Source organism: Lynx canadensis, chromosome D3 (genome assembly GCF_007474595.2).
Source record: "Lynx canadensis isolate LIC74 chromosome D3, mLynCan4.pri.v2, whole genome shotgun sequence".
Taxonomy (NCBI): Eukaryota; Metazoa; Chordata; class Mammalia; order Carnivora; family Felidae; genus Lynx; species Lynx canadensis.
In genome coordinates this window covers 40,868,143-41,012,321 of record NC_044314.2, presented here as the reverse complement: position 1 = coordinate 41,012,321, position 144,179 = coordinate 40,868,143, and the positions used below count along the sequence as shown (strand labels likewise).

The 144,179-nt window shown below is 37.3% G+C and overlaps 1 protein-coding gene across 1 annotated transcript; it reads right to left on the bottom strand.

Annotated features, from left to right (window-relative positions):
• Nucleotides 1–46,715: 46,715 nt before the first annotated feature.
• TRAPPC8 (trafficking protein particle complex 8) lies at nucleotides 46,716–129,120 on the bottom strand. The gene is given in 33 exon segments (XM_030336538.1): nucleotides 46,716–47,758; nucleotides 48,698–48,787; nucleotides 54,319–54,464; nucleotides 58,747–58,848; nucleotides 61,672–61,845; nucleotides 64,143–64,223; nucleotides 64,290–64,357; nucleotides 65,631–65,671; nucleotides 65,673–65,717; nucleotides 67,045–67,200; nucleotides 70,945–71,387; nucleotides 76,398–76,552; nucleotides 76,972–77,098; nucleotides 77,620–77,694; nucleotides 80,052–80,182; nucleotides 80,601–80,795; nucleotides 82,843–82,951; nucleotides 83,763–83,987; nucleotides 87,883–88,014; nucleotides 95,700–95,805; nucleotides 101,642–101,742; nucleotides 106,464–106,614; nucleotides 107,304–107,419; nucleotides 107,772–108,044; nucleotides 109,333–109,385; nucleotides 109,388–109,424; nucleotides 111,915–111,970; nucleotides 111,973–112,067; nucleotides 114,553–114,608; nucleotides 114,610–114,728; nucleotides 116,242–116,331; nucleotides 120,315–120,509; nucleotides 128,632–129,120. Coding segments are annotated over 33 exon segments (4,335 nt in total). The 5' UTR covers nucleotides 128,789–129,120; the 3' UTR covers nucleotides 46,716–47,523.
• Between the last annotated feature and the right edge of the window lie 15,059 nt (nucleotides 129,121–144,179).

The window sequence follows — 144,179 nt, the reverse complement described above, 5'->3', positions numbered from 1 at the left end:
ACACCTTTAAAACTAGGAACTGAAAATCCAGTCCCATGTTTGCTTGTCAAATGTGGCATTGGCCCTCAAATTCAAACTGCTATCATATACTCAAGTTGCTTCATCCGGCTAATTTTAGGAGGGGAATAATGACCAAAAAGAGGTCTCCTTATAAAGTGGCGTCTGTTAAAAGAGCTCTGGGACCCAAATGGGGTTTCCCGGGTACCTGAAACAGGGTAACCTAATAATTCTGCCTCTTAGTCACAAGCCTTTTGAATCCCAGAGTTTTTCAAATTCATTTACCTAGGAAACTAGATCATTCGTTACAATTAATTTGGCAAACGAAGACAGCCAGCTGCTCGAGTGAGATCCCAAATTTTGTAACAAATTGAATAAACACTCATTTGTTTGTTGATATGATTATAGAATTAGCAAAATGTTCTGTTCCTCAGCATAAAAAAATTAAGATCCAAATTATTTCATTATGGCTTATCTCTCTTACCAATTAAGTCAAACGGAGTATCTACTGATCATAAAGTCAAATAATCATCATTAAAAATAAAGACCAGTGGAAGTTCGAAACTTCTAACTGCAGGTTGTGACCTCCACGCAGCCCTCACTCTTTCTCTGTAATAGGGAACCCACATCCCACTTGACATGGTGCTGATCCCTCCTGGACTTTTATTCTCAAATTGCCTTCTCCACCATTATAGGAATCTTAAATTTAATAAAATACATTCTCATTAAGGCCTCATATTGTATACTTTCTATACTCATTTCTACTATTTGCAGCAGCTTTTTGAGAGTCCAGGAAAGCACAAAAAGAGTTTGAGTTTATTTATTTTTTTTCATCATTTAAATTTAAAGGAGATTAATTTGCAGAAATGACGCTTTTTGCTCGGAAATATATCAAAATGCAGTTGGGGGAAAGGAAATGTGTTTTCATGCTGCTCTCATTTCCTTAAAGAGGAAAGAAAGGTACTGAAGATTTCCAGCCTCTGCTCCTGCCTCTAACTCCCTGCTTGCCTTAAAACAAGGAGGGACTTACCTGTTTGGAATTGGTGGGGGCAAAGAATGGGATCATGTGTGGTTCTTTCTCAGTCTTCCTGAAGGTTCTCCATTTCTCCTTCAGTTCACTGGTGAGCCACGAACAGTCAGCCATGACTGTATCAGGGAGAGGCCTGAGCCCGCTGTGGAGGCAGGCCTACAGGCCAAAAAGCTCTGGTCTGCCGTGCCTGGCCTATGAGGCAGGCTGGGATGCTGTCCTTTTGCAGAGATGAGTGCTTACACCTCCCATCAGGGCAGAAGGTGAGAAAGCTCTAGATTTAGCATCAGACAGGAATATAGGAAGACCCACTCCAACTCAGCACACCAGATAATTATTTGGGGATTATTTGTTGATGTCGTTCTGTAAGTCTCAGTTAACTATTTCTGTTTCTGTTTTGGTTTTTGGTTTTGTTTTTCAAATTTACTAGAAGAATTAATTGTGTTTCTTGAGTCGGCACACCCCCTCTCACCAACCCCCTGCCTCCCCTTCCCAATCACCAAATCATCTACTTTATAGCCCTGAAGACTCTGGATTAAAAGACCACTGGAAATTATTTCTTTGTACTTTACCTTAAATAATATTAGCCAAGGTGGGGAGGGGAGATAATTGAAATTCTGAGTAAGCATTTAAATCCAACACTAGATGTCACAACCCTGATATTTTTTTTTTTTAATCTTTTAAATTTTTTTTTCAACGTTTATTTATTTTCGGGACAGAGAGAGACAGAGCATGAACAGGGGAGGGGCAGAGAGAGAGGGAGACACAGAATCCGAAGCAGGGTCCAGACTCTGAGCCATCAGCCCAGAGCCCGACGCGGGGCTCGAACTCACGGAGCGCGAGATCGTGACCTGGCTGAAGTCGGACGCTTAACCGACTGCGCCACCCAGGCGCCCCTCAACCCTGATATTTTGAATTAGGTATTCAGCCACTTTTTTTTCTCCAATCTGCTTCATGTTCTTCCCAAAAATAATAGTAATAAATGCCAGATATTTTACTCTAGATTATCATTAGCCAGATGACTGTTTTGGAGGATGCTTCTCCTTCCTTCTTGCCTAGGCTCTGAGAGCATCAAGTCTGAAATAGAACAACCATAGTAAGGTCTAGAGCAATTGTTCTCAATCTTGCTTACATATGAAAATTGCCTGGGAGATTTTCTTAAATACCCATGCCTGAGCCTCTCCCGCAAGTTCTGACTTAACTGTTATAAGGTGGAGTTTGGACAGCCGCGTTCATCTTAAGTTCATCTGGTGATTTTAACATGAAGCTAGGGTGTAGACCTCTGAGCTGCTGGTAAATGGCTTCTAAACTTGAGTATCCATCAGGACCACCAGCAAGGCTCTTCCAAGGCATCTGAATCAGAATTTCTGTATTGTTAAATGATCCAACTGAGCCCTGGACCCACACTGGGAGTCATCAGATTTGGTTTCCATGTCTCTTATATATATAATATATATGTATATATATATTATACATATAAATGTTTATTTATTTTGAGAAACAGAGCAAATGTGCAAGTGGGGGAGGGGCAGAGAGAGAGGGAGAGAATCCCAAGTAACTCCATGCTCTCAGTGCAGAGCTCCATGCAGGGCTTAAGCCCATGAACCGAGAGATCATGACCTGAGCCAAAGTTGGACACTTCGCTGGACACTTTGTCCAACACTCAGTTGGACACCAACTGAACCACCCAGGCACCCCCACATCTAGATATTTCTAGTGAGTCTGCCTTTTCCCTCTTTCAATTCTTCTTGAAATCACCACATGGTTTGCTCCCAAAATGTGACTTTGCTGCAGATATTTTGACAAAGGATACATTTTGCCATTTTGCCAAATCAAGGGTCATAAAACATAAAATCACTTTAAAAACATTGCTCTGTGCTAAGTACAGAACTTTACCAAGCATTCCCGGCCCCAGTCCATACCTAATCTTCAACAAATTAGGATCAGTCCTATCCCAGCTGTGGCCCCTATTCCCTTTTCTGACCCATTAGTATCTGTAGCTCCTTCCCTAATTCCATCAGGAGGCACCTCATTCCTCACTTCATCACTGATCCCCCCCAGCCCGCCCCAGAGATACAAATCAGCACTGGTTTGGGGCTCGGGGCTAGAGTGAGGACTGATAGTCTGCAGATTACCTGGTGACCTAAAATCTTGGGATTTTACTGATTTTTTCTTCCCTGGATCACACTAAAATCTCTCCACCCACAGTGGAGTTTGGACTCCACTGCTCTATCAAAACCATCTGTAGCTCAAGGAATAATTCCAGATGCCATTTCTGCCACTCTTTGGGGCACAAATTGAGCCATGGGATTGGGTATATCTGGTTGCAGGAGTGGAAAAGGACATTTTCAAGGGAGAAAAGGCTGGTGGAGCATGGGAATTCAAGCTGGCCCTTGCTACAGAAGGCTGTGTCACTGATAGCTCATTGCAAAGGACTTGCTTGGGCGTTGTCACCGTGGGGAGCCCTGTGCTCTTGTGGGCCTCCCACTCTGGTCCAGCAGCTTCCAGGTGCTGATCCAATGTCTCCATCACCCTGGCTGCCCCTTTACTTTCAGACCTGCACCCCCATTCCATGCAAACTCCCTGTAGGACATGATGTCTTATTTCCCTTGAGTAGTGAGTGGCCTTCTCTGCTTCTTCTCCGCTTATTTCTTTTAGCACACAGAAATTGCCCAGTTTGCAAGATTGCTATATTTTCTGCCCTCGTGTGCACCTATCCCCCCATCATTTCCTTCTGCAAAAGCCTTCCCACTATGTCCTTGAATTAATATTTTCTGATCTGCATTCTCCCCCAAATTTCTTCACTGCTTTGCTTAGTCTTGGCAGAGTTATCTGTATAATAAGACGGATGGAACCTAGTAGTCTCTCCTACACTGATTTGGATTGTATGATTGAAGCACATTTTATCAATTTCACTTCATCTGCTGACAAGATACAAATTCTGTCAGTAAGTGACTGAGAAGAGCAAACAGTCTGTTCTCTTATAATAAAAACATATTATACAGCATTTCATACCATAGTTCAATTTTGCAAATATAGCATATATTCTGTATGCACAGGCAGGAAGAGAAGTATATTTTTATCTAAAGTAAGTCGATACTATTTCCAAAGTACTTTTCACGGCTTATAAACCTCCAAAATCATCATCAAGATGGACCGCAACATATCTGTCATTGAGAAATTTCTCCATTACAAATGAAGTTCATTATTAGATCCCACAATAATTGCCCTCTGGCATTTTATCATTCAGGGGCACAGAAGAGGAGAATATGGAACCAGAGTGTTAGATGTTAATTCTTTCTTGGGTACACTGCTGTAATTTCGGACCCTAACAACTTAAATTGACATGCAGTTGAAATGACACTGCAGGTTTCTTGAAAAATATAATGATCCCTAAAAATGTTCATCTCTTAATGAACTTAGAGAAAAAAGAATGAACCATCTTCCATTGTTGGTGCCCAGTACACTTAATAATTATTTATCACACAATGTGTTGAAGCTTGATGCTTGCCTTAGGGTCATGCCGTTGTCCCTAGAATAGTCACATGAGCCTCACCTCTTTCTGGGACTAAAACCTAACTCTTCAAGGACAGAGAAATACAGGCAATGGGAAATCATAGAAAAAGAGAGTAAGACAGTGGTTGCCAGGGGCTAGGGGCAGGGGGGAAGGATAGGTAGAGGTTCATAAAAGAGCACAAGCTTTCAGTTATAAGATGGATTAAGTCTGAGGATCTAATGTATAAATAACATTGTATTGCTTAATTGAAATGTGATGACAGTAGAACTTAAATGTACTCACCAAAAGATAAATATGTGAGGTGAAGGATGTGTTCATTAATTCCATGGGAGAAATCTTCTCACAGCATATCTGTGTATCAAAACACCACATTGTATGCTTTAAATATCTGACAGTTTTACTTGTCATTTATACCTCAATAAACCTGGGGGGAAATGTAACACATGAGAAAAACCATCATATTGAATATGAGGGACAAAAAAAAAAACTTAAATAAAGCATTTAGAGAAAAATATTTTATTTTTTTTATTTTTTATTTTTTTTTAATTTTTCTTTTTTTTTTTTTTTTTCAACGTTTATTTATTTTTGGGACAGAGAGAGACAGAGCATGAACGGGCGAGGGGCAGAGAGAGAGGGAGACACAGAATCAGAAACAGGCTCCAGGCTCCGAGCCATCAGCCCAGAGCCCGACGCGGGGCTCGAACCCACAGACCGCGAGATCGTGACCTGGCTGAAGTCGGACGCTTAACCGACTGCGCCACCCAGGCGCCCCAGAGAAAAATATTTTAAAATTAAAAATAAAAGCAATAAAGCTTGCAAGTCACCCTAAGTCATCCTTCAATAAAAGTATGTGATTTTTGTAGCATTGACTTTCATTAGAAATTAAATTTCTGTGTACAAATAGTAGCACTGTTTGGGCTAGAAGAATATATTTTGTTTTCTTTTGTTTTGCTTTGATTGTTCCCTAATGTTAATAGGGATTTCTCGCTTTTACTGTAACCCTTTTTTTTTTTAAATGTTTTTATTTATTTTCGAGACAGAGCGTGAGCAGGGAAGGGAGAGAGAGAGGGAGACACAGAATCCGAAGCAGGCTCCAGGCTCTGAGCTGTCAGCACAGAGCCTGACACGGGGCTTGAACTCACAGACTGTGAGATCAAGATCTGAGCTGAAGTCAGACGCTTAACAGACTGAGCCACCCAGGCGCCCCTTACCATAACACTCTGTTGAAGTATTTGGCAATTGGAATGTTGTGAAAAACAAAATGACTTTTCTAGCATTTATTTTCTTTAAAATTTTTTTTTAATGTTTATTTTTTTGAGAGAGACAGAGGGACAGGCACGAGCAGAGGGACAAAGGCAGAGGGAGACACAGAATCTGAAGCAGGCTCCAGGCTCTGAGCTGTCAGCACAGAGCTGTCTGCGGGGCTCAAACTCACAAGCTGTGAGATCATGACCTGAGCGGAAGTCAGATGTTTACATGACTGAGCCACCAGCTGCCCCTCTAGCATTTATTAAAGAGAAATTCTCACAGCCCCATGAGTGTGATAACATTGCCCCTTCTCAATCTATCCTCCTCACTGGAGCCAAAGCAATCATCTTATTAAGGAATCTGACCACATTTTCTCCCTATTTAAAATTTTAAATTTTTTTTTGCATTTATTTATTTTTGAGAAACAGAGTGAGACAAAGAGTGAGCGGGGGAGGGGCAGAGAGAGAAGGAGACACAGAATCCGAAGCAGGCTCCAGGCTCTGAGCAAGCAGTCAGCACAGAGCCTGATGCAGGGCTCAAACCCACGAACTGTGAAATCATGACCTGAGCCGAAGTTGGACGCTCAACTGACTGAGCCATCCAGGCGCCTCACCCCTATTTAAATGTTTAAATGATTTTCCACCTGAAGGATAAAGATCCCTCATGATCTGACATCTTATTACCCTTGGGCCTACCTGCCAACTCTTCTCCAAAGGCACTCCCTGCCCCAGCCACATGAAACTACCTGTGGTCTGCACAATTAAGGATACGTCCAGGTCAAAAATATTAGACTTTGATTTGGGGAAGTTTGTCAAAAATATCAACAAGGTTTTAAACCATTTGATTCGATAGGATCATAGGTCACTGTGAAACAATACTTAGTTATCCATTTAACCGAAGTGACAAAGACTTCCAGGAAAATACAGAAAGTTACATAGTTGGGAGGGGGGGCCCAAAACACCTTAGCTCTTTTAATAGAGAAGACTCGGTCTTCCTAAGTAATCAAAGACCTAATAAAGAGCAAGCACAGAAAATTATTTTGATGAAACACAGAATCTTCATTTTCTAGGCAGATTACATAAAAGGCAAAGAAAAACCTTTCATAATCTCTTATCAGGAGCACATGAATAGTCCAAGAAAACTTTGTCCTTTCAACAAATGAAAGGGAATTAAGTTCTGGTTTTACACAAGTACCGCTACTGATCTTAAAGCTTATTTCTAAAACCTTGATGGTAACCAGTCAACTCTAGCCAGCTCAATTATACAAGGTGAAATTTTCTCCCTGTGTCTCTTCTCCCAACTTTCTATTTCCATAATTTGTCCTTTATTTTCATCCTTCCCGTCCTGAAGGATGGGACAAAATTACTTTCTTTTCCCTTAACAAAAATGCATTTCCATACCTCAGGCCTTTTATTAGTGAAAAATACCTTTTATTTCTTTGCATACAGAGTTGTTTCCCTTATTATTCCTAGTAGCTTTAATTACATATATTAATTAAAATTCTTAAACCTTAGAAATCTTACTTTCTAGTGAAAACTGATAATGGACCATAAGGCAAGCTGAGGGCCAAGCACAAGCTAGCACAACCATCCCCCTCTAAGTGGGGGGGGGTGGTGGTGGTGGTGGTGGTGGTGGTGATATTTCTCAGGCATTCCTGGCTGCCCAAGGACAAAGGAAAGGACAGGAAACAAATGGTTAAACTGATAGTCACCACCAGTTTACAAATATCTCAACAGTCTAATCAGGAACTCCCTAGTATCTTCATGATAATGCTTCGCTAGAGGGAAAAACCACATTAGCTTGACAATAGCTAGGCCTCCAGTAACCTATAAATCCTCCTTAGCATATGGAAATCCCTTTAAGAAACTTCCTCTTGACTTTACCTCCCCAAACTCCACAGTATGTAAGCAGTCACTCTGCACAACCCCAGTGAAGCTCTTCGGGCCCACGGGTCCTGTCCCTGTGCCTTAATAAAATCACCTTTATTAATTATTATACTAGCATTCTTTTTTTTTCTAATAAACTTTCTGTATTTTAATTTTGAGAGAGAGAATGAGAACACGTGAAGGGGAAGAGCAGAGAGAGAGAGAGAGAGAGAGAATCCCAAGCAGACTTCATGCTGTTGGCACAGAGCCTGACATAGGGCTCAAACCCATGAACCATGAGATCATGATTTGAGCCAAAACCGAGAGTCAGACGCTCAACCGACTAACCCACTCAGATGCCCCGTTCTACTAGCATTCTTTACATTGACAAACTGATGAATACACTTCATGACTTCTAGAAGCATTATGCTTTCTCATTGTACTATCTTTTTTAATGTGACACAAGACAGCAGCTTTACACCTTTTGGACAAAGAAACAATACATTTATGAAGAACTGACAAGACAAAGAAGTTTGGACTTGTGGTAGCAAATTAATGAGGAAGTAACAAGGTTTGTTTATACAGCCTTCTCAGCCTTGAAGTCCCTATCGCTGGTGATAAGGATGCCTTTACCTTCTTGGTACAGGGAGAATGCCTTCACATGGGAGATTTATTTCCTGCTTTCAGGGGGACAGAGGAGAGTCAGACTGTCCTTCTTACATAAGTTGTTTCTCAGGGAACTTTAAATTAAAATAATTAATATGCCAAAGTGGCAAATTTTGGGGTGGCATTTTCTACTCCCCTTCATCAGCATAGCTTCAGCTTGGCATTTATTTAATTAAAACCATGTTTTTTGGGGGTTCCTGGGTGGCTCAGTCAGTTAAGCATCCAACTCTTGGTTTCAGCTCAGGTAATGATTTCATAGTACATGAGTTTGAGCCCCACATCAGGCTCAGTGCTGCTGGTGCAGAGCCTGCTTGGGATTCTCTCTCTCCCGCGCTCTCTGCCCCTCCCCTGCTCTCTCTCTCTCAAAATAAATAAACTTTTAGAAAACATGTTTTTAATTAATTTCAAAGCTAAACAAAGTCACCAATGGTGTAATATTTTATTTGAAGCACTAATAATCTCTCTCAAACTGGATTTCCTGGTCATCCATCCTTAGGATTGTCAATATTTAAATTTTTTGAATTTTAAATTTCAGTATAATTCCACACATCACCCAGTGCTCATCACAACAAGTGCACTCCTTAATCCCCATCACCTATTTCACCCATCCTCCCACCTACCTCCCCTCTGGTAACCAGTTTGTTCTCTACAACTGGGAGCCTGTTTCTTGATTTCTCTCTCTCTCTTTTTTCCTCCTTTGACATTTGTTTGGTTCTTTCTTTCTTAAATTCTACGTGAGTGAAATCACCTGGTGTTTGTCTTTCCAACTGACTTGTTTTGATTAGCATTATACTTCTAGCTCCATTCACGTTGCTGCAAATGGCAAAATTTCATTCTTTTTATGGCTGAATAATATTCCATTGTGTATATATACCACATCTTCTTTAGCCATTCATCAGCCAATGGACACTTGAAAATATTTACATTTTTAAAAAAAATGTTTATTTATTTATTTTGAGAGAAAGAGAGAGAGAGAGCACATGAGCAGGGTTGGGGCACGGAGGGGGAGAGAGAGAGAATCCCAAGCAGACTCTGCACTGTTAGCACGGAGCCTGATGCAGGGCTCAATCTCATGAACAGTGAGATCATGACCTGAGCCAAAATTAAGAGTCAGTGCTCACTCAACCAAATGGGCCACGCAGCTGCTCCAGAAATATTTGCATTTTTAATAGAACCCCAATTTGGGAAAATGACATCTCTGTGAATGTGAAAGGGTGAACCTCTCAGCCCCTCCTCTAGGAGAATGGGTTGACGGTGTTACAGGGACACATTTAGATCTGTAGAATGGGAAACCCTGTTCACACTTCAGATCCTGATGAAAGTTATTCTTTCCCACAAAGACATAATGAGACTTAGAAGAAAAAGCACAGACACAAGAAGACCGCGACCTTAAGCCTCCTTGAGTAGTTAAGAAAGCGGATAACTAGAATTTTGGAAAGCGTATTGGAAAGAAGCAAAGACTTCTAGGTAAAAATAAGATAAAGATTCAACTCCTAAAGTAAATATTAGTGTTTGCAGATGTCAAGGTTAAGAACTGACTGCAAATACAAATCCATTATCTTATTTGAAACCCTGGGGGTAGGTGAGTTTCAGGATTCAGAATTTTTCAGATTTTACAAAGGAATACAGTGAAAACCCAACTAATATAGAACATTCCTAGCAGGATCCATAGCAATGTCTCATATTAAAACACATTAAAACTTGCACCGTGAATTATTATTGCTCTTTGCACTAACTGGTAAGGCATGTACAGACCCTCCCCTGTGCTCAAGCATGGTTGTGCAGTCACGTTAGGTCAGGATAGGGCAGTTTTGTTGCCAGATGGGTTTTGTTTTAAGAGTGTTTTGGACTTTGGACTTACTGATAGTGGACTGTTTACCTCTGTCATGGAGAGACCTAATACAGGAAAGTGATAAATTAGTGTAGCTGAGAGTAGGGAAGGATGATGTGAGAAACAGGAAAATATTAGTAGAGTCAAAAAGAGGAATGCAGACCAGAATGAAAACCTGACCATTTTCTTAGCCACAGTGGCTGAGTTTTCATGATGTGGAACTGAAAGTTGGTTTCAGGGGTGCCTGGGTGGCTCAGTGGTTTAAGCATCTGACTCTTGATTATGACTCAGGTCATGATTTCACGGCTGGTGAGTTTGAGCCCCGAGCTGGGCTGTGCACTGACGGTGTGGAGCCTGCTTAGGATTTTCTCTCTCCCTCTGTCTCTCTACCCCCCCCCCCCACTCTCTCTCTCTCTAAAAACAAACTAAAAAAGAAAAGAAAAGAAAATTGGTTTCAGAAACAACTGCATTTCCTTAAAATTACTTTGCAACACGAAGATGAAAATCAAGCCCTCTCTCACACATGTGGGGGCCTGACGTTAATAGACGTCCACCCCAGCTTTCTTGCTTTTACAGAGCTTACCCTAAAAATTGCATGAACATTTGACAAAACCCCCCCAAAATAGAAAAACAAAAACATCCTTTCATTTTAGAACATCTCCTGGGCGTTTGATGAGCTTACGAGTGAGCATAACTAGGTGCTTTGCTCTTGAATATAGTCCAAGGCAGAGTCTGAAAATAGCAAGTAGAACAAAGGGACATAACCTCCATTGCTTACTCTTTCATGACTCTATTGTGGGCTGGAGCCAACATGCTGGGTATTTTGCATATAGGAGAAGGTGTATGGATTCATACTGGCATATCTGTGAGAATCTGTTTGTCCTTGGGAGCATGGTGTGTGCGTGAAAGAAATATATTTCCTAGTTACCCATTGGAAGGTCTGGAAGGATGAGAGCTATATCAGTGTCTACCTAGCATAGAGACCACAGAGGGGACCTGATCTGAGGTGACAAAACCCACAACTGACAGTTCTGCGGGGCTGAGGGTTGCAGAGTATGCCTCGGCTTGTGTTGCTCAAATTCCGATTCCTCCACTCCATCCCATCACCGGTGCCCCTGAAGAGTGAATAGGTTGACTTGAGGAATCTGCTGATAATCAGGATTATCACATCCCGCAGTGTGCTCTGGAGGGCAAGGTGAGGGTCGATTAGGGTGCCTGGCTGGCCCAGTCAGTAGAGCATGCAATTCTTGATCTCAGGATCATGAGTTCAAGCCCCGCATTGGATTAGAGTTTACATTTAAAAAAATATTTCTAAGACACCTTGGTGGCTCAGTTGATTAAGTGTCCAGCTTCAGCTCATGATCTCATGGTTCGTGAGTTCAAGCTCTGCATCGGGCTCTGTGCTGACAGCTGCTTCAGATCCTCTGTCCCCCTCTCTCTCTGCCCTCTCCCTGCTCTCTCATGTACAAATGCACAGGCGCAATCTCTCTCTCTCAAAAAAAAATATATTAAAAAATTCTTATTACACTAAGAATTGACACTAATATAAAACTATCATAGCACAACAATCATAAAATCCAAATATCACTCTACTTTCAAAGATTTAGACAAAATTAGCTGAAATCTACTTTCCCACAATTGTGAGAGGTCTAATGGTCTCCATGTGTTCCTGCAAATTCTCCAGGACATATATTCTCATGGGCAATTCTGGCTCATGGTTCCTGTTCTTTCAGGACTTGTGAATCTCAAAGATATCTCCTGTGTGCTGGTCTACATGTCAAATTCAGCTTCTTGCCCCTGGTTTAGACACACACACACACACACACACACACACACACTCAAACAGGGCATTCGTGTGTCTAAGAGTTTACTGACATTTGGAGTCGACAGAGGTATTGACAAGACAGCAATTCCAAAACCTAACAATTAAACAAAACGTGTTCTTAAAATTCCTCTCACTACCCAGGCACCCGGGTGGCTCAGTCGGTTAAGTGTCCGACTTCGGCTCAGGTCATGATCTCGCAGTTCATGAATTCGAGCCCCACGTCAGGCTCTGTGCTGACAGCTCAGAGTCTGGAGCCTGCTACAGATTCTCTCTCTCTCTCTCTCTCTCTCTCTCTCTCTCTCTCTCTCTTTCCACCCCTCTCCCACTTGTGCTCTCTCTCTCTGTCTCTCAAAAGTAAATAAACATTAAAAAAAATTTTTTTAAATCCTTTTGCTACCTTGACCTGTTGTTCACCTGCCTCATTCTTCTGCCATTCTCTCTTCAGAGGAGGCATCCTTCCTCAGATAATCCACACTTTATTTAAAACAAGTAAACTCTCCCATGCTCTTTGATGGCATCAAAGGGAAGAAAATAGTCCCCAAACCAGGAAATGGAAGAACTGTGTATTCTGCAGCTTTGTTTGGCTCCTGGATGAAGAAAATCATTACAGGCAATAGTTTGTTTAACATTCAACTGCATTCCTTAGTGCCCCACATCCGTCCGCTCTCTGGCTGACCCCAGTTCACCTTTTCAGGTGGATTGGACTAACCAGCACCTCCGGTGGGGGTGACATTTTGTTATTCCAGGGATTAGCAGCACGGATGTATCTTCCTCGTTTGCTTGGAGATGGCTTTTCTTTCTTGTCTGGCAGGCAGCATATCTGGCATCTGGAAACACATTGTCACAGACATTTTGGGGAACGACTGACAGGGTCATGATGTGAAATAAAACTGCAAACTATTTTTCACTTGAAAAAACATTAGCTCCTTATGTATTCATTCTCTTTCCCATCTATTTAATACCTCTATTTCCATTTTCTCTCTCTCTCTCTCTCTCTCTCTTTTGAACTTTACTGGCTCCTTTGCCCCTAGCAAGTTTATGAATTTTGACATAAACTCAGGATTAGATTTGTCTAGGAAATTTTGTTTCATCACCAGTTTTTTCTAAATGAATGACCAAAAGGCACCAGAAAAGATGCTGGATGTCATTATTTATGAAGGAGATACAACTGAAATCCATGATGAGTCACTACACCACACCAATCAGAATGGCTAAATTTAAAAAACTGACCATACTAAGTGTTGGTGAGGATGTGGAGAAACTGGACCTCTCATCCACTGCTGGTGGCAATATAAAATGGTGCAGATACTTTAGAAAACCCTTTGGTAGTTTCTTAAGTGGTTAAACTTATACTATTATGTGATCTAGCCACTCTCCTCCTAGGCATTTTACCGAAAGAAATGAAAACATATGCCCATAGAAAGACTTATACACAAAAGTCCATAGCTAATTAGATATGTGCATTATAATAGCCAAAATCTGGAAAGGACTTAAATGTCCATCTACAGGTAAATGGGTAAACTATAGTGTATCCAAAAATCAGAATACTATTCAGCAATAAGAAGAAATGAACTATTGATACAGACGACAACATGGATGAATCTCAATATAATTCTGTTGCGTGAAAGAAGCCGGACAAAAAAGAACACATACTTATGATTCCATGTGTATAAAATTATAAGAAATGCAGGGGTGCCCGAGTGACTCAGTCAGTTCAGGTCATAATCTCAGGGGCCCGTGAGTTCAAACCCTGTGTCAGGCTCTGTCCTGCCGGCTCAGAGCCTGGAACCTGCTTCGGATTCTGTGTCTCCCTCTCTCTCGGCCCCTTCCCTGCTCATGCTCTGTCTCTCTTTCAAAAATAAATAAACGTTTAAAAAAATAATAAAGTTTTAAAAAATTATAGGAAATGCAAACTAGTTATGATGACAGAAAGCAGATCAGTGGTTGTCTTGGAGATGGATGGGTTGAGGAGGAACAGAAAGGAGAATTGACAAAGGGGCCTGGGGAAATCTTGGTGGAAGGGGGAAAAGATATGTTCATTATCTTGATTCTGGTGATAGTTTCATGACTTCTGTAGACATATGTCAGAGTCAAAAATTTATCAATTGTACACTTTAAACATAAACTTCTTTTTAAGTTTATTTATTTATTTTGAGAAAGAAAGAGAGCAGGGAAGGAGCAGGGAGAGAGAGAATCCCAATCAGACTCTGTGCTGTCAGCACAGAGCCCAACAGAGGGGCTCACTCTCACAAACTGTGGGATCATGACCTGAGCTGAAATCGAGAGTCCGAAGCTCAACTGAGCCACCCAGGTGCCCCTAAACATAAACTTTTCAGGTATGAACAGGTGTTGGGCTCTGTAAGAGTTCTCAGGAAGTTTAGAAACTAACACTTGTTATCAGTTGAATTGTGTCTGCTCCATTCATATGTTGAAATCTTAACCCCAGTAACTCAGAAAGTCAGCTTTGTAGATAGGGTCTTTACAGAGGTAATCAAGTTAAAATGATGTCATTAGGTTGGCCTCTAATTCAGTACGACCAGTGTCTTTATAAAAAGGAGAACTTTGAAGTCAGCTAGATACACACACACACACACACACACACACACACACACGGAGAGGCCATGTGACATGAAGACAGCCATCTTCAAACCAAGGAGGAAAGCCAACAACAGATTCTTCTCTCACAGCCCTCAGAAAGAACTAACCTTGGGGCGCCTGGGTGGCGCAGTCGGTTAAGCGTCCGACTTCAGCCAGGCCACGATCTCGCGGTCCGTGAGTTCGAGCCCCACGTCGGGCTCTGTGCTGACTGCTCAGAGCCTGGAGCCTGTTTCCGATTCTGTGTCTCCCTCTCTCTCTGCCCCTCCCCCGTTCATGCTCTGTCTCTCTCTGTCCCAAAAATAAATAGACGTTGAAAAAAAAAAAAAAAAAAAAAAAGAACTAACCTTGCCAACGCCTCGATTTCAGATTACTAGCCTCCAGAATTGTGAGACAACAGATTTTAGTTTTTGAGCCACATTGTTCGTGATCCTTTATTCCAGCAGCCCTAGCATACAAGTACAACACTATTGTGTGATAGAGAGACAACATTCTCACCTGGAACTTATGACCAGTAACGGCGTTTTTTAAAGAAACTGTGAGGAAAATATCACTTGGACCAACTAATTGTAACAAAAAAGAATATATTTGGCCTACGGAGATTAACAGCACCTCAATTAAGTCATAAGGCAAAGGTCAGCGAAGAGTAGCTGATCCTCTGGGTCTTGGTGGTTTCTCAAGACGCTACCAGGGAAAGAGGCACTGGAAAAGAGAGAAGGAAGAGCACCAGTGGACAGAACTTTGACTTATAAAGAAACGTTTTTTAAAAAGTTATTTTTTAACAATGTGAGTGCGTTAGATAGATAATGCTAGTGAAGCTTTTTTCAGGGGGTTATTTTTTTTTAAGTCTATTTATTTTAGTAATCTCCACACCCAGTGTGGGGCTCAAACTCAAGATCCTGAGAGCAAGAATCGTATGTTCTTTCAAATGAGCCAGCCAGGATCCCCAGTATTAGCTAAGTATTTTTTTTTTTTAACGTTTATTTATTTTTGAGACAGAGAGAGACAGAGCATGAGCAGGGGAGGGTCAGAGAGAGAGGGAGACACAGAATCTGAAACAGGCTCCAGGCTCTGAGCTGTCAGCACAGAGCCCGACGCGGGGCTTGAACTCACGGACCGCGAGATCATGACCTGAGCCGAAGTGGGACGCTTAACCGACTGAGCCACCCATGTGCCCCTAGCTAAGTATTTTTTTAATGTTTATTTAGTTTTGAGAGAGAGAGAGAGAGAGACATAGAGTGTGAGTGGGGGAGGCGCAGAGAGAGAGGGAGACAGGGGATCTGAAGCTGGCTCTATACTGTCAGCACAGAGCCCAACGCGGCCCACGCGGGGCTCAAACTCACAAACTGTGAGATCATGATCTGAGCCGAAGTTGGACACTTAACTGACTGAGCCACCCAGGCACCCCTGATAGCTAAGTTTTAATTTGATTTGTTCTCTGTATTTCATATAACATTATATTACTTGTTTATAAATACTGTAATGTATATTAATGTAAAAAAGTGTAATTTAAAGTAAATTAAAATTAAAATTACAACTAATTAAAAGTTACTGATTATCAAAGGCCAAATTGCATTGTATTTCTAACACAAGAACAGTCAAAGAAATAAAAACAAAAATTTTAACTTACAAAAAAGGCTTTTCTATCCATTAGTATTACTCTTTAATATTTAAAATAATTAGCCCAAATAGATAAAATTATTAAAATAAAAAAACTCAACACAGATGACAATAGTAAATCACAAATGGAGAGCTTCATGACAGCTGGCTTTTTTTTTAAGTTTATTTTATTTATTTTGAGAGGAGGGGAGGGGCAGAGAGAGAGAGGGAGTGAGAGAAGCCCAAGCAGGCTCCGTACTCTCAGCACAGGGCTCCATCCTACAACCCTGGGATCATGACCTGAGCTGAAATCAAGAGCTGGAACCTTAACCGCATGAGCCACCCAGGTGCCCCTGGCAGCTGGCTTTTGAGACAAATGTTCTTCTCTGCGTGTTTATTCCACTTTCAGTGGTACCAGGGAGCTATCTGAATGCTAAGCACGGCTCTCTTTGACACGAGAAATTCAGCCTCATGGCAGTTTCAACACCAGAAAATCTATCAGGTAGTTCAAAACAATAGCCATTAAATTTATGAGACACTTAATGTAACGTCTTTACAATACACTTCTGTGAATCTCATCTTCTTTGTTTCAGTCAATGACTTTTGTTTGGAAAATAAAACAGAATATTTCAAAGTACCTGCCACTTCCTCGCACCCCCGGCTTATCTCTGTTCTTGAATTACGGCTCTGAAAGGGAACAAATAAAACCCAGAAACATCCAAACCCTTCTCTAATCAGGTGGCCACTTAGTCACTCCCCACACTCATAAGGATATTCAAAAATAAAAGAAAGTGAAATTTTCTAATCTTGCGTTTTCTCTGGTCATTCCCAGAAGCTAGTGTGGTTTGGACACAGACTAGGTTTTTCAAGAAGTCTGAATGCATTAAGATTTGATGAATCCCAGGAAAGAGTCACACCCAAATTTTCTCCTACATGGGTCTGCTATTGATGAATTAATTTTCCACTACGAAAGAAAAACTATTTTGGCTAAAACAATGCCCTTTTGGGGGCGCCTGGGTGGCTCAGTCGGTTGGGTGTCCGACTTCAGCTCAGGTCATGATCTCACAGTCCGTGAGTTCGAGCCCCGTGTCAGGCTCTGTGCTGCCAGCTCAGAGCCTGGAGGCTGCTTCAGATTCTGTGTCTCCCTCTCTCTCTGCCCCTCCCCTGCTCATGCTCTGTCTCTCACTGTCTCAAAAATAAATAAAAACATTTAAAAAAATTTAAAAAAAAATAATGCCCTTTTTAAAATGTAAAACAAAACAAAACACCCAAGAAGACTAACTAAACAAAGATCTGTATTTAATGCCTTAGTTGATCATTGATGGCTGACAGAAGACATTGATTGGATGGAAGGACAAATGACATTTTATATCTGGCCAAAGCAGGGTTTCTCAACCTCGCAACTATTGACATTGGAGTTGGATGATTCTTTGTAGTAAGGAGTGGGGAGCGAGCTGTCCTCTGCATGATAAAATGTTTAAAAGCATACCTGGCCTCTAACCACTAAATGCCTGCAGCAATCCCACCCCCCCCCCCCCCCGCCAAAACCAGCTGTGACAACTAGAAATGTCTCCAGACATTGTTAAATGTCTCCTGAGGCCCACTGGACTACAGTTTCATTTATAGTAAAGCCACTAATACGTGCAAAAACATGGACATATCTCAAAAACATTATGACAAAAGCCTTGCATGAAAGAGCACATACTGTGTGATTCCATTTATATGACATTCTAGAACAGGCCGAAGTAGTCTATTTTGGGGGGAGGGGCGCAACAGTGGTCGCCTAGGGACGGGGTACAGGGGTTGATGGGATGCCACATGGGGTGGTGGTAATATTCTATATCTTGATCAAAATTTGGGTTCTGTGAATATATGCATTTGTCAAAAATCAGCAAATGTACACATAACATTTGTGCATTTCATTTTACTTACAGGAAAAATAAACTAAAACAAAATTGAACTTATTTATACGGAAGTATTTAGGGCAAAGTATTCTAATGTCTTCAATGTACTCTGAAATGCTCAAAAATAAATAAATAAATAAAATAACTTGATGGACGAATAGAGGATGCGTAGAGAGATGCGCAGTAAGGTAAAATGCTTATGGTAGAGTGTAGGTGGTGGTATTTGGTGCTCATTGTAAAATTCTTTCAGCTTTTCCAAATGTTTATTTTTTTTTTGTAGTAAGATATTAGGGAAAAAATTACGTGGCTGGTTAGTGGTGTCATATCCAGAGCCAACAGCTTCATAAACATTCGTGCTGATAAAAGTCAGGCCTCTGTTCCCTCACCTCACCTGGGTCTCCATCAAATATCACCTTATCAGAGCTGTCTCTGACCCCTTCCTGTAAAATAATGCACCCCCTCTCAAGTCCCTAACACTGTCTTCTGCATTATTTTTCTTTATAGTTCATATTATAACCTGACATACGTTTCCTAATTGTTCATCTCCTTCCACTAGAACGTAGGCTCTATTTGATCGGATTCATTGTTTTATACACTACTCACTCCCAGAACAATGTCTGGCACATAGTAGCAGCTAATAAATTTGTGTTGGATGAAAAAAGTGCCTCAAGAATCAAGTGAATTCCTTATGTGCAAAGTGCTAGGCCAGGCAAATAAAGTAAGATGGGATATAATCTGTTCTCAAGGGACCTTGCGTCTACTTTAGTTGTCACAGGACAGTAATACATAAGACAATAACAATGCATAGTAGCATATGGTAAGTGCCAAGGAGAGCTAAACAACAAAGCAGAAAAGGCCTCATGGAAGAGATGAGATTTGAGCTTTGTCTCAAAGGAACAGTAATGACTACTTGGCTCCCTTGGAAGTGGTGCTTGTCACTGTATATGGATACATTGGGATGCCACTTTTCAGGGCTGGGTGATACATCAGCTATCATGAGCTCACTCAACTGGATGGGTGCTGACACAATTGGGCTCTGGGGACTTCCAAAGCTGGAAAGAGCCAATGAGAGGAAGAATTTGAAGATAGGGAATAACTGAGAGAGGCAGGTCTCAGAGGAAGGAATATGACTTACAGCTCAGGTGGAAGAATTTACCTGGGACAAGAGAAAAAGCATCTCTCAGGGCACCTGGGTGGCTCAGTTGGTTAAGTGTCCGACTTTGGCTCAGGTCATGATCTTGCACTTGGTGAGTTCGAACCCCAAGAGAGAGATTCTCTCTCTCTCTCTCTCTCTCTCTCTCTCTGTCTGTGTGTGTCCCTCCCCTACTCATGCTCTGTCACTCTCTGTCTCTCAAAAATAAATAAACTTGAAAAAAAAGAAAAGAAAAAAGCATTTCTCTCTCTGAGCCTAGAGAGAAAGAAACTGATTATCAGCATAGGATTAAGTATGTGGAAGACAAGAACACAATGCCATTTATGCCTTCACTTTCTCTCTGAAAGGGTAAGGACCTTGGTGAAAGCCTAAGCATCCTGGAAGCAATATCACAGAGTGGCTCAGAGGTTCTGCAGACAGGATGCTTGCCTTCTGTCTAGTATCTAGGTCTAGTACTTAGTAGTTGTGGAAACCATAAGCAGGTTCTATAACTTCTCTGTGCCTTAATCTCCATCTATTCAATGGAGGGCAGAGATGAATAATAGTATCTACCTCACAGGGGTGTTAGGAGAATTAGATTTAAGTGAACTAATACATGAGATGTGTGGGGAATGGGGAATGTGCATTCATATTTGGAGGCCTAAGAAGAACAAGGTAGTTTGTCAGAGCTGCTGCAAGAAACCAGAGAGGAAGGTCAGATAGATTTCCACTGATGCCCAAATGAGCTGGCCGACTAAGGATTGATTGTTGTACTAAAGACTTTTAAATTGTTTCCTAGAAGCCTCCTGGTGTTGGAGAAGAAAACTGGACTTTAGAACATTTTTAAGGTTGAGGGCCTACAAAGTGAGTCGGTGGAACCACAGTGTAGGTCTACAAGCTGAGAATTCTGGGAAGAGAATAGTTCAGTGGGTTGGCGTGAGCACACATGTCGAATGGGGGAGCTTGTAAAGATGTGAGTTCAGGGTGCTGAGCCCCACACCCACTGAAGTCACCCAGGGTGACAGCAGGAAGAAGAGGGAGAGGAATCCAGGGGTGAGAGTCAACCTGTGGAGGGCCATTCATGATAGTCAATAGCAACAATAAGGAAAGTATGGGGAGGTGATGAGGTTGGTGGAGAGGGGTCAATAGAAAAGTCACCTGGGGAGAGCAGTTGGATCTTTGGGCCTCACAGAGCGGTACTGTTGGGGTCAGGGGAGAAAGGAGGCAGGATATTGTGGACTGAACTGTGTCCCCCCAAATTTGCATTGAAGCCCTAACACCCAAGGTGACCTCTGGAGATAGGGCTTTTAAAAAGGTAATTAAGGTTAAATGAGGTTATACGGATGGGGCCCTAACCCAAAATGACTTGCATCCTTACGAGAAGAGGAAGAGATGCCAGGGATGGGTGGACACAGAAAAGTCCACATGAGGACACAGCAAGAAGAGCGCCCTCTGCAAGCCAAGGAACGCAGCCTCAAGAAAAACCAAACTTGATAAAACCTTGACCTTAGACTCCCCTTTAGAAGATAAATTTCTGGGGGCACCAGAATTAAGCGTCTGACTCTTGATTTCGGCTCAGGTCATGAGTTTGAGTCCCACGTCGGGCTCTGTGCTAAGAGCATGGAGCCTGCTTGAGATTCCTTCTCTCCTGCTCTTCCCGTCCCCTCTCCCACTCTCTCTCTCTCGAAAATAAATAAACTTAAAATTTTTCTTTTAGAATATAAATTTGTTTATTGTGAGAAAACGCATTCCTATCATTGACTCCACCCCGTCTGTGGGACTCTACCGCGGCTCTAGCAAACTACTGCAGAGACTGTAGCCCAAGACCTCACCCTCAGCTCTGCAGGCCCCCGAATCTGATGTTGTTCTTGGGAGCACTAGGTAATCATTTAAGGACTAACGGACATGTGCCAAACTCCCAGAAGGTTGCTTTGTGGACAGGAAGAGTCATACTGATTAATGAAGCAAAACAAAGCTTGCTGAACCACTGAACGACTGGCCGCTGCCAGTATATTCTCTCCTGCTGGCAACTGTTTGGGTAGCTGAATCCTTATTTGAAGGCCACTTGGCGAGCATAGTTTTAGAAGAAAGGGAAGTGGGGAATGTTGAAAGAATTGCTGTAATTCACGTTGCCAGTGGCACACGCCCCACGGCGAGCTTACGTCCCCTTTGTCCATTGACTTACTGGGACGCTATCACCCACGGGCCTATTTCCTTCCAAGGGCCTTCCGCCTCTTTCCAGCCTTTCCGAGGACCTGCCTCAGGAGAAGTGTAGCACAGGTCCCTGTTTCTTCCAGTGAGCCTTGCAACCTAGCCCCCTGTTGGGGTCAGCTGTCCCCATGATGACCACTCTGATGCTCCTGCCTTGTCCTCACCTGGGGTGTGCTGAGGCCACTAATTGCCCAGAGGACAGCTGAGACCAGACAGTGGCTTTTATTCCTTTTTAGTAAGGTAGGAGTCAGAAAATGGGACAACTACTGTGCAACTGCTATTAACCTACCCCGAGAAGTCCTGAGCAGACTGCAACACACTGCCATGCAGAGGGACGCGCTCCACCCCCCGGTGGGGACCCCGGGGCATCCCTAGGCACCTCACGAGTCCAGACCCAACCGCCCCAGAGGATGTCCCCGAACCCATCCCGTCCTACCTCAGGATGACTGACAGAAGAAACATGTACTGTCTTTGTGGGGAAAGCCCCGCGCACTACAGTGTGGTGTGGGCTCCATGACTCAGAACAGCAATCAGACAAGTTTGACGAAGTCCAAAACCCACCTTTCTTCCCGAAGTCCCGCCTCTGACAATGCCATATATATGGCCATGACTGTGAAACAGCCCCCAATGCATTTTAAGGAGATACATATTGCCCTCTGAGTGTTAAACCAGTAAACCACAACATAGCAGACGTGATTCATTCAAGAGTTCCGTTAGAGGTTGTGCTTCCTCCCAGGCTGGAAGACAAGCAGGAGGCAACTGACGATTGGCTGGAAGCAAAAGGAAACCAACGCTCTCACTGCCATGGATGTACAGAAGGCAGAACAGGTGAGCAGACGATGCTGTCTGCGTGGAAAGGAAGAAATGGGGATCGGTGATGAGAAGGGTTGCTTCAGGGCTCAGGCGGGAAGAAGAAACATTGGCTCTGAGGGACTCAGTCATCAGAAAGTACTTTTCTGGAAGCCACGGCTTACAGAATATCCGGGATGCAGGCTGGAAAAAACAAGAAGGGATTGCAGAGGAAAGCAGTCTCCCCAGTTCTAGGTGGGACGCCCTCTTCCGCCTGTGACTCCTGTTAAGTTAGACAAGGAGGCCCCTGGACTGAGGTGGCTCTGATGGCCGACCGCCTGTGAGCAAACCAAAATGGAACCCTGTGAATGCCTCAGAGTTACAAAATCAGATCACTAGGGACAGCCAATCCCAATGTGAGCTCTGAGCAGTAGCATTCAAATAATTCCCTCCCTTTGCTTCCTTTCCCTTGGCTCCTGTCAGTGGACCGCTCCTACCACTCCCAGTGCAGCACTACCTGATTCCAATCAATTTTGCTCAAATTTAAGTTCTTAAAATGTTTAATGTGCCTCAATTTATCTGTAACGTTCTTGAGACCTCATACTTATTTGCCTTCTGCTTTACAGCTCACAGAGGATTTCATTTGCGGCTTCTCTGTTGTCATTCCCCGTGAGGGCGGCAGAGATGGCCCTGGACCCTTCTTGGGGCCCCTAGTGCCAGAACTGATGGGAAAACCCATCTTCAGATTCCAAGTCACAGAAACTTCCCTTCTAGGACCTTTGGTCCAAAATCGATGCTTGTCTCACCAGATCTGCCCTTTCTTCTCAAGCTTCAGCTTGTCGTCTCTCTTTCCTGCTTGCTTCCGGATCCTTCCCCTTGCATTCCTTCCAGTTGGGCTCAGTTCTTCCTGGTGCTGTGCCTGGATCATTGTGGGGAATACACAGCAACCTCACAATGTTGTTCTCTCCCTTCACCCTTTGTGATACAAGCACTCTTGGTCTTGGGGCTTTTTCATTTTAGGCAATAACTGAACTACAGAATTACAGCACCTGTTTCTTGCCTCTTTGGTGGTTGTTGTTATAAACGATTGTATAAAATAGTTTAGGTAACAATATAACATTGCAAAATAATATGAAGTACATGATTGTCCCTGTTTCCACTTTATTTTATTAATTGAAGTGTAGTTGACGCACAGTGTCATGTTAGTTTCAGGTGTACAACATGTTTCTTTCCTCTTTTAGCCAAAGAGTCTTCAGGCGAGGTAACACTGTAAGCTGGGGTGCAGGAGTGCCTGAGCCCCTGACCCCGGGGGTCCCAAACAGACCAGATTCGGCCACTCACCTCTGACAAAAGCCAAAAGCAGAGAAAGGAATTTTGGAAAATAAGAAAGGAACTCATTTCAGTGAGGCCAATACCAGGAAGACAGCAGACTAGCACCTCAAAGACTCACTCCAAAGTGCCAAAAATACTTCCAGGGTTCTATAAGGAAAATGTGGGGCAAAGGTAGGTGGGTACGTGCAGGTGGGCAGTGAAGGTCAAATCGATCCTGGCCTTGGATTCAATCATGGCAGGGTCCTGGGCTCCCGGCAGTCCTGACTGCTGCGGGGGCCGTTTCAGTTCCCACCAGGGGAGGCTTTCCCCTCAGCGTCTTTCACCTGAGCCAAGAGACAAGCTGGAAAGAAGAACCCCACTGGAAAGCTTGAGGTCAAAATGGAGGCAACCAAAGTTCTCTTTCAACACTAAACCAGTCCAGGTCTTAGGGAGAGAAGAGGGAGAAAGAGGAATCACAGCCATCGGTCATGATCCGTTGAGCAATGACGAGACAATGGATCCACTTTCTCGGCAAACACGCATTGTAGTTCATATGATGTAAAATAGGTAGGAAATGGACTACGCTTTTCAAAGATGATTTTCCTTGCTTTTTTCTTGAGTCTCCTTGACCATGTAACTTAAGGGGGAAAAAACCTTCAAAGTTGAGAAGAAAGATACTGGATCCTGAGAAACTTAACAGAAGATCATGGGGGAAGGGAAGGAAAAAGAAAAAGTTAGAGAGGGAGGTAGCCAAAGCATAAGAGACTCTTAAAAACTGAGAATAAACTGAGGGTTGATGGGAGGTGGGAGGGAGGGGTGGGTGGGTGATGGGTACTGAGGTGGGCACCTGTTGGGATGAGCACTGGGTGTTGTATGGAAACCAATTTGACAATAAATTTCATAAAAAGAAGAAGAAGAAGAAGAAGAAGAAGAAGAAGAAGAAGAAGAAGAAGAAGAAGAAAGATACTGAGAGAAGAACAAACCAGCATGTGAAATGGACATCATTTCCATCAGAAATCAGCTGCTGGTCTTTGCTGTTCAGCAAAATTTGTCAGCCTGGTGGAACAAGGACAGCCTGGGTCTGAATCTGGTGAATTGTGCTGAAAGAAACCATGACGCATTCATCTTCCCTTCTTTTGGGTCTGAAACAGGTTTTGACATTATTTATGCGAGGAAGACCGGCATTTGATGGCCCTGTATTTGCATAATGACTACCCTTTTGTAGCTTCTGCTGTCCCAGCTAATTGCTTTAGAATATTTCTGCTACATCTGTTGGGTCTTACCGCTTCCTAATAGGATCAAAATCCTCAATCTCAGCCAAATCCACATGACTTAAATAAATTTTGAAACATGGGGTTTTAGGAAACATCCAGAATTCCCATGATTTGCCCGGGGACATATGTGATGTTCTACCAGAAAGAAGGGAACAATCCAGAAAAGACACATAGTCATAAAAAACATTCTGAGTTTCTATGCCCTCTGTGCATCTCTGGGATGAGCTTTCGAACATAGTTTTGTTCCCTGGTGCTAGAAGCATCTTTCTATGGATAGAAGCTAAAAATCTGCATGCCACAATGGTCTCAAACATGTCCAGGTAACCCTGACAGCTGTCCCAGACTACTGGGAGGAAGGGTTTTGATAACTACAAGCAAGAAAATTCAAATTCTGGACTAATCATGGTCTTTTCCATTTGCCATTTTGCTCTGTCCCTGGAGCAGTGTGTGCACAGAGCCCTAAGCCCCACATAGACTGGGTTGGTGCTATTCCATGACCGGTCAATTTCCCCATTAGGTGGAACTGGGGCTTGTCTCAGGAACTGACAGGAAAAAAACTGTATCTTCCCTATCATATTATTCCATTCCAGAAAAAAATGAAAGAACTAAAAATACTATAAAATACGAGAGTTGTGATATTTCCATTATAAATAAGGGACTAAAGGTAAAGCTACTTTAGCTGCAAGAATTTAAATTCTCTATAATATCACACCATCTCACATGGGGGAAGAGTCACACTAAATATAGAACATTTTGAATGCATACAAAGCCAAAATAGGAAATAAGAAAAAGGAAATAGTAAGCTGTGGACCAGGAGTCAACGTACCCAAATGGAAAAGTTTGTGTGAGCATTGGGAACCCCGGAATTGCATTATCTGTCATTAGAGAACACACAGTCTACAGAACAATGGCCTTCATCTGCAAAGGATTTCTGATTATCATCAATCGAGCTGTGATACCAAGAAATAAACGGCTAACACAGATTTTATGATGTAATGCGAGAGGCTACAAATATCGTTTCCAAGGCTATCCATATTCCTAGTATCTTGGCTAGCAATCCTAATAATTCCTTGATATAACACTTCCTTTTTTCTTTAAGATTATATGCTATGGATTATTTTCCAGGTGGAGTACATTTTAAAAGTGTTTTATTACTCTTAACGTTACTTAAGAAAGCTTCTTAAATGTTCAGTGGTATCCCCAAGGGACATAATGGCCTTCTGTTGGGAGACAGTTTTCCATGGGTCTCGTATTTCTGCAGGTCTTATGAGCATTAGGGGCCTTTTGTTTCAGACCATCTTCTCCAGAATAGCTGTATAGTGAACAGCCTTTGAAGCCTGCATTCAGGATGACAAAGCTAATGTCCCTGTCTGCAGTGAAGGTTAAGTGGGTTTGCTTAAAGCCCGTTACAAAAGTTATAAATATTTTATGAACAGAAGTTTGAATCTAAGTTGCCCCACAGTCAGTAAAAAGCCCACTGAGACAAATCCATTGGTAAAGGCTGGACTTTGTTCGGCATCTGGGCAATTTTACTCTGTTTAGAAAACAGATTCTAGTTGGTGGTCTTGTTTTAATTTTTTTTAATGTTTATTTATTTTTGAGAAAGAGATAGAGGACAAGCAGAGGAGGTGCAGAGAGAGAGGGAGACACAGAATCTGCATCAGGCTCCTGGCTCTGAGCTGTCAGCACAGAGCCTGATGCCAGGCTCGAACCCACAAACTGTGATCATGACCTGAGCTGAAGTCGGATGCTTAACTGACTGAGCCACCCAGATGCCCCTAACTGGTGTTCTTGCTACCAGCAAACCTTCAGTTAATTCTTGTTCCAATGCTATAGCTTAGTATAGCTAAGGGCCAAGTAGCATGGAAGAAGCTGCAGCCAGAGAAGTGTGTTACTTGCCCAATGGCCAGAGGTGTCCCTAGAAGTGAGAGCAGCAGCTATCCAGACAAGCAAAGCCAGGATGGACTCAATAGTGGAATGAACCTGCTCAAAGACTAGACTTTAAAAAACTGAATATGGGGATGGTGCCTGGGTGGCTCAGTCGGTTAAGTGTCCAACTGTTGATGTTGGCTCAGGTAATGATCTTGCAGTTTGTGAGATTGACCCCCAAGTCAGGATCTGTGCTGTTAATGAGGAGCCTGCTTGGGATTCTCTCTCTGTTTCTCTCTCTCTCTCTCTTTCTCTGCCCCTCCCTCTCTCTCTCTCTCTCTCTCTCAAAATAAATAAAACACATTTAGGGGCGCCTGGGTGGCTCACTCAGTTGAGCATCCAACATGATCTCACTCATGGGTTCCAGCCCCACGTCGGGCTCTGTGGTGACAGCTCAGAGCCTGGAGCCTGCTCTGGATTCTGTGTCTCCCTCTCTGCCCCTCCCCTGCTCACTCTCTGTCTCTCTCTCTCAAAATAAATATTTAGAAAATCTTTTAAAAAATACTTCATTAAATAAATAAAAAGTATGGGAGATGGAGAATTTGGAGGAATAATTGGTCAATAAGAACAATGCTAACCCCAACCAAATTAACTGCTGTATTAGAAATTGGGCATAAGCAATAAAATATGGCATGCCAAACCAGCCTGACTGGCAATGGCTATACAGTTTTATTAGGGTTATGTTCAGTAAAAATACGGATGGCATAAATAAAAATAAAATGTATTTCTTTTTCACAAAACTCTTTTGTAGACTACTATGTAGATGCTGCAGTCATTAGAACTATGGACTTCTCTAACTTGTTGATCCATTCTCAATATGTGGCTTCTACCTCGTGGCTGAAGACGGCTGCTCCGGCCCCAGCCATCCAGTCATACATCCTGGCCTTCCACAAGAATAATGAGAGAAGGAAGGCATATCCCCTCCCTTTAAGGACACTTCTCAGACATCATACATAACACTTCCAATAACTTGATCAGATTTGCACTTTAACTCTGGATGTAATTTGGAAACTAGATTGCATGTAGGATAACATGAGGATTAAACCCATTAGGTAACTCTTGTAGTAAACCAGACTAGTCTCACAGAAGCCCAGAGTCTGGAAGTAGCAATAGAAAAGGAGAAAAGTAGGGGCGCCTGGGTGGCGCAGTCGGTTAAGCGTCCGACTTCAGCCAGGTCACTATCTCGCGGTCCGTGAGTTCGAGCCCCGTGTCGGGCTCTGGGCTGATGGCTCGGAGCCTGGAGCCTGTTTCCGATTCTGTGTCTCCCTCTCTCTCTGCCCCTCCCCCATTCATGCTCTGTCTCTCTCTGTCCCAAAAATAAATAAACGTTGAAAAAAAAAAATTAAAAAAAAAAAAAGAAAAGGAGAAAAGTAGACGAATTCATGTGATTGGTGATAGTATTAACAAGAGATGACAATTTATTGGCTGTGGAGGATGAGGGAGAGGAAGAAGTTAGGGACAAGTCTCTGTGTCTTGGCTTTGGTGTGTGGCTGAACTTCAGTCAACTGACATAAGGAAGTTGGTAGCAGCATCAAGGCAGGGGAAGGTGGGATAGCTTAGAACATGCGGAGTTTAAATGTCCAGGGCTAAAGTTCAGAGAGAAATTTTGGTTGGAGATATAAATTTGTAATTGATCAATCATCATATTCAAATGGTGTATCTAAGCTTACATGTAAAAATAATTATAACTGGGGCCCCTGGGTGGCTCAGTCGGTTGAGCCTCTGACTTCGACTCAGGTCATGATCTCGCAGTTCATGAGTTTGAACCCCACATCGGGCTCTGTGCTGACAGCTCAGAGCCTGGACCCTGCTTCGGATTCTGTGTCTCCCTCTCTCTGCCCCTTCCCTGCTCGTGCCCTGTCTCTCTGTCTCTCAAAAATGAATAAATGTTAAAAAAATTTTTTTAATATAAATAAAAATAAAAATAATTATAACTGACAAATGTGTTTGTGAAAAGTATCCAATTCCAAATTCCTATATGGTAGACCTAAATTTACATTTTAAAATAACTATAATAGGCACTTGAGTGTTTGTATAAAATAGCCACTCCCAAGTTCCTATATATAAGAACATAAGAATTATTACATTAGTTATATTACATTATTACATCAGCAGTAATCATTTATTTTACGTATAATAAGTGACTTGCAATTATCCAATTTTCTGACTGATTCAATACATTAATGTGAAATATGAAGTGTAAAAAATTTACTAGAAAGACAGTCCCAATTTTTAAAATATTAAACTTATCAAGGAGTTTTGCACCTCCCCAAACTACAATTCATTTTAGGCTAACAGACAGTTCCAGATTTTAATTACTTTTCCTTGAGTTGACAATTCTATTTTTTATAACAGAGGAATAGCTTTCTAAAGAATGGCATCAGGCTTACCTTTCATTTATTATGTAAGAATATTTTAAAAATTTATTTCACCTTGTTACTCTGGAATTTTTTTATCATAAAGCCATTTCTGTGTTGTCCTCTTTATTAATTCATCTAGTCCTGAGCACTGTTAATTTTTAAATGCTTAATTATGCATCCTAAAAATTCAGGAGAAAAGTCACTTTCCCTATAATTGTCTATGATTACTAACCCAAGATTCCATGGAAGTGCAGAAAATAAAAATAGGAGTAGAATCAAGCCTCTCTCTTTTTTTTTTTTTTGTTAATTTTTTAATATTTATTTACTTATTTTGAGAGAGAGAGAGACAGAGGATCCAAAGCAGGCTCCCGGCTCTGAGCTGTCAGCACAGAGCCTGACATGGGGCTCGAACCCACAAACCGTGAGATCATGACCTGAGCCAAAGTCGATGCTTAACCAACTGAGCCACCAGGAGCCCCAAGTCTCTCCTTTTAGTTGAAACCTCATGCTTTGCCAAAACTAGTCCACCCTTCAACAAACAATTAGACCCAACTGTTGATGGCTGAATAAAGACAAAGGAGCTTAAAAAGGAGTATCAAAGGGAGCATGGAAGGTATTGGAGAACAACCAGAAGTGTACTCTGCTGTGAAAGTCAAATGAGAGTCTCTCTAGTTTGAGTTTGAATATGAGAAAAACAGAGAAGGCAGGGTGGGACTAGAAATACACGGATAAGCCTTTTTTGTAACAAAAAAATCTTTCAGTGAGGCAGAGTGAAGCAAATATTCACAAGGAACTTCTACAGCTATTCATCGTGGTTGGCAAAAAACTAGCAAAGGCTAAAATTACTCATATATATAACCCTCAATTATAAGGAAAATCATTGGAACACACACACCAAATTATTGCAAGCCAGCATTATCAAACAAACACGAACCTCTTGCAACCTGGCTGGTCAAGGAACTCATTTCTTTTGAGGATGACTTTAGAAACCAGACCAGAATATATATAAAAAATACTATATGGAAAAAGGAAGAACAATAAAAAGTATTGAATAAGGTTGCCATAGAGAAGACAGAAAAGGTGACCAGAGATCTGCTCATCAAATTAGAAAAGAAACACTTAATGAAGCAATCCCCTCGAGGATTGACATGAGCACAAGGCCAAAAGCTATAAGATCACAAGAACAAGATGAGAATGACATGAAAGAAGAAAAATATATATATTTTTACATATATAAAAATATATAAGTGAAGTCTATTTTGGAAGCAGCACAAAAATGAGACACTGCTGAAAATACAAGGTTATTGAGAACAAAATTGAAAAAAGTCAAGAGAAATGAAATAGAAATGAATAGAGCCAAACTCTTTACGAACAACAACGTCAAAAACTTTGCCAGGTCATTTTGGTTGTATCACCTTTTGGAAATGGCCAATATACAAGAATAATGACACACAGAAACCTAAATTGTCCCATACAATGAATGAAATGGGTTTTTATTTTATTTTATTTTTTTTTTATTTTTTTAAATTTTTTTTTAACGTTTTATTTATTTTTGAGACAGAGAGAGAGACAGAGCATGAACGGGGGAGGGGCAGAGAGAGGGGGAGACACAGAATGGAAGCAGGCTCCAGGCTCTGAGCCATCAGCCCAGAGCCTGACGCGGGGCTCGAACTCACGGACCGCGAGATCGTGACCTGGCTGAAGTCGTACGCTTAACCGACTGCGCCACCCAGGCGCCCCTGAAATGGGTTTTTAAATGGGACTCCTTCTGTTTTCGTTTTCCCTGGTATCCCAAATTCTGAGAATAGCACAAAAGGTTTAAAGTACTCCCATATTCCTAAGTAAGGCACCAAAACAGCCTGTGCAGGGTTCACAGTCCAATTGACTCAACATCCACCTCAAAAGTGTAAAAGGAGGTAAGTCTAGAGGGCCTGGGTGGAACTTCTCAGACAGTTTGACCTGGGTCTCATGGAGACGGTGGGGATGAGAAGTGAGTGTCAGGCCCATGAACGGAAAAGCCTAAATGCAAGAAACTGTGGCTTGTTCCTCCGGTAGATGAGCCAAGAGAGGTGGCTGCATTGGGAACAGTCCGTCTTTGCAGTTTGTTGGCATGAAGTACCAGATGTGGGCCATGGTCAAGAGAGAGACCACCTGCAGCTGTAATTAAAGGGGTTCATGAGAGGGAAGTGGGAGCCCAAGGGAGGAAGCAAGCCATAAACAACCACCCATGGAGGTATGCCCACATTCAAGGAACTTTAGATGAGAGATCTCCAGCAATGGCAGTTCTCCCAAAAACACAAACATTCCCTGATAGGGTCTGTGTTAAACAGCTACCGAGAGCAGAGAGCCCGGAGGACATCAATGCCAAATGACCACAGTACCAGTGAGGGGAGACCTTCCTTAACCCTTGTGTCTCCTACCTCTCACCAAATCCTGGAAGACTCGGAGGCAGCCAGGTATACCAAGACAGAAGGGAAGACTCAATAGAAAACAGGGCAAGTTGGCCATGTTCCTCCCCCTTTTAAGGCTTCTTAGTAGAGAAACAAAGGTTTAACTCTGTGAAATTCAGCCTGCTAGTTATCAAAGTGCTTGGAATAGCATTGTTGATTCAGTATATTGTACACCTGGAACTAATATAACATTGAATGTTAACTGTACTTGAATTAAAATAAAAAATTTAACTTAAATAAATAAGGTTCTTGGAAATTTTAATTATTTTTTTTTAAGGCCATGTTCACCAAGACAGTTTTTGTTTTGTTTTAATTTTAAGTAAGCTCTGCATCCAAAGTGGGGCTTGAACTCCCAACCCAGAGATCAAGAGCCACATTCTCTACTGACTGAGGCAGCCAGGCACCCTGGAAATTTTAATTATTGGAATTAAATCTGTTCTTGAGATTTAAGGTGAATGGCAGGCATTGACTGAAAGCAGTATGGTGCCCGAATTTCATTCCATTCTCCGGTTTTGGTGCATGTATTGGGGAAGGGAAGGAAAAGAAGAATTGTTTTCTGCTGCATCCTACGGAGTACATAAGTACATAAGACATGAATACTGCATTCCAGGAGGCAGATAGGAAAAGGGAGAGAGCGAGGTTTGGTGGCCAGATGATGGGAAACTGGGAAAGCAGGTCAGCAGAAAATGATGCCTGGGGTAAAGGTCATCAAAGGACTGCTGCCTGGATGTCTGGTGTTGAGTTTCCAGTTTCTGTTGTGTTGGGGTGTGCTACAATGTAACAACGCTCCATTGCCACAAACCTTTGAGCTTCCGTGAAACATAAGAGTTTGGGTCACTGGCACTTCAGAAAGTGAAACGATTGGTGGAATTTAAAAGATAAGAATCCCTTTCCGCAGAGATAAAAGAAGTAAAAAATAGCCAGAATGAAATTAAAAATGCTATAACTGAGCTGCAATCATGGATGGATGCAGCGGCGGCAAGGATGGACGAGGCAAAACAGAGAATCAGCGATATAGGGGACAAATGTACAGAGAATAACGAAGCAGAAAAAAAGAGGGAGATTAAGGCAAAAGGGCACGATTTAAGCATTAGAGAAATCAGTGACTCATTAAAAAGAAACAACATCAGAATCATAGGAGTCCCAGAAGAGGAAGAGAGAGAAATAGGGATAGAAGGGTTATGTGAGCAAATCATAGCGGAAAACTTTCCTAACCTGGGGAAAGATACAGACATCAAAATCCAGGAAGCAGAGAAGACCCCATTAGATTAAAAAAAAACCCAACCATCAACAAGGCACATCACAGTCAAATGCACAAAATACTCAGGCAAGGAGAGAATCATGAAAGCAGCAAGGGAAAAAAGTCCTTACCCTACAAGGGAAGACAGATCAGGTTTGCAGCAGACCTATCCACAGAAACGCGGCAGGCCAGAAAGGAGTGGTGGGACATATTCAGTGTGCTGAATCAGAAAAATATGCAGCCAAGAATTTTTGTCCAGCAAGGCTGTCATTCAAAATAGAAGGAGAGATAAAAAGTTTCCCAGACCAACAAAAATTAAAGGAGTTTGGGACTCCTGGGTGGTGCAGTCGGTTAAGCGTCCGACTTCAGCCAGGTCACGATCTCGCGGTCCGTGAGTTCGAGCCCCACGTCAGGCTCTGGGCTAATGGCTCAGAGCCTGGAGCCTGTTTCCGATTCTGTGTCTCCCTCTCTCTCTGCCCCTCCCCCGTTCATGCTCTGTCTCTCTCTGTCCCAAAAATAAATAAACGTTGAAAAAAAAATTAAAAAAAAAAAATTAAAGTAGTTTGTGACCACTAAACCAGCCCTGTAAGAAATTTTAAGGGGGACTTTCTGAGGGTAGAAAAGATGAAAAAAATATATATATATTTATATATATAAATAAATAAATACCAAAAGCAACAAAGATTAGAAAGGACCAGAGAACACCACCAGAAACTCCAACTCTACAAGCATCATAATGGCAATCAATTCTTATCTTTCAGTAATCACTCTAAGCGTCAATGGACTCAATGCTCCAATCAAAAGACATAGGGTAACAGAGGGATAAGAAAACAAGACCCATCTATATGTTGTTTACAAGAGACACCTTCATATTTAAAATAAGGGGATGGAGAACCATCTATCATGCTAATGGTCAACAAAAGAAAGCCGGAGTAGCCATACTCATATCAGACAATCTAGATTTTAAAATAAAGACTGTATCAAGAGATGCAGAAGGGCATTATATCATAATCAAGGGGTCTATCCACCAAGAAGACCTAATTGTAAACATTTATGTGCCAAAGGTGGGAGCACCCAAATATATCAATCGTTTAATCACAAACATAAAGAAACTCATAGATAGTAATACCATAATAGTAGGAGACTTCAACGCCCCACTCACAACAATGGACAGATCTAATCAAAAAATCAACAAGGAAACAATGGCTTTGAATGACACACTGGACCAGGTGGACTTAACAGATATATCAGAACATTTAATACTAAAGCAGCAGAATATACATTCTTCTCCAGTGCACATGGAATGTTCTCCAGAATAGACCACATACTGGGACACAAATCAGCCCTAAGTAAATACAAAAAGATTGAGATCATACCGTGCATATTTTCAGACGATAAAGCTATGAAACTCGAAATCAACCACAAGAAAAAATTTGGAAAGGTAACAAATACTTGGAGACTGAAGAACATCCTATAAAGAATGAATAGGCTAACCAAGAAGTTAAAGAGGAAATTAAAAAGTATATGGGAGTCAATGAAAATAACACCACAACCCAAAACCTCTGGGACACAGCAAAGGCAGTCATAAGAGGAAATTATATAGCAATCCAGGCCTTCCTAAAGAAGGAAGAAAAATCTCAGATACACATCCTAACCTTACGCCTTAAGGAGCTGGAAAAAGAACAGCAAATAAAACCCCAAACCAGCAGAAGACAGGAAATAATAAAGATTAGAGCAGAAATTAATGCTATTGAAACCAACAAAACAGAACAAACCAATGAAACCAGAAGCTGGTTCATTGAAAGAATTAACAAAATTGATAAACCACTAGCCAGTTTGATCAAAAAGAAAAAGGAAAGGACCCAAAGAAATAAAATCAAGAATGACAGAGGAGAGATCACAACCAACACAGCAGAAATAAAAACAATAATAAGAGAATATTATGGGCAATTATGCCAATAAATTGGGCAATCTGGAAGAAATGGACAAATTCCTAGAAACATATACACTACCAAAACTGAAACAGGAAGAAATAGAAAATTTGAACAGACCCATACCCAGTAAGGAAATTGAATTAGTAATCAAAAATCTGCCAAAACACAAGAGTCCAGGGCCAGATGGCTTTCCAGGGGAATTCTACCAAACATTTAAGGAAGAGTTAACACCTATTCTCTTGAAACTGTTCCAAAAAATAGAAATGGAAGGAAAACTTCCAAACTCTTTCTATGAAGCCAGCATTACCTTGATTCCAAAACCAGACAGAGACCCCACTAAAAAGGAGAACTACAGACCAATTTCCCTGATGAACATGGATGCAAAAATCTTCAACAAGATATTAGCCAACCGGATCCAACAATACATTAAAAAAATTATTCACCACGACCAAGCGGGATTTATACCTGGGATGCAGGGCTGGTTCAATATCCGCAAAACAATTAACATGATTCATTACATCAATAAAAGGACAAGAACCATATGATCCTCTCAATAGATGCAGAGAAAGCATTTGACAAAATACAGCATCCTTTCTTGATAAACATCCTCAAGAAAGTAGGGATAGAAGGAGCATACCTCGAGATCATAAAAGCCATATATGAACGACCCAATGCTAAGATCATCCTCAATGGGGAAAAACTGAGAGCTTTCCCCCTAAGGTCAGGAACAAGACAGGGATGTCCACTCTCACCACTGTTATTCAACATAGTATTGGAAGTCTTAGCCTCTGCAATCAGACAACACAAAGAAATAAAAGGCATCCAAATCGGCCAGGAGGAGGTCAAACTTTCACTCTTTGCAAATGACATGATACTGTATATGGAAAACCCAAAAGAGCCCACCAAAAAACTGCTAGAATTGACTCATGAATTCAGCAAAGTTGTAGGATATAAAATCAATGCACAGAAATCGGTTGCATTCCTATACACCAACAATGAAGCGACAGAAAGAGAAATCAAGGAATCGATCCCCTTTACAGTTGCACAAAAAACCATAAAATACCTAGGAATAAATCTAACCAAAGGGTGAAAAATCTATACACTGAAAACTATAGAAAGCTTATGAGAGAAATTGAAGAAGACACAAAGAAATGGAAAAAGATTCCATGCTCCTGGATAGTAAGAACAAATATTGTTAAAATGTCGATACTACCTGAAGCAATCTACATATTCAATACAATCCCTATCAAAATAACACCAAGCATTCTTCACAGAGCTAGAACAAATAATCCTAAAATTTGTATGGAACCAGAAAAGACCCCGAATAGCCAAAGCGATCTTGAAAACCAAAGAAAACCAAAGCAGGAGGCATCACAATCCCAGACTACAAACTGTATTACAAAGGTGTAATCATCAAGACAGTATGGTACTGGCACAAGAACAGACACTCAGATCAATGGAACAGAATAGAAAACCCAGAAATGGCCCCACAAACATATGGCCAACTAATCTTTGACAAAGCAGGAAAGAATATCCAATGGAATAAATACAGTCTCTTCAGCAAGTGGTACTGGGAAAACTGGACAGCGACATGCAGAAAACTGATGCTGGACCACTTTCTTACACCATACACAAAAATAAACTCAAAATGGATGAAAGACCTAAATGTAAGACAGGAAGCCATCAAAATCCTCGAGGAGAGAGCAGGCAAAACCTCTTTGATCTTGGCTGCAGCAACTTCTCACTCAACACGTCTCTGGAGGCAAGGGAAACAAAAGCAAAAAATAACTATTGGGACCTCATCAAAATAAAAAGCTTCTGCACAGCGAAGGAAACAATCAGAAAAACTAAAAGGCAACCAACAGAATGGGAGAAGATATTTGTCAACGACATATCAGATAAAGGGTTAGGATCCAAAATCTATAAAGAACTTCTCAAACTCAACACCCAAAAAAACAAATAGTCCAGTGAAGAAATGGGCAAAAGACATGAATAGACACTTCTCCAAGACATCCAGGTGGCCAACCGACACATGAAAAAATGCTCAACATTACTCATCATCAGGGAAATACAAATCAAAACCACAATGAGATACCACCTCACACCAGTCGGAATGGCCAACATTAACAACTCAGGCAACAACAGATGTTGGTGAGGATGCAGAGAGAACAAGGATCTCTTTTGCATTGTTGGTGGCAATGCAAGCTGGTGCTGCCACTCTGGAAAACAGTACGGAGGTTCCTCAGAAAACTAAAAATAGAACTACCCTATGACCCAGCAGTTGCATTACTGGGCATTTATCCATGGGATATGGGTGTGCTGTTTCGAAGGGACACGTGCACCCCCATGTTTATGGCAGCACTATCAACAATAGCCAAAGTATGGAAAGAGCCCAAATGTCCATCGATGGATGAATGGATAAAGAAGATGTGGTATATATATATACAATGGAGTATTACTCAGCAATCAAAAAGAATGAAATCTTGCCATTTGCAACTACGTGGATGGAACTGGAAGGTATTATGCTAAGTGAAATTAGTCAGTTAGAGAAAGAAGAAAATCATATGACTTCACTCATATGAGAACTTTAAGAGACAGAACAGATGACATAAGGGAAGGGAAACAAAAATAATATAAAAGCAGGGAGGGGGACAAAACAGAAGAGACTCATAAATATGGAGAACAAACTGAGGGTTATGGTAGGGGTTGTGGGAGGGGGGATGGGCTAAATGGGTAACAGGCACTAAGGAATCTACTCATGAAATCATTGTTTCACTATATGCTAATTTGGATGTAAATTTTAAAAAAGAAAAAAGAAAATTAAAAAAGAAAAGAAAGTGAAACGATTGGCATTGCATGAGCAAATGGCACATGTTTTGTCCGTAAGTCATATATGAGTGATGTAAAATAATTCCTGAAAAACAAAACAAAACAAAACTCACATAGATACAGAGAACAGCTTGGTGGTTGCCAGAAAGGAGGGGGTTGGGGTGGGTGAAATGAGTGAAGGGGATCAGGAGGTACAAAGTTTCAGTTGCTGAATAAATAAGTCATGGGAATGTAATATACATCATGGTGAGTAGTCAGTAATATCGTATTGCATATTTGAAAGTTGCTAAAAGAATACACTGCAAAAGTTCTCATCACAAGAAAAACATTTGTATAATTTTGTATGGTGACAGATAGTAACTAGACTTACTGTGATCATTTTGCAATGTATACAGATTTTTTTATTGAAGTATAGTTGGCACATGATGTTACGATGTTACATTAATCTCACATGTACAACATAATGATTTGACAGACAAGTTTATACATTGACCTGTGCTCACCACAAGTGTAGCTACCATCTATCACCATATAACACTATCTCGATAACCACTGACTATATTCCTTTTGTTGTACCTTTTATCCCTGTGACTTATTCATTTCTTAACTGGAAGCCTGTAGGTCCCACTCCCACACGTATACAAATATTGAATCAGTATGTTGTATACCTGAAACATAATGTTACATGTTAATTATACCTCAATAAATAATTCCTGAGAATCTCTGTGAGAATACTCTAGTTCCTTGTTATCAAGGGGAATGGATCCAAAATGTCACTTATAATGTGAACACTATGGTACTTACCAGCAATAAATGGTAAATACTGATACTATACATTCATTCAGGAGATAATTCTAAATTCTATCATTATACTCATAAAAATGTCACATCCCCGAGGAAACCTAAGACATGAACATTTTTGCTGTTAAATATGTACATTCATCGTTCCTATTCAGATCTGTCTAGGCATAGGGGTTGGAAATTAGTTTTTAAAGTTATTTGTTTTGGGGTGCCTTGGTGAGTCGGTCGGTTAAGTCTCTAGGTTTGGCTCGGGTTGTGATCTCATGGTCCGTGGATTTGAGCCCTGCATCGGGCTGGGCTCCCTGGTGTCAGCACAGAGCCCACTTCAGATCCTTTCTCTCTCTCTCTCTCTCTCTCTCTCTCTCTCTCTCTCTCTGCTACTCTCCCACTTGCACATGCTCTCTCAAAAATAAACATTAAAAAATAATTTTGTTTTTAACTATTGTAATTTTTAAGTAAAGGTATTTCCATGGTTAGATGTATAAATGGTAACAAAGAATATCAAGTAAAAGGAAGCCTGCCCCCTGCTCCTGTCCCACAAGCATCCACTTTCCAGTCCAGAGACAACCATCATTATTACCAGGTTCTCCTGTTACCTTCCAGAAATACAACCCCAATAAGCAAACATTTTCCCAAATATGTACTTTTGGGCAACCGTGAGATAATTCAGAAAGCTGCCCCAATGACTGAATCCAGCTTGTAAGTTTTCCTGTTCTCCCCAGCAGCCTGGGGGGACTTCCAGTTTCAGTCATCTCACCCTATGGTATCATATCCCACTGGGAGGACTTCTACAGGTACATTGAAACTCCAACACATAGCCTCCCCAAATATGACTTAGCAAATTATGTATTGGACACCAACCATGTTTCAAACACTTTATTTTTTTTTTGTTTATTTATTAATTTTTTTTTTTAATTTTTTTTTCAACGTTTATTTATTTTTGGGACAGAGAGAGACAGAGCATGAACGGGGGAGGGGCAGAGAGAGAGGGAGACACAGAATCAGAAACAGGCTCCAGGCTCTGAGCCATCAGCCCAGAGCCTGATGCGGGGCTCGAACTCACGGACCGCGAGATCGTGACCTGGCTGAAGTCGGACGCTTAACCGACTGCGCCACCCAGGCGCCCCGTGTTTATTTATTAATTTTGAGAGACAGAGAGAGCAATTGGGGGAGGGGGCATAGAGAGAGGGAGAGAGAGAATCTGAAGCAGGCTTCCCACTGTCAGCAAGGAGTCCAATGTAGGGCTCGAACTCACATCCATGAGATCACAACCTGAGCAGAAACCAGAAGTTGGATGCTTAACTGACTGAGCCACTCAGGTGCCCCATTTCAAATGCTTTAAAACCCATTATCTCACTTAAATACACCATAAAAGAATACCACGTTATAAGGAAATAAAGAGGTTAAGAGATTTGTCCATGACCAACAAGTGGGGGTGGAGGAATTTTTTTTCTAAAATTTTATTTTTTAAGTAATCTCTACACCCAACATGGGGCTTGAACTCACAACTTCGAGATCAAGAATCACACGCTCTGTGACTGAGCCAGCCAGGTGCCCCAAGATGGAGGAATTCTTACCGTCATCTTTTATCAGAGGTTTTGTTGATTTAACAATTTCCCAATGTAGCCTCCATTTTAGATTGCACTATGACAAATTAAAATGACTTTCTGCTCAGTAAAACTTTAGTTTTACTTTCAGTGCCTTAAGGCAACTTTCAGTACCTTAAGTTATTAAAAGTTTCAAGAAAATCCATCCATCTTGATTCTCTGGATGAGGTAAAGGCTACTAGAAAGTCAATTAAGTTTTAATTATGAAGCATATCCTGGCTTAATATCGTTAGTTATGTTGGTAAATTATTAATTTGCCTGATTCTAATTCTCTGTAGCAGAAGGAAGAAGGAAAATGCTAACCTAAACTCCACTAAGTGCTACCTCATAAAATGATAAATTTCAACATTGTAAAAGCAAATGGGAAGGATGGCACTTATGTAAAATTGCAGTCCTGGTGCCCTCTAGTGGACATGGTTGGTTTCAGGAATCACTTGCTAAATTCTAGCGAAACCTGCCAAAGAGGAATGAGGCATTTCTTCTCACTACGCTTTGTCCTTTCCCCTTTCTCCTCCTTTATTCTCTGGTCTTGTCCAGGTTCCCAAAATATACTGATGATATCACTCAGTGTCAAAACTAATAAAACTTTACTTACAGAAACAGGTGTTTGTTTACAAAAATAGCCACACCTTTTCATTTACATCCCATGTTTGACAGCCAGAGACTGTATGATCCCGAACACACGAAAGGCTTACTGTCTGCTACTGGACAAAAAAAGTTTGCTGATCTCTGGTCTGTAAGCGTTATCACTAGCTCTGAAAAACGCTTGGCGAGGAAGGGCTGGTCCCTGGTCGAAAATGTCTGGGAAACCCCCATGAATGCACATGAGCAGTAAAGAAACCTCTAATTTTAATTCCCTCATTCCCTAATTTGTTCAGTCAGGGAACTCTTTTTTCATCTAATACCTATTAACATCCTATTCAGTGAAAAACATCTTGGGAAATACTATTTTATAATATTGTGCTTAAAGCATTAAGTCTTATTACAGTTCTTATCAGTCTAAGAGGAAATATTCCATCTTGGTGCATCTGTACTCATTTCTTAAGTTATAATTAAATGTTATATTGAGTGTAATTTACTTTAAAATAGTTCACCAACGGGGCGCCTGGGTGGCTCAGTCGGTTAAGCGAACGACTTCGGCTCAGGTCATATCTCCCGGTCCGTGGGTTCAAGCCCCGCCTCGGGCTCTGTGCTGACAGCTCAGAACCTGGAGCCTGCTTCAGATTCTGTGTCTCCCTCTCTCTCTGCCCCTCCCCTGCTCATGCTCTGTCTCTCTCTGTCTCAAAAATAAATAAAAACATTTAAAAAATTAAAAAAAAATAAAATAGTTCACCAACACAGGGGGATATATAAATTAAGTTCGTTTTAACCACCTAGGAGTAGTTAAAAACACTTGAAGTACCTAACCCAGGAATGGTTATTTAGCCATTGATATTGAAAATATCTCCTCAGTCCGTAATCCAAAAATGTCTACCAAAACCTTTCAAATATCAGTTATCTCACTTAGTACTAGTTGAGTTTAATCAACGTAAGGTGATTGATATAAGTGGTGTTCAAGATATGCATATTGGCCAGAGATATTCTACAAGGTCCTCCATGCTTACATGAAGACGGTTTAAGGAACTAGATAGGCCAGTAGCCTATACCCCTTGGAGGGCTAAAATTCAGTCCTGGTTCTGGCCACTAAGTATCAAGAAATTCTGTCACTTGATTCCAATCTGAAGATTAGCTGAATCTTTGCCACTCACCATCACATCTGAATTGAGTAAACATTTTAATTTTTTTTTTTTAACATTTATTAACTTTTGAGAGACTAGGCGTGAGTGGGGGAGGGGCAGAGGGCCAGGGAGACACAGAATCTGCAGGCTCCAGGCTCTGAGCTGTCAGCACAGAGCCCAACGTGGGGCTCGAACTTACTGACCAAAGAGATCATGACCTGAGCTGAAGTCAGAGGCCCAACCGACTGAGCCACCCAGGTACCCCAAGAATTGAGTAAACATTGCTGCCAAAATGCAGGGAGCTAGAACTTCTCCAGCATCTAGGAAGGAGTCTTTATGGCTGCTTTGTGAATTGCAGTACTTATGTGTAGCAGAATTCACTGTAACATGTCAACCAGCAAATAACCTGAGAGGAAGGAAAGCTGAGGCTGATATGAACACACATCCCAGTGAGCCTGCAACAGACCCAGTTTATGCCTGTTTGTCCCACTGAAATTAACAGCGCCCCCTTTCACTCTCAAAATACCTCATTTGCAGTGAAAACCCATGTGGCCATCTTATTTATAGCTCTCATCTAATCTATGCCTAGTATTTGTGAATGGCAAAACTGACAACATCAAAAGCTACTAAGAGTTAATAGTTATGGATGATCAATGGCCAAGAAATAGTAAAGTTGACAGGCAAGCTGGGATTGAACATCAACCACAGCCTAATTGTTTAATTGAGCATAAGAGCTATTGTAAACTGAATTTTTATTTCAATATCCTTAAGTAGAAAACTAATCTTTGAACAATTTGCCATATTTTAGGGGCTTATGGTTAAGACAACTGGCCTAGCCACCTAGAACTTTTAAAGAATAATATTTCTATGATGTGACTAAAAATTAGATAGAAACAAACTTGATAAAAAAACAGTGCTTTGCAGGCTCCCTAAGGCAATGTTTCCTAAAGTGTGGTGGACAGGCCCCCTCATTAGCTTCAGGACTTGTTAAACACCACAAGATTAAAAAAAATTTTTTTAATGTTTATTTTTGAGAGAGACAGAGAGAGAGAACAGGGGAGGGGCAGAGAGAGAGGGAGACACAGAATCTGAAGCAGGCTCCAGGCTCTGAGCTGTCAGCCAGAGCCCAATGTGGGGTTCAAACTCATAAACTGTTGAGATCATGACCTGCGCAGATGCTTAACTGACTGAGCCACCCACGTGCCCAAAACCACAAGATTTAAAAACAATAAACAAACCTCAACAACAAAAACAAGATTCCACACTCAAACCAAACCAACAAAATTGGTCTAGGCAGGTAGACCATCGATTTCTAGGGAAGTAGTGTATGGAATTCCACTTTTAGTAGTGACCAATGATTATGCCCATACACTTTGAGAACTGTTGCCCTATTGAGTCCTAAAGTCTGGAATATTCCATAAGACACCTTAGCTCTTGGCTAACTACAATATAGAACTTTTTTATGTCTATGCCCATACCCAGAGGTCTGCTGGTAAATGTTTATCAACTTACAGGAAAAAAGTTTCTAAGCAGATATCAAGTCTTTGCAGCACAATTTACAAATAATAAAATATGTAATATTCTGTATTATAAATTCTATATAGCTCACTGATCCTCACAGAAGGCTTTTGTTGAGTTTTGCCAAACTCTTACACAACCAACTTATGTTGCAATCAACAAATAATTCCAATATGAGTGTTGATGGATATTTTTGTTTACGTTGAGGAAGAGGAAAGTGAAAAGACATGCCATGCCGGGTCCTCACCTGATGCTGTTCATCAATGACATGAGCAACTTCTTTGCTGATCTGGAGGGATTTTCAGATTCTGGAGGGATATTTCCTCAAATATTTGTGCTATTCATAATGTAACAGCTACCTGAAAGCAACACTTTTAACCTACATTATTATATTCCCCATTGTTCTCTGAGAACTAAACAGCAAACATCAATACATCAAGTACTAATGTGTAGCATCTGATGCCCCTGGGGTAAATATTCCCACTATGGATAATTTCAAACTTCACCAGAGCAAGACGACATTGAATGCAGTCAGGAACAGATGAGCAGTAGCCTAAGACCCAGAAGTGCTTTGTTTTGTTTTGAGAGGGAGCATGTGCTCGACTGGAGAGGGGCAGGAGAGAGAGAATCTCAAGCAGGCTTCACATTCCGCACGGAACCCAACATGTGGCTTGATCCTACAACCCTGGGATCTTGACCTGAGCCTAAATGAAGAGCCAGGTGCTCGACTGACTAAGCCACCCAGGCGCCCCCCTGCAACCCTAACAGAAATTGCTCTGTGGCCAGGTTTTGAATCTTCAAAGTTCTTGAATCTGGAAAATGAGGTATTTTGATCTCTCCTCACTTTTGTGCAGTTCCCCCTAGAAGGTTGCTGGGATACATACTAGAATAAACTGTGGCAACCGCCGAAAGCACAGGGGCTGAGGTTCCACCTGCTTCAGACTTGGCCGAGCCTGGCTCCCTCTGGCCCACACCACAGCCCGTCCTCCTTCAATTACAGAGGCCAGCCTTGGAAAGAGCTCCTCCTCTTCCTTTACTGAGTGTATCAGGGTTTTGTGGTAAAATTCTGGGAGTTGCCGGTCCCAGTCAAATGAGCCTCTCCTCTGGTTAGTAAGTTATTTTGAAACCAGACTTTCTAATCAACAGATAATAGCCTTGAAATAATCCTCCTGAAATGTTTGCTGAACTAACACATACCATTCAAATGCAAAAAACGAACTGGGGAGGGGGGTGCCTTTCACAAAAGCATCTAATTCTCAGATGTGTCCCTTCCTCCCACCAAGTAGAGCATAATTCAACAGCTAAGGAAGTGCAAACTGTTGGTTAGTAAAGCTGACTTCTATCACAGCTTAAAGATCAAAACAGAAACCTGGGGAGGAGGGGGGAAACACAGGACATGCAAACTCTTCTGAGGCCCAAAACTACAGCCCAATAACCCTGGAAACAAGCAATGGGATATTATCAAACAGCGCTGGCCCTAGCAAAAGCATGAGATGGATCAAGTTTCTCTTTGGCTCCTCCAATCCCCGCCCCCACCCCTGCACCTCCCACGAGCACTCCTCACCTTCCTTCTAGGCACTGTTCCTGTGTCCCATGCCACCAGGAGCCGAGACCTGCTCTTATAAGCAGCCTGACGAATCTTACCGATTTGGTTATTACGGCACTCACAGGTTATTTGCATTTTAATGGAGTCTTCTGGAAATCAGGCCTAAGGGCGTGAAACTTATGAAAAAATTTCTGTTGAGATTGTAAGTTCTTTGAGCTGCACAAGCCTCATAATACTCAATACTCTAAGTAGCCAACTGATAAGGTTATTCCCGTTTCCTTAGCTGCCTGATGAATGGACCCTGTTTCTTGCTGCTCCTAAGAGGCCCCACTGCAAAGCCTGTCATCAGAGCTCCATCTGCCAGATCAACTGTTGAGTACTTAAAAAAAATTTTTTTAACGTTTATTTTTGAGAGAGACAGTGCGTGAGCAGGGGAGGGGCAGAGAAAGAGGGAGATACAGAACCTCAAGCAGGCTCCAGGCTGTCTGCACAGAGCCTGACGCGTGGCTCAAACGCAAGAACTGTGAGATCACGACCTGAGCCGAAGTCGGACACTTAACCGCCTGAGCCACCCAGGTGCCCCTCTTGCTGAGTACTTTTGCAGTGAGGGTAGACGTTGTTTGAGAGTGACTTCAGCTGGCCCTTAACCCCTGTGTTCTCTTGGCTCCTTTCCACAGTTCCTTCTGGATTCCTGTCTTCCCCACCTCCACTCTCTACAAAGGCTTGTAGTAGATGCTTGAGACAGTTTGCTGCAATTCAGTGCTAGATTCTCCATGTACAGATAATTTCAAATTAGCAGTATTCTCTGTCTAGTTATGCTAAAGGTAGGAGTTGGGTGCGGCTTCACTTGCTCTTCTTGATTTGTATACTTAATTGCAGAATGAAGGGAAAGGTGAAGATTTAGGTAGACATCATTATCCTAGGGCCACCTGGAAATAAACTCTCTGGTTTTGTCTTAAAATATGTTTCATTTCCATTCTTGAAAGTATTCTTGCTGAGTTTAAATTCTGGCTTAGCAGTTAGTTTCTTTCAGCCCTTTGAAGATACCCCCCCCCTTTTTCTGATTTCCATTATTTTTATTCCGAGGTATGCTATCAGTTATGCTACCAATTGTCTTCTGTATTCAAGATTGTATTCCCCTTTTCTTTAATTCCCAGCATTTTCACTACGTGGCATCCAGATATAGGCTTCTTTATATTTCTGTTGTTTGGGATTTACTAAACCACTTGAATCTGTAATTTGGTGTTCATCTTGGAAAATTCTCAGAGATTCTCTTCAAATACCACTTCTGCCCTACCCTCTCTCTCCTCCTTCTGGGACTCCAGATAAACATAAAATTTTCTCACTGAACCCAGTAGGTCCCTTAGTTTCTTGTGCCTATTTTCCAAATACTGTCTCCTTGCTTCAGAAGTTCCGATGATTTCTCCTGACCTGTATTTGTTTCTAAATATGTCAAACATAAGGCTCTGTGCATCGGCTGCTTCTTCCTAAGTAGATAAACACTCCCAAGGCAAAGTAGCCTCAAATGTTGGTCTCTCCCCTCTAGACTTTCTTCTAGATTTTGGTCCACTAATAACTGACTATACTGTTAACACTTTGTTTTTTGTAAGAGGTTTTCTTCTCTTTTGTCTAGAGTCTACTTTTCTTCAGCAGGAAGGCTAATCACCTCGTCTACCATACCCAGCATCAGAGTCTGCAATGTGGTTATTTTCAATAGTTCAGTAGGCATGATCTTCCTTTCTCCCAGGATATTAAAGAATTCTCCAAATTTGTAACTGGGTGTCAGACATGACATATTTACAGACAAAATTTGTTTGCTCATGTAAACATGGCCACCAAGGACTACTGGAACAAAGCCTTGTACTTCATGTTTGGAAACAAGGCTTTCTCAGGAAACTAGTTTGTCCTGCTATAATTAATATGGTTAGCATTCATTTTAAATAAAGACTATATTATGTCCTCAGAATTAAAAAAAGGCATCTAATAAATCTATACAGTGAATAGCATGTCTTTATTCTATTTACATTTGTTATAAATATAATACATTTTTGAAAAGCTTATTTTTAATTAACTTGAGATTCATATTTTAAACAGATCAACTCAAATGTTAAAGTTACATAATAAAGAATATGATAATTTAAATGACAAAAAATCTCATATTGTGAAATAGTGCACCCTATACTGAGATGAATGAGGAAAAAAAAGTCAAACTCCCTTCAAAACTATATTCAAAGCATCAGAAAAAATTTTTTTCTTTTTACAAAGTTATGTATAAGCCATAGGAACCACCAGATACTGAAGTATGAAGACTCTATAACCAAAGTTCAAAATGTATTTTAGAGAATTGTGTGAAGCAAGACAGGAAACTCCGTATTTAACACTCTATAGAACTTCACAGTAAAGCTGGAATTTATAGACTAATGGCTTAACAGGAGTATCACCAACAAGGCCTTTCCTTCCTCAAAATCATCTGGTAATATTCATATACCATCAATATGTTGTAACAGCAGACTTAGACACTGGATTTTAAGACAGGGCTTAATAAGGTGCGTGGCTATGTTGAAATTCCGTATTATGAGCATGTAAATTATTACCAGGGTTTAAAGAAATACAAAAAAAGAATATGAGTATTCTCAGTCCAACGTGCTTTGCATCATCAACAGATTGACAAGTCAAAAGTATTTTGCAGTGACCCGACACCAACCTCCATAACAAGTTAGGTATAACAAATACTGCTGTTAAAACCCATTCAGTAAAATAAAACTGATTCTTGTGGATTTCAGTACAAATTTGCAAGTCATCACACATTATTGATGATGATCAGGGCAGGCATGGAGTTCTGCTGACTCGTTTCAAACACTGTAACTTGGTCCGATAACTTGGCAAATACCCTAGGTGTTCCAAGGTTATAAACACCTGTATGGACAAAGCATGCCTTCAGCTGCAAACTGTGAATCTCCTGGCTTTTAAGCTGAAGTTTATATTGTGTTTGTCCAAGCCATGTAAATGATCCATGGATTTCCAATGCTTCTGGACTATGTGGGAGAAGGAAAATGGTAAGTTGAAGGGTTTTATAAAAATTTTCCCCAAGTCTCAGTAACACATCACTTTCATCTAGCAATTCTATCTACTTCTAGAAACTTTTTCATGAAGCCAACTGTTTCTTAATAACAACAATGACAACAGCTAGTATTACTATTGCTCTAATAGTCAACATTTATTAATAGTTACTATGTTGTAGGCACAAGCATTATTGCATTTAATGCTCACAACAGCAGGTGGGAAATAATGGAACCTGATTTCAAACCTCAGCTTTTAACCAATTGGTTATCTGTACCTAAAAAAAAAATCATATACAGGAATGCTTATAATACTGAAACCATTTATAATGCTGAAAAATGGAACCCAGTATCTACCAATAAGGCATTAATTTATGACACACATAATCGTACATAGGACATGTCTGGATTCCATACAGCTGCCCCAGATCCTATTTGGAGTGTTTATACAGTAGTAATCCATTCACATTTCATATTACTTTTCCAAAAATCCAAAAATTTCTGAATTCCAAAAAGCACCTAGCCTTGAGGTATCAGATATGGAAGTATGTACCTGTATTTTTGGGGTATTATTTTACAATCATACACGCACAAAAAAAAAAACCTTAAAAACACTTCTATCACAAACTTGCTGATATTCAATTTTAGAGTTTTTTATCACCAACAAACTTTTCTGAAAAATTCTGTCTCCAATCAAAACAATTCGTTGCTTTTGGAAACTGCTTGTTATTTTATCACTATTGTAATGCTGAGACAACCCTCTGTAAGTCTTCTGTAACATTTCTGTAAAACCAAACACCCAGGGCACGCCTGAATAAACTTTCTCTATCCACATTAGGTAATTATATCCATAATTAAATTGTTCTCAAATCAATCTTAAGCCACAAAACAATCTTGCACTAAATACATCTTTACCTTGTTGTTTTATGCCGAAGATCAACTATTACATCAACATCAGCCTTAGAACAATTGGAAAGTAAAAGGGTGACTGGTACTAAACAAAGGCTGTGGAAGAAAAATGAAAAAGGTTAAGCTGTGTATTTTCTTTTTTAAATCAGCTATCTTGAAAATAACACTTAAGAATACCTAACAATCTCCTTAAAACTAATTAGATTCAAGTAGGGAAAAAAACTGAGTTCCAAAATCACTCCAGACAAATTATTTGTGTATATAAGAAAAACCTGTTACTACAATACTTGCATACTAAATCCCAGAATATATACATCCACAAAACCATCTTATTTCCATTTACTATAGCTACTACTAAAAAAACAAAAAAACAAAAAAACAAAAAAAAACAAAAAAACAAAAAAAAACACCCAAGTGTTTCTAAGTGGTTATTTCTCAAAATGAAAAACAAAGTAAAACTCAGATCAATGAAGAAAAAAATAAATCATGAAAATCCCAACAACTAATCCTGTTCTTTTTATGTTTCTTGAAATTTACTTTATTTTGGGAACTTGGACTAGATTGACATTTGCTTTTCTACCAAATTTGCATAAAAGCCATTGTGTTACAGAGAATATGAAAGTTCTTTCTATAGAACAAATTATGAGGAAAGCCTTTTTAAGTGGACACATTTTCTCAGGTAACCCAGTTTCTCCTATCACTTTAGAATTAATAAATTACTAAAGCATTACTAAGCACAGAAAGGACAGGCAGTGACAGAAGAGGATATATGAATAGACTGGTGTATGTTCAAATCAAGAATATAATAAATGGACATAACCTGGGCACAAATGAAGCCTGCTTACATACTAGTATTAATATTTTATTCTATGAACACAAAGAATAAAGAGATAGTAAAAACTAGGTGTGCCTGGGTGGCTCAGTTGGTTAAGTGTCCAAATCTTTTCTTTTTTTTTAATGTTTATTTATTTTTTAGAGAGACAAATGCAGAATGCAAGTGGGCTGGGGTTGGGCAGAGAGAGAGGGAGGCACAGAATCCGAAGCAGGCTCCAGGCTCTGAGCTGTCAGCACAGAACCTGATGCGGGGCTCGAACTCATGAGCTGTGAGATCATGACCTGAGTTGAAGTCGGACGCTCAACCGACTGAGCCACCCAGGCGCCCCAAGTGTCCAACTCTTGAGTTCAGCTCAGGTCAGATCTCATGGTCTCTCTCATGCAGAGCCTGCTTCGAATTCTCTCTCTCCTCTCTCTGCCCCTCTCCCTGCTCCCTTTCTCTCAAAATTAATTAAAAAAAAAAAAAAAACACTTTATACTAATAGTCTTTGAAAAATGCTAATCTGATGAGGCACAAACAGTCCCTAGAGACCAAACTGCTGACAACTATCCCCCCACCACCAAATTTAGCATTAATAAAAGCATACTACAGTTTGACTAAGGTTCAAATATCTACTCAATAACTCTGTACCTCAGTTTTCTCAACTGCAAACTAGGAACAATAATTGTACCTACCTCTTGGGTTTGTTATGATGATTAGGTGAGATCAAATATGCTAAGTGCTGAAAATAATGCTCAAAAGCTCCATAAACAATGTCTAATGTGACTTCTTATTTTGAAAACTATGGCAGCTAAACCCAGTGTTTCACCTCTGTTATCTCTGGTCAAATATTCTTCCTCATATTCTTGTTCCTGTATGATCCGTGTGCTACTGCCATAACCAAACCTCCTGCTGTCGCATTCCCTCCCACATTTCTATGTTACATTAAGAACACTCCCCTAGACCCTTAATCTCTATGTTTCTATATCTTGCTTTAACTGAAATTTGGCTGAATACACGGCTTCCTCTACAGTCCTCTCAACATTAGATGCTGTGTTTCTTCCAACAGCTTCCATATCTCGGGTCAGAATGTATCATTAATGTAGTTCTCAATGCCACTTCTTGATGATTTCTTCCTCCTACCCCTTCTGTCAAAACATCCATTTTTTGGTCATATTACTCCATGGTTTTTCATCTTTTTTTATGTCCTCATACTAAAATACTAAAACCAAAAATAGTAACTCAGTACAGCAGATTCTTTGGGGGAGGGAGAAAGGATGAGTATTTTGAAATATCTGAGGTAAAGATGAGGGAACCATCTGCTTGACCTCCCACCTCCCATTCATCTTACACATCTGGGAAGCAGAGGCATACCACCTACGTGAGAGACACTGCTCGAAGGCTTCTCTTCCAGATCATCTATTGGCTTCTGTTAAAAGCTTCAGCAGGAATTTGCTTTCTTCTTTTCAATCCTGACAACTTTACTAAGTAGATAACTCATTCAACACCTTCCCAAATTCATACCACCTCCATAACCATCAGTACTATTCAAAACTCATCCATCTACCTTCCTTAACCATATTGTAATTTTTTTTTAGTCACCTAAAATAGCTACCTCTGAAATAATACTGTCACTCCACTCTCTGACAACCATCTCCCATTTCTCCAGCTCTCTCACTCAAGTACACTTCTATTCTTAGTTTTGTAAGGATGACCAACCACTCTGGCCCTCTACATCAGTGCTTCTCCAGTGCTTCTCCATCTTGGTGGCTGTGGTGTAACCATAATTACTGTTTAGCCATTATTTACTCCCCTCACTTCATTATTTACTCCCCTAGCCATTATTTACTTCCCACTGTGGGACTAGGAGTCATTCTTGTTGATGTGAAGGTGAGGCTAATTGGCCAATGGAATATTAATGTCTTTGACGCAAACAAAAGCCTTAAATGTGCTATCTCAGTATAACTCACCTTTGTACTCCAGAGATATGCCATAAGAAGAACATATCCAAGTAGCTGCTGCCCATTGCACTGAGCCCAAAATATATGTGGTGCAGACATGAACCCAACCAACCACAGCTTGAAGGTGAGCTGCAGCCAAACGGTAAGCTGATCTGCGGATCCATGAGTATAAGAATGCCTTATAAGCAACTAAATTCTGGAGTGGTTTGTTGTGAAACATTTCTGTGGCAACAGTGATGGATACAGGTACATGCTGGTATCATCTGAGGACATTTAAATTATACAGATGCCTGGGTCCTACTCCCAGAGATTCTGATTTAACTGGCACTGGAATCTTTAAAAATTCCCCAGGTAATTCTAATGGGCAGCAAGGGCTGGAAAAAACTGCCACATTTCATCCTTATCTAGCCTGCCTTGTTTTCACATACTTGTGTACAGTTTTAATTCTGTGATGTTTTATTTTTAACCCACCACTCTACTCTAGTTTGATCAAACCTGCCCTGCTTCACATAATTCCATGCTAGATTCCCAGATTCTATGATGCTTTTTAACTCCAATTGAATCATGTGGACAATTCCTAAATATCCTTACCTCCAAAGCACAGCCAAGGTTTTAACTGCTACGGTTAAAAAGAAACACCATGGAATCTAAGATATGAAGCAGGATAGGTCTGATAAAGTAGAACAATGGGTTACAATGAAACATCGGGGCGGGGTGGGGGGGGGGTGGGCCCTGGGTGGCTCAGTCATTAAGTGTCTGACTCTTGGTTTTGACTCAGGTCATGATCTCACAGTTCACGAGTTCAGGCCCTGCATCAGGCTTTGCACTGACAGCGTGGAGCCTGCTTGGGATTCTCTCCCTCTCTCCCTCTCCCTTTTTGTCCCTCCTCCTCTCTCTCAAAAATAAGTAAATAAACATTAAAAAAAAAGAAAGAAACATCAGGGAATCCAAATTTCCCATGAAAGTACATGAAGTCATGACAGACTTGATAGGGATAAAACATACCATCTTCCCCCTCAACTACAGCTGCATATTAGAGCAACATTAAGACCTGGACAAAAAGAATTTTATCAATAATTTAAATGGTTAAAATTTTTAAAAATCTGACAACAGTGGTGGTAAAGATATGAAGCAAAGGGAACTGCTGGTGAGTTGTACAAGATGGTCAAACTATTTGGAAAAATTCCTAGATAAGTATGCAAAAATAAGGGGGGCTGGGCAAGTTCACATAAACCGAGAGATTATACACAAGATTATTCACAGCAGAATTCAAAATAGCTCAAATATGAAAATAATCCCAAAGTCCATCAAGAGAGTAAATTATTCCAGTGCATTCAAACATATTCATATGGCAATGAAAATGCTATAGCTTCATGCAGTGGCTGACAATTACTAACATAATATTAAATGAAAGCAGCTGGACATAAAAAGAAGATACTCTGTATAATTCCACTTATATAATAAAGTTAAAAAAATGCCCCATGAAAATCAAAATTAGAGATGCATATAAACTTAGTTGGGAAAATTATAAAAAGAAGCAAAGAAACGACTACCAATATGGGGGGGGGGTAGGGTAGTGACTGTGAGGGAGTACCAGCGGGCTTCTGTGATGCTAGCAATATTTTATTTCCTGAATACAGGTAGTTTGGTTATTTGGGTGTTAATTTTGGGGGGGGCGGGGAGGAAATGACTGTAGTCACTCATTGTCAGATCCAATAAGTAACCTTTTCATCCTTTTACTATTTGACATTTTTGCAGCATTTTAAACAGTTAACCCATTTCTCTCTCACTGAACTTTTGAGATATCACTTTCTCATTGATCTTTTCTTCCTAATTACTTCTCAACCAGTCTTTTTCACAGATTTCTTTTTCCTTAGCTTTTCTCTCAGATGTCATTGTTCTGCAGGTCACTGTTCTTTTTGTTCTATCCCACCTCATCCCCACCCCTACCCAGGGTGACTTCACCAAAATTCATACCTTCAATTTTCACTTATAGACTGATTCTAATAGACTTCTCTCCATGTTTTTATACCTGCAAACCAGCAACTTTTTGAAGTGTCATCTGATTTAGGACTTTTTATTTACAGAACCTTAAGTTTATATAATCAACCTACTTACCAAAATTGCAAATACAGATGCCCCTTGAACAATACAGGGGTTAGGGGTACCAACCCCCACACGATCGGAAATCATATACACCTTCTGACTACCTTAACACTTAACTACTAATAGCCTACTGCTGACCCAAAGCCTTACCAATAACATAAACTGTCGATTAATGCATATTTTGTATGGTATATGAATTATATACTATATTCTTATAATAAAAGAAGCTGAAGAAAAGAAAATATTAAGAAAACCCTTAAGAGAAAACACATTTACAATAAAAAAGATCATGTATAAGTAGACCCACACAGTTTGAACTTCATTGTTCAACTGAACTGAACATCATTCCCCAAGAAGTTTGGGACTTAGTAAATCTTAAGTAAATGATGCTATTAAAACTTGAACTGTTTGATGAGTCTATATACTATAGTCATTTCTTACAATTAATTTGTGTCCAACACAAAAACAAATAACATATTTTTTCCTTGTTTTTGACTTAGTGATAAACTTGCCCACCAGAAACTTTTGGCAATTGAGGTGTCTAAGGCAAATAGCCATCTCTAACCACAGGTGCAACATACAGTAATCAGAGTAAAGGGTAAAATATTTAAGAGCACTTTACAGATACTCAATATTATTCTAAATTTCTTCATCAATATTTGGGTTAATGCTATCATTTAAATAAATAAGAGTCTCTGCGTGGGTGTGCACACGTAGAAAAATTTTAACAAAAATAAGCCTCAGACCTTTTTTGATGAAATGGATGATTAAATGATTCTGGATAGTGAAGACTCGTTTTAATGAGATTAGAAAGCTGCTCTACTGACGGTCTTAAAGGAACTGTAGTGTTTTCTGGCCTGAAAAATTTTAATAGTTCCATTTCTGGTGGTTCCTGAGAAAAGAAAAAAATATACATATGACAATAAAAACACTGTCTTGTTAAAATATAGCATAAACAAAAGTAGTTAAAACCAGCTGAGATAAGGGAAAGCATGAACAATACTTTCTGCTGTTATTTAAACCAACAGAATCATCTGCGATATAATCTAGGATAAAGAATTTAGACTCAGGGGCACCTGGGTGGCTCAGTCGGTTAAGCGTGTGATTCTTGATCTCAGCTCAGGTCATGCATGATCTCGCAGTTTGTGAGTTGGAGCCCCATGTCAGGCTCTGCACGGACAGTGTGTAGCCTGCCTGGGATTCTGTCTCTCCCTCTCTCTGTCCCTCTCCTGCTCATGCTCTCTCCCTTTCTCTCTCAAAATAAATAAATAAACTTAAAAAAAAAAAAAAGAATCTAGGATCAGAATCATTTATTCATTCCTTATTTATTATGTGCTGGAGTTAGACTTGAATTCCAACAACTTCACATATTAGCTCTGTGATCTTGGATAAGGCATTTAATATCTTAAGACTTAATTTCCTCATTTATAAAAAAGTCTCATAATAATTTCAAAATCTGTTGTGGGTCTCATCTAGTAAAATTCCTTATTACTTAGTACTTAAGCTACAGACATTCAATTGTATAGCATCTGTTTTAATAAAGAACTAAAGTTGCCTTAAAATTTCATTTTGAAAATAGACTGCTGTGTTTTATAGATTGTAATCCTTCATCTGTATTAACTGAAGGTTAACACACATGTAAAAGTCTCAATATAGCCAATGTCAGGCATACTGTAAACATTTCAATACCATTATCATCTAAATGAAAACAGAGAGTATTGTTCCCTTTCTAGTGGTATTTTTTTCTTAACCATTTTTTCTCCATTTCCCTTTACCATCCAGGAAAATTTTGATTTTTAATTTCTTGCTAGCCTAGCTGGACATTGATCTACACCAGGGATGGGCAAACTACAGCCCATGGACCAAATTCAGCCTGCCTCCTGGGTTTTTTTTGTTTGTTTGTTTTTTGGAAAGAAAGTTTTATTGACCCATAGCCATATCCATTTGTTTACATACTGTCATATGGTTGCTTCTGGACTTCATCAACAGAGATGAGTAATTAAGACAAAGACCTTCTGGCCAGTAAAGCCTAAAATATTACCTACCATCTGCTTATTCTTGGAAAAAGTTTGCTGATCCCTGATCTATATAGCTGTAAAAGCAAGACCTAAATTTGCTTTTGATTTATAAGTCAGAGAAAAGTGACTAGAGGTTTACTCTGGAAGAAAGAAGAGAACGGAAGCAGAATTTCTGGGGTGCTGGTTATGTTCTATTTCTTTATCTGGGTCCTGGTTATACTGGAGTATTCTTCAATTTGTGAAATTCAATGAGCTATTCAACTGTTCTGTATTTATCTTACACTTCAATTGAAAGTTAAAAAAAATGTATTTTTTAATATATTCCAATCATCAAAAAATAAGCTATTATTTGAGACTTCTAAGTTATACTAAATAAATTTCTATATGTCACTTATTAGGAGGAAAATACATGAACAACAGCCATGAAAAGGATACCAAAGGCCCAAGCTAATTTACTAAGAGAATATTTAAAAGAGTTTTCCCTTCTCCCAGCTTTAGAGTAGCAAAAAGTATTTTCACAATCAGCACTAAATATTTGTGCAGCAGTTTGATAATAAGGATCTGATTCTACCTGATGACATTTCTACCACAAGACAGACAAGGTGTAAAGAATTATTATCCTGGTTTTACAAGTGAGTAGTAAGCTAAAGTTCATTAAGTTATGCAAGTAATTTATACTAGATCATCAATCTGAAAGTTTTTGGGCTCCAAATCTATTATTCACAGTATGATGAAACCGCTTTATGTCCCAAGCTCAGTTAACCATATAAAGAGAATATAAAATATTTCAAAAGTGAAATACAGAGAAATAAAAAGGATATGCTATTCATGGTACATAAAATGAAAATATCACTTTTTTTGTAAATGTTTGTTTATTTTTGAGAGAGAGAGAGAGAGAGCAGGGGAGGGGCAGAAAGAGAGGGGGACAGAGGATCTGAAATGGGCTCTGCATTAACAGCACAGAGTCTGATGTGGGGCTCAAACTCAGGAACTGAGAGATCATGACCTGAGACAAAGTCTGATGTTTAACTGACTGAACCACCCAGGGGCCCCAAGAATACAAACATATTTTATATAAATCACTTCTGGGGTACCTGGGTAGCTCAGTCAGTTGAGCATCTGACTTCAGCTCAGGTCATGATCTCACGGTCTGTGAGTTCAAGCCCCGCATCGGGCTCTGTGCTGACAGCTCAGAGCCTGGAGCCTGCTTTAGATTTGTGTCTCCCTCTCTCTCTGCCCCTCCCCCACTCATGCTCTGTCTCTCTCTCTCTCTCTCTCTCTGTCAAAAATAACCAAACATTAAAAAAAATTTTTTTTAAATCACTTCTTCCTTTTCTAAATACTTATTCTGCCTATGTTTGAGATATTCTAGATTATCAAAAGTTTGTAACATAGACAACCAAAACTTGGGACTTCAAAGGGGAAAAAACAATTTTCTTATATTAAGAAATAGATCCAGGGTTAAATTTGATATCTTCATTAAACCTAATGGAATATTACCATTAGTAATCATCAAAGTAAAAACTGATTCAAGTTGTAGAACAACCAGTGGATGCTAAAACTAGTGGAACTAGGTTTAACAAGAAATCAGACATTTACATAGGCCCAAATTATTTCTCCACAAATTACTTATTAGAAACAACAGTAACTTTACTGTAGAGAAATAAGGTGGACCTTATCAGTGTGACCCATCACTGATAATGAAACAAATTAATATCAAGAGCTTTCTGATGTAATTCACTGGCAGGGACATAACATCACTTCTGTAGTATCCCTGCCAAAAATGTATAACCTTAATCTAGTCCTGAGGAAACAAGAAAAAACCAAAGAGGTATTATTTTACATTAAAATAACTTGCCCATGCTCTTCAAAGATATCATATGATACAGGACAAATGAAGGCTCAGAAACTGTCCCAAATTAAAGGAGACTAGAGAAACAGGACAAGTAAATGCAATGTATGATCTTGGACTGGATCCTGGTAAGAAAACACAAACTGTTACAAGGATAAAATGGAGAACTCTGATGGCATTTGAATATGGACTATACAGGAGTACTGCATCAATGTTAAACTTCATGAATTTAATAATGGTTTTTGTGATTATTTGAGAGATTATTCTTTTTTTTTTTTATGATTTGGGAGAGGATTTTTTTTTTTTTTTAAATGTTTGTTTATTTTTGAGAGACAGAGTGCAAGCAGGGGAGGGCAGAGAGAGAAGGAGACACAGAATCCGAAGCAGGCTCCAGGCTCTGAGCTGTCGGCACAGAGCCTGATGCGGGGCTCAAACCCACCATCCAATCCGTGAGATCATGACCTGAGCTGAAGTTGGACACTTAACTGACTGAATCACCCAGGCACCCCTATTTAAGAGATTATTCTTATTCATTGCAATACTCAATGAAGTAAATAGGGGCAGAGGAGAAGGATGTCTGCAAATTTACTTGAGAGTAATTACTTAAGAATAATTAAGAAAAAAATCAATGTGTACATAAACAGAGGAAGAATGATAAAGCAAAGAAGGTGAAATGCTAACCACTGGTGAACCTTGGTAAAAGGTGTAAGAGAGTCACTCTTTACACAATTCTTGCAGCTTTTCTGCAAGTTTGAAAATTATTTCAAAATAAGTTTGCAAAAATAATGTAAGAAAGCTTGAAATTAAGATTCATTATTTAGAAATGCAATACAAGGTCATGGTTCAAATTACTGGAAATTTTGTTCATATATACAAGAACTTTTTGGTAAGATGAAATAGTATTTTATGAGAAATGAGAAAACATATTAAATACTATTCCCAGCTGCTGCACAACTCCAGGGGCCTTTACATTTCACGATATGCCTCCTCTGGAGTTCTGCAGTGGCAAGGGCATGTTTCCCTTCCTCTCAAGCAAATCAATTCTTTTTGTAACTATGAATTCTAGATTCAATACAGAATATTAGGAAACCTCAAGATCACAAGTGTATCTAATACTCTTACAAGATGCTAATGATTTTATTTATGTTCATTTCTCATTCTAATTAGTCGTCTGCCACCAACCCCTCACTCAAATCTTAATATAAAAGCCTGCATATACCAGCAGATCCCTTTAAAAACCCAAAAACCAACCAAACAAAAAACCCCAAGTTCACAAGAAGACCCAAAGCAAACATTACTATTACCTGTTTCTGAGGACATGAAAAGGCTTCTTTTCCTATAGTGCGAAGAATAACATGATGCTGACCTTCCAAAATTAGCTGCTTACTATCTTCCACTACATAAGCCTAAGACATACAAAGCACAAAAATGTTACCTTGCTTGGCAATACCTCAAAAGTAATGAATGCAATTATTTGATGGAAGGTAGAAATATCATGGCTGTTTATCAATTATCAACACGATGGCTGTGTCAGCATTTCTACTTTTATTTACTCATTCAATAAATAAAGAAATCTGTCAAAATCTGTTTGCCTCAGTATAATACAGTTGGGCCTGGATATTTGAAGGATACATCTTAAAATCTTTTTTTCAGTTTTCTCTAGAGCTCTTAAGAAACTAGTGCTATAACACAAGTCTTTTTGTGATTGAACTACCAAAATACAGGCAAAACGTACATGCTTCTGAAATGCCACAGGGTTTATCACCTAGAAGAACATAATCGTGAAAACAGTCATAAATCTTATAAGTGGAAATGTCACACCCTTGGAGATATCTTAAACATAAGTACATATACTTAAAAAAAAAAAAAGGCCATTTCATCTATATCAAAACACTGGTTCCAGCATATAACTCATCTCCCTCTTGAACCGCTTCTGTCCCAGAGAAAATATAATACGTAAATGGCTCTGATACGCTGTTACTGCCACATTATGCAAATACAAAGGTTTAAAAATTTTTTAACAAGCCCAATTTTTTTACTATTAGATTCAACAGACACAAAATTTCTCAGCCAAAATGCTATAGAAGTTTCTAAATGTTTATGTTCAATTTTGTACTCATTTTACCATGACCAGTGACAGCATGTCATCTGCAGACCAACTTGGGAGTAGTGCACTAAGGCATTGGACAGCCCAGGACCTGCTCGTTGTGAACCATACATAACCCAAAATGCTGGACTTAAACACCTGACGGGGTGGACCTTTGAGAGGTTGAATACAAGGTTCTAAGACATGTCACGTTTTTTTCCAATGGTCTCATGGGATCGAACAAAAATCACCCCTAGCCATGTCTAATTCTATAAATACATTCTCCTTTCTGCACAAGGCTTCACTTTTTTAAACAACATTTATGCTTAGTTAAACTGCTGAGTTTTTCTGTGCCTCTTTTCCAATTATTTTCACAAAGATGTTGTCTGAGCTCCGGTTTTTCTCCTGAATTATATTTTATTAAAAGAGTCCTAGGCATCCTGTGTTTCCTCCTCCACAGCTTAAATGACTTTTCAAATTTCATTTCATTCAGTGTGTCATTTCTGCATTATCTAGAGACCTCACTAAAGGAACTCTACCACTTTCTCAAATGAGTATGTGATAAACACAAATACGAGCCACTACCAACTTCATATCCCATTCCTTCATTCTATTCCAATTCCATTTTCTAGCCAAGGAGCATCACAACCTTAGTTTTCTTCTTCATGTGATCAGAAGTCTACTAGTAGTGGATTTTATTCCGGGCTGTTTTTTAAAAGGTAACACTTTCACCCCCAGCCAAAAAGTTACTGTGGACTTAACAATGAATACAGAGTACAGATTAACTCAAATCTTGTCTCAGTAATATTACCAAACTGTTACACGGCAGGAATCTGTGGAGTGACAGCCACATACGCCACGGTTATAGTATATATTTAATGACTGGTTGGTTTACATTAAGAGGAAATACTGCTAAGCCTGAAAATAGAATCCTCTTGATTCTAAGCCCCAAGAACATCTAGTTCAGCTAAAATGTGTAACTGACCTTTTAATATTAAACATCTCTAGTCAACAAAAGTACCAATTTGTTTAAGCAGTTTTATTAAAACTCATGCAAAAAAATAAAAAATAAAAAACTTACGCCAGCTTAGTTTCAAGAAAGTTTATTTAAAAATGTGTGATTTAGTAAAATAATAGTCTAGAATATCTGAACCAATTTAAAAATACATATATTGATCATCTACTATGAAAATACCTCTATGTGAGAGAGCTCTTGTATCAGACACACAAAATTAAACCTTTCCACACAGTTCAGGTGAATATCCTTAGGCAAGATCCTTAATTTCACTGTAGAATTGTTTTTTTAAAAAGTAATATATAATTTATTATATATTCTGTGTAATGTATACAATTTATATACAATTATAAATTTCTAAGATACAGAGGGTACACTGTGCGAAACAAGCCTGCTCTGTATAACAGGTAAACTCTAAGGAAGACTAATGCCTAAGCAATCTCATTTTGCTCTGTCATGTGTGGATCTTATTTGGATATGATTTTTTAAAAATTAAATATTTTAAAATAATCTGGAAAAAACAAAAACAGACCAACAAATAGATTCATAATTAAGAATTACTGTTAATTTGGTTGGATGAGATAACAATATTTTTGGAGATGTTAAAGAAAGTCTTCATCTGCTAGAATACAGAGCATTTACACGTAAAATATTATGTCACTAAAAAAAAAAAAAATACTATAGCAAATATAAAGGAAAGTAAAAATAAAACAAAGGAGAGGGGCTAATGGAATAGATGAAAGATGAATAGCAACAAATTAGTGACTATGGAGTCTGAGTAATGGGTACCTGAAGGTTCACAGTGCTATTTTTTCCATTTTCAGTTTCTGAAAATGCCAATAATAAAGAATTTAATAATAACAGTTGTTTTCAATGGAGGTTAACAAATCTATAATATTCTCAGTACCACTTAGACAGTAAACAATAACAAAGAAGAAAGCTATCTATTTGAATTCTTTAAGTAAAAAAGTCATTATAGAACTACTAAATAAAATTATAAAACAACTTTAATATTGAAACTAAAAATTTAAGCAGAAAAAATGCAAATACCAGCTTACATTTGGTTCTTTAGCTTAAGGCTCAAGTATCCGTAAGCCAGGCTTGCTGAAATAATTTAGTAACACATACCTTCCATAATACGACAATATTCAAATCCACCTCACTGCACTTCTGAATCAATCTCACAGCATCCTCTAATGACTGTTTTTCAGTATGCACGGACGGCTGGGCTTGTGGTTTCTTTAATTCAGAAGATAAGCTTCGATAAAAGAAGTCTGCACATGGACTTGCTGAACTTATTATCTGTCAAAAGAAAATCACTTATCTACATAAATGTTTTCAATTTAAATACACCCTACCAAAATTTATATTTCTCTATATATTTTCTGTATACCAAATGCTTATTAAAAAATTTCTTGTCAATCTGTCAATAGAGGGAGGCTGTAAAACACACTAAAACATTTAAACACCTAAAATATTTGGTATAAATTACCCTGAATCTTAAAGCTGTTACCTCAAAATAATTAATCTACACTGCCATGACATTAGGTTTGACCTTCCAAGTATCCAGGGAAGATGATGGGTAGCTCTAAGAAAATGAATAAAAAATAAATTATTGAAAAGTAATATTTTTGTGCTATTAAAATAACAGAAATCGTTCTCATTCGAATACTTAGAATACTAGACAACATCTAGTGAAACAGAAGCAAACTGAGTACTTGGTCTTAATGTGGCTCTTCTACTTGAAGAAGAGAACATGAGAAAAGAATTTTTTAAAAACTTCTTAATGGAATCAGAAGTACAGGATTTCCTTTAATGGGATATTAGTTTCACAGTAAACTGTCTACACTTAGGATTCCCTCATTATAGGCTATCTTATATAGATGCTAAGTTCAAGTTAATTATTAAATATTAATAAATATACACATTTTCCCTTTAAGAATAAACTATTTTCTGGTAAGCAATTGTCCCATAGTCTTCTCATTAATCTGTAGTGCTTGGGGAGTTCTATTTACTCAACCAGATTCATCAAAAGGGAAAATGTCCTTTTTTGTTTTTACTTTCTTCAGTACTCCTATACAAAATTATTTGCTAATATATACAATAAAATTATACACTTAGTATGATTTAAGGGTCTTGATTATGTCTCTAGGGATTTTAAATTTAAAAAAGAAGTGAAAAGGACAAACAACTGAAATCATGAAAACCTAAATTCAGTCATTCAGGAGGCATGGCATTGCTAAAAGTATACTTGTTTGGAATTACTGGGCTTTTGGTACTCTGAGATATTTTTTAACTGCTTTCTTCAAATAGTCAAAAGATAGCCACAAAGAGTGAGGTCAGATTGAAGGCCAATGATAAGAGAAATACAAAAGCATAAGAATGTCTGGAATTATCAAATCAAAAAACACAAAGAAGAAACAATAACACAAACAGTAACGTTGGTAACAGTACCAGGGCATGCCGACGTGGAAGTTTTACACCCTTGGTCCAGCATTTCTCAAAGCAAATCACCACATCACCTCGTCAGATTATATGCAGAGCTGGTTGAAAATGCATATTCCTGGGGTTAAGCTTCCAACTCTCTGATTTCAGCTTGGGTCATGATCTCACAGTTTGTGAGTTCTAGCCCCACATCGGACTCTGTGTCTGACAGTGTGGAACCTGCTTAGGATTCTCTCTCTCTCCCTCTCTGCCCCTCCCTGACTCACATTGTCCCTGTCTCTGTGCCTCTCTCAAAATACATAAATAGGAAGGGAGGGAGGGAAGGAAAAAATGCATATTCCCAAACTCCCCCCCAAGACATAACGAATCAAAGTTTTGAGGCAGGGAAAAGCAAAATTGTCATTTTTACAAATTCTCAGATCAAAAATAGGGTCTGAAAAAAAAAAAAAAGAGACTAATAACCTTAACATCATCTAGGAGCTTACAGTAATTTAGTATACATATTTTTATTAAGTAAACTATGCCCCATGCAGGGCACGAACTCACAACCCCCAAATCAAGAGTCACATGTTCTACCAAATGTGCCAACCAGATGCTCCAGCTTATAGCAATTTAGAATCTCAGGTCCCACCCTAGTCCCACTGAAATAGAATTTGCATTTAACAAGAGCCCCACATGTTGTGAAAGTTTGAAAACCTACTCTAAGTGATTCTTACAAATAATTAACTTGAAATACTACTGTTTTGGAAAATACATTTAAAACTACAAAGAGCTTATTATTTTGGTCTCAGAACCATATGATACACCAAAATCCAGAGAATTATCATCTTTATGTTCCACTGTAACCACTTTCCCTAATAAATTGGTTCCCTTGTATAATCTGGTTTCTTTCTTTAATACCAAGGTTTATACTTTTTTCCTGTGATACCCTCAAAAGAAATTTAGTTTTGAATAACTAACTAAAATGGCATAATCCACATAGTATTTCTGGTCTGTTTTAGAGCATGAAGGGAAGCTGCAAAACCCAACAATGTTGACATATTCACCCACTAAAGATTTTGAGGATTACTAAAGCAATAGTTTTGCCAAAATAGATATTCCAGAACTGTGACTTTGATCCAGAAGATCAAATGCTATTGTGCTTATTTTCATACCTGTTCATTTCCAAAGATGATATCTGCAAAGGTGTATTTTTCTGAGGACTGTGTGGCAACTAAAAAACAGGGGAAAACAAGCTAATCATATCGTTGGCATGAAATATAAAATACCATTAAGAAAGTCTGAAAATAAAATGAATTTACCTTCTTTTCCTTACATCGTATTGCCTTGAAGCAAAATTTTCCCTTCTCCCTGCTGGCAAGTTTGGCATCTAGAAAGAAAAGAAAGAAAAAATTTCAAAGATCCTTCTCAGCTTCTGACATGGTAAAACCTAATTTATTATTCAGACTTCCTTAACAATACTGGAAAATAATTCATAATTATAAATAATGTTTAATGAAAAACATCTTTGTTTTCATGTCAATAAAGCAAATTTCACTCAGCCCATAAAAGGATGAAATTCAACTTTCTTGAATACATGGTCACACATGTGCTTTTGTGGTGTGTGTGTGTGTGTGTGTGTGTGAATAAATAATACTCATTTTATATTTGTGTGTGTGGTGTGTGTGTGTGTGGTGTGTGTGTGTGAAATTACAGATAAAAGTTTAAAAGATCCGAACCTGGGAACCAGGGAGCCCACAAACTACCATTCTATCATTTCTTCATTTCCTTTCAGTATTTTTTCATATGTATGACTTACATCAATATTGCTATATGCACATACTGTGCTATGTTGCATTTCCCTGCTATTACAGACACTTTTAAATGTTAATAAATTTTAGTGACTAAAAAATAGTCCTGAGTTATAATTTACATTAGAGCCACACTGAATTTCTCCCTATTAAACACAACTTTGTAATTAACTGCCCTGCTCTCAGTATACAGATTTTCCTATGCTTTGAATTAATTCCTTTGTACAAATTCCAAAATAAGGATTACTGAAAGGCTAAGTATGAGTTTAAATATTTTATAGCTTCTGAAATAATACTGTACAATTTTTCTCCAGAAAGAGCAAATATTTTGTCAGCTTCCCTCCACTCTTAAAAGCACTGGCATTCTCATATTACTACCAGGATAACTGACAGAAATATCCTGGAAAACAATCTGTCAATATATACCACAAGTATGTATATTCTTTTAAGTGTTATATGGGTATAAAGTCAGTCACTACAGAGGTATGGTTTACACAGAAAAAACAGCCTACCAATGGCAAAGGACACAAAAAGAACCTTCCACATTCTAGTCTATAGTTTCTGTACTGTTTGAAATTTTGAAAGTGATCATCTACACAGGCACTGATTTTCCAATTGAATAAAGAAAATGCAAATAGAAATATGTGGAAGGGAATAAAAAGATGGGAAAGAACAGATTAAGATAGGTAATTTGGATTCACAGTCACTTGAACTAATGAAAACACAACTTAATGCTTAAAAAAGTTAATATAAAAAAGGTACCAACAATCTTCTGTATTATAGTACTATTCTGAAAAAATCAAGCAATGAAGATTTGAAAATTTACTATGAAAAGGAAAATAAAGCACAAACCTTTGTTTTCAGAGAGATTTACAGATTTCGGAATTTCCAGTGTTGCTACTACTCGATACTTGTACTATATGGAATTCCTTAACACTGCTTCACTCTATCAAAAAGAAATAAGAGTCATTTAAGATTTAGGGGCATGAACTTAGAATATTCTAATGTAAATAATATTCTGACTCTGCTACCAAAGTAAGTATTAATAACATAAGATTAAATTTTTATTTTAAAATAAATAATATACATTTCGGAATGCTTACGTTATTTAAATCCCTCCTTAAACTTACTTAAAGAAGTCAACCTTTTAGATGAGAACTGTATTTAACTATGTGTACTCCCACTGGAGTATTCAGTCATTAGAACCTATCATAATGAGTTACTGATAGTATTAATCAAACAGTATTTGTTGTCAATTTTTAATCAAAACTGTAGTTTTTTTTATTCCTTCTCATCTTTCTGAAATATCTCATTGTCATTAAGGCAAAATAAACAAAAATTGAACAAATCAGAATCTCCATACACAGCCAATGCACATGAAGTTAATCTGTATACAATTTTTCATTTACCTGGAAAAGAGCTAATTTGAAATTATTACAATTTTCTTACTTTTACAAATGTTATTTTCTTTAAAGATCACCAAAGTATTAAGCACATAAATCGTAAATATCCTAAAAAGCAACCTTACAAATTTATGAAGCTAAAACAAAGGACATTACAGAATTCATTACAGAATAAGCAACACCATGTAAGTATCTGAACTGAATCAATTTGATGCTAAGATGCTATCTTATTATTATTAAGTAGGCTTCATGCCCAGAGTGGAGTGCAATGCAGGGCTCGAACTCACAACCCTGAGACCAAGACCTGAGCTGAGATCAATGGCCTTACCAACTGAGCCACCCAGGTGCCCCACTAACATGTTATTTTAATAATGAGATCACATTTCCTTCTTTAATACTCATTTTTATATTTAGAGTATATAAATAAACAGGAATGATAAAATGTTTGAAATGCTTTATATAAGGAAAATGGTACCCTCAGAAATATGTAAGTGACGATTATCAAGTTAATAATACTGAATGTTAAATCCTAATACAGAACTTTGTAAATTTAATTACATCAACAGATTCTGAATGGTGAGACTAGAAAGCACTCTATCAGATCTCTTTTGGGTTTAATTACTCACGTATAGGGCTACCTTTCATATGATATGATATATTAATATGGTATCATATTAATGCCACCAGGTCATTTTATTTGAAGAGACTTAAAATCACAAAGCTAATAGAAAATTAAGACGTTTTCACAGTTGTATATGATATTCCTAAATTCCTAGCTTATGCTATCTTGTGAAAAAAGAATCCTTTACTAAAAATAAAGGAAACACTTCCACTATAATTAAAAATAAAATTTAGTTTTAAACCAACTTACAGTATTGGTATTTTCCACATCCACAAAGACTAACATATTGCCCCCTCTGCCCTCCTCATCTTCAAGAGAATTACTTCTGCAGACAGTGGCCCGTACATTCAAAGATCGGCTGGTACAAATGACTGCAGTGTGTCTTAATATTCTGTGACTGAAGAAATAAAAAATAGCAAGTTTAATGTAAGAACCTCTCCATGTGTTATGATTCTCTAATTCCAAATAAAGCTTTTAAAACCTAATTGCTCTCAGGACCACTTATACTCAGAAAACAAAACAAAAACAGAATAATAAAGTAAAATTATGTAGTGTAACTTCCGTTCAATTCTTCTCAGTTCAGAAGGAAACTAACAGTCACCTTGACTCTAGGCATGTCTGCTTACCAAACTCATCAGTCTAGCACAGGAAAATAATTTTCATGCAGCAATGTCCTCATTATGCTTCTTCTCTGACAGTGGTTCCAAAGTAACTGATCCCCTATCAAGTAAACTTCAAACTTTATCTTGGCATTCAAAGCCCTCCACAATACAGCTATTTACATTTCCATGTTAATTCCCCGTTACTTTTGTTTTTAATGTTACCTCCTAATTTTTTTTTTTTAAATGTTTCACATTTACTTATTTTTGAGACAGAGAGAGACAGAGTGTGAGTGGGGGAGGGGCAGAGAGAGAGGGAGACACAGAATCCAAAGCAGGATCCAGGTTCTGAGCTGTTAGCACATAGCCCAACGCGGGGCTAGAACTCACGAACTGTGAGATCATGGCCTGAGCCAAAGTCAGACGCTTAACTGACTGAGCCACCCAGGCGCCCCATAATTTTTTTTTTAAAGTACAATTGAAATATAATATCCTATTAGTTTCAGGGATGAATCATAGTGATTCAGTATTTTTATATATTATGAGATGATCCCTTTGATAAATCTAGTGACCACCTATCATACAAAGCTATTGCAGTATTACTGACTATATTCCCTACACTGTACATTGCATCCTCATGACTTCTTTTATAATTGAAAATTTGTACCTCTTAATCCCCTTCACCTATTTCGCCTACCACCAACTCCTCCCTACTCTGGTAACCAACAGCTTCTTTCTTCTATGAGTCTGTTTCTGTTTTTTTTGGATTCCACATACAGGTGAAATGTGGTCTGTCTTATTTTACATAGCATAATACCCGTCCAGGTCTCCACCCATGTAATCACAAATGACAAGATTTCATTCCTCTTTATGGCTGAGTAACGTTCCTCTGAGTGTGTTTGTGTACACATGCCCATTGCACATCTTTATCCTTATCAACAGGACACCTAGGTTGCCTCCACAACTTGGCTAATATTATAAATATAATACAGCAGTGAACAAAGGAATGTATCTCTTTGGATTGGTGATTTTGTTTTCTCCAGATAAATACCAGAATTGAAATTGCTTTATATGGTAGTTCCATTTTAATTTTTTGAGAAACTTCCATATTGCTTTTCTAAGTGGCTGTACCAATTCACATATCCACTAACAGTGTATATGTGGGTTCCTTTTTCTCCACATCCTCACCAATATATATTTTGTGTCTTTGATAACAGCCAATCTGACAAGTGTGAAGTAATAGCTCATTGTGGTTTTGATGTGCATTTCCTTGATTAGTGATGCTGAGCATCTTCTCTTGTGCCTGTTGGCCATCGGTAGGTCTTCGGAAAAATGTCTACTTAGATCCCTGCCCATTTTTAAATTGGGATTTTTTTTTCTTTTTTAAATTTTTTTTAAAGTTTATTTATTTTGAGTAAGTGGGGGAGGGGCAGAGAGAAAGGGAGAGAGAATCCCAAGCAGGCTCTGTACCATCAGTGAGGAGCCCAACGTGGGGCTCGAACTCACAAACTGCAAATTCATGACCTGAGCCAAAACCAAGAGTTGACACTTAACCGACTGAGCCAACCAGGCGCCCCTAAATTGGGGTGTTCTTAATATTAATTGTGTAAGTTATTTATATTTTTGGATATTAACCCCTTGTTGGATATATGATCTACAAATACTCTGTCCCATTCAGTAGGATGCCTTTTTGTTTTGCTGATGGTTTCTTTGTGCAAAAGCTTTCTAGTTTGATGTGATCCCATTTGTTTTCGCTTTTGCTGCCCTTGCCTGAAAACACTGGTCCAAAAGAATATTGCTAAGATCAGTATCAAAGAGCTCACTGCCTATGTTTTCTTCTAGGAGTTTTATGGTTTAAAATCTTGCATTCAAGTCTTTACTCCATTGTGAATTATCTTTGTTTATGATGTAAGGTAATGGTCCAGGTTCATTCTTTTATATGCAGTTGTCCCATTTTTCCAACGTCATTTATCGAAGAAACTACTTCTCCATTGTATTCTTGCCTCCCTGGTCAAGATTAATTGACCACATATGCATGTATTTATTTCTGGGTTTTCTATCGTGTTCCACTGATGTGTGTCTATTTTCATCCCAGTATCATACTGTATTGATTACTATAGCTTTGTAGTATAGTTTGAAATCAGGTAGCATGACAGTTCCAGCTTTATTCTTCTTTCTCCAGAATGCTTTGGCTATTTGGGGTCTTTTGTGGTTCAACACAAATTTTAGGATTCTTTGTTCTCATTCTGTAAAAAATGCCAATCGTATTCTGATGGGGTTTGAACTGAATCTGTCGATTGCTTTGGGAAGTATGAACATATTAACAATATTAATTCTTCCAATCCATGAACACAGTGTATCTTTCCATTTATTTATGTCATCTTCAATTTCTTTCATCAATGTCTTACAGTTTTCACAGTACAGGTCTTTTATCTCCTTGGTTAAATTTATTCCTAGGTATTTTATTCTTTTTTACGCAATTGTAAATAGGACTGGTTTCTTAACTTCTTTTTCTGATAGTTCATTATTAGCATCTAGAAATGCAATCAATCTCTGTATGCTAATTTTGGATCCTACGACTTTACTGAATTCATTACTTCTAACAATTTTCCCTTCTTTTACATATTTTACACTGTGACCAAACTAACTATATTCAGTTTATATTTCCTAATTTGCAAATCTTCATTCATATATACAGCCACTCCCTGGAACACCCACTACTCTCTTGCCTATCCCCCTTGATACCCAAATTTTGAAATCTTTACTTTCCTTGGAAGGTCATTTCACCACTACTATATTCTACAAAGCCTTCTCTGACTGCCTTGGCCAGAGTATGCTCTATTGTACTCTGAAGGAGATATTATTGAGTATCTAATATGTCCCCATTATAAATACTGTATCATTTTGTCCTCAGAAGTCTTAGATATTTTAGATATTCCATTAATAAATGGAGTAATACAATTATTCCTAGTTAATTTTATAAAAATGACAGCAGCATTATCACAAATAAAATAACCTGTTGTTTAATGATTTATAGGCCACAGACCCTTGTGAGTGCCAAGGTAAATTTCTTCAGTGACCCTTATTATAACACCACTCTAATCACCTGTTCTGCAAATATATATTTTCCCCCCATACATTCCCAGGAGTCAGAAGAGGGCACAGGGAAAAGGAAAGGTAAAACAAAGTAATTTTCTTGAAACAGGATGACTATCGACAGGTTGTTTTCACATACAAATGGTACCTGTGAACTTCATTATTATGTGGTAACTTTGGCCCTGGTACTTGGTCGAATCAGAGAATCATGAAGTTAACAGACAGAAGCCACTAAGAAGATTATAGTAGCCTAATTTTTTTTCACTTTTGGCTACTTAGAACTTAGATTAGGGACAAACTCAATTATAGACATCATGCATAATACAGAAGGGGGTAATTTTTTAAATAAACAATGACAGATGTTAACAAATATCAAAATGTTTATTTGAATTTGTGCACATACATTAAACACAGAGCTTAAATCAAGAAAGTTTTTTAATACTCACCGGATCTTAGGCTGCTTTTTAACACTTTCATAGTAAAACAAAAAGTTAATTTCATGGACACCTTCTTCATCTGGCCCACGTAACCACATTGGTAGCTGGACTGAAGCTCCAGGTAGAAGAACAGTGTCAGGAAGGGGAACAGGAATCACCTCTGGCTGACTCCCTATGCCAATGCCAAAGTCTACAGAGGAAGCCGATGATATGAGTGCCGTACACACAGCGGTAGAGTCTGTCGCAACAGTCTTGTAAGCACTACAGTTCTCAGAAGCTGAAGGACTCAGTGGTGTTAGAACAGCTGTGTTACCACCAAAAGTAAAGAACTCTGGACGTTTAGAAACAACCTTCAATCCAGTAAGAGGACTTTTGCTGACATTGACAAACTCTACATATGCTTTTCGGATTTCTCCACAAAGGAGCCCTGTAGGGAAATGTATAAAGAATACCTGCATTGGAGGGAAAAAATATTATTATATTGTCTGTTAAAAATTCCGAACCTCTAATGAATAATAAGTTGTTATATTTCTTTATAAAGAGAATTTCATTAATTCTCTTTGATATCTCCCTGAATATGTGGCAATTAACAATACCATTTTAGAAAATGTTATTCAACAGCAGATGTCAGAGGTATGAATTAAAGACAAAACATCAGTGACAAGTGAGTATCAGCAAAACTCTGACGACTGTGTAGACTATGGGTAAGAGAAGTTATAAGAAATTTAACATAGCTATGTGAATTAAATAATTGTCAGTTGAAAAGCCCTTATCAATGTCAACTTGAAAAGTAGCTCCACTATTTATTTACACAAGATGAAAAGATACCCCATAAGTCTTAAATGGGAGAAATGTACAGATCCATGATTCCATATCCATAATTTTAAAACCAAAAAGCTCCAAATGACCTCAAACGTTTAGTAACTCACATGGGAACAAAACCCGATCTAACAGAGGCTTTTTATACCCTTTCCCATTTAGTGTGATAGTCCTATGGTTCAGTCACACAATATTAATTTGCTTGATTTCCAGATGCTACCACAAACCCAACAGGGGTTACAAAACACTTTATATAAAAAACCACACACACACACACACACACACACACACACACACGCAATTTCTAAAAATTAAAGGAGAAAAAAATTTCCAACACACATCCGGCCTCAGGATTTCAGATAAGGGAATGTGAACCTGTATTACAGAGGTAGAAATATGGGCTACCAACCATCTAGTAAGTTATCTGCATTTCCCCTTAAGTCAGGAGCCTGGGTGGCTGGGCATTTGACTCTTGCTTTCTCCTCAGGTCATGGTATCATGGTTTGTTAGTTTGAGCCCCATATAGGCTCTGTACTGGCAGTGCAGAGCCTGCTTGGGATTCTCTCTCCCCCTCTCTCTGCCCGTCCTCCGTGCATATGCACACTCTCTCTCAAAATAGATAAAATAAAATTTAAAAAATAAATAAAAGATCCTTAAGTGTAAATATCAGAGGTACACTGAAAGTATCCAAGAAAAGAGGAACACAAAGGTAAAAGTGTAAGAAAAAATGTTCTAATGAAGTTATGACTAGTAGTCCCAGAGGAGTTATAAAATCCAGTGGAAAAACCTGTTTCTTAATCTAAGTTTGAAAGGAATTTCACTATGGCCATAGTCTTAAGGAAAGCAGATAAATTCTGTGGATGTCAGAAGCTTTAAAAGTGGGTATGAAAATGGGGTGCGTGGATGGTTCAGTTGGCTAATTAAGTGTTCAACTTCAGCTCAGGTCATGATCTCACAGTTCACGAGTTTGAGCCCCACAGTGGGCTCTGTGCTGACAGCTTGAGCCTGGAGCCTGCTCCAGATTCTATGTCTCCCTTTCTCTCTGCCCCTCCCCTGCTCATGAATGTTCTCTCTCTTTCTCTCTCTCAAAATAAACAAACATTAAAAAAAATTTAAAGAAAAGGCCTCTGACCTAAATCCCCCCCCCCCAAGGTAAGAGGATGGCAAGACAGTGAATAAATGTACATTTGTGTATTTTCTTAAGGCAAAATATTTATGGTATGGATTTATTGTGGGGTTTTTTTGTTATTCACTACAAGCTTTTTTGTTTAATCAACCAAACACCCGTTGTTACTATGTAGAATAAGAGGTCCTCTACATATTCTACCTTCTGCAAGGAAAATTACATCTATAACAATAAAGTTTTTTTTTTAAACCACTATGGTATGCAAGAAGAAAACTTAAATACAGAATGAGCAATATCAAAAACAAAATAATTTTAAAGACTACTCAGTTAAACATTTAAAATTAAACATCATCTGGTTCAATTTTCCTCATTTCGTAAGAGAAGAAACTTTCCAAGGTCAGATAATTAGAGATGGAGCTTAGAAAAAAGTCTAAAAGAAAGGCTCTATACGTAATAATCTATCATCTGAGAAGTACCACACTTAAAAACCATGTGTACTTTTACCAATCTTAGTAACAAAGAACATCTTAATCATCAGATACAATGAAAAGTATAAGCTGGGTGGCTCAGTCAGTTAAGCATCCAACTCTTGATCTTGGTTAGGGTCGTGATCTCACAGTTCAGTTCCTGAGATCAAGCCCTGAGTCAGGCTCTGCACTAACAATGCAGGGCCTGCTTGGGATTCATTCTCTCTCCCTCTCTCTCTCTCTCTTATTCTCTCTGCCCCTCTCCTACTCATGCTCTCTCACACTCTCAAAATAAATAAATAAGCTTAAAAAAAAAAAAGGGTAAGCTATAAAAACTGAGTATTCTGGTGTCCTCAATGGACTGATTTCAATTAACCAGAGGGGTCAGAATCTTCCCTTTCAAAAGTAAGCTCTAGGAAATTCTTATGTATAGAATTCCAAGCAAACTGTATAAATTAGTGACTTCTAAACTATAATGATGGGGGGCGCCTGGATGGCTTAGTCGATTATGCATCCAACTCCTGATTTCAGCTCAGGTCATGATCTCACACTTGTGAGATTGAGTCCTGTGTGCCTCTGTGTGGACAGTGCACAGCCTGCTTGGGATTCTCTCCCTCCCTCTCTCTCTCTGACCTTTCTTTCCCTGCTCACACATGCACTCTCTCTCTCAATACATATAAACTGAAAAACAATAAATAAATAAATAAACAAACAAACAAACAAACAAACAAACAGCTAGCTAGCTATAATGATGAATAGCCCTAAAATAAAATTTGGATCCCAACTCATTTCAATCCATCTTCAGCCTTAGAACTCCTAGGTGTAGCAATGCAAATCCTAATAAAAATCCAATGCATTACTACGGGAACTTGACAGGCTTATACAAAAATGGCACAAGTATAAGAAAAAAGAAAAAAATTAAAGATTAATTTTTAATCTGGTTTGTCAGATTCAAAAAATTATAAAGCAAGATTATAGTATTGACAAAGAAAGATGAGGAATTATTATCGGCAAGAATAGGTATACACACTTTAAGGATATTAGTATATTAGAAAGATGGTATAATGAGTTGCCAATATTCAATTAACGGTAAAAATAAAGTTTGACTCGCTACTCCTTGACATTCGGAAGAGTATTATTCCCTTGGATTTAAAACAGAACACAGACATTAAAAAATAAAACGGTACAAGTTTTGACTATAGAAGTTTCTTAAAAGTGTTTGTAAAACTCAGAAGCAACAAAGGACAATCAGATAGGCCTTCATATATGTTAAAAGCCTTAACATGGTGAAAGACACCAAATCAAAGTTAAAATATATAAAATATTTATCAAGCAGAAGCTAGCACTGAAGTCAGTCCATGAGTTTTTTTTTTTTTTTTTTTTTTTTGCCCTACATAACTCTTTAAGTGAACCATAATTAACCAAGTGTAAATCTTGGGCAGAATACATGTGGCTCAGCAATACCCTCCCTCAAACACAACCCTCCCCTTTACTTTTTTAATGAGTATACCTCCCCCTCCCCATACAGGCATAGGATTAGTGCCCATAAAAACCATCCAATGAGAAAAGGGAAATGGTACCCAATTCAAAGGGTATCAACAGGTAATCATATAAACATATAGAAGAAAAAAAATCATATGAACAAAAAACGTATGAAGATTGATCAATCTTATCAGACATCAGAGAAATGTAAATAAAAAGAATGTCTTTTTTCACCAATCTGATTTGCAAAAGTAAAAAAAAAAAAAAAAAAAAAAAGTGATAATACCCAGTATGTCATAAATGTGAGACAACAGATATTCTCATGCTCAAGGTAAGTGCAAATTGCTATAGCCTTGCCGAAGGTAATTCTGTAGTATGTTACAAAACATTTTATTTATATACCTTTGACCGAGCAATTCCACTTTAGTCTAAACTAGAACACAAAGTATATACATAATGTGATTTACTGCAGAACTATCAGTAATGATGAAAAACCAGAACCACACTCAACAACAGACAAATGGTTAAAATACATTATGGTATCTAAATAAAGGAATACCATATATAGCTGTAAAATAAGGAATTTTTACTGAATGAAAACAAAGACCAAGTTATGTTTTTAAAGACAAAAAGTGAGTAAGGATAAAATGTGCAGTATGATTCCATTTATAATTACTAAAACTATACATAAGTGTTCAGTGAAAGGTCTGAAAGGAGAAAACGCCAATTTAATATCACGAGCACTTGTAAAAGGTAAGTGGCTAAGCTTCTAACTCCCCTACAAAGAAAACTTGAGGATGCAGGAGGAAAGACCTTCTGCCAGTGTCTGTAATACTATACAACCCTGCCACTGGTCTGCCTCTCAGGTAGACAACTGATCCAAGGTAGGCCAGATTTCTCTCCTAGAAACTTGAAACTAGTAATAAAGTGGCACAAAGACTGGAAAAGCTGTTAAACTAAGGTCATATCAAAAGCAATGCTTTCTAAAGGCTCACAAACATTTGCTGCTAAATTTCCTGGAGGTGCCAAGTCCTTATTTTTCTGAGACTTACTGTTCTAGAATACTTCAGTTTCCAAGAGATGTTCCAATATCCTTTAACTAAATAATACATTTTCTCTTTTTTGGCTTATGCTCCCTAGCATCAGTTTCTATCTTCTGCAACTAAAAAAGCTGGAACTTATATGGCATAAAAGTAGGGTGGGGTAGGAAAACAGAGAGAATAAAGGGAATATTGTTTCTTACGAATATATTTATCTATTTTGTGTAAACTTTTTACAAGCATTAATTCCTATATTATTTGTGTACCTTATCAAAAAAGAGCCACTGATTTTAATGAAGTGTTCTTTAAATGCATTTTCTCAATTTCCATCAATATTTTGAGGTTTATATTTATAACCTGGCTGTGACTTATCTTTGTAAATTAGACCTATTTAACCCTAGCTTAGCAATAATTAAAAAGTATGGTTCAATGTAACATCAGTACCTTCAAAGTCTACAATTAATTTACTGAAAATATTATCTGACCTTATAATTTATTAAGTCCATGAAATTTTAAAAAGTGAAATACCTCCAACAGTGGCATTTCCTCCGTGATAATGGGATCTAAACGTCGATCAGGACCATATTTGATAGATGTTTTCTCTTCTTTTGTATTGTTAAGTCGAGGACCTTGAATTTCTAAATCCTGTCTCCCTCTGACTGACATACTCAAGGAATGTTTTCCTGAAACAAAAAAATCAATGCCCTAAAATAATTTGATATGTTAAGTGACATAAATTTAGCTTGAATACTGTAACTTTCATATTATTTCTAGAAAAATTCTAGACAATTACTGAGTAGCATCAATCATCAAAGAATTAGTCATATTTTACTTTTATGTTTAACCATACCTACTGTATGCTGCTCAATTTTTTATTTAGGAGAAATGAGACTTACTTACTTTGCAAATACAAAATACATTAGAAAGGAATACAGTTGTTTATTTTTGAAGCAATGGCAGAGTTTAAAATAATCCAAATAATCTAACTGCCTTGGTTAAAGGTACATTAGACCCATTTTTAAAACATGCTATTTTCATTCATTTTATTTTATGAAGATTTAATTACTAGTTTTGTATCTGTTTAGCAATGCTATGGTTTTACCTGTGTGACATCCAGGAAGAGAACCAATGCCATCTACTGTCATGCAGCCCTGAATAGTGCCAAGATTATAAACAACTCCGAGAATATGCAGCTCCCCTATGTGATGGGGAAAGAGCTTTAGTCTTGCCTGTGGAGATATTTAAGTCACTTATTATCTGTTTTCATAATATCTTAAATAGTGCAATACCTAAATTCTGTAATATTGCAGAAATTGGAAGTCATGACCTAAGCTTTTGAATAATGAATTAATTTATTATACTGGAAAGCATTTGCTTCAAAAGAAAAATCTGTAAATTCTGTAAATTCTACAATTACAGGCACAGATCTTAACTAATACTTCAAAGTCAACAAAACCAAAATATTCTGGCCAACCAAATGTCATATGAAATTACCATACTGACCACCCCACAAAAAAAACAAAACAAAACAAAAAACATTGCACCAGGCTTCTTTGAAAATTAACAAGCCAAATTAACAAACCAGACTACTCTTCTCCCACCAATTTCCTCTTGTGCAATTCCTGTTTCCGAATCTTCCAAATTTTAGCTTTTAAGACAATAAGAATATAAAATAAACCTAATAAATTGGTTTTTTAAATTTGTTTCCAACTTACTTTTTCTTAAGACATAAAAATAAGAAAATAATTACCACTTTAGATTCTTCACTGTTAATTAAAAATTCTGAAATAACTTCAGTTCCAATCATTTTAGGTTCACCTGTTACCTGAAAAATATTTTGTAAAATACATATTCTAATGAAAAGTATCAGAAGAATATTAACATTCCTATACGTCAACATTTAAGAACAATAACAATAATTACAGTTAGCATTTACCAGGTTCTACTATGTGCTAATCAATATACAAAGTTGTTTTTTTTTTTTACTTTCACACCTGGAGTGATCTAACATGTGATATATTTTTCTATTTCATTCAGTCCAATTCAAGTGAGGAGGATAAGTGATCTACTCAAAGCTGCAGCCACCAAGAGGATAAAACTTCAAGACATAAAGTTCAGCTACTAATTGTCAACAATGGCCAAAATGGCCGCTTAGTTTAATTCTGCAGTAAGAGCAAATTTCTCCATCTTTACTCTGACTGGCCTCTTTTTCCACATTGTCCAATTGTATCGAGTAATGGCAGCCTAAGCAACATGCATAAAAGACTGGTGGACAATAAGGGCAGTAGGAGAGAACAAAAAAAAAGGCCTCCTCCAAATCAATGACTTCTGTAAGAGACTATAATCTTTGGTCATGTAACAAAGCACAGTTAACTGGCTCACACTTGGGGTAAAGCTGGTCCTCATAAACACTGTTTTACTTTTACCATGAAGTTAGTTATTTCACAAAAATTAAAATTACATTTCCCTAAATTTCAGTTCAGTATCTTAGTCCACCAGCAGCAGAAAGTTATGAAGAAATCCAAAGAGTTTGAAATTTACAGGATAAAGTATAACTTAATTATACACAATGAAAAATCTCACTTTAATAAACCTCCTTTAAAATTTAATATATTAAACAGACTAATATACTAAAAAGCTAATGGATCTTTTAAAAAACTGTACCAAGAGTGAACCATTCATAAGCTTATTTGTATTCCAGGCATCAGAAAAAAAAATTAGAAAAATTCATGGAGTTGCTAAAATTCAAGTCAGAATAGAGCCTACAAAATCTCAATCTTTGGAACTATCCACAATGAGTGTAATCACAAAACGTCTTCAATGAATTTAACCAACAAGACTTTACAGAAGGAAATCTTTAAAAATCAAAATACTCCAAGAGAAATAATTTAATAGTAAAGTTTAGTACGACATACATCTCTTTCCAGTTCTCCCTTCATAAATCAATGCCAAAATGTTGGGATATTTCCCAGTTCCAAAATAATGATTAAAGCATATATCAAGGTAGTACAAAGAAGTAAAAGTTATATAGAGATAGTGGTGAATAGCCCAGTAAGTGGAAAAAAAAATTATTTTTCCCAGTTATTTCTGTTACAATCAGCTTGGTAATAAAGATTATTTGTCCAAGTCATTCCTACTTCAATAATAACTATCTTAGGGGTGGGTGCCTGGGTGGCTCAGTCAGTTAAGTGTTCAACTCTTGATTTTAGCTCAGGTCATGATCTCATGGTTCGTGAGCACAGAGCCTGCTTGGGATTCTATCTCCGCTCGTCCTTGACAAGTGTGTGTGTGTGCTCTCTCAAAATAAACTTAAAAAAAAAAAAAAAAAAACCATCATAGATAAAGAGCTTATTACAGACACGAATAAGAAAAAGATAAAACACATACAAAGATAATCCAAAAAAAGGAAATCCAAGATCTTCAACTTCACCAGAAATTAATGAATGAGATGGAAAATAATAAAGTAAAACAGCATTTTTCATACCTAGTAAATCAATTAAGATGCTTTTTTATAAATAAGAATGCTTAATGTTGCAAAGATGAGATATCCAATCCCATGTGTTGCTGGTAAAAAGCTTTGGTATGACCTCTTGGGAAACCAAAAGAGCACTAACATACTTATTCCCTAAAATTTTTTAACTTCATGCCTAGGAATCATTACTACAGAAATTATCAGGATGAAAAAAGTATACACCCAAATTTTTACCATTGAATTATGAGGATAGTAAACAAATGGAAACTTCTAAAACAACTATCAATGGAGACACAGTAGAAGAGCTTATAGATCATCCATGATGGAATATTACACAGAAATGAAATATTAAGACATGTTAATATCAAGATACACATACAAATCAACAGAATAAAAAAAAACAACATACACAATATTTTTAAAATCCCATATATGAGAGAAAACATACAAATAGAAATTACTGGAAAGATATATAGAAAAGCGTTAAAGTGGTTATTTCTAAATACTGAGAAGACAGATTTATCTTTATTCTGTATGTTCTTTGTATTCTCTATTTTCAACAATATGCATATATCATACTTTTTATAGCTAGGGAAAACAGGCATAAAAAAGAATAAGTGTAGTTCACTGAACAGAAAATATTGAAATGTTATGCATCTGTTAGGCTATTACTGAAACATGCTTATTACAAATACCTTTTAATAACTTACTAGTTCTTTAACTTCTTCATTATCCTTTCCACTAATATCTTTAGGTTGAAACTTCCATAGCAATGACAAATCAGTCAACAAAAGTGGAACCTTCAAAGGATTTCTAAAAGCCACTTCCACTGTTATTGGTTCTACAAAAAGAAAGGCCTAAATTAGTAACTTCAATAAACCCCCCCTACCATCCTATGCTTCAATTCTCTGAACACACCTTACTTTCACAGCTCTGCATTTCTGCCTAGACTGTCCTTTACCAGCTTATAAATGTCCATTTATTCAGGATTCAGTTTTAAAACTACTTCCTCTAGAAGATTTCCCCAATTCCTATGTGCTAACGAATGTCACTCTCTCTTCTATATTCCAATAGCACACTTATATACTAGTATTACATCTCATACATAGTGCCTGGTTTTATACATACAGCTCACTAAGTTATGATTCCTAATTTATTTTTTGCATGCCTGGCTTCCAGTAATTTTTGGCACATAGAAAATTATCTTGCATCTGCTGTAAGTAAACAAAAAACCATGAATAAAAATTCAAGTATATCACCTTCTACAACTGCCAGTGGAAATCTTGAGTTATCTGAATAACTATTCAAACAATATTGTGTGGGGTAGAAATTGGTTGGAACTACTCCTCTGTTAACCACAGCTACAACTTGTTCCTCAAGTTCTCGCCACTGCTGAGAGGATTCAGAGTCATATTCCTGATCGAGACTTACATGAGTAGCTGCTTGCTTTTCACCTAAAAAAAAAAGTGTCACAATTAAACATGTTTATTAACACCTGCCTTCAATGAAACATATTATTATATTATTATTATTATATTATTATTATTATTATTATTATTGTATTTGAGAGAGAAACAGAATGTGCACGCAAGCAGGGGACAAGGGCAGAGGGAGAAGAGGTGGGGGTGTGGGGCGAAAGAGAAAGAGAGTGAGAGTGAGAGTGAGAGTGAGAGTGAGGAGAGAGAGAGAGAGAGACAGAGACACAGAGAGAGAGTCAGTCTTAAGCAGGCTCCACGTTCAGCACAGAGCCCGACACCGAGCTCAATCCCACAACCCCGGGATCATGACCTGAGCCAAAATTGAGTCGGACACTCAATCGACTGAACCACCCAGGCGCCCCTGAAACTTATTTTAAATAAAAATATGAGGTATCCGAATAAATACATATACATATACACTCTTGCCTATAATTACCTGAGAGAAAAATATCCTCTTATTAACCCTAGTCTAACTGGAACTTGGCTTATAACATTGATGTTCTTTTCCTCTTGACTCTGAAAGAATATATTTTTCCTAATATTCCAAATAATTTTATATGAAATACTTCAAACATACAGAAACACATGGGGAATAACAAATATTTATATATTAAAATTTAACAAATGCCAATGTTTGTTATAAGATCCCAAATACTCTTCATAAAATAAATGTTACAGATAGAATTATTGCCCTCTGTGTAACCCTCCCAAATCCTACTGCTCTCCTTCATGTCCACTAGCCCTTCTTCCCAGGGCTATTCCAAAGCTGAAATATAATGTTTCATCCATATTTGTTTTTTACTTGATCACATGAATATATACATAAACAATGCATAGAATTGGTTTATATGTTTGAAATTTATAGAAATGGAATTACATTTGACTGACTGTTCTGTAACTGTTTTCACTCAACATTATGGTGTATTATCCATGTAGAAACATACAGAAATATTTCTACAGCATGAATCCATTGCATAAATATGCCAAAATTTATCAATTCATTTCCTGCTATTTCACTTTTTTGTTGTTGTTGTTGTTAACACTAATGTTGCCATAAACATCTTATTTTTAAATAAACATTTTATTTTAAATAAATACTAAATTAAATCTCAAGGAGAAATATAGTAAGCTTAAATATAACAATACACAGAATCACAAAGTTTACTCTAACATACATCAATATATTATATTCTTGGCCCAGTATACCATTCTAAGGTTCAATCCTAAGAAAATAAACCTATATTTTAAAAAGTCTTACAACAAGGACAGCAGAATATTGGCAATTGTTCTCTGCTTCTGTGTACATTTGAAATTTCCATAATAAATTTAGTAAATTTATTAATAAATTATAAATTAATAAATAAATTTCCATAATAAAAGTTAACAAGTTTTATCCCAAGAACATCCATCACAATGTTTATATAAGGAAAAGAAGAAAATAGTCCAATATAAGACGCGAACATTACAGTACTTTATAAGTAGTGAATAAAGTATCTTACAGCCATTAACATTGTTCATTAAGATTATATAATAACATGGGAGTGCCTGGGTGGCTCAGTTGGTTAAATATCTGATTTTGGCTCAGGTCACGATCTCATGATCTCATGGTTTGTGGATTCGAGACCCACGTCAGGCTCTGTACTCAGAGCTCTGAGCCTGGAGCCTCCTTCGGATTCTGTGTCTTTCTCTTTCTGCCCCTCTACTGCTTGTGCTCCCTTGCTCTCTCGAAAATAAATAAACATTAAAAAAAAATTTTTTTTAAGAGGTATGTAATAACATGGGCATTTTTCCTATTATGTGAGAAAACCCATTATAATTATAGCTATTTTGTTATTTTTAGCTTTTAGAGCCGGAAGAAAAACCACTGAAGTAGTGGTTATCTTCAAGGTGGCAGGATGGTGACATGGTAGAGTTACTTATCTTCAAACATTCTTTAACAATTACAACATCATTTCTTAAATAAAGAAAAAAGCACTTAAAAAAATAGTCACTAGGTAAAAAGGCAAAATAAAATTTTACAAACCATCTGCTGGTCGTCTGTCATGGCCAAAGAAAACCCGTGTGGCTGAACTGTTAATATACGGTAAAGGTAGCTGCGGTAAAGGGCCATCTGGTGACAGCTGACTTACGTTCTAGGAGAAATACAAAAGAAAAAAGTTTTTTTGAGAAAATTCCATTTCCTTCATATTTGCCTCCTCATTTTTTAATATGCAAGGTATTAAAAACATGTTAAGCAAGAATATTAAGATAAACAATTAATAGTTTTACTGATACATCAGTCATAAAATTTTAGGTCTCATTTATTCTGGCCCAAGAGAATCTTCCTAAAGTTACTCAGCTAGCTATTAGCTCTCTTTGCAAGTTAAAACTTCCAAATTTTGGTGCGCTTTACTTCCTGTGACTCATTACAGCATCCTATCTGCCAAAATTCTAACCCATATGATCGATCTCAAATTAATAAAGTTTCTTAGAAAGAGGTATTTTTCTGCAGGACAGATAAAATATTCATTATCCATAGGTCTTCAGAAAAAAATTCACAACTTTCCACTTTTTCCGTAAAACAATGTTTTGTATTTTCTACCCTCTTGTCTCAGTGAAGTATTTTCTCACCAAGGGATGGTATGAGGACCCAATATAAAAAAATTTGTATGATTCAAAAAAAAGAAATAATGAAGAAATAGTCCAGAATGTTTTTAATTCCAATATAAATCAAATGCTTAATGAAATATTAAAATCCTCTTGTAAAGAACTGTAGAAGAGCAATGCAACTCAGATCTATGACTCAAGAGCATAGCCTGCCACACTTTATTATGGCAGATAAGTACATAAATTCTAAGAAAGCCATTTTATTAAACTCCTACTAGACACCACTGAATATGCTTTTGGCTGAAAGTAATAACTTAAATATAATTTTAATATCTAGTCCTGAAAATAAGTATTCACCTTGTAAACATAAAGATACTCTCTGAGGAAGGCCCCTTGTTGAGCAGCAGATTGTTTACTTTCATTGATTAAAATATGCCTGAAAGCAGACACAGCATTGTCCAGTTGCCTAAGGGTATAGGACTGGCGCCCAATAGTGAAGTTAATGTGATCCTCTGCCAGAGACCAGCCTTTTCCTTTGTAGACCTGCATGGCTTGACAATAACAGCGTAAAGCATGCTTTTTCTGTAAAAAAATAAACAAAGTATTACAATCTGAATTTCTCTTGGACTAGAAAAAACAAATACACACACACAATCACGTAACTGTTAATTGGTACTTCCTCTAACAGAGACTGGGATGATGAGCAAAATGAAACTAACATTTATGAAAACCCCATTGCAATTATTACTAAAAACCAAGAGATCCTGAAGCAGGCAAGTTAATTGCTTTGTCCAAGGGCAGGAAGTCTAAGAAGTCAGAAATAATAATGACTTTATAAAAAACCATCTGGGAGTTCTCAGAACGGCAGTATATGGAGTCATGAATCAGAGGCTTGGTTGTTATTTTAATGTTTTTTTTTAATGTTTATTTATTTTTGAGAGAGACAGAGACAGAATGAGAGTGGGTTAGGGGCAGAGAGAGAGGGAGACACAGAATCCAAAGCAGGCTCCAGCTGTCAGCACACAGCCCGAAGCGGGGCTTGAACTCACAAGCTGTGAAATCATCACCTGAGCTGAAGTCGGCCACTCAACTGACTGAGCCACCCAGGCGCCCCGGTTGTTATTTTATAACTAAGAACTATCTTACTAATTTTGTTATGATCATCTCTATACCACTGCATTGGGCTGAATGAATACCCCATATGTGTGTATGTATGTATTTATATGTGTATACACATTTTTTAACTACTGTTTCACTTGGGAGTAAGAGTATGATATATTCTTTTTTTTTTGCCCACTGCTGCATCCTGCCACACCCGTGAGCAATTATTTGGCATTAATTACCTATCACTGTCACACTCTGAACTCAGACAACCTTTAGCTTAAAACCTGGATTTGGTACCAAGGAAGAGGCTTCTCCCCACTCAACCTTCTGCTTCAGAGTATACTCTTATACCTCCTCTCCTCTACAGGGTGGATTACAAACTTTTAGTATGTATATCCAAGACTGCTCGTTTTTTAAAAGAAATGTTTCCTTGTAAATAAATAATTAAAACAAATCAAAATCATCTGCCACTTAATACCATAGAATTTAAGAACTCAGTATCTCTTTTGTGATATTCCTACAGAGATACCCAATTTGAATCTCATCACGAGGAAACACCAAACAAACCTAAATTGAGGGATACTCCACAAAAATAACTGGACTGTAATCTTCAAAAGTATCAAGGTGATAAAGTCAAAGTATCTTTCTGAACAGGATCCTTATGCTATAAAGGACCATTTTTATGGGACAACTGTCAAAACCCACATGGGGTCTAAGGATGGGTGGTACTGTATTAGTACTAAGTTCTTGATTTGATGGTTGTATTATGGTTATATAGTAGAAAAAGTCTTGTTTCTAGGAAACAGGAAATAATGTCCTAAAGTATGTGGAGGTAATGAGATACCAGGGAGACAACTATCAAACACTCAGGTAAAGTTTCTGAACTGTACTTGTGACATTTTTATAAGTTTGAGACTATTTCAAAATAATTTTAAAGTGATGTTTCTTGAAAACACCCCTAATCTCCATACTGCATTTAGTAAAAAGGAATACAAACAAGTCTTAAAAACTAAGAGATATAGAGAAAAAATTGAATATGTCAAAATGCTGAGTTCAAGTACATTTTTAGGATTTCTTGGAAAAACACCCAACGAGACTTGAAAGGTAAAAAGGATTTAAAGTCTGCTTTTTAAAGTAAGAATTGAAAGACTGTCTAGGGGTATACTTGGACACATATACATATATCCTCCCCAGCAATTTTTTTTTTAAGTTTATTTATTATTCTGAGAGTGAGAGCAGGAGGGGCAGAGAGAGAACTGGAGAGAGAGAATCTCAAGCAGGTTCCACACTGTCAGCGTGAAGCCTGAAGCCAAGGCTCGAACTCACAAACCCGTGAGATCATGACCTGAGATGAAATCAAGAGTCGGACACAACTGATTGAGCCACCCAGGCACCCTCTCCCCAGCACTTCCTTAAAATTTTTTTTTTACTAATTATCATAAAAAAAAATTTACTAATTATAATCTTTGGTAATGCCAGTTCCTTTTTTTTATTTTTTTTTAATTTTTTTTTTTCTTTTTCAACGTTTATTTATTTTTTTGGGACAGAGACAGACAGAGAATGAACGGGGGAGGGGCAGAGAGAGAGGGAGACACAGAATCGGAAACAGGCTCCAGGCTCTGAGCCATCAGCCCAGAGCCTGACGCGGGGCTCGAACTCACGGACCGCGAGATCATGACCTGGCTGAAGTCGGACGCTTAACCAACTGTGCCACCCAGGCGCCCCACCAGTTCCTTTTTTTTAAATGCCTTTCACTAGTTGATAATCATAATGGAAATCTAATGGGGAAAAAAAAAACCTATAAAAAATTTCTAGGGGCGCCTGGGTGGCTCAGTCAGTTGAGTATACAACTCTTGATTTCAGCTCAGTTCATGTTCTTGCAGTTGTGAGATCAAGCCCCATGTCAGGCTCTGCAATGGGCATGGAGCCTGCTTGAGATTCTTCTCCCTCCCTTTCTACCTCTCCCCAGCTTGCGCTCTCATGCATAGGTTCTCTCTCTCTCTTAAAAAATAAAAAAAAAGTAAAAAGGAAAAATTTCTAGGGACAAGATAAGCAATCCAGCACAAATTCTCAGGGAGGACTGAGAAATGGCATTACTATACACACATATCTCCTCTACTGTCCTCTCATCCTTGCCAACAACACACATTTTAATGGAAATGTCATGAAAAGTTGGTGTTTCTCAGAAACAATTTGGCCTCAGTCACAACTGTTTGTGTTCTACGTCCTACCTCCCAAGGAAGATACTGTTCTTGACCAACTTCAATAGGATATGCATTTGCTTTTCCAACAGAAAAGCATTTCTAGTCATGCTTTCAGCTGCTACATACTGTCTGAGAAAGAGGTTCAGGGTCTATTTAGAATGTTCGCAAAATACAAAACCGGGTACCCTGGAATCATTAACTCCATGATATAACTACAGTTAGATTACTGAGCCAAATAGTAAATGTATGTCAACCTACCACAAATGTAGCCATTTTTAATTTGCTATGCATTTCCTAGAAGCAACATGCCCTACAATTTCAGAAGATGAAATATGCGTGGCTATTTCCAGTTCCAATGACATCATCATGTTCACAAATGAAACCATTCACAAAAGTGGACAAAGATGTAGAAAAAGAATGACTTGTTTTTAATAAGAGACAATGGACCATTCGCAATGAGGTATATAATTTTCCTCCCAAGCAAAGGGAACCACATACTTTATACATTTTGTAAATTTTTGAACAGAACGCTTTTAAGTTTTTTATTTTGAAAGAGAGAGACAGAGACAGAGACAGATAGGAACACAGGGAGGATTCTTCAATCCACATTTCTATCCACCATTTACTACTGCTACCACTCTGCCTCCAGCAAAGTCCCTCCAACTAATGCTTAAAGAGGCAACTGGGGCTGGAGAAACTGCTCTAAATTAATCGATCTAAATTAAAGATCTCTCCAACCCAACTGCTTCCAGGTACGAGAGAGAGATGATTTCTACTCATTAAATATTTAGTAAATACCATTATAAGGCACTTTGAGAGGTAACAGAAGACTAGAGCTGAAGTAGGGACAGTCCAACCACTGTGAAGGATAATTAAAACTGGTTGAATACATTCAGTATATTGGAACTTTCAATACTATACTTGGTTTAAGCTACAAAACTGAGGCTCAGAGAAGTAACCCAGGTCATGTTGTGAGTAGAAGATCAAGACTGAAGCCCACATTTACCTAAATCCAAATCTCATGCCCTTACCAATATAACAAAATTTACTTCCATTTTTAGGATTAATTTTAAATCATAAAAAATTGACAAATGACATACATTTATAAAATACATAACAAACTGTAACAAAAATTAAAATAATTTATTTGTTAAATAAAATGCACTCACTTGCCCTGCTTTACTAAACCGATGTCCTGCCAGTATCATATGAAATGCGTATTTTCTAACCATGGGGCTCTTCATGTTTATAAAGCAATGTGCCGCCTGTTCCAAAAGAAGTGCACTTCGAAGATCAGAATCCTATTGAATGTTTAAGAGAAAATAAGGTTAGTTTCACAAAATTAAAAGTAAAAAGATAACTGGTAAAAAAATATTTACTTTCTAAAAACAATATAAGCATATTCACTTTAACTTAAGAGTATCTGAGGGAAGAGATCAAGGGGCAATCTAATCTTGATAATTCTTTCTTCCAATAAGCATGAACTTTTCTTAAAATCCTTCAAAACATTCTCTACCATGAAATATTTTCTTTTGTTTTTCATAAAGCCAAATTGTGTGGTTATGATATGTACCCTGTAATAAATCTCTGAAGAAATGTAATCCCTTTTCGGGGCGCCTGGGTGGCTCAGTCAGTTAAGCGTCCGACTTCAGCTCAGGTCATGATCTCACACTCCGTGAGTTCGAGCCCCATGTCAGGCTCTGTGCTGACAGCTCAGAGCCTGGAGCCTGCTTTGGATTCTGTGTCTCCCTCCCCCTCTGCCCCTCCCCTGCTCATGCTCTCTCTCTGTCTCAAAAATATACAAAAGAAATGTAATCCTTTTTCAAATGGCAAAGAAAAAAGTATATAAACTGAGAATTTAATACAGGTATACTGAATAAAGATAAACCAGAAAAGAGAATGCAGAAAACAATAGATTCACAATTATCTAATTTCTTCTGGAAACTGATCTGTGACATCCAATAGCCTATTTCCATCCAAGAAAAAAGGAAAGATAAAAAGAGAATGTGTGTAGATTATGAAATAATCCAATCTACTACTTTATCCTCTATTAACTTTACTGGATTTAAAAGCAATTCTCAATTTTTGCTTAATTCAAGAATGTCAAAATGACTGCTTTTCATTAAAAAATTTAGAAGGCTTTTCCCTTAGAAGATTTCACCTACTATTAGTATTATTAGTAAATGGTACAACTCAAATTAGTTTCCACTTCAACAGACTCTTACAACAGTGTCTACAAAAACCACATACCGCATTTACATCCTCACCCATAAGGACAACCTTTCAAATGAAAGAGCCATCATCACTTTAAATAACTGAGAAAGTAGTGAAGGTTGCTGATCAAGCATCAACAACATTTTCACCAAAACTTTCTCTAGGTTTTCAGCTGTTCTCAAGCTGAACTTACCATGCCCTTCCATGTGTTCTGCTGCCATTATTTTCCCCAGGGAAAGTTGAAAACAGAAAACATTTACTTTAAATGCAATAATGTCAACAAATTATAGTTACATCAAATAGTGCTCATAATCAGTGTAATCAGTGATTATAACTATCTCTGCAGCAATCACAAAATTAGAGTGGAAACAGATCTGAGGAAAAAATCTAGAAAGCATCCAGTAAATGGCAGATATTATTTCAATCCCCTTGTGACAAAAACTAAGTATCTGATCAGGTGTTTTTTCTAAGTAAGATCCCAAAGCTAGTAAGTGGGAAAATCAGAAACGTACAATTAACAAGCAGTTCTTATGCAAGGGTTTATATCAGAATTACTTAAGGCAGCTAGGGAGTATACTTTTTTTATTTTTTAGGAAAATGTTTTCTTTAAAAATACTTTTTTCTGGGGCGCCTGGGTGGCGCAGTCAGTTAAGCGTCCGACTTCAGCCAGGTCACGATCTCACGGTCCATGAGTTCGAGCCCCGCGTCAGGCTCTGGGCTGATGGCTCGGAGCCTGGAGCCTGTTTCCGATTCTGTGTCTCCCTCTCTCTCTGCCCCTCCCCTGTTCATGCTCTGTCTGTCTCTGTCCCAAAAATAAAATAAAAACGTTGAAAAAAAAAATTTAAAAATACTTTTTTCTAAAAGAATAAATGTTCAGAAAAAAAAAAAAGTGAACATCTTTCTTTCCTACCCCATGCCTCATCTGACTTTCCAGAGGTACCTACAGTTACCAGCTTGGTGTTGGTGTTTGTCATTTCTCTCGCTCCATATTTGTTTTTATGTAATACATAGTTTTCTAAAAATACACATACTTTTTTATACATAAATGGTATTATACAGAATATTCTTTATCTCATTTTTTGACTTACAATAATATCACGGACATCTTTCAAGACACCTACATCTCATTTCTTTTAAAGCTACATTGTATCCTGTTATATAAATACACCATAATTTTATTAATACAGTGTCCAACTGATTTAATATTGCTTCAGAATTTTGTTACTACAAAAAAATACTTTGATAAACATCTTTACAAAACCATTTTTGAGTAATTATACATTTTTATTAGACACATTTCTACAAGTAGAACCGGTTAGTTAATGAAAGCTATGTATATAGTTCATTTCTAGCCAACAGAAAAAAAAAGTAATACCAACATATAGTCATCTCTCACAGAGATGAGTGTATGTTTTCTATTCGCACTCAGCCAAAAATCCTTAAATCTTTTTTACCTCTTTAATTAAAAAAAAAAAAAAAAAAACAAAAAAAACACTTTGCTCAACAGACATTTACTATAAGGCTGGTAATCTTTTCATACGTTTAAGGATGCTTTGGTATTTTTTCTGTGAATACCCTTTATACTCTTTTTGTGAATGGGTTTTTGTGATATATGGTTTCTAAAAGCCCTTTGTACGCATTAATCAATATTAGGTATTTGTCATACATTTTGCATTAGTCTTTCCCAGTTTTTAACATGAAAGAGTTTATTTAGTAGTCAAGCATACTATCTTTTGGCCTTATAGCTTCAAAGTACTGCATCAAACTAGAAAGGATGATATCATTCCTAGATTAAAAAAATGTTTGCTACATATTCTGTTAGGTTGTTTTCTATATTATAACTTACTCAAGCTATATTATATTATCATGTAACAAGTACGACAGGAATCCACCTCAAACAGTTAGATTGTCACAATACTATTTGGTGAATAACCTAACTTCCCCACTAGTTTTAATGATACCTAATCATATGTTGTATTTAAATTCTCATTCTATTCCATTACTCTGTCTCTTTTATCACTGTAAAAGTTTCAATTCTGTAGCTTTGTAACCTTTTAATATCTGGAAGAGCAATTCCCTCTAATTACTTCTTCTATTTCAGAATTTTATTTAGGCTTCTCAATAGCTATTTCACAGGTTTTTTAAGTGCTATAAATTAAGTCTATACCTAGTATGTGCGAAGCGAACACACCGCTGGCACATACAAACATACAGCATAATACATATATATTTTTTTTATTGCCTATGAGGCTCATTAAACTCAAAACTTGGAAGGCAGCAATCCTGGACCTTTTGATTAAGATAGGAACACGCCTTAGAATCTTTGATGGTATGTACAATGATTCTAATGTATAACCAATTGAGACCAGGACAGTAACCCTCACACAGTCAAAATAACTCAAAGGCTGACCATTTAGAAGAGACCTGGAAGTCCATGGCAATATTATTAATTTATTGAAGCAAAATTTTGACTCTTGAATCCAGTATGGCAGTTGTCTGAAAAAGAATCAATTTGCTGTGCTGAATGCCCTACACTCATGGCTCACGTGCAACTTTGTTCTTTAGTAGTCCCTACGCTTACAGTGACACCTAAAGGAGAAAAAACATTCCCCTGAACCAAAAAAATAGCCCCGCAAGAGAATCACAACTGCATCAGTTCGATGGAAGAAAATGAAAGGATTTCACAAGTGACAGTTTTATCTAAAAGCAGAGGCTTTGAATGAATTGAATAAAATTTTATTTTAGTGGTAGTTTCACACCTATGATATGAACAAGTCTATTACATACGCTCCATAAGAACTAAGAAAAAATATCTGATACTACAGAATGATACAGTACTGGTGGCACAAACTTAAGGAATCAAATCTCAAGGATGGCTTTCAGATTTTTTCTTTGGGTACTATGAAGTTAGCAGGAAAGGTGCTATGAGCTGATGAGTTTGCCACAGGAACAGTTCCTGCCAAGGTGAAGAACCTTGTAAAAACTATTACTATCCCAGATAGTAAAAAAACAAAAAAAAACAAAAAAAAAAACTGATTTACTGTGTTTAATGCAGTAACAGACAAAGGGCTATTAAGACCAGAATAAATGTTCAGCACAGAAACAAAGACATAAGTAGAAGAAAAGCATCATATCTTAAGCACCAAATGCAGACACGCTGTCCTGTGTGGTGGTAAACGTGGCATACTGTATCACTAGCTGGGTTTGCTCTGTCATCCTGAGAATCCCAGGGCATAACAATAGTAAGATCCACTTGCCCATAAATTTGCAGTCCAAAAAATAAAGCCAGAAGAATTTTGCTAGATAATTTTTATTCAAGCTCCTAAAGCATAAATTCCCTTTATATTCACTGACAATTCCTAGACTGAAAAACAGCATATATTCAAACCCACATTAAGATTATTTATTATAATACGGAACATCATCGCCCTCAAGTGTCTACATGTTCAGCTCTACCAAAAATTTATGTCTAGCAACTATTCATACTGATCAGTTGTCAATGCAATATCAATTACTCAACATTGTTAATATCATCCCTTAACCTAATTAGTTAACCTTTTAGAATAATTAATGGTTCAGCTCAACAAATACAGGTAAATTATATACCATGTGCCAAGGCCAGTGCTAGGCACGAAAGACAAAAATGTAGAAGACAACACAGTTCCCTACCCTCAGGAACTTAAATATGATTTCCCGTATTACATGACAATCAGGTCTTCCAGCATTATAGAGAGGGGAGGATAGAGACACAGGATAACCTGGGGCACTGCAGATAACTATCTTTAGGACAAGACTCTATAAGGACTTGTAGACAAGGAACAAAGAGGAAAAGGGCCACAGTCCAGAAGGACATTAAGGACATGAACCAAGACAGCAGTAGGAAGGACTTAAAGTGGAGGGAGTAAATTATTTGGAGATATGGAAAGAAAACAACAAAAACAAAAGCACCCAACTGGATTAGTGATAGGATAGGATAGGAGAGTACACCTGTCAGTTTTTGTGCTGAGCAAACAAGGAGCTAGATGGTTATACCATAATTTTAAATCATGATCACAAGGTAAAAAGTTTCTGTGTTTAGATATGTTAACTTAAGGTGCTTTAGAAACATCCAAGTAGGTAAGTCTAAAAGGCAGCTGGCATTACAAATCTATAAACCTCAAGGAGATCAGTGTTGAAGACAGATTTAAGAGTAAAAATCATCACTAAGACTGACCACACCCAAAATGTGTAAAAAGTACAGCAGTCCAAGGATTAAAACCATAGGGTATATTAACATTTAAAAGGCAAACAAGGAGGCGCTTGATTTGTTCTTTTGCTCTTAAGCATTCATCTAAAAAAAAGCCTATCTTTAACCATACTCACAAAATCACTACCATTGTACTTTACAGCCAGGGTCAATGCAACTTAATAATATCTGTTGTAAACCTTCACCAGCAACTATAAATGGATTACTTTTCTGTCTTTTGAAATATTCATAAATAGATTATTTCAATGCTTAAGATTATTGGTTTTAAAAGTTCATACTAGTGAAAACAAGATTAAAAAGTCCTCGTGATTACTCATTTTAGTATCAACTGTATATGAGAATGATGCACATGATGTTGCTTTAAATATTGTTATACATAAGAAAACAATTCCATTTACAACTGCACCAAAAGCATAAAATACCTAGGAATAAACTTAACCAAAGAGGTGAAAGACCTGTACTCTGAAAACTGTAAAATACTGATGAAAGAAACTGAAGATGACACAACGAATGGAAAGTTAATCCATGCTCATATACTGGAAGAATTACTGTTGTTAAAATTACCATACTTCCCAAAGCAATCTACAGATTCAATGCAATTCCCATCAAAACACCAATAGCATTTTTCAGAGAAATAGAACAAACAATACTAAAATTTGTGGAACCACAGAAGACCCTGAATAGCTAAAGCAATCTTGAGAAAAAAGAACAAAGCTGGAGGTCTCACAATCCCAGATTTCAAGATACACTACAAAGCTTTAAAAATCAAACAGCACGGTACTGGCACAAAAATGAGATATACAGACCAATGGAATAGAATAGACATCTCCAAAATAAAAGCCATCCTTATATGATCAATGATCTATCTATTTAATCTATGATAAAGGAGGCAAAAATACAATGGGGAAAAGTCTCTTAAATAAATGCTGCTGGGAAAACTGGACAGCTACATGCAAAAAGAATGAAACTGGACCACTTTCTTTACACCACTCAAAATAAACTCAAAATAGATTAAAGACCTAAATGTGAGATCTGAAACCATAAAAATCCTAGAAGAGAATGCAGTAATTTCTGTCATCGACCATGACAATGTTTTTCTAGATATGTCTCTTTTTTTGTATAGGGCAAGGGAAACAAAAGCAAAAATAAACTATTGGGACTGTTATCAAAATAAAAAGTTTTGCACAGTGAAAAACTGTCAACAAAAAGGCAAGCTACTGAATGGGAGAAGATATCTGCAAATAATATACCCAATAAGAGGATAATGGCCAATATATAAAGAACTTAAACTAAACTCAACATCAAAAAATAAACAATCCCATTGAAAGTGGTGTAGAGGACCTGAACAGACATTTATCCAAAGAAGACATACAGATGGTCAACAGACACTTGAAATGATACTCAACATCACTCATCATTAAGGAAATGCAAATCACAATTACAATGAGACATCACCTGTCAGAATGGCTAAACTCAATAACACAAGAAACAACAAGTGTTGGTGAGGATGTGGAAAAAAGGGAAACCTTGTGCACTGTTGAGAATGCAAACTGGTACAGCCACTACGGAAAATATATGGAGTTCCTCAGAAGTTAAAAATGGAACTACCCTATGATCCACTAATCACACTACTGGTATTTATTTTCCCAAAGAATACAAAACACTAATTTGAAAGGATATATGCACCCCTTGTTTATTGCAGCTTTACAACAGCTAAGGTACGGAAGCAACCCAAGCGTCCACTAGTAGACAAATGGATACTTATACAAAAGGGAATATTACACAGCCATAAAAAAGAATGAACTCTTGCCATCTGCAACAACATATAGATGGACCTAGAGGATATTATGTGAAGTGAAACAAGTCAGACTGAGAAAATCAAATACCATATAACTTCATTCATATGTAGAAACTTAAAACAAATGAATAAATAAAAAGCAGAATCAGAGCTATAAATACAGAGAACAAATTGATGGTTGCCAGAGGGAAAGGGTTGGGGAAATGGGCAAAAATGGATGAAAAGGAATGGGCGATACAGGCTTCCAGTTACGGAATAAGTCATATCATAGGGAATAGTCAATGATACTGTAATAGTGCTGTATGTGACAGATGGTAACTACACTTGTGGTGAGCACAGTATAATGTATAGAGAAGTTGAATCCTGTGTTGTATATCTGAAATTAATGTAACATTGTATGTCAACTATACTCAAAGTAAAAAATTTTTAAAGAAAAATAATCTAAATAAATAAATAGTTACACATAAGTCAGAATCTAATTCACAGAAGATGTACAATATATGTTTGTGTTAATAATAGCATAGACTTAAAACTTAGAAATAAAATAAATTCTCAAAATATTTATGAAATATCACATTTAAAATTAATTCAACAATAGCTGAAGTAGCATAGTGTAAATTCCCAAAAGGAAATTCCCCTCTACTTTTATGTTTTGCACACCCTTTCAAGAAAAAGACACACTTTTTAAAATTTATAAAGTGTTATTAAAGTAAATACATTTTCAGTACCTCACTGGTCAACCGTATTAGGAGAGCTGCGGCCTCTGAATATTTGCTTTGGCTTTTTAAGATTTCAGCACTAAGCAATACACATCTTTCAGCCAATACCATATTCCTAAAGAAAAAAAGAAAGAAAAATATAATTAGCACTACAATATTCTAATACATCATAGTAACCATGTGTTAAATAAAAGTTCCAATTCTAGTTTTTGAATAAAAAGAAATCCATGTTCTTGTTTTCCACTTACCAAAAAGGTTAAAAAGAAAACTTCAAAGAATTCTCATAAGTATTCAAAACTTTTGATCATCACATAATTTCACGGTAAGAATACAATGCAAAGTCACATTTTCTATACACAAAAACTAGAACCTAAATGGTATATTTGAACCAGCTGCTGGTTAACAAATAACACTTGCTATGAACACAAAAGAATACATACATTTCACCATATTTCTTTCTCTTTCCTCATTGCAAACTGTGGTTATGTGTGTTTTAATTTACGGCTACTTCTGGGAATACTTAAGTGTTTTCCATCTAGTAGTACCATTGAGATATTTCAATTGGAGATAACATGAGGGGCAGTGATGCCTAATTGATTCTTGAGCAAAATCTTTGTAAAAACACACAATCAGCTGATTTTTCTTCATGGACTACTATCATCAATAATTAAAAATAATAAAATATCATTATTAAAAATAATAAAATAGAGGCATATGAGTGGCTCCGTTGGTTAGGCATCTGACCCTTGATTTCGGCTCAGGTTATAATCTCACAGTCATGAAATTGAGCCCTGTGTTGGCCTCTGCGGCAGGCATGGAGCCTGCTTTTAAGATTCTCTCTATCCCTCACACTCTGCCCCTCCTTCTCTGTCTCTAAAAAATACAATAATAATAAATTAAAATTTCTTACTGTGAAATTATAAGATGGAATGCTTTTGCTGGGAAATAGCAAAGTTTTTTATTTTAATTTTCTAATCCTTATACCAAAATTGGCCTTAAAATTGCACAGATTACTAACTTGAAGGTCATTCTGAACAGTGATATTTTAAAAATACAATTTTCTACATTCAAAAGTTATCTGCCATAAGCTTACTACAAATCATGTTTTCTTAGGTTAGTATTTATAAACATCTAAGGTTATTTTAATGAACACAAAAGACTAACTCCTAATTAGTAACATCTACTCATATATAATATGCTCTCTTTTTTTTTAAGTATATTTATTTTAGAGAGAGAAAGAGAGTGTGGGGGCGCAGAGAGAGAGAGAGGAAGACAGAGAATTCCAAGCAGGCTACACACCATCAGCACACAGCCCCATGTGGGGCCAGAACTCACAAACCATGACATCATGACCTGAGCCGAAGTCCAATGCTTAACCTACTGAGCCACCCAGGCACCCCTTAAATATGCTCATTTCTTAAAGAGTCTTAAGTAAACTTTATAAACACTCTTACATCTTACACTATTGTTTTACTTATTTTTGTTTGATTCCTCACCTATTTTCTCCATGTGGTCAGTTATTAGGTTACAACGCTACCAAGTCCAAGATTTGATTAATTTGTTTATTCAAGCAACATTTAAAAAAATCATTTTGGGGGCGCCTGAGTGGCTCAGTCGGTTGAGTGTCTGACTTCAGCTCAGGTCATGATCTCGCAGTTTGTGAGTTCGAGCTCCGCGTCAGGCTCTGTGCTGACAGCTCAGAGTCTTGAGCCTGCTTCAGCCTCTGTGTCTCTCCATCTCTCGGCCCCTCCCCTGCTCATGCTCTGTGTCTCTCTGTCTCTCAATAATAAATAAATGTTACAGAAAAATTTTCTTAAATCATTTATGTTCATATTTGCAAATCAATCAATGTGATACATCACATCAACAAAAGGTATAAAAACCATGTGATCATTTCAATAGATGCAGAAAAAGCATCTGACAAACTACAACATCCAGTCACGATAAAAACCCTCAAACAAAGTAAGTTTAGAGGAACATACCTGAACATAATAAAGTCCTTATATGAAAACCAACAGCAACATCACACTCAGTGTATGAGTTTTTTTCCTAAGGTCAGGAACAAGACAAGGATGTCCACTCTCACCACCTTTATTCAACACAGCAGTGGAAGTCCTAACCTCAGCACTCGTACAACAAAAAGGAATAAAGGGCATCCAAATAGGCAAGGAAGAATAAAACTTTCACTATTTGCAGATGACATGATACTATACATAGAAAACCTGAAAGACTCCACCAAAAACTACTAGAACTGATGAATGAATTCAGTACAGTTGCAGGATATAAATCCACTGCATTTCTATACACCAATAATGAAATAGCAGAAAGACAAATAAGAAAAAAAATCCATTTACATCTGTCGCAAAAAAATAAAAACCTAGGAATAAACTTACCCAGAGAGATAAAAGACCTGTATTCTAAAAACTGTAAAACACTGATGAAAGAAAGTGAAGACAACACAAACAAACGAAAAGACAATCCATGCTCATGGATTGAAAGAACAAATACTGTTAAAATGTCTATACTATCCAAATCAATCTACAGATTTAATGCAATCCCTTTCAAAATACCCACAGCATTTTTCATAGAACTAGAACAAATAATCCTAAAATTTATATGGAACAACAGAACCTGAATAGCCAAAGCAAGCTTGAATAAAGAGGAACAAAATTGGAGGTATCACAATTCCAGAGTTCAAGTTTTATTATAAAGCTGCAGTAATCAGGGTGGCTGCAGCCTGGGTGACTCAGTCGGTTAAGTGTCTGACTCTTGATCTTGGCTCAGGTCATGATCTCACGGTTCATGTGTTCAAGCCCCATGTTGCACTATGCACTGTCAGTGCAGAGCCTGTTTGGGATTCACTCTCTCCCTCTCTCTGTCCCTCCCCAACTCACACTCACTCCCCTCTAAATAAATAAATAAATAAATAAATAAATAAATAAATAAATAAATAAATAAGACTTAAAAAAAAAAAGCTGTAGTAATCAAAACAGTATGGCACTGGCACAAAAACAGACACATGGATCACTGGAACACAACAGAAAGCCCAGAAATAAACTCATAATTACATGGTCAACTAATCTTTGATAAACGAGGCACAAATATGCAATGGGAAAAAGTCTCTTCAACAAATGGTATTGGGAAAATTGAACAACTACATGCAAAAGAAAGAAACTGGACCACTTTCTTATACCACACACAAAAATAAACTCAAAATGGATTAAGGACCTAAATGTAAGTCCTGAAACTATAAAAATCCAAGAAGAGCATAGGCAGTAACTTCTCTGACACTGGCCACATGAACATCTTTGTAGATGTCTCCCAAGGCAAGAGAAACAAAAGCAAAAATAAAATATTGAGACTACATCAAAATAAAAAGCTTCTGCACAGCAAAGGAAACCAACCACACTAAAAAACATCTACTAAATGGAAGAAGATATTTGCAAATGACCTGATAAAGGATTAGTACCTAAAATATATAAAAACATATATAACTCAACACCAATACAATTAAGCATCAATCCAATTAAAAAATGGGCAGAAGACATGAACATTTCTCCAAAGAAGACATCCAGATGGCCAAAAGACACATGAAAAGATGCTCAACATCACTCATCACCAGGGAAATGCAAATCAAAAGCGCAATGAGATATCTCCTCACACCTATCAGAATGGCCAAAATTTTGAATTTTTAACAAAAATATCTACATTTTTTAAATAAACAATTTTTTAAAAAATCATTTGGTTCAGGCATTGGAAGTGCTACAAACTCAAGTATTTCCATGACACAATCCCTAACTAAAAAAGGAAACTGGTATAAAACAGGTAATGGACACCTGGGTGGTTTAGTCAGTTAAGCATCCAGCTCTTGATTTCAGCTCACATCATGATCTCACAGTCATGAGACTGGGCCCCGCATCAGACTCCACACTGAATGTGGAGCCTGCTTGACATTCTCTCTCCCTCTTCCTCTCCCCCTCCCCCACTGCACGTGTGCCCTCTCTCTAAAAAACCAACAAACAAAAAAACATAGATAACCAACGGGGAATACTTGATATTTACTATGATTTGGGGAGAGAAAGGGAATGGATGGCATCATAAAAGAATATTTAAGAAAATCTTTTAAGGATAAACAGGATCTCATCAGTTAAAAGGTGAAGCATGGTATTCTAAGAGAGGGCATTGTAAAAGTAATATGCATTTCCTGTACTTTAAGAAAATTTATTTACATTTTAATATTTCTGAGATCAGGGAGCTTCTTAAAATGCACATGTATAATGAATGTAGTGTTTCTCATTTATCCCAAAATATATATTAAATTGATGATAAATCTTATCAATTATGATAACTTAGAATGAAGATTATAAAGTAAATTTTTTGCAAAACAATAAGTGTAGACTTAGAAAAAGATGATAGTCTATTGCAGACAGGAGGACAAAATTGGATTGCCAGACATATCTGGCTATCTGAGTCACTAGGTATTATGCCTTCTCTTTTGTATCATTCCATGTGCCTCTCACCGAAAGCTATGTACCTTGTGAAAACGAAAAATCTTCTCAGAGAACGAATATTCAAACTTCTTGAAAGTTTTTTACTACTCTAGTTTCTATGACACCTCACTCTCCTAGTTCTTCTACCTTCTGAACCTCACCTTTTCAGAATCCTTCAATGTGTCCTCCTTCACACAGGGCATATCTCCTGCCAGACTCTCCAAATATTACATATATATATATATATATGTATATGTATATATACATATATATATATGTATATGTATATATACATATATATATATATTTTTTTTTTAAATATAGTTTCGAACAGACTGTAAAAGGTAAGAGGTGGGATCCAAAATTGGCTCCACCACTTATAGCTGCGGCCCTAGAGCAAGTTAAACTCTAAGTTTCATTCTTCTCATCTATAAGTGAGGATAATGATAGTACCCACCATTTCACAGATTTGTTGTAAAGATTCAATGAGCATGTAAATTACTTTGGCATAGTGGCAAATGCTGGGCACACACAAAAAAGTTAATGCTTATTAGTGCTGTTAAAACACTAAAAAACACACTATTACTAATCCTTAAACAACATTTAAGAGACAAGACTGCCTCTTTATCTGTCTTCCAACCCATTCATTCTACATAGAACAGTCAGATCAACCTTCCTGAAAAATCACTTTTATGTCAAGGTTCTATGTGAATATTCAGGAACTCTCCATTGCTAATACATAAATCTTAACTACAGCTTAAGAATAACAATAATAAGTGAGAGTGAAGGCTCCCCACACCAATGTCTCTCAAAATACCTTTTCATGTACACCTTCTAACCTAGCCAAGGCTCCATTTCCTTTTACCAGTGATGTTCAACCAAAACATTATTCCTGCCAATCACAATTCCTGAAATATATTCATGGCTGTCAAATCCCCACTACCTTTCTTCTAGATTCATTCCTTAAAAATACTACGAAACCTCCTCTGACCACTTTCTGCACCGGTTCATAGTCTCCTTACAGGTGGTGAGTTCTAACTACTATAGAGTTCCAAGAGAACTCATTATGTGTGAAGAAAACACTTCTCATTTTCTTCCCTGGACTACTATTTAATTCTCAGTGTTCTGCCTATTTAACAAGAAAAATTCAAAATGGCTAACCCCTGGCTTAACAATAGTTTAGGTTAGAGCTATCCTCACAATAAAATCATCCAATGTAACATATAACCCCAATTTTACATGTAACAAATTCTTAACTACAAATCCAAACAAAAGAGGAAAATAAGGGATGTAAGAAAACACTGACTTTTAAAAAATCACCTCATCTTATCTGAGTATACTGACTTGATTTGGGAGCTTGTTTAAGTTTAAGCCTGAAAAACAAACAACCATTTACATCTAATGATGTAAGTGTTAAATTTACCTCTAAATGGACAGAACATAAACATTCTAGTCACCTACTTGCAGATATCCCTGTATGTCTGGATTGCTGTATCCATGTAATGCGCAGGGTATGGCCTAGGCGCTCCTGGCTGAAGGAAAGCTGACACTGCTGCCATTTCCTAAAGAAAAGATATTTATACTATTTCAAAAAGAGGAATATTCTTATAATTTAGCATTTGGAAAGCTAAAAATTGGACTGAAGTTTGCTGGGGCTTTTTATGTATGATATAGAAATTTCATGGATTAATGCAGGCTTGAAAAATACATGCTTTTCGTTTTTCAATTCTACAGTCAAATACCAAAGTCTGTCATTCAGAATTTAAATGAATTTTCAGAAGACCTGAGAAGCATTTTGAATTATGGTGTATATAACACCAAGTACACCTCGCTTAAGATTCTGCTACCACTTCCTCTCTGTTCTTCCCTATTCCTCAATGAGGAAACAGACCAATGATACCATAGAGCAAGACAAAATAAAGCACATCTCTTTCTAATTACTGGCATCAGAACAGGCAAAGAGAGCTCTCAACAACTTGAACTATATATATTTTCAGCTATTTACACACTCTAATGTATATCCTATACCATATAAAAGGCACAAAGACCTTATTTCTTAGACTTAAATTACTGTCAGTTTTCTAGATCTTTGTATTTCATTTTTAAAAGCCAATCTATTGTCAATGTGTATGCTTTCAGTTAATAATGCAAAAATATACAATAGTCCTAATGAATTTAGAAATGAGGATCCAAATACGGGTTTTGGCTTTCTTAGTAAAATATCCCATGTCCTTTTATAGACCAAGTTTTAATAAAAACTAGAAATAAATGAAACCTTCATAAATTGGGAAGGAAAACTGTTAATGCCAACACTTTTAGGATGAACATATGTATTTATCTGCAACTTTTAAAATAAAAAAAATACAAATAATTACCTAAAAACCAGAGAATAACTAAAACCTTTAACGTGACAGACTATAGGTTTCATGACAATATAAAATGTATCTGTTACAGAATGTCTTTCCATCCTCAGTACCCAGCAGTGTTTGCTCCAAAATTTACTGAAAAAGCTGAATGAAAATACATTATAACCAGGGGCACCTGGGTGGCTCAGTCAATTAGGTTAAGTGTCTGACTCTTGATTTTAGCTCAGGTCATGATCTCGGTTTATGAGTTTGAGCCCCACGTAGGGCTTTGCACTGACAGTGCAGAGCCTGCTTGGGATTCTCCTCTTCTTTCTCTGCCCCTCCCCTGTTCTCTCTCTTTCTCTTTCTCTGTCTCTCTCTCTCTCTCTCCCTCCTCTCTCTCTCTAAATATAAATAAACTTAAAGAAAAAGCATTATACCCATGTGACAAAGTATACTACAGCTCTGAAACATGGTTTCTTAACTACTTTATATTTTAACTAATGTAACGAATACACATATGCTTCTATATTATACAAAAAAGCAAATATGCATTGAACATACGGTATACTATATTGTACAAAATACCCATTTACTACTACAAACAATATATTACATATATTAAAGGGTACTAAGAAAAAATCCTGTGAGAAAAATATGCCCCCAAATTCTAAGTTATTTTCTAATTCTGCAAGTATTAAATCAATATACATTCAAACAAAACCGACATAATTTTTACAGATCTGGTGAGAACATTCAGAATGATCACCCCCAGCTATTATATCAAACCATTAAATCATTTCTTATAGTCATCAATAACAGATCAATACTTTTTACAAAAATTTTCATCAAGAACCACAGTGATCTACTTACCCTTCAGTTAGTTAAGGTAGTTATATAACTGAACTACAAAAAAACAGTATTAAGAATTCCTATTACTGGTTTTGCTATGATACTTAATTTTAAAGATAGCATAACTAAATACCTTCTACAATTTTCAGCTAAAAAGGCAAGCAATATAGTCTGTTCTACTACAACATATTTTGACCTTATCAATTAGCTAAATATGTGAATGGTAAATAGGAAAGTGGTATCAACACAAATAAAATTTGTATTCATTTATAAACAATTTTTCTTGGGCAAGGGGATCAAAAATAGCAAATATAAAATTATAACCTTCAGCAGGAAAGGAGCAAGCAAGCCCTAAGCTCAGCTGTTGCACAAGCAGGAGCTCCCTTTATCTGTATTTTACAGAAAACAAATGCCTGAGTTTTGGTGCTCACTGACTCTCTCTCTAGAGAAGTACATGCCCAGTGTAAATGCACAGTTCTTGGCTCAAGACAGCTTCACTTCGCTCCACGCTCCCCATCATGGCACCATAACGGATTAGGAGCTCTTCTTCTCCGCCTCTACTCCCAGCCAGTACTGATATACTGGTTCTGTGTGTGTGTGTGTGTGTTTTAATGCCTTTAAGTAACTTCTAGGCATGATGGAGCAGCCTCACTAGATTACATATATCATCTCTCAAGGTACAAATTTTGTGTTCTTGTTTGTACTTTGTTTTAAAAGATACATACATAGGTTTTAAGAAGACTTCCCGACCCTATTTTTCTCCATGGCCTATTATTTTTAGGACAGTTTTATAGACTACAAGGATTTTCAGGTATACATATATTATGTTATAGCAGATATACCTTTATTTTCCATTGCTAAACTGTTTTTTCTCATACAGTTGCTATTAATACCACCACCTAAATGGCTTAAATACAGTATTTATCAGATTATAGATAAAAATGAAAAAGCTTACACACCATAAAACCACTGACATTTTTTTGCCATACCTTTATAAAGACCTACCTAAATACAAGCAATGAATTAGCAAGTACATAATGTAAAATTTTATCAATTCATAAATATGTTATATTTATGAAATAACATTAAGTATTTACTATTTCATATCCATATAGTCATCATTTTAGATGACTATAATAAAAGATTACAGAATGTCTAGCCAAGGACAATTCATGTAAGTTTTCAAACACTTCAATTTATAAAGATAGCATATTTTAAGTTCCTGAACAAGGTTTTCAAAAGTTAGATGTTTTTCATTAAAAATATTACAGGAAGGGGCACCTGGGCGGATCAGTCAATTAAGCATCTGACTCATGATTTTGGCTCAGGTCATGATCTCATAGTTCGTGGAATTGAGCCTGCACTGTCAGCACAGAGCCTGGTTGGAATTCTCTCTCTCTCTCTCTCTCTCTCTCTCTCTCTCTCTCTCTCTCTCCTCCCTCCTCTCTCTCGCTCTCTCTCTCTCAAATAAATATTTTTTTCGCTCTCTCAGAAATAAAGAAACTTTAAAAATTTTTTTTTTTTTTTTTTAAAAGGGGCGCCTGGGTGGCTCTGTCGGTTAAGCGTCCGACTTTGGCTCAGGTCATGATCTCGCAGTTTGCTAATTCGAACCCTGTGTCAGGCTCTGTGCTGACAGCTCAGAGCCTGGAGCCTGCTTTGGATTCTGTGTCTCCCTCTCTCTGCTCCTCTCCCCTCATGCTCGCACTCTCTCTCTCTCTCTCTCTCTCTCTCAGAAATAAAGAAACTTAAAAAAAAAAAATTTTTTTAACATTACAGGGGCACCTGGGTAGCTCAGTCGGTTTAGCATCCAACTTCACTCAGGTCATGATCTCAGAGTTCATGAGTTTGAGCCCCACATCAGGCTCTCTGCTGTCAATGCTGAGCCCGCTGCAGATCCTCTGTCCCTCTCTCTCTCTGCACCTCCCTGCTCATGCTCTCTCTCTCAAAAGTAAACATTTAAAATTACAGAAGTGAAAAGGAAAAGTAATATAATTTTGCAATTTTAGCTTTACATTTTTAAGTTGCCTATTTTAGTTTTATACACATAATATTACAATAAATGCAAAATAAGTGGCAATTACTAACAAGCGCCCACATGATAATTCCCAATGAAATTTATTCTCATACTTTTTTGTTCTTCGCACTTTGTTTACAAGCTTACATACTCTTAAAGTGATTATGTAGAATGCAACAGTGCTGATTTTACTCTTTTCTACACACAGAAAGCAAATTATGCATATACATATGACAACTTTAAAAGAACATGAAAATGTTATAAGGCAACAAGTATATTAAATCTCTCTGGGGATGCCTGGGTGGCTCAGTCAGTTAAGCGTCCGACTCTGGGTTTCGGCTCAGGTCATGATCTCGCAATTTGTGGGTTTGAGCCCCGCATCCGGTTCCGCGCTGACAGCCTGCTTGGGATTCTCTCTCTCTCTGCCCCTCCCCTGCTCATGCTCACTCTCTCTCCCTTTCAAAATAAATTTCTGACACACCAAGGTTTACATATCAATTATAAAAACTAACATAGCTGATGCTTACTGACAGCTTATAACATACAAGGCAGTGTGCTAGGCACATCACATGCCCTTATACCTCTTCATCCAACCCTATGCCGTAAGGGTTCACACTGTACAGGCGAAAAAACTGAGGCTTAGAGATGTTCAATACATGCCTAAGATGACAGTTTGTCTCACACCAAAGTACATGTTCTTAACCAATATATAGTCTTACATCAGAAAAAAACATTTAAGCAATTTTAAAATATTTTTCAGTAGCTCTAAAAGCATCTGCTAAAAAAAATTACTCAATATAATAACAGAAACTCAAATTAAATTTTGAAAGCATACACAAAAATTAGAAGGTACTAGACAAAGCTAAGACATCAACCATTATATCTGACCACGTTTAAACCAGTTTGAGGAAAATCCATCAATTCAGCATAAACTAATTCAAAACCCATAAAGCATTATGTCCTCTTTGAGTACAACTTTATCTCTAGGTATTTTGTTTTCCATTTCATAAAGAGATTTCTAAATCATTTATGACAATAGAAATAAGGAATTATAATATTACAGAATACCAACCAATGCACCAGCTGCATAAAGCATTGCTTGATCATTAAGAAAATCTTTCTTTGCAGTATGATAGCAACTATAAGCCAAATCATAATGCTGCACCAAAAAGCATAAGTCAGCCATTTTTCGGATTTGAAGCTCTGGTGCTTCCGGCGGATACCTATAAATATAAAATGAATTAAGAAAGGAATTTATAATTTATAACCCCTGAACCATCAAATATTATAAAATGTCTAACAAGCTAGACAACTGAGTCTAAAATATTAGGAAAACTAATCTGATTCAACAAGAATTCTGTCTCCAGTGGGAGACTGTCATTTCTCAAAGCATTGGAAACATTTGTATTTATATAATTTATAGCCCTATACTGAGGAAACTTCTCAACAAGAGGCACAGAAATTTTTCCATGGTCAAATTATTAGGCAAATGGTCAATTCTAGGTAACTCACTATACATACAACCACAAAAAACACAAAACCCAAAATGAACTTTATTTCCCTTGAAACAAAATTTTCTAAATATGTGCCATGGCTCAGAACCACTAGACCACAATATTTTATTTAGATGAGTTATTAATGAATATTGTTCTAATTCCATCTGTTTACAAATAGGGAAAAGAACCCAAAGTAAGGACTTCTCCATTGTTATTATTTTTAGATACCGAATTCCCTAATGGTTTTAAAACATTTTTTTAATATAATTAACTTATAGTCCACTGTTCTTATCTACTGAAGTTTTAACAAATATGAAACTAAAAACTAAAGAGATAATTTTTGCAGGGACATCACACAGTCACACACCAATCAGAGTTAAACAGAGGAAAAACAAAAACAATAATATTTTACTCACAGCAATCCAGATGTATTTTTCAGCTCATTAATGCTTTTTTCTGGAACTTTACTGCCACTAAACCATTTTTTAGTTGCAGAAAATAGAGATCGACTTAAACCTTTTCTTGATATTAGCTACCAAAAAAAGAGTATACGTTACAAATATGAGATTTAGTATTTTACTTTTACATACAATATATTCTAAATAACTAAAAAGCTTTAATAGTGAGCAAATATTCATTTTAACAACACTGATTAAAGAAAATTGTCCAATATGCTGGGAAAATCCCTAATGTAAATAAGTATCTTCTAGGATTTAAGAGAATTTCATCACTGACAGTGATGCCAATTAAATACTAGCATTAGTCTATCTTAAAAAAAAAAAAAAAAAACCAACTTCAAGTACTTTAAATAACTTATACTACTATATTCCCAAATTACTCTTTACTGAAATTTAAAAATACTAATCCGAACAATTAAATCTTACCTGATCATTTAATTGCCGAATTGTTTTCTCTATATGTGGCAAAAGGCCCCGAAAAGTGAACTCTTGTATAAACTGTCGAATTCTATCATGATCAGTAAGGGTTAAACATGCACCATGAATAATTCCAGTATTTGCTTTCTTGGTTTCATGTAATGATGAAGCAGATTTTACATGATCTGGGCCATCAATGCTGTTAGAAGCGTCACTGGATGAGTCCAACTGAAGTGGGTGAGCTCTAAAGTTATTTGGTAAGCCATCTACTGAAAAACAGATCTTTCTTTTACTTTCAGAATGCAACAGAAAATTGTGATATTACTACCATACTGCTAAAGAAAAAAAAAAAAAAAGAATGTTGGAACCCTTCATCTTTCTGTATATCTCAGAAGTCTAAGATACAATAACATTAACATTTTCCCTCCTAAAACTACAGGACTTGGGTTAATATTTGTTACATGTAATAGCAATTTAAAGATTTTAAATAGGGGAGCCTGGGTGGCCCAGTCAGGTTAAGCATCCAATTCTTGATTTCAACTCAGGGCATGATCTCAGGGTTTGGACAGCACAGAGCCTACTTGGGATTCTCTCCCACCTCTCTCTCTGCGCCTCCCTCTCCCCACCCCTGGCTGGCATGTGAATGCATATGCTCTTTCTCTCAAACTTAAAAAAATTAGATTCATATAAATAAATGAAGAAAATTACAGTGTTAAAATAATATAACGAATAAATTTAAATAACACAACTAAGCAATAACAAAAATTTTAACAAAACAATTTTAGAGGGGCGCCTGGGTAGCTCAGTCTGTTGAACATCTGACTTCGGCTCAGGTCATGATCTCAAGGTTTGTAAGTTTGAGTCCCGTGTCAAGCTCTGTGCAGACAGCTCAGAGCCTAGAGCCTACTTTGGATTCTGTGTCTCCCTCTCTCTCCACCCGCCTCTGCTCGTGCACTCTCTCTCTCAAAATTAAACATTAAGAAAATTTAAAAAACATTTGTAGAACTATCACTATCAAAAACTGTAATTTAGGAGCGCCTGGGTGGCTCAGTCGGTTAAGCATCCGACTTCAGCTCAGGTCATGATCTCGCGGTCCGTGAGTTCGAGCCCCACATCAAGCTCTGTGCTGGACCGCTCAGAGCCTGGAGCCTGTTTCGGATTCTGTGTCTCCCTCTCACTCTGACCCTCCTCCATTCATGCTCTGTCTCTCTCTGTCTCAAAATAATAAACGTTAAAAAAAAAAATTAAAAAAACAACAACTGTAATTTTAAAATACAGAAATAAAGCTCTCAAAATCATGTCAACTTTGGGAATAATTAATGCTGCACACAGTATCTTCCCCCTTGCCTCCTAAAAAATTTTTAAAAGAAATAGTATATATTACTCTCGGTAAACAAATTTTTAAATGTCAAAAACGTCAAACTCAAATGACTCAAAAACTCTTCAAAGGAGAAGCCCATTTATTTTTATTATGAAAATTTCCCCCATCTTTTATCTATGAAGATTAGCATGCTTTGACAACAATGCAGATTTTCAACTAAAAGAGAAACTTAGAGAAGTATATCAAGACCTTTGACTCGTTATCTAATCCATCCAATGAAAGCAAGTTACTATCAGAATTCTATTTGAAGTTATAGTACAAGGGCCATCTTCATATGATTCCTATCAAAATAAAATAAAAAAGCATTAGCAGTTAGTTAATTAATCATGTTTAAGATATCACCAAATCCATCAACAACTGTGGTTTTTCTGCTGACTATATGCCTCATTATTTGTTTAGCAAGACACTTCTTTTTAGTCCTCCAAATTCTTAATTTCTTTCATATATTTTATCATTCTAATCCACACCTACTATATTCATAAACGCCCTTTCACGTTCAATCTACTATCCTAATTCTTCTGAATTCAAATGATCTCTACCTCAGTTTACCTGTTTATATGTAATAAGTACATGAATACCTGCAGAGTTGTCTGAAGTAAGAAAATAAATGCCAAGAGAGAAGGACTACTAGAGTCAGGCAGGGGAAAATAAGAGGATGGTATGAAATCTCCTGGGTTATGGACATGTGTTAACAGGTTGGAGTAAATTCTGAATATATCACAGTGCATTAGAAATATATCCAATGCAATGTTTATTTGTACAAAGGCACTGGTTTCTCAGTCACAAACAAACTTAAAATAAAAATACCCAGACTAATTTGAGGTATTATTCTGAGTGTCATGCTTTGATGGAAATTACAAACTAGTACTTAATAAGATAAAGCGATCAGACAAGAAACTGCCACTCAAGAAAGAGTTGAAAAAAGTGTGTTATATTTAGCCTGGTAAATACAGAGAGGGGACATAAAAAACTATCCTTCTACATTTTGAAAGGGACTTAATGAAAACTGTCCCAAAGGACCAAGGAGTATAAGCTAGGGAGATAATTTTTGGTTGATCCTCCAGCTGTTCAGACATGAAGAGAGTACTAGATGAGGTTATTCATAGGTAAAGGAAATTAAAATAGATTAGGGTTAGGTTTGATAAGCTTTAAAACTATCTCCAGGAGTGCCTGGATGACTCAATCTGTTAAGCGGCCGGCTATTGATTTTGGTTCAGGTCAAAATCTCACAGTCATGGGATTGAGCCCTGCATCAGGCTCCATGTAGAACCTGCTTGAGAGTGTCTCTCTCTCTCTCTCTCTTGCTCTCTGCCCCTCTCCCCCTGCTTGCTCTCTCAAAATAAAAATAAAAACAATAATAAAAAATAAAAAAAGCTATCCTCCAATCCTGGCGCCTAGCTATAGAATTTCTGATACCTCTGTCTTCTTTAAAGTTCTCAACTGGTCAATTTGACTTATGTTTCCCTTCCTTAGAATGACTGGACTCTAAATTCCATTTTTGGGGGGCGCCTGGGTGGCTCACTTAGTTAACATCTGACTCTTAATTTCAGCTCAGGTCATGATGTCACAGGTTTGTGAGATTCAGCCCCACATCGGGCTCTGCACTGACAGTATGGAGCCTGCTTGGGATTCTCTCTCTCCCTCTCTCTCTCACTGCCCGTCCCCTGCTTGCTCACAACACCCTTTCTCAAATAAACACTAAAAATAATAATAAATTCCATTTTGCAATATTGTCCCTATTCTGAGTGTGGCCCTGAAAGACTATTTTTTTAAATAAAAACTCCTTCTATGCAACTGGTTTTCTTTTTTTCTCACTTTTTCCCAGCATTTTCTTAAAGTGAGTAATATCAGTATAACACTATATTTGGATCAAAATTCCACATATTAGATAGAAAAATAAGGCAAACAGATTATTAAATAATATTTATATTAAGACATCAAAATCACAAAACTTTATAATTGTTATTTTAAAAAGAATATCATAGAGTACCCAATGTAATTCAAATGTACAGAACACAACTATATTTTCATTTACTTACAAAATCCCCCTTCTACACACACACACAGAAAGTCAACTCCTGATTATCTGAACTAAACATGGGAACTTCATATTTGACTACTACCAAGTGGCATACATTCTAATCTTAGAAGTTCAACAGACCATGAAACCTTATACCTACCCACTTCAACTAATAGGCAATAACATTAGACTAGGACTCTAGATTAAGAACGGAGAAAATTGGAAGAAATAACCTTCCTGAAAATTCAGAAGGAAAGGAAATCAAAGGAAAGTTAGGGAAAAAAGCCCACCCACTAAAAAAGTATGAGCTCCAAAGGTGGCCATAAGAACAGCATGTTGAAAAATGAAGGAAGGCAACCCACAGAGCATGTGGATAATAAAGAATTGACTGTAAGCATTCATAAGGAATTATATGTACAAGTAAAAACTTCTATTCTCTACATGTCTAGCAATCTCATTCAATTCTTATGTAATTCACTTTTCATTTTTTTTAAGAAAAGATCAATTAATACGGATATTATATACCTGAATGGAATACATATAAGGGATTATGTGTTAGTTAAAAACAGTTTTAAAACCACTGAATTAAGAGCTCACATGCTGATAGATCAAAACTAGCTAGATTCCACAAATAAATAAACATTCTACTAGTTAAACGAAGACCTTAAAAAATTCTACAGTGATGCCATTATGTCATAAAACTGAAATACAGCTTTTGTGGTTTGCTTCATGGTTGTTTTTTTACATATACCTGGTTTTGAATACTATTTTTCTGAAGATACTGACTCCAAGGATCTGGTATCTGTCAGCTGATGCTCGATTAGATGTTCGAGAATTAATTTTAAGTAAATAGCAACCCTGAGTTCCATATTTCTGTTTCATTTCTTCATAAATTGATTCAGCTCTAAAATAAAAAATGGAAAAAAGGTTGTAGTAAATGGAGAGCATACCTTAGGCAATAACAGATATTAAATAATGCAAAAATAATCCCAAAAAAGCAGAAACAGAAAAGCAGATATAAAATAGTAAAAAAATTAAAACAAGATCATGACCCTAACTGAAATTTAGCTAGCTTGGATATCACCTTAAAGCAGAGTTAACAAAATGTGCTTCAACGGTCAAAGAGACCATTCTGGTGGTCAAACTAGTTGAACTACAGTAAACAAAACCAGCAGAACCACCTCCAAGCCTTCCATTTACTAATGTGCACTGTAAATTTCCAAAGAATGGCTTCAAACTTCTAGATCAAGACTCTTTCAACTGTAAGTACCAGGCTTTAGGGAAGAAGCTTTTGGAAATTCCATCTGAGAAAACAAACATTTATCAAAAAACGTAAGCGTCGAAACAGAAAAGTATAAGCACCCCCAAAACTTACAAAACATCTTTCACTGCTACAGTTTATCCTTCCCTTAGCTGTCTTCAAAGGGACACAGTTCAAAGACAGAAAGGAAGAAAACGCAAGAAGAGCAGCTGACTTATTTATTACATAAAATCCACCCTTTTTTCTTGCAAATTTATAATAGCTGATCCAGAGTTACATCTTAGATGCAATAAAAAGTAGTTTTATTGCATTGGTTAAGTTAACTAAGCTATGCTAGCTGGTAGTGATACACAGCCTAGGAAGCAACGCATATTCTGATGAAAACTGAAATTGTAGTACATAGGGCTAATCTAATTTAAATGGTATCTTTTAGAGTCAATCACCAACTAGTGGGGTGGGGGGAAGAGAAGAAATTTTGTATTATAGTTAAATGCAAAAGATAATATATATACAATACAGGCCTGCCAGAATACCGAATCATTTACACCTATAAAATTAAGGCTGGATTAATAAAAAGTTATAATGTATACAACCGATATAAGTATAGTATGTGTATATACACTCCAAGTACAAATAAAAATAAACTGTTCACTTACCATGATACTGCTAAAATATGAACACTGATCTAAATACCTGAATTACCACTTAAATATCCTAGTTACAACCCTTCAATATGAAAGATACATATCATATTCTATAGATAGAAACTAATTTAATAGCCAGTTCAAATTATTTCTATTTACATAGTATACTTCATCCACAGGCTACAGCCTGTTTATGATTTCAGAAAAAAATCCTAAATATTAATTATTCCTCAGAAAAGTTCTTTGTTATAAAGGAAAATTTATGGGGTGCCTAGCTAGTTCAGTCAGTGGAGCATATGACTCTTGACACTGGGGTTGTAAGTTCCAAGCCCCACGTGGGTGTAGAGACTACTTAAAAATAAAATCTTTCAAATAAATTATTAAAATAATAATACGTAAAAGGAAAATTTATTTAAAAGGTACTGATATGTGCTCAAAACAATGGCAAGAAATGATTATTTGATTGTATATCCTAAATGGCACTGATTTATCAGACTGACCAATTTTAAACAAAAAATTAATTTGATCCACATCCCAAATCAAAGTCAAAATAAACTCCAAAATCATAAAATAAAATTGCTTTTTATGTTATCTTATTTTTTAAGCAACTTACTATATTTTAAGATAAGTTAATCATTTGTTCCAAAGATAAAAGGACTACGGCAAATCACTAATAATGAATTAAGGACATGTAAGAAATGTCTGGGGACACCTGGGTGGCTCAGTCACTAAGCATCTGACTTCAGCTCAAGTCATGATCTCATAGTTTCTGAGTTCAAGTCCCACTTTGGGTGAGCACGAGCACCACTTCAGGTGAGCAATAGGGGAGCACAAAACCCCTGCTTCAAGGTTATTTCAAGCCCAGGTGAGGCCCACCTTCTCTCTCTCTCTGCCCTTCACTCACGCTGTGCCCATTCTCAGAAGGAAAGACAGAAAGAAAGACAGACACAAAGGAAGGAAGGAAGGAAGGCTAAGGAAGGAAGGAAGGAAGGAAGGAAGGAAGAAGGAAGGAAAGGAGAAGGAGAGAGAAGAGAGAGGAAGAGGAAAATAAAGAAATGTTCTGCCTGGTTTTTGAGACTATGAAAAACATCAAGGCTAAAAATACAAAGTGACAGTAGGGTAAAGAGTGGAAACAGAAATGCCCTTAAAAAAGTCAAGAAGTGAAAAGTTAAAAGGAAAACTGAGAAAAGAAAAAAAAAATGAGAAAGTAGAAATAACAGCTAAGACCTACAAGTGTAAAATGGCAGGGCACTTTGGTACAAAGATTGTAGTAACAGATATATATTGAAAGCAAAGTTTGGATAAGCATATGAAATCTAACATAAAATAACTTAGCTGTTTGACATAACAAAGATATAGTTAAATGTTTTATTAGTATTTTACTTTCTTAGATAAAAAAATACATCTAAAATTTAAATAAAACGTGCAAACTAATATCTAATCATATACCAGGGAAACATTTTAGTTAAAAAAATAAAGCTTACCTCTGTTCATCTCCTGCACTTACATCATGTAAAAGTACATAATATTTAAGTGTATTTTGGTATAAACCACTTGGGGTAGGAATAGTCACTGTTGTGCTGAATTCGATGCTGTTCTTGTGATAACTTTGAAAACTGTTCCACAGGTTCAGCTTCACTAGATGATGCTACCAACATACCTTGTAAACCATATTAAGGTAATTATCACTTATCACTAAATGATACATATTATCCTATTAAAATAACTTTGAGGAAATTTTCTAAGCTAAAAAATCTGATTTCATAGATTTTCACTGCAAACACAAATAATTTCTCCAGCATTTCCAAATAACTCAAGGTTTTAAATCTCAAATACTTTTTTGACGATGGTTTTTTAGGTCATATTTACATATATAAGGAAATCCATGAAGATAAAAATGGACAATATCAAAGTTACACATCAACACAATGAACAATTCTGCTGAATCTTGCTCCTCTCCATTCCATCTCACAGCGGTTTCATACTCTATTCTACCTCTTAACTTTCTGCAACCTCATTAAGAAAACTAAAAAGTCATAAGCATCGAAGAGGTTAACAGCTATAAAACAGGTTACTAAAATAATGGAAAACTGCTTTTATATATGAGATCTTGCATAAGAAACTAATCTTGAGGCAATCAGCAAAAGCAGTTAACAATGACAGTTCACATTTACTCTTTGGTTCAGAAACTTACTAAACATGAATATTTGAGCTGGAGAAAAAAGAAAAACAGTAAGTAAGCCATCAGTATTCTCACTCTGTAATAAAATTAATTTATTAAAACCAGTCTTGTCTAGGATGTCATTTAACAAAAACCAACAGTTACAAAAACTTGAAGCATCATCAATGAAAAATAATTTTTCTATTCTCCCATGTCCTCATCAAAAATTTGCCTTCATAGGGGACCCTGGGTAGCTCAGTTGGTTAAGGGTCCGACTTCAGCTCAGGTCATGACCTCGCAGTCTGTGAGTTTGAGTCCGCGTTGGGCTCTGTGCTGACAGCCCAGAGCCTGGAGCCTGATTCAGATTCTGTGTCTCCCTCTCTCTCTCTGCCCTTCCCCCGCTTGCACTCTCTTTCTCAGAAATATACATTAAAAAAAAAAATTAAAAATTTGCCTTCATAGAACTATTTCTGAGATTACTAATTTCCAAAACATTTGATTTTAAGAAAACACAAAGGTCAGGGGGCACCCAGGTGGCGCCCAGGTGGCTCAGTCAGTTAAGTGTCCGACTTCGACTCAGGTCATGACCTCATGATTTGTGAGTTCAAGCCCGTATCAGGCTCTGTGCTGACAGCTCAGAGCCTGGAGCCTGCTTCGGATTCTGTGTCTCCCCCTCTCTCTGCCCCTCCCACGTTCATGCTCTGTCTCTCAATAATAAATAAACGTTAAAAAATTAAAAAAAAAAAAAAAAAGGAAAGGAAAGAAAACACAAAGGTCAGGCACCTGGGTGGCTCAGTCGGCTAAGTATCTAACTCTTGATTTCAGTTTGGGTCAAGATCTCACCGTCGTGAGATCAAGCCCTGCTTCGGGCTCTGCACTAAGGGAGGAACCTGCTTAAGATTCTCTCCCTCCTTCTCCCTCTGCCCCTTCCCTACTTGTGTACTCGTGCGCTCTCTGTCAAAAAAATAAAAATAAATTAAAGAAAAAAAGAAACACAAAGGTCAAAGGATACATGCTAAATAGTGGTTCAGAAATTCATGATCTGATGCTGGCATCGACTGAAGAAAGGTCTCTCTGTAAGACTCAAACCATGGAGTGGTAGCTAAAATAAACAAGATATACAACAGTTAAAATTCCTTAACAGAATCAATTTACAACAAAAAAATGTCAAGTCCATACTCCTAAAAGGTGTGAAAAATTCCCAACAGTAAATAAGCATTTTCACTTGTACTTAAAGATATAACAAGCATTTCTACCTCTGCTTTAAAATTAGTGTCTGTGCCATACACCACAAATATATCACATATAGGAATATACATTTGCAAAAATAAAACTGACTTATTCCTAACCTACACAATGATCCACAACCTACTTACCTATTAATCCTTTAAATATTACCTACATGAGTAAAAGATTCTGAAACTAAAGTTTTGTGCCCCTCTCCTCTTCATAAACATCATTTCAAAACAATGGTTTCTTAACCAACAGTGATTTTGACCTCCAGGAAATATTTGGCAATGTCTGGAGATACTTTGGGTTGTCACACTAGGGATGGGGTTGTGTGCTACTGACTTCTAGGCAAATACGTCCAGAACGTGCAAAACATCCTACAATGAACAGAAGACAGCTCCCCACAAAAAAGAATTACGTGGCTCAGAATATCAATAGTGGTAAGGTTGACAACATCTACTTTATAATTTGATTACTTGAGTATGACAATAACAAAACTTCTTTAAATGAAATTTCAAAGTATATTTACCTTGTAATCAAATATAAGGAGGTATGTTTTCACATTTTTATAAATGTATATAATGTAATTCTTAAAATGTCAAACCTCTCTTGCTCCATGCTAAGCATTTTACAACTACTCTTTATTTGTTTTTAAACTAACTTACAATTAAGTCATTAGACAGGTCATTTCACAAGGTTTAAACAGATTATATAAATCACAGTTTTACTAAAGGACATTCTATTCCTAGCTATTTATGCCGACTACCAACCTTTCACCTCAATCACTGAAAAACCTAATATACTTTGTTCACATTATAATACTACATTAACCAAATGGAAGGTAAAGGGGAAAAAAAAAACCATTCAATCTTGGCCAAATAGTAGTATCTAACCTGGTGCCATATATAAACATATAAAATTTTAATTCCAACAAATACCTTATGAGAATAACCCATATATTGTTTAGGAGGGCTATCAATGTAACAATTTCATGTTCATTGCTATATGAGAGAAAAAGCTTTCTTAGAAATACCATAATCTATATGAAAAGTGACAAAAATTGGAGAATAAATGACAATACTAGCCAATGTTATAACCCATTTTCTTTCTAACCAACCAATAACCTATATCTTCCCCCAAAATCAGTCAAAATTAGTCTAGCTATAAAATTAATATGTATTTTCATCACTCAGCACCAAGGACAAGAAAATAAAATAAAAGATAATGAAAATTGGTTAAATAGGAAGGAATCTTCAGACATGGGGAAATGATGTTCTGTATCTACCAAACTACTTTAATAGACTGTTAAAAAATAAACAGACATAAAACAGCCTCCCCCCCCCCCCCCATTTTACAGATAGTCAGACATCAGACTTGAGCATCTTTCTCTGGAGAAATGAAATGGCCCCAAATAAAAGAACCATAAGTATTGGGCAACGCTAAAGCCTATTCACAGCCTCACCACCCAGTACAGAAGTCCACTAGATAACAAGAGTTTATATGCCCAGTGGGGCGTTTAATTCTCAGTTTGAAATAGAAAATAATGCCACAGGCTCAGCAGATATGTAAGAAAAGTTTCCAATGTGAAAAAGTGACCAAAACAAACTGAAAAAAATAATACAAATGAGAGGAAAACACAGGATAAAAGAAAACTTAAATACTAAAAGAAGCCAACAACAATTTATTAATTTCCTGAATTAAAATACCACAACATGACACAAGAACTGCCCAGTACAAATAGGAAAACAAAGAGAGCAAGGCAAAGTTTCAAAAAAAAAAACAAACCACATACACACACAATAAACGTTAAAATTTCAACGGAAGGTTAGGAAAATAAAGTCAGAGATAAAGATATCACCCAGAAAGTAAAACAAAAAGACACAGAGCTGTAAATGAGTAATATTTATAAAAAAAGGAAAGAACACTAAAGGAGCAACTGAGAAGTTCTACATCCAATTAACAAGTAGTTCCAGAAAGAACAGGGAAAAACAATGAGGAAGAAATTAACCAAGAAACAGTATAAAAAAATTTGTCAAGTTTAAGAGTATGTATGCCCAGGGCACCTGGGTGGCTCAGTCGGTTGGGCGGCCAACTTCGGCTCAGGTCATGATCTCACTGCTGGTTCGAGCCCCGCCCGCATAGGGCTGCGCTGACAGCTCGGAACCTGGACCCTGCTTCGGATTCTGTGTCTCCCTCTCTCTCTCCACCCCTCCCCTGCTCATGCTCTGTTTCTCTCTCTCTCTCTCTCAAAATAATAAATCATTAAAAAAATTTTTTTAACAAAAGAGTATGTATGCCCAAATTATCAAAAGGGGCTGCTGATACGAGTGAAAAAAAAAAAGTTAAATTAGGCCCAAAATGAAACTTCAAAACAGAGATAAAGAGGCTCTAAAAGCTTCTGAAGGCTGGAGGGAATGAGGGGATAGGTATCCTAATGTCATCCAGCTTCTTTACAGCAATACCAGAAACTGAAAGTGGAATAAATCTGAAGGAAATTATTTCCAACAATATATATAGCCAAACTATCAAATATAAAAGCTAAAAGCATTTCAGACATTAATTGGCTCAAAAACTTTACCTTCCAAGTGACCTTTCTCAGGAAGCTACTGGAGATGTCCTTCACCAAATTAAGAAAATATACCAAAAAAGATAAAACTGAGAGTCTACAGAGAAGAGAAAGGAAGGAAATCCCCAGGCTGACAGTTGTGGAACAGACCTTGAAAAGTAACTAGTCCAACGTGCAGCAGAACAGTGTTTCACAACTTTTATTTTGTGATCTCCCCTATGAGCCTTTTAGACATTTCTAATTAGTCTTCACAGATATATACATGTACCGTGCACCTATTTATGTACCATAGTCCTTTGGAGAGTCACAAACCATTGTAATATCTAGGATTTTTGCACCACTGAGAACCAAATTTTCTCCCCCACTGACAGATGATATCATTCCTCACTAAGAATGCAGAGAGAAAACTTCAGGAAGGAGATCCTGATAAACAGATTATCTGATAAATTAATGTCAATCATGAAATCTTATCAAGAGGCTATTGGAAGTTTAAAAGACTAGGAAGAGATACAAAGAACTCTAAGCAAGTTTGCTTTTCAAAAAGGCAATTGGGGGAGCGCCTCCTAGGTGGCTCAGTTATGCATCCAACCTCGGCTCAGGTCATGATCTTGCAGTCTGTGAGTTCGAGCCCCGCGTTGGGCTCTTTGCTGACAGCTCAGAGCCTGGAGCCTGCTTCGGATTCTGTGTCTCCCTCTCTCTCTGCTCCTCCCCGCTCATGCTCTGTCTCTCTCTCTCAAAAATAAAATAAACATTAAAAACAATCTTTTTAATAAAAAATTAAAAAATAAGCTCTTACAAAAAATTAAATATTTACTCATATATTAGAAAAATGTCTTCAACTTAACACCAAGCAGGATAAAAAGTAAAATAAACTTAATTCTTTTCATTTTAGTATCACTTATGTCACAAAAGAATATATTGCTTTTTATCTACTGCTAGTTCTTTCATTCAAGATTTATCATGCATAAGTTTTAGGCATTACTTTAAGTACTGGAAAGAAAATAAAGAGCCAAAGTTCCTGTCCTCATGGAGCCTTCTATTAACTTTACAATTAGAACTATAAAAACATTTTCATTATAAAAAAACAAAATGAATGATGTAATTCATAGTTGGCTGCCTACTTGACTATAATCTCTGTAAAAGCAAGGATTGGTTTTTTACAATACTGTATTCCCAGGCTCTAGCACCCAGTAGGCATTTAAATATTGAATGATTTCCAAGATACAGAATTACTTTTTCTAACAAAAGAAAATTTCATTTAAATAGTAGTAATAAAACTTACTACATACCACTGATGTTGAGGTCATAATCTCCTGCTGTAATCACATTAGCTACTAATCCTTCCGCAGGCTGACTGCCAGAAACAACATCATTCAAAAGCTTCCGAATGGCTCCGGGTTGAGGTGGTTGGGTGATAATGTTGCTTACTGCTATCTTCAGATTTTTGATTATGTGAAGTTGATTATTAGGATCTCTCATATGAACTTTAAAAAAAAAAGGAAAAAAACTTGAAATTAATCCTACACAATAACAATCCAACAATAAACAATTGGGTTAATAGTTTACAAAAAGCATGCACAAATCAAAAACCAGGAATTCCAAGTGGAAGTCTTCCAGAAGTACAACACAACTGACTTACTTATATACCAAGAGGGCTAGGTAGAGTCTAACCTTCTCCCTCAATGCTACTACTCACAAACTTTGCTATTTGTAGGTCCTTTCCTTCCCCCTATTTTCTGGAGTTGCCAGGAACCAATCCCCATCTATATCAAATCCCTAATTCTCACTCACCCTAAGGGCAATCCCCAGGCAGTGTGACCTGTGAGATCTGTAGTATCAATGCTGAAAATAGTAAAGGGGAAGAAAGGGGAATTAAGTGCCACAAGTGGGTTTCCTCTGTTTCTCCTAGTATACTGCCTGCATTCTCAGCCCTATTCTACCATCACAAAACTCAGTGCCCACCCCGGAGCAAGATGTTGATAGTAGTAAGGTTATGTTCTGGAACATATGGTATATGAAAACTCTGTATTCTCTGCTCAACTTCACTATAAACCTAAAAAAGAAAGTCTGCTCTAAAAAAGAAAGTCTACTTTAAAAAAAAAAAACAAAAAGAAAATGCCCAGATCCCTTCCCCCACCCCAAAACCCTGACTCCACCCTGCTATAGGCCTTGCCAAGGCGACAGGATTTATAACCAGTGTTTCAGAACTTTAGGTCAGGGGATAGGTTTGCAGGGGACTGTAACAAGATGGTGTCCACAGTGCACAGCAGGAAATGTGAACATATTCTTTTCACATAAATATAATCAAAGAAGATCATTAGTTTCCATAACAATATTAAAAGCAGTCCATTATATTAAGGACTCAACTTTTATTTTTATTTTTTTTTTAATTTTTTTTTAACGTTTATTTATTTTTGAGACAGAGAGAGACAGAGTATGAACGGGGGAGGGTCAGAGAGAGAGGGAGACACAGAATCTGAAACAGGCTCCAGGCTCTGAGCCATCAGCACAGATGCCTGACGCGGGGCTTGAACTCATGAACCGCGAGATCATGACCTGAGCTGAAGTCGGACGCTTAACCGACTGGGCCACCCAGGCAACCCTGGACTCAACTTTTAAAGTCAGACTTTACTTTAAATCCTAGCCCACCACATGTTATCCTAAAAACTTTTCAACTTTTCTATGCTTCAATTTCCTCATCTATAACATGTAATTAATGCCTTCTTCAAAGGGTTACTTTAAGAATTTAGATGAGATATCGTTAGATGAGACAATTAAGTGAAAAGCACTGAGCACCAAACCTGACATATACATAACTATATAGTTAGGTGCTTAAGAAAAAATGAAAGCAGCAGGTATCACACACATTCAAGTACAGCATGGATCATCATTTTTAAATAAGAGGCAAACTGGAAAACTGGCTTTGGATACCTACCCATTAAAAAAAAACACTTTTTTTCCTCAGAGGAGAATCTTTACATCAAACTTTTTTTTTTTTAAGTTTACTTATTTATTTTGAGAGTGTGTGTGTGTGTGTGTGTGTGTGAGAGAGAGAGAGCAGGAAAGGGCAGAGACAGGGAGACAGAGAATCCCAAGCAGGTTCCACGCTGTTAGCATGGAGCCAGACGTGGGACTCAAACCCACCAACCATGAGATCATGATCTGAGCCAAAATCAAGATTCAGACACTTCACTGACTAAGCCTCTATATGAAGCCCATATTTTAAAATAAAGTTACATCAAATGTCTTCCTAAAATTTCCTATGTGTCCTCTCTGTTGACTTCTCAAGTTTTAATTAACATAAGACGATAATCTTTTAAAAATACTACATATGGCATAAATATGTACACTTGTATTATAAAAATAAATATATGTATAGAAAGTATACATGCAGGGGCACCTGGGTGGCTCAGTCAGTTAAGCGCTCGACTTTGGCTCAGATCACGATCTTGCGGTTCATGAGTTCAAGAGCCGCGTCAGGCTCTATGCTGACGGCTCAAAGCCTGAAGCCTGCTTTGGAATCTGTCTCCCTCTCTCTCTGCCCCTCCCCTGCTCACGCTCTGTCTCTCTAGCTCTCTCAAAAATAAACATTAAAAAAATTAAAATAAAAAAAATTTTTAATTAAAAAAAAGAAAGTATACATTTAAGTTCCATTATGACTGGCTATGATTAAAAAAGGAAGAAAGGAAAGGGAACCTCAACTGTATAATATTTGATTTCTTTTTAAAGAAAAGGAAGAAATACAATGTAAATGTAATAAGATTAATATTAGTTGGTTCTGGGTAGTAGGAAGCTTAGTAGGAATTTCTCTGAATTCTTCAATAATTGTTTGTTTTCTAATTTAAATAAACACACACAAGCCTTTTTCCCTAATTAAATTTCCCAGCTGGTCTAACTATGAAATAGAGAAAATGAAAAGCATGAAAATACTATGCTGCATTTCTGATATCTTTTAGAAAATACTGTACAAGTATTCTCCCTAAAGTTGGTCTCTAATTGTCAAAAACATAAAAGTGTCTCTCAAAATTTTAAACTGGCTAATTACTGTTAGTATCAACACAAAAAAGTGTCAACACAAAAAAGACATTCTAGGGTCGCCTGACTGGCTTAGTCTGTAAAGCACATGACTCCTGGTCTCAGAGGTCATGAGTTTAAGCCACACGTTTGGGGTAGAGGTTACTTTAAAAAAAAAAAAAAAAAAAAGACATTCTAGTTTTGCCCATATTCAGAATGAGTTTATCATTTATTAGGTAATCCTACTAATAAATCCAGAAATGAGTTAACAGATGTGACAGCCAGCCTCTGAAACAGTCCCCAATAATCCTGTATTTTGAGTTATGCACACACTTGTGTAATCCCTTCCCACCCAGGGTTGTTATATGTGCCCAACAGAACACAGCAAAAACAAGAGTACATCACTTCTGAAATAAGGTTATGAAAGAGTACAGGGTCTATCTTGGGTGCACTTTCATCACTCCCTCTTAGCGAAACTAACTGCCGTGCCATGGGGATACTCAAGGAGCCTATGGAAAAGCCTACACTGCACACAACAGAGATCTCAGGAAAACATCTAGTGAGGAAGTGAGACTTGCCAACAACCACATGAGTGAGCTTGGAAGCAGATCCTCCAGCCCCGATGACTACGGTCTAGGCTGACAGTACCACTGCAACCTCAAGAGAGACCCTATCCAAGAGAGACCCTGGGACAGAACTACCCAGCTGAGCTACTCCCAGATTCCTGACAAACTGAGAGACAAGAAATGCTTTTGTCCCCCCTAAAGTGCTTAATTTTGGAGTAATTTGTTATACAACAACAGAGAAGTAAAACACTGGAATATCCCAAAACTAACCTAATAAAGAGGAAGATAAGAGCTAAGAATAATTAAAAGAAATACTCTGAAAAAACTCACACAGTTCTAAAGCTTGGCTTCATTAAGAGTATATCACAAAAGGTGACATCATAATCACATGACATCTCAATTTCAAAATGAAATTCAGCTCTACCATTGTCTTACTTTTACAAGTTACCATATAAATATAATTTTTTTGTTGTTTTATATAAGTAACCTCTACCCCCAACATGGGGCTCGAACTCACGACTCAGAGATGAAGACTTGCATGCTTTTCCAACTGAACCAGCCAGGTAGTCTCATAAATATAATTTCTTGAATACTGTATTATGAAGTAACATTTCCCAGTATGTGCAGGTCCACAGACTACTGTTTCCTCAAGCTAATTAAGAGTTGTTTCAGAAAAATCAATTTCATGTTCAAATAATTTGGGAAACATAGGATTAAGTTTTTAAAAAGTCTCTTTATACCAGGTCTTCCCAGAGCCTTTAATGTGCTCAGTGACACTGTAATTCTCCCAAACACATGCTATTTGAAGCAAACTTATTTGATCATAAAACTCATTTGCAGGGCATGTATAACACATTGGGTGTCCTATGGAATATATTTTTAAAAATGATAATATCTTCTATGTTTTTACCTAGCACACGAGACTTTACTATATACAGGAAACCTGAATTGCTGGAAAAATAATCATAACTTGTACAAAAATGACACAAACAACATATGTATCTAAATTTTAAGGGGTGCCTGGGTGGCGCAGTTGGTTAGGCCATCTGACTTCGGCTCAGGTCATGATCTCACAGTTTGTGAGTTCGAGCCCTGCATCAGGCTCTATGCTAACAGCGTGGAGCCTGAAGCTTGCTTTGGATTCTGTGTCTCCCTCTCTCTCTGCCCCTCCCCTGCTCACACTCTGTCTCTCAAAAATAAAATAAAAACATTAAAAAAAAATTTAAATTTTGAAACTTGACTTGAATTCATCCAAAGTTTGGTACTTGAAAAACTTGTAGGTTAATTATCTAGTCACACTAACACGGTAGTTAAAATTAATAAAATATTTTCTTTTAAAGAAAACTAGAGGCAATAAGTTTCCTTCAAAGGTCCTTTAGAAAATATTCAAGATTTACACTGAAGATTTACATTCTGTTCTTTTTAAACCCTTAAGTAAATTTACTCCAGTTAAAAATAATACTTTTTGAAAGTGACAGTCAAGTACTTTCAAAAGTTGATGTTTAAGTGAAATTTTCTTAAGTCTTATGTCTAAATGATATGTTGAAATACTGTTTAAAATTACTGAAGAACTATCACTATGACAGCAAGAACAGTGAAGTCTGATTAAGTAATACTACCACCACTATTCTTTGAAATAGATGGCCAGTAGAAATTTCTCAAGCAATATTAAGATTACAAACTTTGTGTTGAAATGACGAATATATATTCTTTTAGATCTCAAACATATATATAGCATAACGATAAGAAAAATATATATACTCACCATTACTTAATATAAAGAAATACTTGTTGGATTTTAAAACATGTATCCAAGAAATCTAGAATGGCTCTCCACTGACTAATACATCAAGTCTAAACTCTTTTTTTTTTATTATTTTTATTTAAACTCTATTTTTAAGGCCCTACACATGCATGGTATTCAAATTTGTTTTATCAACCCTCCCTCACTATTCACTATAGCTTTAAACCATGGGTTTTTCTACTGAAATCGAAAAAAAAGTGCACTCTACATTATATCTCAATAGTCAAAGCAAGTTTTGACCTCAAATAATAATATACCCACAGTCCAGAATGGAGTCCAATTATTTTTTTTTAACACTCCTTTCTCCTTTTAAGGAAATTTTAGCTGTTTTAGTTAGTTGTGTTCTTAAACTATGTGCCTGAAGCTATATTCTCATGCCTCATTGCCTAAAGATACGCTATCTTTGAGGAATCCCCACACTTGAGACAAAAAACAAAAAACAAAAAACCAGTAGCCTTTTCTGGATGGCTAAGAACCCCAAAATTTATTTATCAGCAAAAAATTAAACTACAGAAAATTATGTCCTTTTCACCAAATTTCTAATGCCACCACCAAAGTCCAATGTCCTAATCACCTTAAACTTTGAAATGTTTATCAACTCTTATTTATCATTATAAACCATACAATTCTAATCTCCCCAACTTGATACCCTTGCTCAAGAATCTATGACTACCACACATTTTTACCATTAGATATGAAATCCAAAATCCCATTCCCAGAATTCAAGATCCTTCCTTACCTAGGAATCATCTTCCCTTACTATACTGTACTCTGATGGGGCAGTTTCCTCACTGCTCAGGAAGCACTCAATCTTAACTTCTAGCTTTTGCCATTCTCACCTCATCCCCATCCTCAACGGGAAATGCTGGCACTCTTCCTTTCCACCAACTCTCTACCTAACCATGAAAGTCCAATTCATTTTGTTTCTTCCTAAATCTTTTGCAGTTTACAGAAGGAAATCAGAAAAATCCTGAGGTGGGCCCCTATTCACTGCACTATTCAATACAGGAAGCACCAGCCAGATGAAGCTATTGGGTTGGGCACTTGAAATGTCTAATCCAAACTAAAATGTAAACCTTGTAAATGTCTAAATGCATACCAAAGTTCAAAGACTTAGCCATAAGAACATAAAATACTAAGATATTTTATACTGATTACATGTTGAAATAGTAACATTTTGGAAATATTGGGTTAAATACAATACTAAAACTAATTTCACCTGCTTTTTACTTTTTTTATAGTGTGACTTCTAAATAATTTTAAATTATATATGTAACTCACATCATATTTCTGCTGGACAGCACTGCTCTCTAGTGTGAATAACAATCCTACTGCTAAGAGATAAGATGACTTAAGAATACTTTAAGTCACATTGCCTGTTTTTAAATCTTTCCCACATACAGGACTGTAGACAAGTTAACATCTTTATGACTCAATGTTCTCAAATTTAAAATGGTGAGAAGAGTTATCTACTCTATAGGATTCAACGAGAACTAGAAGAGAAGAGCTAAATAAAGCAGGTATCAAGTAGTAGCGTTATTATTCCTCATCAACAAAGCAGGAAAGAGCATACACATCAAAGTCAAACTGATTCTCACACTTTTTTTTAAGAACTTAAGAATGTAGGCCACTTTAAGGGCACCTGGGTGGCTCAGTTAAGTATCAGGCACCGGATTTCCACTCAGGTCATGATCACAGTTTGGTTCGTGAGTTCAAGCCCCGCGCAGGACTCTGCACCCACAGCATGGAGCCTACTTGGGATATTCTCATTCTCATTCTCTCTCTCTCTCTCTTCCTCTCTGCCCCCCCCTACTCTCTCTTTCAAAATAAATAAACATTTTAAAAACAAAACAAAAACAGAATGTAGGGCACTTTGTTGTTCTTGATTTAGTAGAACACTGGAGGAGCTGAGCTTGATGGCTAAAGTACAAGCTGAAGAAAATCCAAAGGTTCCCAAACTTTGTTTTTTTGGACAGCTCCCACTCTCCTTTAAATAATAAAGTGAACTTATGGAGCTATTCTCTCAAAGAATACACACCTGTGGCACGTAAATACATACATGTATGGCACAGCACTTTCTGTGAAGAAATCATCATAACCAAATAAACATCATAGTCATTTGCTTGATACAACCTCATCATAGAACCCTTCATTTTATTCGGACCTTAAGAAGAAAGAACTTTATTTATACTTTGCTATGTTCTATTTGCAAAGGTAAATATATTGGTTAAATACTCGGGAGTTTTATTATGCTTAGTTTTCACTAATAAAGAATGTAAAGGTGATGAAAACAGGCGGCTCTTCAATTAAAGACACATTTCTCCTGTTGATTAAACTTTTATCTGAAAAACTGAATCTTACGACTTTTCCATTCCTATAAATCTATTTAATTCCAACCATCCAAATTACAATTTGTCCTTACTTCTTCATCCATCAGGCAAAAGGCTGTTGCAAGTTTTATTATTTTTATAACATTTTTTTTCACAAGAGGTTAAGTAAAATACTATATGCCTAAGAAAGTGTTTACATTTTCAAAGAAAAAACATAACTAAATAGAAGCTTAGAAAGAGATAGGCCCCAGGAGGGCACCCGGGTGGCTCATTTGATTGAGCATCCAACTCTAGATTTCCGCTCTGGTTCATGAGATCAAGTCCAGCAGCAGGCTCTGTGCTGACAGTGCACAGCCTCCTTGGGATTTTCTCTCTCTCTCTGCCCCTCCCCTGCTCTCTCACTCTCAAAATAAATAAACTTAAGAAGAGACAGAGCTAGGCCCCACTACCAGAAGAATACTACTCAAAACAACTTTGAAAGTCCAGTTTAACACCAGGGGAAGATGATTCGTCTTCTTCATTAAGACTTCAGTGGTCTAAGGCAGCATCTTCCTACCCTTACCTGCCTTGCAACTTCCTAATTCCCTCCCTATGGTCGTTGAAAACAGTCTCAACGCCCTTCTCTGGGGCTCTTCCCCTCCCCCCCCCCCCCAATTACCCAGCAGCCCGGCTGGTCCGGGGAAGAAGGAAAGTGCCTAGAGAAACTAGAGGTTAGGACCGCGCTGTCTTGACAACCTCACTCATGGCCCCTCCCCCAGCCGCCAGTGGAGACACCCCGGGGCCCCAGCCGCGGACGCCACTCTACCGGCTCCGAGATGTAAACATCGTCCTTTTCTTCCCTGCCCGGCCCGGCTTTGAGGAAGCACAGTGAAAAAGGGAGGAGACCACATACCCTCCGAAGTGAGGCGAGAGAAGGGCTTAAGCAACTCCGCGAAGCTAAGGTGATTGAGGCGAGTGAGCCGCTCGGCTTCGTCGCTGCACAGCGCGGCGACACAGGGGACGAAGGAGTCCGGGATTAGCTCCTGCACTGATTGTACACACTGGGCCATCGCCGCGGCACAAGCAGCGGCGGCGCCCGCCCTCCGGCCCACTCTCAGAGACTGATCTTGCGGCTGCAGCAGCTACTGCCGCCGCCCGCCGGCCTGGCCCGGCCGGGCGGGGCCCCACACTGAAGCCTTGAGACCAACAGAAGGAACAGACGCCGCTGCCTCGGCTCCCAGGCACACACCACGGACCCCTCCCCTGCACCGCCGCTCCTCAGGGCTCGCCCCGGCGTCCTCGCATTCCACCGTGATGGGTGGAGACGCCGACAATCGCCAGTTAATCCTCCAGACGGTAAAACCTTGGTCACTGCTCGACCGGAACCGCCATGTTGAGGCCGAACCCTGACCCACCGGCAGTACCCGTCCCAGCAGGCCCCGCGCTCGCCCCTCACGTGACGGTATTAAAGGAGGCGATGGGGCGGGGAAAGAGCAGAAGAGAGGGAAGTGAAGAGCGACGGGGGCCGGTTGGGAGGCTGGCGCCGGAAGTGGTGCGATGGGTGGGCCCCTACGGAGTGAGGCGGGGCTACAAGCGCGGTGGGCGGAGTCAAACAGGAGACGCGCGACTTTAGGCCTGGTTCGCACACAAGCCTTTGGCAAAGCCGAGCGAGGTGCAGGCGCCGAGCGTGTGGGTCCGCGTTCGAGATCCGGGCTGTCACAGTGGTGCGGGAGCTCGCTCGCCTTCCACGCGGGCCGGGTCTATTTGGAGCCCCAAAGTCTCTCCCTGGAAACAGTAGGCAAAATAATGTGACTGTTCGCGCTGTTTCCCACGCTCCCCGTAGAGCAGCAAGGGACACCTGCTCAAGGAAAAGTGTGCTGCCCGTGCGATATGTGCCTGTTTCTCGTGGCGCGGGCCTAAGCAGACCTTGTATCGTTTAAATACAGCCATGCTTTTAGAAATGGACTACCACAAACGTGGACCCAACCAGTGAGCAGAAATGTGTGGTCTTGTGGGTGCTGGAATTAACACGCGTGTAAGGGGAAACTCCTGGCACTACTGTATGTTTGTTGGTCGCAGGGTAGTGGTGTGCTTGCAAACATCTGAGTCGTCCGCCGCCACGTTCGTTTCTCCACTATGCTTGGATGTTTTCTTCACAGTGATGGAGTTGTGGGAAGCCAGTAATTCCTTACCAAATGAAGTCCTAAACTGGCTTCCGTTCTTAGCTTGCCTTTTTAGAGATTGTTCGGTTACGTAAGTAGAGGTGAATGAAAGGGATTCTATTACAGTGTCACTCAATTGTTTGAATTCCTTCTGAATTATAAGCCAAAGATACAAGGCAAGGAAAACTACAATGCTCTATCATGCTTTTATGGTACCTTAATTTAAAGGAGGCTTCCCCAACACCAGTATCTCAAATTGTCGGATTGTTTGGCACCCTGAGGTTTTTACCTTGGTAAGAATTTATGACAGGCAAGAGGTATGCCTTTCTCCTGTAAATTGATGGAAGGTAGGAAAGGACGACAGGACCTAATGACATGACATTTTAGCCACAAATCAATTTAGAACACATAACATGCAAGTTGAGGATCTGGGAATTCATTTCCTTAAAACTGTGCCTGAGCATCTCTTGGAAATTCTTCTTGTATCCCCAGGAGTACACATCCCCTTTGAATACCTTGGACCTCAATCCCTTATGTGAGAATCCTATAAAAGTGAGTATGACTCAAGTTATACATTTTTTTTTTTTTTTTTTGGTAACAGGGCACCTCAGTGCAAGCATACAACTTTATTTAGTACTCAAAGTAATTAAAAAGGCAACATATTTTTTACACTAAAATTAAAACTATTTGTATTAACCTCTCTGAGGACTCTTATTTTTTTCACTTTTTTAAAAAGTTTATTTATTTATTTATTTATTTTGAGAGAGAGAATGAGTAGGGGAGGGGCAGAGAGAGAGAGGGAGAGAGAGAGAGAATCCCAAGCCAAGCAGGCTTGCCAACACCAGCCCAAAGCCTGACACAGGGCTTGAACCCATGAACCTCAAGATGATGACCTGAGCTGAAATGAGGAGTCAGACACTTAAGCAACTGAGCCACCCACACACCCCTGAGAAGGACTTTCAAATATTTTAGCCTAAGTGAATTTTTTGAGATATTCACATTCCATAAAATTCACCCCTTTAAAGTATACATTTCTGTGGCTTTTAGTGTATTCAAAGTGGTACAAGCATTACTACTATCTAATTCCAGGACATTTTCATCACCCTAAAAAGAAGCTTGGTACACATTAGCAGACACTCTCTACCCTTATACCTTCTCCAGCCCCTGGCAATCACTAATCTACTTTCTGTCTCAATAAGATTTACTTATTCTGAACATTACATATAAATGGAATCATAGAAGATGTGACTTTCTGTGTTTGGCTTCCTTCACTTAGCGTGTTTTCAAGATTTATTCATGTTAGCATATTATCAGTACTTCATTCCTCTTTATGGCTGAACCTCAATGGATTTTGTCTTATGCACTGACTTTACAATCTAACACCACATCCACAGAGTGGGTGAGTAATTCACTGTAAAAATCTATTTCTTTCTTCGTCTATCCTGATCTTATAAGGTGTCCTCATCTAAAGGTTAAAGCTGAGTCACTGCCTTCCAGGCTACAAGAGTAGACAAAAGAGAATGGAAAAGCACATGATTAATAGTTTAAGTTCAAATTGTATTAATGGCACTCAATAATCTCACTCACATACTACTGGCCTTAATGAGTCTCACAATCTCATGTATCTCCAAAACAGACTGAAAACATAGTCTTCTGTTGCTAAATGAAGAGGAGGAGAGGGAATATGGGATGGAAGTCAAGGTGTCCACTACATTTCATTATTTGTTATTAATGAGATAGCCTGCAGAATGTATTTGTATGTAACTGAATGTATTATATGGGGTCCAAGATATCACACATCTCTCATTTCTCTGATTCCTCTGGACACTGGAGCTTTTTGTATCTCATGTCCTTGGGACTATTCACTGTGTCCAGGAAAAATGAGGTGCTATGATTGGCCAGGCTTTGGTCATGTGCCCAACCTCAAAGTCAAGAGGATAGGGTCTATCACTAAAAGAGGAAACTTGCTGGACAAAATAGTAACAATAACACAAACAACTAAGGACCTCTTTTCCAATATTAAATATGAGGACTATCTTCCTTCTCTCCCCAAAATCAAAGAATGACATAAAATTTCTGCTAAGCCAATGGGCTTATATTTTGGTATACTGTGCTATCAAACGTTCATTGATTATTTTATTTGGTGTGTATGGTATTACTGATCTCTTCTGATGGCTGGTGAAGTCAAGTTGAAAGAACAGAGACACTGGAGTCAGAGAGGCCTGGGTGAAAAAGCAGTTCTACCACTTGTGAATAGAAATAATATCACCATTATTGGTCACTATCCACCAGGCATGATGCTTTACATTCTCTACTACTTTTGCTTGTCAACAAACCCTTAGAAGTATTTGCATCACCAATTTTTAGATGTAGAAACTGAAACACAGAACAGTTAATTAACTTGCCCAAAGATACTCAGCAATGGAGCGTGGAACAGGACCAGCACAGTTTAACCTAGAGACTTGATCACTAGGGTAAATTGCTTTTCCACGTTTCCTTGCTTTGAAAGCACCTATAGAAATTTTCATTTGCATAGTTTCGTATACATAGTTTTAGCAAGAAATCTGTGGCTTTTGACAAGTCACTTATCTTTCCTGAGCCTCACATTCTTTATCTGTAAGCTTAGAAAGTTGAGACTAGAAGATTTGCTGTATTCATCTGAAGGTGAAGATCTGAGAATCTATTCTTTCCACTATTATTAAATTTCATTGTGTGAACAGTAGATGGTGCTATTGAGTATTGGCTTTTAAACCCCAGTAAAAGCCTTTCTAATTCCTGGATACATAGTTTTCACATAGGAGACACTTACCTGTATATCAGAGCATTGGAGATCAGGGGATGACCAGAAAATTCATACGTGAAAAGTTTCTTAAGCTCAAAGATTTTACATTATGTTGCTTTAAAACGCTAGGGGGGAAAAAAGACTTAAATATATAACCCACATGTTGGCCCATATTTTCTATTTTATTTACTGCACTTGATGTTTTAAGATTATTTATTAACATTCTAAAACACATGACATCCACTTTCTAATTATTTTAAGGATGAATCATAACCACAGTTTTGTACTCCAAAGCTCATAATTCTATTTTATACTTATTACAGGTATTTACACTCCATATAAATCTTCTCTAATTAAATCTGCAGGTAAAAATCTTTTGTAAATATTTTTCTCCTTTATGCTTCTAAAATAAGAGATTGTATCAATGCTTGATTTTATTTTTTTTTAATGCTTGGTTTTAGGAGCACCTGGGTGGCTCAGTCAGTTGACCACCTAATTCTTGATTTTGGCTCAGGTCATGATCCCAGAATCATGGGATCAAGCCCTGAATCAGGCTCCACACTGAGCGTGGAGCTTGCTTGGGATTCTCTCTCTCTCTCTCTCTCTCTCTCTCTCTCTCTCTCTGCCTCCCTCCCTCTGCCCCTCACCCCTGCTTGTGTACTCTCTCTCACTAAAATTTAAAAAATATAGTAAGGGGCACCTGTTTGGCTCAGTTCGTTAAGTGTCCAACTTCGGCTCAGGTCATGATCTTGAAGTTCATGGGTTCGAGCCCCACATCAGGTTCCGTGTTGACAGCTCAGAGCCTGGATGCTGCTTCAGATTCTGTGTCTCCCTCTCTCTCTGCCCCTCCCCCACTTACGCATACTCTCTCTCTCAAAAACAAACATTAAGAATAATTTAAATGCTTGCTTTTAAGTTATATATAAATATTTCCCAAAACTGGATAAAAATGTAGCAAAAATCCATAATATTATGACCAATGGTGAAATATAAGAAGCATTTACTTTAAAGTCAGAATAAAACAGGATGTTCATTATCACTGTTGCCATTCAGTACTTTTCTAGCTTCCTACAAAAGCAGCTAGAAAAGAAAAATAAGCAAAATTTATAGGCTTTCAAAAGGAAGAAACAAAGCTGTACTTGGTTGGAGATGATATAGTGGAGTAAATATCCAGTGCACCTTCATCATATTCATGTGGCTGTTCATCTTCTCTTCAGTTGCTCTCTCACAAGTGGAAGGCAGAACTCATATTTTCAGCTCTTAGAGTTAAGGCATCATCATTTGACTTGGCTTTGGTCAGCTAGGCGTATACTTGCAAAAATCCTATCTGAAAGTGAATTACATGAGAAGATATGCTTTTGGAGAACTTTAACTTCTGCTCTCCCTGGTAGTGGCAGAGGCACCACAATGATGTCAATTCTACTGAAATTAATCTACAGGTTCAATGCAATTTTCATCAAAATACCCACAGAGATTTTATGGAATTTGACAAACTAATTCAGAAATCAACATTTAAGAACAAAGGTCTAAGAATAGATAATTTTGAAGACAAATTCCAAGGTATTTACCCTACCAGAAAGCCAGCCATACCAAGGTCATAATACAGTTGTCAAAAGACAGCTGTAGACAAATAGGCCAATGGAATAGAATAGAGAGCAGCAGGATAGACCAACTTGAAACAAAGCAATATAGAAAGGATGGAGTATTCAATAAATGGCGCTTTAATAATCGGTTATCTCTTTGGAAGAAAAATCCAATTCATTAAAAAAGCCAGTTTAGGTAGGGGCACCTGGGTGGCTCAGTCCGTTAAGCTTCCAACTTTAGCTCAGGTCATAACCTCGTGGTCCGTGAGTTCGAGCCCCACATCAGGCTCTGTGCTAACAGCTCAGAGCCTGGAGCCTGCTTGAGATTCTGTGCTCTCTTCCCCTCCCCCACTCACACTCTGTCTCTCAAAAATGAATAAATGTTAAAAAAGATTTAAAAAAAACAGTTTAGATAGAATAAAGATGCAAATAACAATAGCAAACACTTACTTGATGCCTATTAAAAGCCTAGTATTGTTTTAAGCCTTTTACGTATGCCACTTATTTATTCCTCATAAGAACCCTATCAAATAGGTACTGTTAATATCATCTCATTTTATAAATGAGGAAACAGAGGCAAAAGAAGTTAATTAAATTGTCTCTAAGGCACTAAGTAGAAGAACTGTGATTTGAACTTAGGTAATCTGCCTCTTGAGACCATTTTAATATGCCATATGTTAATGCATTATATGTCTCCCTTTCGGACAGAGGAGGGACAGATTTCTTAAACAGATTACAAAAGTGCATATCCTGACAGAAAATATTGATAATTAAATTTAAGATATTCTAGGGGCGCCTGGGTGGCTCAGTCGGTTGAGCGACCGACTTTGGCTCAGGTTGTGATCTCACAGTTTGTGAGTTTGAGCCCCACATCAGGCTCTGTGCTGACAGCTCGGAGCCTGGAGCCTGCTTCGGATTCTGTGTCTCCCTCTCTCTCTGCCCCCTCCCCCCCAACTCATGCTCTGTCTCTCTCTGTCTCAGAAATAATAAACATTAAAAAAAATTTTTTTTAACAAAAAACCAAAATAAATAAATAAAATAAATTTAAGATCTTCTTTTCATCAAAAGACCACAAAGATAGCAGAAATACAAGCTACAGATGTGAAAAGATATGTATCTACACTAAGGAATTATGTTTAATAAGGAAAAGGGGAAACAGTACGATGGAAAAATGGACTAATGACAGAAAGTCATTTCACAGAAAAGGAAACTTGAACTGTCAATAAACATTTAAATATTCTCAAAGTTAAAAAAAATGGGCAAAGGATACAAATAGATGATTCTCCAAAGAAAGATAATAAATAGGCAATAAGCACATAAAAAGATGTTCAACATCATTAACCATCACGGAAATGAAAATCAAAACCATAATGAAATACGACATCACACCCACTAGGATGGCTGTAATCAAAAGAACAAAGAATAACAAATGAGACAAGGATGTGGAGAAATTTGAGCCTTCCTCTACTGCTGGTGGGAAGGTTAAAGGGGTGCAGCAGTTTGGAAAACAGCTTGTTAAACAGGGTTTCTCAACTATTAAACATGGAGTTGCCAGGATGCCTGGGTGGCTCAGTAGGTTAGGTGTCAGACTTTGGCTTGGGTCATGATCTTGTAGTTCACAAGTTTGAGCCCCACATTGGGCTCTCTGTTGTTTGCACCAAGCCTGTTTCAGGTCCTCTGCCCCTCTCCAGCTTGTGTTTTCTCTCTCTCTCAAAAAGAAATAAACATTTTTTTAAAAAGTAAAAAAACAGGGGCGCCTGGGTGGCGCAGTCGGTTAAGCGTCCGACTTCAGCCAGGTCACAATCTCGTGGTCTGTGAGTTCGAGCCCCGCGTCGGGCTCTGGGCTGATGGCTCAGAGCCTGGAGCCTGTTTCCAATTCTGTGTCTCCCTCTCTCTGCCCCTCCCCCGTTCATGCTCTGTCTCTCTCTGTCCCAAAAATAAATAAATGTTGAAAAAAAAAAAAAAAAATAAAAAAAAAAAAAAAGTAAAAAAAAAAAAAACAAAAAAACATAGAGTTACCATATGATTCAGCACTTTTACTCTTAGGAGAGATGAAAATGTATGTCCACACAAAAAGTGGTATGTGAACCTTCATAATGGTATTATTCATAATAGCCCAAAAGTGGAAACAGTCCAAATGTTCATCAACTAATGAATGAATAAGTAAGTATATACCATGCGACAGAATATTATTACTGTTAATATTACTGATACATGTTACAACATGGATGAACCTTGAAAACATGCTGAGTGAAAGAAGTCAGTCACAAAGGACCACATATAATTCCATTTATATGAAATATCCAGAATACATTCATAGAGATACAAAATAGGTTAGGGTTGGGGGAGTGAGGAGGAGGAGTGGCAGAGTTGGAAGCTTATGGCTAAGGGCTGCCAGGCTTCTTTTGGGGTGATAAAAATATTCTAAAATAATTATGATGATGATGCCCAACTCTGTGAATGTGCTAAAAAGCCACTGAATTGTATAATTTAAGTGAGTGAAATTGTATGGTATGTGAATTATATCTCAATAAACTTGTTACTCAAAAAGTGCAATTGCAATGATTTGCAATTAAAAAAGATCAGAGATGAGGAAAAGCATTACAATTTGTGTTGTACTGTTTGGTAACAACAAAACCATAAATGGAAAGAAATTCTAGTCATGGTTTTCCCACTGCCTAGTTGTAAGACCTTGGAACACTAGTCACTTAACCTTTGTAGATCTCAAGAATCATCATCTGTAGATTAAGGATTGTACGAATGCTAAGAACTTAGGATTCTAGGGGAGCCTGGGTGGCTCAGTCAATTAAGCGTTTGACTTTGGCTCAGGTCATGATCTTGCGGTTCTTGGGTTCAAGCCCTGCATTGGGCTCTGTGCTGACAGCTCAGAACCTGGAGCCTGGAGCCTCCTTCAGATTCTGTCTCCCTCTCTCTCTGCCCTTCCTCCCCCCTTCCCCCCGCCATGCTCTGCCTCTCTCTCTCAAAAATAAGTACACATTAAAAAAAAATTTTTTTAAAGAACTTATGATTCTAAACAATGGTTCTTAATTTTTAGGATCACAGATCTCTTTGAGAAGTTGATAAACATCAGGGGCATTCTGGTATAAATCATAAGGCACTGTTAATTACTATTAATGTTTAATATTGTTTTGAAATTTTGGACAAATGAAATAAAAATAACTGGTATAAATATTGAAAAAGGAAAAACAGGCTGTTATATATTCAGAAAACCCGGACAAATTTAGAAAAAAAATCATGAGAATTAATAAAAATTATTCAACAAAGTGTCCTAAATTCATAAAAATCAATAGAAATGAACAAGAATAACCTAATTGGAAAATACAATTTTTTTTAAAAAAGATGTCACATTCAAATCTATACTCCTGAATTGGAAGGTTATCTCAATCAATGAAAATTTCAGTTATTTTTCAAATATTGAGGACTTTGCAGATATGTTTCTATTATTGATTCATAATTTAATGCCTTTGTGATCAAACATACTTTGTATGACTGAATAATTTTAAATTAGTGAGAGTTGGTTTAAGGCTGAGAATATGGTCTATCTTGGTAAATGTTCTGTGCATACTTGAAAAAAATTATGTATTCTGCTCTTGTTGGAAGGTTGTTCTCTAAATGTTAATTAGGTAACATTGATTGGTCATGATCTTCAATTGCCTTGTACTCATATCTATCTATTATATTTATCTTTTATCTTATTAATATCTTTTTATCTTTTTAAAAAATTTTTTAATGTTGATTTATTTATTTTGAGAGAGAGAGCACTCAAGAGCGAGGGGCAGAGAGAGGGGAGAGATAGAATCCCAAGCAGGCTTAGCACTGTCAGTGCAGAGCCTCACGTGGGGCTCAATCTCATGATGATGAGATCCTGACCTAAGCCGAAATCAAGAGTCAGACACTTAACCTACTGAGCCACCCAGGCACCTCTATTATCTGTTTATTCTTAGGGCTGCTGTAGCAAAAATTGCCACAAACTGAGTGGCTTAAAATAACAGAAAATTATTATTATTCCACAGCTTTGGAATCTAGAAGTCCAAAATCATGGTGTCAGCAGGGCCGTGCTCCCTAGAAGACTCTAAAGAAGAATCCTCTTCCTTTTCCCTCTTGTAGCTTATGGTGAATATTGACAATCCTTGGCATTCCTTGGCTTGTGGCAAATCTAATCTCTGACTTTGTTGTCACTTGGATTGCTTTCCTATGTCTCTGTATCTCCAAATTTCCCCCTCTTTATAAAGACACCAGTGATTGGATTTAGGTCCCACCCTCATCTAACTTGATTACATCTACAAAATCCTTTTTCAAATAAAGTCGTATTTATACATATGGGGGTTAGGAATTCAGTACACCTCTTTCGTAGATGCAGTTGAACCCACAACACTATTCTTATATCTATTCTTATATCCGTATATCTATCCTCATAGAAGGATATGTCATTCTGTATCTTTAGACTTACAATGGATTTTTTTGATGTACATCTATTCATTGAGAGAGAAGTATGGAAATCTCTGTCTATAATTGTAGATTGGCCTATTTCTCATTTTAGTTCGATGAATTTTTGCTTCATATAATCTGAAGCTCTCAATTGGTGCATTAATGTTTAGTATTGCTAAGTCTTCTTGAAGAATTGGCTTTTTTAGTGAAGAATGAACACTATCGTTCTCCCATGCAGCATAATACTGAAGGTCTTAGTTTGCATAATATGGCAAGAAAGAAATATATGGTCTATGGATCAGAAAGAAAAATAAGTAAGTCTCTCATTATTTGACAGATGATATTACTTAAGGAGAAAATTTACTTTATTGTCAAAGTTATTTACAACAGAGAGTTCTACAGAATTGCTAGATAAAAGATCAAAAAACCAATTGTGCTATTACATATCAGCAACAGATACCCAGAAAATTGACATTTAAAAAGATAATTCTTCAACAACAATTAAATATTTGACCTGATTGGAATATATATAATGTATTTTTATATGTATGATATACATATAAATTTTTTTTAGCTTTTTGAAATTTTATTTTTTTATTATTTTTTAATATGAAATTTATTACATGTAAATTTTAAACATGAAATTATTATGTGGAGAAAACCTTAAAACTTTATTGAAAAAGTAAATAATTTTTTTGAAAAACTAAAAAATTTAAAATAATACTTAAGTAAATAGATACACTTTGTTTATGGACTCAACACTGTAAGGATGGCAGTTCTTCTCAAATTAATCTGTAAATTCAATTCTAAATTTAATAATATGAGGAATCAGGGGTGCCTGGTTGGCTCAGTTTATTAAGCATCTGACTCTTGATTTTGGCTTAGGTCATGATCTTCTGGTTCATGAGTTTGAGCTCTGCATTGGGCTCTGTGCTGTCTCTCTCAAGATAAATAAATAAACTTAAAAAAAAAAAGAATATGAGGAATTACAAAAGGAGAAATAAGTAAATTTTACTACTTCAAAATTTAAAACTATTATTCACAAAAAAAAGGGATAATCAGAAAATAACCAAACAGGAGGAAAGGTTTATCGTAAATATAACAAAAATAAAATGTTTTCCATATACAGAGTTTCCTTTCTAGGAGAAACATATTTGCTTTTTGTTATATTTATGATAAATCTTTCCTCATATCTTTTTGTTCTTATGCATCTCTCCAATTAGTCCCACTTCTTTCTATCCTCAGGTATTTGCTGCCTTTACTGTTTTATTATACCTCACCTCAATTTTTCAATAGCCCATTAATTGCTCTTTCAGCCTCCAATCTTGTTCAGCTTCAATGCCATTCTCTAGAGTGAACTCTCTAAAATGCATATCTAAACATGTTATTCACTTCTGTAAAAATTTTCGGTGATTCTCCATAGCCCAAATCCCTAACATGATATGCTAGGATATATTTTTACCCGGCCATTGTCCTCTCCCCAGTCTTTTCCTCCACAAATGCATTCTGCTCAAATTTCATCTTCTCGTGAGATAGAATTCTCTTTCAAGTTTAACAATGTCGTGTACTTCTACGTGTCTCATAGCAAAACTTAATATAGACTGTCCCATTGTAATATAATCATTTGTTTTCTTATTTGTTCTCACATATAAATTTGAGTTTTTTGAGAGCAAGTACACAGTAGGCACTCATTTCATCACCCGTGTAAGATAAATGAAAGAAGGATATAAAGAGAGAGATCATAGAAGTTTTACTTGGCAGCTCTGTAATTAATGTCTCGCTTTTCAAAAGCAATTTGGTGGCATGTATCAAGGGCTATGGAAGTGTTCATAGTCCTGCCCCAATTGGTTTACAACAAGGCAAACAATCCTTCTATAATAATATCCTAACTGCTAAAAGTTGAAACCATATGGGCTGCTCTCCATGGTTCTGAACTATACTTGACAATCAAGACACTAATTTAGTTCACTAATATCTCCTGTGTAATTTTTCCCCCAGATATGTGAAGCAGAGTAGGGAAGAGAGGGTTATTAGAAAGAAATGTAAAACAGGAAGAGAGATTATTCCAAAGGTATATCACTTAGACTTTCAGGTGGAAAAGGAGATTCATTTTGAGATTATTTTCAGGTGGTTTCAGCTGCAAAATTCCACAGCAAAGGAATCAATAGAATGAAAAGGCAACATACAAGATGGGAGAACATATTTGCAAATCATATATCTAATATATCCTACAACTCAATAGCAAAGAAACTAATAACCAATAAAATGGGCCAAGGACGTGATAGACATTTCTCAAAAAAACATATAAATGATCAACAAGCATATGAAAAAAAATGCTGACTGTTACAAATCATCAGGGAAATGCAAATCGAAACCGAAATGAGGTAACATCTCACACTTGTCGGGATGGCAATTATCAAAAAAATAAAAGATAACTGTTGGCAAGGATATGAAGAAGTTGGAGCTCTGTACATTGTTGGTGGGAATACAAAATGGTGCAGCCACTATGGAAGACAGTATGACGTTCCTCAGAAAATTAAAAACAATTACAATATGATCCAACAATCCCACTTCTGAAAAATTGTACAAAAAATTAAAATTGGAATCTTGAAGAAATGTTAGGACACTAATGTCCCACACAGCACTATTCATAATAGCCAAAATGTAGAAACAAACTAAATGTCCATTGACTGATGAATGAATAAAGAAAATGTGGTATATACATACATGCAGCAGAATATAATTCAGTCTTAAAAGAAGAAAATTCTGCAATCTGCAATAACATGGGTGAATCTTGAGGACATTTTGGTCAATGAAATAAGCCCAACACAGAAAGATAAAAACTGCATGATCTCTCTTACAAGAAATATCTAAATGTTCATAGAAGCAAAGAGTGAAGTGGTGGTTGACACGGGCTGAAGGGAGGAGGAAATGGAAAGTTACAAATAAATGGGCATATCGTTTCAGTCAAGCAGGATGAATACGCTCTAGAGATTTGCACATATGGTCATCAATTGTATATTGCACATTTAAAAATAGGTTAAGAGGATAGATCTCATGTTAAATGCTCTTAATATAAAATTCAATTTAAAAATAAAATAAAAATGTAGTTGTTTGCCTAATAATATAATCTCAAAATATACAAAGCTAATATTTAAAGGATTAGGGGCAAAAACAGACAAATCTTTTTAATAATTGATAAACAAGCAGAAAGAGTCCATAAGGTTATTTGAATAACACACTTAACAAAATTGACCTAATCATTATATAAAATATAGTTCAACAAGTGTAGAAAACACATTATTTTCAAATACACATGGAACAATTGTTCAAATAAATCATATGCTAAGTCATAAATCAAGACTAATCAAATATCAAAGATTACAATCATAGAGAAATTAACTATAAAGAAATTAAGCTAGAAATAAATAACAGGTAACTAGTAAATCCACAAATGCATGGAAATTTCATACTTCTAAATAACTCTTGGCTAAATAAGAAATCAGAATGAAATTAGAAAAATTCTGAACTAAATGCTAATGAAAACATATCATTTAAAGTCATGGAACTCAGTGAAAGTAGTGCGTAGAGGAAAATCTAAGACTTAAATATTTATGAATAAAAAGAAAAGATATCAGTTAACTGTTTATGCAACCAACTAAAGAAGCTAAGAGAAAATTAGCAAATTAAAGAAAAGAAGAAGGAAATAATACAGATAAGATCAGAAATCAAAGAAATAGAAAACAAATTGAGATAATTCAACAAGGCAAAATACTTTTTCTTTGAAGTTTTTATTAAACCCTTTGTAAGGCTTAACAGGAAAAAGGTAGAAGTTTCAAAGACAGGCATGAAAAGAAGACAAAAAGATGCGAAAGACATTAAAAGGATAATAAGAGAATGAACTATTTATGTCAATACATTTGAATACTTAGATGAAGCCGACAAATCCCTCACAAAAAGGAAACCAAAAGAAATAGGATAGGTGAATAATACTATACTATTAAAGAAATTGCATCTATAATTAAAAAAAAAAAAATTCTCACAGAGCAAACTCCAGTCCCAAGGGGCGTCATTAGTAAATTCTATCAAACATGTAAAAAAAAAAAAAAAAAGTATCCTAAACTCTTCCAGATAGGCGAGGGAATACTTCCCAACTCATTTTACCTAACCACCATAACATTGATATCAAAACTTAACAGTAAATTACAAAAACAAGTTATAGGTTTACTCATAAACATAGGTACAAATATTATAAATAAAATATTAATAAATTAAATTCATACAGATATACGTGTTACATAATGACCAAGATGCTTTTATTCCAGGGAATATAAAATTCATTTAAACATTTGAAAAACCAATCATTGTAACCTACCACAATAACAAAACAAAGGAGAGAAATCATTTAATAATTTCAATTGATGCCAAAAAGCATTTGGTAAAATTTAATATCCCTTCATATGAAAATACCTATTGATCTAAAAATTCTCAGCAAATAAGGAAAAATAATACAGTCTATCTAAAAGAGGTATCTACAAAACTCATACAGAAAATACCTTTGATGATGAAATCTCCAAAGCCTTCCTGGGGAAAAAAAAGGATATCCACTATCACCACTTTTATTCAATATTTTACTTGATATAAACTATGCAATTAAGCAAGAAAAACAAGTAAGTCTACAAAGAATGGAAAGAGATAAAACAGTCATTATTCACAGATGATATAATTGCGCACATTAAAATCAGAAAGAACTTTGCATCAGCCAGTAGAATTAATAAGTAATTTTAGCAAGGTCACTGGATATAAGGTCAGTATATATAAAAATCAGTTGTATTTCTATAAGCTAGGAAAAAAACTACATAACAAAATCTAAAAAATTAGATAATAAAATATTAAAACAGTGTAACTTAACATTGCATCAAAAGACATCAAATACCTAAGGAAAAAATTAATAAAAAATATCCAAGGCCTATATTCAGAAAACAACAAAACATCACAGAGAAAAATTAAAGAAGACCCAAATAAATCAAGGTTGTGTTATCTTCACGGATTTGAGAACTCCATATTTTAAGATGATGATTCTTTCCATATCAAGAATATTTTTGGGAGGAAAGGAATAGAAAATTTAGTAAAACTGATTCTAAAATTTATATCCAAATCTAAGGATAACAAATTCAATATTGAAGAAAAAGGACAAAATTGAGAATTTACACTATCAAATATCAAAATTATTTTTAAATACAGGTATAAAAACAGCATGGTATTGATTCAAATGTAGCAAATGCATCAGTGGATCAGAAAACAAATTTCAAAAACAGACATCAAAAATCTATGCCAGATGCTCATACACTTAAATGTCTAAGAAAAAAAAAAAAACTTTTGTTTTCAGTTTCTTTATCTTTTAGAGACAGAGAGAGAGAGAGAGAGCTGAAGCATGAGCAGGGGAGGGGCAGCGAAAGATGGAGAGAATCCCAAACAGGCTCCG